Below are 144,179 nucleotides of genomic sequence, written 5' to 3'. Positions count from 1 at the left end.
ATAAAAATTTACCTTAGACAGCAAAAATTATCCTCAAACAGAATGATAGAAATGCAAATCAGGCCTCTCTCTTTCGCACACAAATTGAAATTGGCAGGTTTAGCACCTACCTCCAATCCTTCCCGTGTGTTGAATCCTTGTCCTAACCTCAAGGGAGAGGCGTAGCTAGCTAATTGCACTCAAATTGCAAGACAATAAAGAGAATTTAACAAAATATTAGTCTTAAATATGTACCAAAATTAGTCCCAAAGCCTGCTCTCCTATCCAACGGTTTTGCAACTGATTGGAGCTTAACAAGAAGTGGTAGTGTGTGTATGGTGCTCAACTGATGTAGGCACTCGCTCCCCGGTAGCGGCGCCATTGAAGAGCGGTTCTCTCTACTGTGCAATATAGTGCTCATAGAGTACTATCGATCAACAAATGTGTTAAGAAACACAATGTCAATCCGAGGACTCGACCCGATTAGTGCATGAAGGCTTATCCCTTGAGGGAGAGCTCACATACACGAACCACCACTTGACGATTCAACCATTCAAATACCTTAATCAATCTCTCAATCCCTTAAACCCACTTCACTAATCAGGAGAACAAGCAATGCATGGCAATCTCTTAATCCCATTTAAACATTGATTAAATCTTAGCTTTCCCTAATGCAAGCAAACCCATAAGCGTGCATCTACTAACCCACAAGCTTAAGCAAGCATAGAATGTAACATTCACAAACCCACAAGCTCATAGAGAGAGTCCTATCCATGAATAACTCATTGCCAATGAAGTGGGCAAGAGCTGGCATCAATGGAGACTACACACACACTCACTACAAGCATGCATACACAAGAGAAAGAAAGAAGCATTCAACTAATCACAGATTAATCTACTTCAATGATGCTAAAATAGATTAAGAGAAAGAAGTGGAGCTATACTCATTGGAGCTTGATGCTCATTAGAGTACAATAGAGAGAGAGTTAGAGAGTTGCCATAGCTTGAGAGCTTGATGCTCATTAGAGTACAATAGAGAGAGAGTTAGAGAGTTGCCATAGCTTGAGAGCTCAAGAGCTTCACTGAATAGCTTATGAGAATGGCCAAAAACGTACTCTTTCTTTAGCTAACATCTCTTTTATAGAGATGTCACTAACCCTAACCCTAATCCTAAGCCTCTTTCACACATGGGCGGACAACCCCATAAGTGAGCCTTGCTTAATACACTTAGAACTCTCATTTAGAACCCACATTGGCCTAAAACGATTTACATTGCACTTCGGCACAAAAATATGGAAAAATTATGTGCGTCTTTATGTTCCCATGGCTACAATCGCGCTCTCTCGCATTAATTGCTTCCGGCCTCCTTCCATAATCCGTGTTCCTGTGAGTGTTCCCGTGGAACATTCCCATAGTAGGTCTTACTTCTAGTGGGTTTACAATGTCAGTTATGATGCTAGATTCCAGCTCTATTAATAATTACAACAAGTTTAGAATATAGGGGGTGACTATAGGTTGGGGAGTATCTAGTTGGTCTAGAAAGCCCACGTATCTTTAACAAAGTTGGCCTTGGCTGGAGGCCTTTACTTCTATCTTCTCTACTTCTTCTTCACTTAAATCTACCTCTTTTACAATGTAAGTTATCTAAGCTTTGTTCCTAAATAATAGAGGGGTGACATGTTTAGAATAGAGGGGTGAGTATAGGTCAGGGAATTTCTAGTTGGTTTAGAAAGCCCACTTATCTTTAACAAAGTTGGCATTAGCTGGAGGACTTTGCTTCTATCTTCTCTACTTCTTCTTCACTTAAATTAGCTACTTCTTCTATAATGTAAGTCTTCTGAGCTTTGTTCCTAAAGAAAAAATATTTTCCTTCATGATTGGGTTTACCACAAAAGTTACACGACTCCTGACTCCTTAGGAAAATCCTTCTTCGGATAAGAACTTTTAAAAGGTGCCTTTGATCCTAATTTTTTGAAACCTCCTTTATAGAAGAAATATTTCTCATCATTGCCCTTGCATTTGTTTGACCTTGTTGTCTTCATCACCTGTCCAACTTGTGGCGCCCATGGACTGTAGTACCAAATATCATAGTGATGTCTCCATCACTCCAATTATGAACTCTACACCTTTCATCAATAGATGTTACCACTTGACCTACCCTAGTAATCTAAGAGACTACTAAAAAGTTGTTTTTAATGCCTAGAACAAATAATACTTCTGAGAGAGTGATTGTTCCACCATTTGTAACCATGAGCAAAACCTTACGAACTCCTTTTATTGGATATGAGGAGTTGTTTGAACATGTGACTCTACCTCCTTGAGGAGGAAACTCAACAAAGAAAAATAAATCACACTGAGAAAGTAATGTTTTTGCTAGTATCACTATCAAAATACCACACATATGCTAATTTATCACTAACGTGTGTACATCATCGGGACATAAGTGTAATAACTCCCATTGAATTCTCAATCATCTTGTGTATAGTTTGTTGACACCTTATTTTAAGCACTTGGTGCTAATGCATTAGCCATAGCCATGCCTAAATTTTTATTCTTCTCTTTCTGTAGCCTTTTTCTACATGTATTGATATAATGGCTCGACTTCTGAAAATAGTTGTGTTTTTCTTTCTTCTTAAGCTTATCACCCCCCTTCTCTCAACATCCTTGCTAGAAGATTGGGTTAATTCTGCCTTTGGCGTTTAGCCATTTTGTGAAAAATCTTTACTTTTACCTTTTTTGAATATGTGATCTTCCACATGCATAGTGCTTTGGTTTTGTCGATATTGCTCTTTTTGTGCAAGAGCATTACGACCAACTCATTAAACATAAGAGCGCTACAACCAACTTATTAAATGTAAGATCATTGCAACCAACTTAGTAAACATAAGAGCATTAGGGTTATCCTTCATCATGAGCCAAAGTGTGGATGCAGACACCTGGTATGCATCCTATAAAGCTATGAGAATAGTAGACACCAATGGAGTACTATCCGGATAGGCTATATCAATACATGCAAGCTGCTCTCTAAGATCTTTGATCCTTGTGAGAAAATCATCCATAAAGTATCACTCTTTTATATTCTTAGACTCTGACTACTTACGCAAGTGTCACTACAAGGGGTTGGGACCATACCGATAGGAAATTCTAGATGGGATTATGTGTGACAGACGTAAAGCACGTGAGTATATGTATCTGAAAATAAAAAGATGCTAGAAAATTGCATGCAGCGATATGGATGTTGGTAATACATTAGGATGATTGGTATCACTAAAGATCACGTTGGAGAACCACAATTGTGCTTTAGAGCTATGCTATCATACTTTCATAGGCAGAATGAGTGCGATTTTTTAGGGAGCTTTGGAGGCAACTTTTCTTGGCTGTCCTCTCTCTCTACTTAAACAATGTCCTTGCCTTTAACATGTAATTGGTCGTGTAGACTTCTAGGTTTCAAAATAGAAATCACAATTTGAAAAGATATAAGAAATAATATTTTAAAAAAACTAAAATATCTAATTGTATAGTTCATACCATGGTGGATTACTTCGCTTTATAGGCCGGAGTATACATCTCCTTCTCACCTTAGGAAATTTGTCACTTGGGAAGTCAAGGATTGGGTATCTCTTGTATATCCCTACATCCCAAAGGTCTCCAAGTTTTGTTATGTATACATAGTGCTCTCATGTTGTGTATTGCACCAATCTTTTAAGATTGCAGGCACATCTACAATATATCTCTCCGCATGGCACTTACAAATCCATCTACACATTATTGTTTCTATTCAATTTACGAATATAAGAGCACAATTAAGTAGTAAGTAAGCTTTGTAGAATGTTACACACCCAAACACAACATGCTTTGGTAGCCTTAAGACAGTAGGGTTTGAAGATACCATGCCTTTTTTCTTTAGCGATCCCACCATTTTCTTGAACAGTTTCCCAAAACTATAATCTCTTAAGATCGGTCAGGTCCTCCAAAAATGTTTCTAGGAAAATTATCTTGTACTTTTTTGATATTTCTACAAGCATGGCTACACCCTGTGTTCCAATGTCATGCCATACGACTTCTCTTTGAAGCCAATCCCTGAATAAACTTGCATTTGTTGTGCTGCCATTGAAATTGTTATTCAAACAAAATATAGTGCTTTGTGTATATCAAGAAGATAGGGAATGTAATTATTACTTACTTTTATGGATTTATGAATCCTTCAGCCTCTGCAAATTGCCATTAATCAAAATATCTAAAATCTGTGCTTTTTGGTCATTTGGCAACAAGCTAGATGCCAAACTGTACAGCCTATCCTCTGTCAAACAATCCGGTTTCTCATCCCAATTAACTTGTACTAGTTGTCCTGCAACACAACACCAAAATTAAACCACAACATTAAAACCATAAAATGTTGTTGCCTACCAAGTAGACAGAGGAAAGAGTGTAGCCTTTCTTACTCAAAGAAACCTTCCCCTTGTGTAGGGTTTTCACTCACCACCACCGCCTTGTAGCATGCCTCCACTTTCTTTCATCTTTATAAAATGCAGTTCTCCATTTCTCTTCAAACTCATTTGCAACAAGCTATCTACTAGGGGGTCAATATCTCAGGTCGGACGAGGTAATCATCCTATTACTAACATGTTACAACATAGTCGATAATATGTAAATGATATTGCAAGTGTCAAAAGATTGAAGGTTTACCTGGAATACTATTTGGGAAATTTTAACTTAACACCGTGTAGAAAAAGTAAGAAATTTAAGATGACTCACATTTACTAATCTCTTCCATCCATGCCACAACTCGATGTGATTGACGACCCCACACATAGAACATCTTGTTGCTACGTAGCATAAATTCCCACTGTGTGCCTTTGATCACATGAACTCGAAATCCTCATTTTTCATTCGCCATATGTCATCCCATGCACTAACATCATGTTGTGTCACTTCTCTAATAGGATTATGGGATGAGGAGATAGAACAAATGAACTTGCATTAATCGGTAACATAGCCATTTTTATAAAATTTCCTTGCGAGCTTCTTGTACTTGAACTACACTCATCTTATAGAGCGATTAAGCACAAGTCTGCACAAGGGAATAGGTGGCAAAGGAGTGGCTTTCTACACCTGCAATGCACACACGTAGGTTGTGCTTGGGAGCCATATAAATACCTTATGTGAGATTTAGTAAAAAGTGGATAACAATTACCTTTACTCTATTTAGGTTGTCATGTAGGAGTCCTAGTTGCAAACGAGTTGCATGTGTCACCATGAAGTGGTCTTCATTATCAACTCCTTTTTTAGTTCCCTCCTTCCTCCACCTATCCTATGTCCTTTGTTGATTTCATGGATTTTGAAGAAGCACCTTGTTTTGAAGATAATGGTGGATTTCTTCGTGGAGGAGAATAATCTTCATCATCTTCTTTCACTATTTTCCCCTTCTTCGTAATTGTCACTTCTTAGCTTGCTTGTTTGGCAGGTGTGCTCTTTAAGCGTTGTGCATGCTTTGGATGTGGGGTTTTCTTTGATGTGTTTGGATCAATCTAAACACATTAGCATATACAAGACAAATTACTCAATCGCTTGCTACAAATTACTCTAAAAAAAACCACCCCAAAAGAGCATTATTGTAAAGGTGGGAGATAGATATAAAACCACTAACATAAATTGTTTATTACAAATAGTTTTTAGAATCACCACAAAAAAGATCATAATTGCAAAACTGAGAGAGATATAACAACAGTTACGCAATTACTTTGCTGGCCATACAATGATGTAGGAATTCCATGAACGGTATCCACACAGTAGGGTTTACGTGTAAAACGGTCCCAGTAGCTACTTTGGTGCCATTGAATAGTAAGAACACTTGTGTCCCTCGTTCAAGTTGAGAAGGCACCATATAAAAAAGGGGAGCTCAAAAGGAGATTGAAAGAGGAGAGAAAGAGACCGAACAAATAAAATGAACAAAAAAGAAAGAAACTAGTTGGAAGAAACTAAGAAGAGATCTAAAGAAAAAAAAACTATAGATAAAGTGAAAGATTAAATAGAGAAAGAGCTAAAAATAGAGAGGGAGCTAAATATAGAGAGAGATCTAAAAATAGAGAGAAAAAATATCAAGAAAATAAATTTTAGGGTTTCAAAAGTTTTAGGGTTTGAGAGGTGTTGGAGAGAGAGAGAGAGAGAGAGAGAGAGAGAGAGAGAGAGAGAGAGAGAGAGAGAGAGAAATAAGAGATAAGAGAGAGAAAAAGAATTGAAAGAGAGAGAGAGAGAGAGAGAGAGAGGAGAGATGTGGGCGCACGTGCGCATGAGAGAGAGAGAGAGAGGAGGGGCATGGGCGCGCATGAGAGAGAGAGAGAGAGAGAGAGAGAGAGAGAGAGAGAGAGAGAGGGGGGGTGGGCACCTTAGCCCCTCACTAAGGGCAACATTGCCCTTAGTGAGGGTGTCCACCCCGCTAAGGGTGACGTCATGCTTAGTGAGGTTTTCCACCCCACTAAGAGCGGCGTTGAGGGGGCCCTCCCCTCACTTAAGGCCACCGCCCACTGCCCTCTCTCTCTCTCTCTCTCGTAGAAGTCCACTCTCTTTAGAGAAGAGAGTGGACTTCTACGAGAGAGAGAGAGAGAGAGAGAGAGAGAGAGAGAGAGAGACTACAGTAAGACATAAAGAGAGTGGACTTCTACGAGAGAGAGAGAGAGAGAGAGAGAGAGAGAGAGAGAGAGAGAGAGAGAGAGAGAGAGAGAGAGAGAGAGAACCTGCACATCTTAGTGTAAAAGTTTCTACAAAAGAGAGTCACACTAAAGTCATTGCATTAATTTATATGGGATCAAGTCATAACTTGATCTTCTATGAAACATGGATAGCTCTAGCCACCACAAACCTCACCTTGAGGCCTCTAATGCACAAGTTCGTAGTGTGCACTTGTCAACTACAAAAACCATGGGATTTTTTAATGTTAATATTTCTATCAGAAATAATTCCTTGGTTGGAAAGGTTTTTGTCATGCCTGTAGGATCCATGGAGGAAGAGATGATTCCTGGATTTGCGCCGCTGGGTAATTGTCACATCCAATAGGAGGAATGGGCAGCACACCTCAATGATGGCAAGGACACCATCACTGCTCCATTATGGAGTCCATTAAATAAAGCAAAACATGAAATAACATGTGACAAGGAGCTACTAGTACCAAAGAAAGCAGAGGCCATAAAAGAGAGAGCGTCCACACCACAACCTCATCTCTATATAAGAAAACCACAAGCAAACCAGCAAAAGTCTTCAGTACGTTAACAATGGATTTCCAAAGCCTAGCTTCAAGTCCAAGGGTACTATGATATAGACAAGATCTCATGGGAATCCAGCCAAAAAAGCTGTGCTACAAGCAAGGGAAGGAAGGCACCCCAAGGACACGAAACAGTATTCCAAGCAAGCCTCCACTCAACTTAGCATTCAAAAGTAGTGGGTGTGGAAAGGACTTACTAGCAGCATAGGGCTACTATCAAGGGAATGCAACGGTATGGGTACCAAAGACCAAGACCCAATGCTATGTGCACCTTCAGAACAACGTAAGAGGGCCATAATCACAAACAAAACCAATCCACCGCTAGATCAATTGATAAACAAGAACCAAAATTGGTATGGCGAAAGAAAGTTGTTTGCCAATGTCATCCACCAAGGAGAAAGAACTAAACCAAATTTTGCACCAGAGTAAAGAACACGTGCACATGCACAAAAAATAGAACAGGTTCACTGGGATTCAATGGATGCACTCCTCAACTGGATGGAGGGAAAAATATGAAAATACCCACAGGTTATAAGAGTATGCTTGTCCTGCCGTGAAACATGATCATTCATTTTCATGTGTACCCTCCTCCTTCTTTGTATGCATAATGTGTAGCTTTGAGTGTTTGAGCATATAGGAAGCCATAGGGTATCAAAATTTACATTTAGAAGGGATCAACCAGGTTCACGCCATGAACTGGTCTGGGCTACTTCATGCCGTGAAACGCTCAAAATAGTTTCATGCCGTGAACCACTTTAAAATGGTTCACGTCGTGAAACGATTGCAAGCTTTGCGCCGATCGTATGTGGACATGTGACATGACAATTTAAGCTTGCTGTCGCGACCGACGGGGCTGAATCATAAATACTTCTTCTTTCCCTTTTTGAGCATATTTCTTCAACCTCCTCCATGTGATCAGCTTGCATTTGATCTTCATCGTCTTGCACTGCTCTTCATCGCCTATTGGGTTGCGTCCATGTCCGTGTTTGTGCCTTCTTCCTTGCTTATGACCCTCACTCTCAGGTAGGAGCACGTTATCCACCTTTGTTTGTTTCATTCGTATGAATAAAATCATCGTGGTGGGTAAAGATTGAATACATTTTAGTATTCCTAATCAATTCATATCTCCTTAATCAATTGCATTTTTTACTTCCCCTTTTTATTTTTCCAAATCATCAATTCATTTTCACACAGGAGATAGCTTCATTGAAGAAGCAGGTGTGCTAGAGCAACAAGAAGCACATGGAACTAAAGGGATAAGCATACCAACAAGTGTAGCTTTTGAGTTGCCACTTCCCACACCACCCTCAAACCCAGTCCAGATAGTATTCACAAACCTCTCACCACTCTGCGACTTTGTCATTTTGGACTAGCCACCTTTGGTGAAAATTGGTGCAGACTAGGCTCCAAAACAACAAGTACCCCAAATAGATGTGAGCACAAGGTATGAAGAAGCTACATCAGCACAACCAGAGGCCATAGAGGAAGACCACGAAGTTGAAAAGATAAAGAGAGCAGACTAGCCGACAAGCCCCAGTAAGAAGAGGCGAATAGAATATATGGGCATAATAAGAGAAATTTCCTTCCTGTGCACAACTTAGAGGCTGATCAATTCCTAGTGGGAACCGTGGAGGGCCTTGACAACATACTACAACTGCAATTTCGTGAAACAAAGGGCTCCGCCTCCACAAGTGTCTCTATGTGGGAACAAGAACAAAGGGTATGGCGATGCCAATTACTTACTCACATGCTCCATGATAGGAATGCCATCCTATGGAAACATTTACAGGAGAAAATGATCAAGTGCATGGGCTTAAGGAGTAAATGGCTGCAATAGATGCTACACACAAAGATGTAATACTTAAAATCTTAAAAGAAGTGCAAGAGCAGAAACACAGATTCCAAACATTAGAAAAGCACAACAAACTACTCAGCAAGATAGTCGTCTAGAGGATCAAAGAAAACACGAAGCTCAAAGCATAAGTCAACCAACCAACTTCAAAAGGAAGTGGCACATGCAAGAAAACATGGAGCTCAAAGCATAAGTCAACCAAGCCAAAGGCCAACTTCAAAAGGAAGTGGCACATGCAAGAAAAAGGGAAGACCAACATACACATCGACTTCCATGCCACATTCACAGCCAAGGAAGAAGGGTTCAAGGGGAAAATCACTAAGCTAAATGAAGCCATTGCTGTGCTGAACAAAGGGTGGTCATCCTTCAAATCGAACGGGAGTAGATAAACAAAGCCCAGGCTGACAAACTCAAAGCTTTAAATGAAGTGACCTAAGCAAAGAATGTGGAGATTAATCAGATGATGGCCAACCACCACGAGCAAGTGCTTGAACACGTACATCAGTAGTAGCTAAGCAATAGCCAAAGTTTGGCAGATTGAAAAGACTGAAGCAGATTAAAGATGCTCATGCATAGGCCACCACTGCAAAAGAAAGTCAAAAGAAGAGGCCACAAGAAGATATGATGAGTTGGCCATTGTTAGAGAGGTACAAGAGGCTACCATTTCTGACCTCCTTTCCAACAATGACTCAAGGATACAAGAACCGAAATGCTAGCTTTCCATGCAACAACGGACTAAGAGGACAGAAACAACTGATGAATTACAAATCCTCATTGAACGAGCCTTAGAGATAGGCTCGTCCGATAACTCCTCTTGGGTCCCTCCTCAAACACTAACATTGTTTTTATCTACACTAACGTTCTCTCTCCTTCAATATGAGATTAACCTCACAGAAGACCTCAGTCTAGGAGACCTTACAGTCATCCGTCGAAATACAGAAATAGATGCTAACCCCACCATTATAATGGGAATTCTTCCGAGAGATATAGTACTAACTGAACCAACTAATATCTTTTTCTATCCCTTACATCCCATAGTGCTCAACCTTTGTAGTTGGTGTCGGGTGCTACAACAATCAAGAATCTTGGATAACAGTGTCGATAAACTCGACCTGTTTATGTGCCAGATGATATCCCAATAACGCCAACCAACTACAAGGTTGTTGCACAAGAAGTTATCAACGGGTCATTAGCCCACGGTTGGATAGAAGTATATAATACCCATCATCATCTAGATCTTTCAGAATCCACTTTATGTCATCCTTTTGGTATTAATAAACTTTATCAAAATATCCATAAGCATTTGGAGTCTATGCTTACAACTATGGTTTATAATTTTGATAAACAACATATTGGATATCCTAATATAATCCCAAAAGATATAACTGAACTCTAGGAATTCATGAAAACTAACAAACCCACACACCCACCCCCAAGTTCAGGCGAGGGTCAAGAAGAGACACAAGGCTCCTCTATTTCAGCTACTTATCCCATGTTCTCTTCCATCGCGGTAAATTTTTAAATCCCTTCCGAGCGTAGCTCCTACTAACCCATTTGAAGAAAAATGCACATTCTCTCGCTTACCTTCTATCTCTATTGATATTCCCACTAACCTTATATGCCTGCACCCAATCTGTCTCTCCACCACGACCACTTGATGAGGTACGTAATATCCAACCTCACGATGACATTGAAGCTTTTAGTGACATAAATGTCCTTGAGTCCTTAACAACTGCAAAATATGAGAGGTTCATCAAAGCAAGAAACCCACTTTTAAAGCCAAAGCTTATGTTCAAGGTGTTGAGGCAAATCACACCATTTGAATCACCCAAAGGATCATGTCCGATTCTTACTCTGCAGTGGCTTATGTGCCTTACTTTCTCTGTGCACCAGTGCTAGATTTGGAGGAGTTGTTACCAATTGGTGGAGAGGCAACATTATGGGAGAATGTGGCTAAGCACACAAAGCTGGCAATCAAATGAAGGCTCACTCCACTCCAATTCCATGATGTAAAGCAAAGGGATTCTCATGTCTACTACAATTTTCCACAATTTTTGTCATCTGCCTTCCCAGATATTACAAGCCATCGACAACAAATGCTCACATGGATACGAGCTTGGAGCCAAATTCTTGATCCAGACATCGTGGTTTGCTGTCAGATTCCTAAAGTTGATCGTAGTCCTTATCGATCAACCAAGGGAAAGGCATGATGGATTTGAAGAGGAACAGCTTCGCTTTGACATGAACACATGCCCCAATGAAAGAGGCATGATGCTGTATGTCATTGCCTATGTTGTCTTCCTGGATTCATGCACATTACATTTGAAGACATGGTGGACAGTGGGTTCTGGAATCCACACTTAGCAGTTAGAAGAACCCTCAAAAAGCTTTAATCACATCATAACTTTTATAGACATGAGTTCGGTGACCATGTCTTTCAGCCTTAGTAGAGTAAAAGGTTTTGAGGACAGAACCTACATCAGGTATGGGGGGATGCTAATCCCATTCTGGATTAACAAAGATGCTCCTCCAATTGAAGACATTAATAAGTGTCATATAAAGGCACTATAAAAGTTGTATTGAGATACTGGTCACCCAAGGCCTTAGTGAGTAATTTTTTGGGTGCCCAAGTGTGAATAAGGGCCAGTTGTATATAAGGCAATTCTCATAATGAAATGATACAATCCCTCTTTATGGTATGAGAACGCTTATTCTTTCTCTTGAGAGAGAGAGAGAGAGAGAGAGAGAGAGAGAGAGAGAGAGAGTAAGAGTGTGCTCTAGTACATTTGCCTCTTTCATGCATGCATGTGTGAGAGAGAGTGAGAGATTGATTTCCTTGCATACGTGGTGTAAGTGACTCTGCGGTGACAACATGGAGTTGGAGTTTGGAGGAGTGGATCTTCTAAAGTGAGCTTAGTGAGCCTTAAGGGATGTGAGCTTGAAGAATTGGTAAGTACCCCAACGATTGTTATGTCTATTGCTTCTCCCATTTGCGGTTGTGTGGAGTTCCCTCTTGGGAGGTGCGGTAGCCCATAACAATCATATAAATAGATGGTTCCTTTGAAACCCTCTCCTGTCAACCAACTTTCATGTTTCATTTCCTACTAGATTGGTTGTTGACATGTGAGACAAAGTAGTGTCGTCTACCTCCTATAACAAAAGATTAATTAATAAGAATCAAAGTTGTAACCTCCAACCACATTCCATAAAAAAAGACTAGATTTACAATTCAGATTCCAAATGCACGCTATTGGTTTTTAAATCCAAGAAAGTTATACTTACCCCTACAAGGTGATTCCTCCAATGGAGATATCTAGTATGCCACCAACTAAGCCAATAATCCATAGTTGGTAAGTTTGCATCGTCAACTTTATCGTTCATCCAACCACGATCTATTGTGTATGTATTTCAAGAGTGCCTCCTCCTCACTCAATGTACAATGCCACTGACGGCATAGCCTCTTGTGATCTTCTTGAAGTGTCTTTTTTACCAAAATTAGCTTGTGAGATCCCCCTCCGAGGTCACCAGCGGCGGAAGTGGCGTCAGTCTCCTGCGTGGGGCGGGGATCCACATTTGGGGCCTCGCGCCACAGATGTCCGGATGAGAGACTAGCCCGGCAGTTCCTCCAAAACCGAGCCCAGAAAAACTCCCCTCGCCCAGAAGGCACGGGCGATGCCGCCATGGGAAAATCTTCTAACGGGGGAATTACTCTAACGAGTCAAAGTCTTAACTAGTTAAACTAATCTGACCAAACTTGAACTCACATGGTCACATCAAGAAGAGACTTGCACTTGGTCCATAGAATCACCACTTTTTTCCTCCTTTAACGAGGCACAATAGGCTGATCCCCTCCCACAGAGCAAGGTCTTCTCAGGACTTAATCTAACTAACATAACTAATCGCATCTTAATTGTTTTGCAAGAATCCTTCGATCCAGCCTAACCGGTCCATGGATTAGCCAACCACCCGACCATTGTATTGATGGGATTCCTTTAAAAAGATTTGGTTGTGTTTTGCTCGGGTACTGAGGAAAAGAGTTCCCAGGCCCCCTAGCCGGCGATTCATGCAAAAAATTAAGGTAGGCATACCACGTACACATCCAATATGAAAATGCCATTTATAACAGATTCGACTAGCTTTAAAACAATCCTTCAATAGAAATCATAATATTACTGATCATCATCCTCCAAAATTTTGAGTCCATTGTATTACAAAATGTGTCCTCTGGACTCTCCGTTGAAGACCAGCTGGCCAACCAACAAGATCTACTATCAAAATTTGATTCACAAAAACCTTTCCTTTTAGTCCATCTGAATCTTCCTCGAGGCACACATGGGTGTCCTAGCAACTGCGAGCTGGTGCATCACCTGGTCATAACCCTGTAGGATTTTCCTTAGGTGTCCTAGCACTTCACTCAGGGACCTCTTGTCGGTCCTCGCCCATCGTATCGGAAGCGCACCATTTTAGCTGTACCAAGGTTGGTCATCAAGACCTTGGTAGGTTTTGCCGCGAGCGACGTCCCTCGATGACTCCCCGCCGCCAGTTGTTGCAACGAACCTCCTCTTATTAAAACACATACCAAATGCTTCCTCTAGAATTCTGGCATAAAATATTACTTTAAATGAAAACAGAGGTTCTATGCAAGTAAAATTCCCAGTTGAGATTGGTTCCACAAAAACCTCTTTTTCCTGAATTTTCCAATTTCATAATGAGAATCCTTGATCTCTCATGAGGGTAATCTACCCATCATTTGACTGATTGTCCAACTAGATTCTTGGTGATTTCGGTCAAAGGAAAAATAGTTTAATTCAACGGTGGTCTATTCTTTGTATTTAGGAACTGGAATTGGTCACGAAGTTTTTGCTTGATTCAGATCGAGAGATGGACAAGTAGGTTTACTATTCGTCCCTTTCGTAGTCTAATCATTCGGTTTAGTTCTAACAAGGATTTTCTTCAGATAAACATCTACTTTTGGGTAAATACCATTTAGTGATTTAGCCACATAAAATATCTAAAGGTATTCTTTCTACCATTTAATTTCTCAACCTTAATTCCCTAGGTAGAATTATGGTAAAAATTCATCTTTTGACACCTAAAATTAATTCAAATCTTTCTTTTCTTTTTTTTATAAAAATTTTCTTTTAACTAAATACCAATATCTATTTTTTGAATAAGCTTGAACTTCCTCTTTTTCTCATTTAATGAGTGCAATCCAAATGTCATGGGAATTCCTCTTTTATCATAACTTAAATCTATCTAACATTCCTCTTTAAATTAAATATTCAATATTCAATATTCCAAATATACCAAGAATTCTTCTTTTTCCATTTAAATGATTGAATTCCAAATATGATGGAAATTTCTCTTTCATCATTTAAATCTATTCATGAGAAAAATAATTTTAACTAAAATTTCTCTTTAAAATTACATAAAAATATCCATTAATCCTAACATGACAAGAATTTGACTTTTTCCATTTAAACGATTGAATTCCAAATATGATGGGAATTCCTCTTTCATCATTTAAAATTTTCATGCATAAAAATAATTTATCTAAAATTCTTCTTTAATTTTAAATAAAATATCCATTATTTTAGTATTCCAAAATTTCTCTTTCTCCATTGGAATACATGGATCTCCATTATCATGGAAATTTCTTTTTTATCATAAAAATGAAATTACTAAAAATTTCTCTTTTTCTCTAATTAACTATTTTCATTTAACATAGGATGACTAATCCTAGAATATGGTAGAAAGTCCTTTTTTCACATTATGCATAAAAATGATTTATGTGTTATTTTTTTAAATTTTTACCATAGCTTCGCTGCTATTACTGATAATTTTTAATATTTTATAAAAGAATAAGACTTTGAAGTAAGATTATGATAGAGTAAATATCATTTGGAGCAATATCCAATTTATGGACTTAATTCCTAAGTTTACCATAATTTATGTAACATTCAAGCATAAAAAAGCCATCTCTTTGGCCTCTAGCTTGACTAGCATAGAGTTTGATTTTAGAATTAGGAATTGCTCCATGAGAAGCATCATTTGAATATAATTGGTCATAGGAATGACCTTTTTTTGGGGGAGAGAGAGATATACATAAAAAACATCCTAAATTAAGCATAAATGTAAACATCCTAAATTAAGCGCATAAATGTAAACTTTATGTGATTAATCATTAAAATTCATTAGAGAGTTTCATTTGAATTGAAAAACCATTCAATTGAATACTTCTCAAGCTTGATAGGGATTGAGAAGTGAAAAACATTTAGAAGATTAAGAAAAAAACCATAAAGTCACACCTTACCTCTTGTTTTACTTGATTCTCTATTCTTAGGAGAGGCCCCCAGCCAATCAATTGGTTAGTATGTTGAGGAAAGCTCCAGGGAAGGTTGAAGAGAGAGAGAAACCCCAATCTCTCCAAATTGTAGAGGATTTTTAGGGGATAATAGAAAATATGCTTATTCTAATGTAATATTGGCATGGTCTAGTTCAAACATGAGAATACAAAAGAATGAGGGTCTATTTATAGGTGAGGGAGGCCACTAACTGAGTCAACTAAGTTTTAGAATTTTCCAACTTCAATTTGCCTGAATTTGGACAAGATTTGGACCAGTTTGGCTCCCTTTTGATTTGGTTGGATCTAGGAGAGAGGAGAGATAAAAATATCTTAATATTTTTGAGTTTAAAACTCATTCACATGTGAAATAGGCACCTCCTTGAAGGATCCCCCTTTCCTTACCAAGGTGTCAAAATTGTATGATTACTCCAAACACTACAAGAGAGGCGGAGCCATTATCCACACTTTTTTCGACGCTTTAGAACTAAGCTTAAATTCCCTAAATGTCAAAATACCCGTCAAAATAAGCATCAAAATAGAAACGTCGAAATAAGCACCGAAATAAGCGTCGACAACGTGCGCTAAAATTGAGAGGAATACTTATGTGGACTATGCATGATTGGCCTGGCTATGGAGAGTGCTCAGGTAATACTATAGCTTGTTAATGTATTATGTTAAGTCATGATTGTCATGCAAAGTTACCTACTAAAATCTTTTTTTGATGTTTTACAGGGCTTTTAGTGTTAGGGTATAATGGATGTCCATTATGTGGGCCGCAACTTAAAGCTCGATACTCAAAGTCTATGAAGAAGATAGTATACGAGGGCCACAAGAAGTATCTCCCAGTGGACCATCCTTTGTGTGAGGGATTTCTACGGAGATCTCCTCGCATATGGGAAGAGCAGTGATTGGAGGACCTTATGGGAGCTAGATCCAACCTGTACACCTCCAGGAATGAAGCGTCTATCCATTTTCCATCAACTTCCATACTGGAATGACCTTCTAGTGAACCATCTTCTTGACCCAATGCACATTTTCAAGAATATAGCTGAGGTGCTTTGGAAAACCATCACATGAGCAAAGGAGAGCAAGGCACAATGAGATGATTTACAAGAGGTTCAATGCATGCACCACTTATGGGCCCAAAATAGAGCAGATGGAAAGGTAAAGGTACCAAAAGCACCTTGGGTCATCATGACAAAGGATGAGCAACGATGTGTAAAGAAGTGCATTAGTGAGTTTCGTACCCATACAGGATGCATGCATTGCTTGAAGGGAGCATTTACAAAGGACGATGAGCTTAGTGGTTTGAAGAGTCATGATTGGCACAAATTCTTGCAATTCGTGCTTCCTATAGCCATCAAGGATTTCCTCAACGATGACATTAGAGCAACAATTTATAAAATTAGTGCAGTGGTACGTTGGATATCAAGGAAAGAGATTAGTAGAGACACATTGGAAGAAGCATGATTAAACTCCATGGAGGCTGTTATAATGGTTGAGAAATACTTTCCAACTAGTATTTTAACCATTCAATTACACTTGCTAGTTCATGTGGTTGATGAAGTTGCTGTGGCTCTGGGGTTGTCCATAGTAGCCGATGGATGTTTTTCTTGGAGAGATTTATGAAGACACTTAAAGGATTTGTTCGTCAAAGAGCTCATCCTGAAGGTAGTATGGTAGTGGGATGGCTTGTTCAAGAATCACTTGTATATATAACTGAATTTCTCAATACGTCTGATCCCAATATGCCAAGATTATGGACATAAGAAAAAGATGATCGACTAGTTGGGGAAGATCCATAAGGGAAAGGCCTTGTGAGAATAATGGATGTAGCATTGCATGAGAAGATCAATAAATTTTGCATCTTAAACTCACATGCTATGGAGAAATGGATTGAGAGATATAACTTGGTGAAGGCTGAAAGGGACCAAGCTTGTTTGAGTTTTAGAAGGAGTCGAACAACCCGCACACTACTGTACCCAACAGAACTTGCACTTCTTCCAGACTTTCCTTCTAATAAATGGCTCGAGCAAACCATACTACAAGCTAAACGCAATGGTGAATCAATAAGTGATGAGGAGGAGGAGCTTGTGATTTCCATGCATGTGAGTTAGAGATATCTATGCATTCTTTTATGTTGTGCTTTTGTGAATTTATATAATAAAAGTACTTATTTATTGTGCTTTTGCAGTATCGTAAGTTTGGGGCAATTTGGTCACGCGGACGTCACTTTCGAGTAGAAGGAATAGATAAAAAGAGAACAACATTTGATTGTGGTGTGAAGGCTAATTTCATGCAAGAAAGTCGTTCAAGTGCAAGTGATGGCAATACTGAAGTAGGCATGCTAGATTATTGTGGAACAATCTAAGATATTATCAAGGTTGGATTCAGAGAGTTTGATATGTTCAATTTTAATGTAAAATGGTTCAAGTTGGTAACTCAAGGGGCGCAAGTAATTGTACGCAAAGACAAGAGTGGATTTCTTCAAATAGACCACACAAAGATATGGACTGACCAAAGGGACACATTTGTGCACTGTGAGCAAATCATCTTTGTGGAAGACCTGACAGATCATAAATGGTTGTTTGTGATCCAAATAAATCCACGTGGAAAACAAATATTTGAAGAGGTGAAAATAGCAGTTGACTGTTTGCCAGATGCAGTTGAACGAGAAACAGACACTAGAGATAATCCAAAAGAAGAAGAGATTCAAGCTGAGTTTGATCATGATGCATCGGCAGCTCTCATGCTAGAGCTAGAAGAGGATGATGACATGGATGAATTACCTACTACTACTATAAGACAACTAGTTCCACCACTTGACAACAATGATGGAGTATTTATAGAAATAGATTTATTTGGAGCAATGGATCTCGTTGAGGATGAGCAAGTTGATGAACTTTAATTTCATTGTAAAATAGAGCACTTTCTTAATTGCACCTTAGTGATGAGGAGGAGGAGCTAGAAATTTTCCTCCTTCAGAGAGCGTGATGGAAGTTATACCCTCCTCTCTCCCTCGGCTCCCCCCCTCTCTCTCTCTCTCTCTCTCTCTCTCTCTCTCTCTCTCTCTTCTCTCTCTCTCTCTCTCTCTCTCTCTCTCTCTCTTTATCTATCTCTTTCTCTCTGATCATCCCTCTCTCTAGCTCTCTCACTCTCTCTCCCTTATGCTTGCAAATAGGTAGAAAGAGAAGGCTAAAACACACCCCAGGATGGGAACTAGCAAATATTATATATAAATTCATTTTTTTAAAAAAAGAAAAATTTCGACTGTTATTTCGACGTTTATTCCGATGACTTTTCCACGGTTATTTTGACGCATATTTCCACTCCTACTTTGATGCCTATTTCGACACACATATTGATGACGTGACCAAGCGTGGAAACTAAGCATCGAAAAACAATGATTCTCTTGTGAAAAAATCTAAATTTTTTTAGTAATATTTCATAATTTTTAACTAATAAATCTTATACTCAGTCAACTCTTCATCTTATGTGGGCATTTACTTATTTTTGGGTATTTTCTTTTATTCATTGGATTTATCTCATCCCAACATTTAGAATAATCTTGTTGGTCCATAGGAATCTTAATTGGACCATAATCCAAATTTTTTAGAAAATCTTGACCCTTAAGCTATGGTCTTTTAAATCATTTTTAATTGATTCCTTGGATCTCTTTTTTTTGATTTTCTGTTTCAGGGAAACCTATTTTTGATATTTATAGAATTTATATATCCAAAAATATCTCAATATTGAATTACCACTCTCTAGAATTTTTCATCTTACTAGGTAAAAACAAGGAAAAATAATATTTTCTTGTATTCAGAAAAAGGGAATGATTATAGGAGATTAAAGAAAGGCTTATTAATTATTCAAGCTGAGGAGAAATCTTACATAGTTGGTCCCAAATCATTAATGCCACATTCTTAAAAATGTGCATTGGATCCAAAAAAGGATTTATTCATAACTCTATCTTATATGGAGACGATAGGAGACTAAGTACCTTTTCATGCCCCCGAGCGAGTGTTGTGATGGGAGTCACCCTCCATCTCTCCACCTTCCCTCCATTGTAGGAGGCGAATGCCACATGGCTTCCCACTCTGCACCTCTCATCACAATCAGAGAAACATCTGATGGAGCATGATTAGGGTGGTTTGGAGGAGCAAATCTATGATGTTTAGTATGCCCCACTTTATTTAGTGCATGTGTTTGGATACAAGTGATGGACCACAAATTGGACCTGCATTATATCGTGCAGTTTTGTGAGACCTACCAAAATGGCATGTAAGAATTGAAAGTAAATAGAGATTACAATCCATTAGAGTTATAAATGAATCACTTGTGCATTCTTAGTTAATAATCAATTTATGAGTCCAATGGCATGTAAGAATTGAAAGTAAATAGAGATTGCAATCCATTAGAGTTATAAATGAATCACTTGTGCATTCTTAGTTAATAATCAATTTATGAGTCCAATGTACGTAAACACTTTGTATAGCCCAAAAAATCATGCATAGTCCACATTAGGATACCCTTGACCATTACATTGAACGAGAAACATGATGCACCCTTATGCCTCTCCACAATTTATGAGTCCAATGTACGTAAACACTTTGTATAGCCCAAAAAATCATGCATAGTCCACATTAGGATACCCTTGACCATTGCATTGAACGAGAAACATGATGCACCCTTATGCCTCTCCATAATTACTTGAGTTCATCAATCAAAGGGCTCAAGGTATTCATCCATATTCTTTACCTTGTGCTTCCCGGGCACAAGAAGCGCAAGAATCACATGACCCTTCTTCATGGACATCCATGGAGGAATATTATAATTCACAAGAACAATGGGCCATGTGGATCATGATGTAGATCTAAATCCAAATGGGTTCACCCCATCCATGCCCAATCCAAGCCTTAAATTACAGGGCTCATGTTTGAACTCCGGCCATTCATCCTCAATGTGAGCCCAAGTCGGTGAGTTGGTGGGAATCCTCATCATGCCATCAGTTGAACGATGGTTCACATGTCATATCATTAACTCAGCAAATGGATTGACATCGGAACATATGTTGAATGTGAGATATAATAGGAAAGTGCCTCAATACCTTTTGTAAAATTTCTGCACCCTATAAATCCTTTCTGTAATTGATTCTCTCTCCACAAATTAGACATTCAAGCATGACATTGGCAAGGATTTAGATAGCTCTAAGAAAGGGGAAGAAGAAGAGGTGAAGTATAAAAAGGATGAGAACCAAGCTAAAAGAGATCCCAAAAATGAAAAAGACAAGGATGGCCAAGGATCATGAGATCAAAGACAAGATCTAGAGATAGAGAAATAATGCCAGGGGCTAACAAGACAAGGAACACCACCTAGAGAAAGAGGCCACCACCAGTGCGACTAACAAGTCTGCATAGGAATTGCCAAAGCCTGAAATACACATAGAGAAATTGAAGGAAGGGGAATAGCTTGTGTAACCACAACACTTCGATTTCCCATTTATACCATCTCCCACAAGCCCACAAAGCAATCGCCATAAGCCTCACCATTACCTAGACCAAGGAACATTCAGGATACTCAAGCATTTTTGACAGTTTTTCCTGAGGAAGATTCATGGCCAGAGCCCAAAATGCCATGGCACACTTTACACTTAGAACATGAGGAAAGCACAAGAGAAGAAAGTTCAAATGAGGAGGGTGAGTAGATTAGAATTTTAGAAGTCAACCTTCTTCAAAAAAGGGAGATCGCATGATACCACAATTTTATTTATGCCATAGCCCACCACCACAAAGTGCAGACTCTTTCACCTCTCGACATGTATAAAATAGAGCTGCCTTTGCTAAAAGAATGCCTAGAGTTAAGACGGTAATAGTAGAATATGGATCACGTCTTTGCCAAAAGCACCATGGAGAACGCGTTGGTGGTGGCTGGGAGGATTATTTGGTTTGCTAGAGGCCTCCCAGTTCCAGAATACTTATCATCATAAGGCACAAGCTTAACAAACAATATATCCACAATACATGTTCCAATTAAGAGGATCTATTCATGGCAAAAGTCTTTGAGTGGCAAGACTACACTTTATCAAACTTTGTCTTCTCTTTATGCCTTCTCTTTATGCTTTCCCCTTGGGTTCCATCTCTCTTTTCTTTTTGCCTTTTTTGTTTTGAATTTGGAACATTATATCGCTAGTTAAAGGGATATAATAGCACTTTAACTTGCTCACATTATAGTATCCTTCCATTTCCATCCTATCCAAAGTTCAAACCTTGAGGTGTGATCTTACATACCCTAACGATTATAGTCCTATATATTTAGATTTACATTTCCCATTTCTCACACTATACGAGGACTATATCACTTTCATTGGTATCCTTATCCTTCATATTACTTTCAACCATTGTTCGCTATATGTCTCATTTTGTTTACCTTTTCAAAGCCTACTAGTCTCCTTGTTATATTAGTTCCACTATCATTCTTGAAATATAATCCTTAAACTAGGGACAACATACTCTATTAGTTTTATAGTTATCTATTTTGGTAGGACTAGAGTAGCTGGGAGCTTATGCTCCCAATTGATTCTCTTGGATTTCACTATTTTTTGTTAGAATAACATTTTATGAGTGCTTTTCACTTAACATTAGCTTGTTGCCAAGATAATAGGGCGATGACTTGTAATAAACTACTAAGAACTCCATTTTGGGTTTAAAGCTAGATGCTCTCTATTATAAATTAGAGTGAGAAATAAATGGCAGCAAGAAATAAGAAGAGAAAAAGATAACCAAGAAGGAAGGAGCTCCCAAGCTTGAGCTTAATAGAAGATCGTGTTATCAAAAGTTACCTTCCAGATACAATTCCAGATACAATGTGAGATCTCTAAGCTAGGGTAGGTATTACAAAAAGTCATCGTCTTCATCGAAGGAGGTGTGGTCTGACCCTTGGAGTGGAAAAAAACTTTGGTTATTGCGGCTTCTTTGGGGGTAAACTCTATTGGGAATGTCACATGCGAGTCGTCAAACTACATGATGCCTCCATTTGTATATGGCAGCGTTGGTCACAGGCAGAGGATCTGTAGTAGGTAGTGTACAACTGGTGCGGTGGAGGTAGATCGAAGGGCATTGGTTGTTTGTTTGGGGGATAGGGCTAAGGGCATAGCCCATCCGGGACAATGAGGTCTATGAATGTGGTTTTGTCATTGGGTTGCTTGGAGCGGAGGAGATGGGACTTGTTCAAGTGGGGGGGATAGATAGGGAAATCAAAGAAGATTGTGGGGTTGGTGAAAGAAATCTATTCCTTGAAAGAAGAATGTGGCTAGAAGGGCTATGTTATGGAACGGAAGTTTGGTTAGGATATAGGAATAGGTGGCTTGGGTGAGGGGTTCATTGAGGAATATATCATGTTAAAATAGGTTGAGGTGAATGGTTCTGATATGGAGGTCAATCAGATGGGAGGGGCTCTAGGGAGAAATGGCGATAAGTGGGAGCACCGTGGCCGTGTCTGTCAGTGCATGTTAGCCCTTTTTTTTATCGTGTTGGGGACAGGGCCAAATGGGGTGGTGGATGGGGGTGAGCTTCTGCGGCTTCCAGCTGCATTGTTTTTTGATAGTTGGAGAGCCTCCTTTTGCAATCTTCTGGTATTGCTAGAAGTCGACGTTTGTTATGTTGAGGCTTTCATTGGCTTACGTTGCCCTTTGGCGGAGGTCTTGTATTGCAGCCCAAGTGATGAGGGAGAGTTCATTGAGGGCCCATTGCTCTACTTCCTATGATGTCTGTAGCTAGCTTTTAAGCTATGAAAGGGAGGATAGGGTGCTTTCCAATACCCACTCTTTGTCATCTAGGGCCTATTGGAGGGTGATATTGTTGATGTTGGTAGTATAGAGAGCCTCTTGGCTTTGTTGTTCCTATGTCTTTGCACGCAACATTTGTTGTTGTGCTGCCATTGCCATCTCCTTTTGCCGATACATACAGTCTATCATCTATGTGATGAGCTCGTGGGCCAAATGGGAGAAGCCATGGGAAAAGTCTAGCACTTCCCCATGCGATGCATGGACTCCTTCAGAATGTGCTTCATGTGAGGAGAAGCTACCAATTTACGCCGAGCGGAGGGTTTCCAAGGTATTTCTCTGTGAGGAGGCAGGCAAAGAGCAAACAAGTCTCTCCTCATATAAAAGGGGTCATTTTCAAGGAATGAAATCAAGCAAGCTCTCAAGCCTCTCTATGATTACAAGTCTCAATCTTGTAACCTAATTGTGCTTGATTCTAAAGCTTAATTAGTTTAGTTCATTCATCATGATTGTCATTAGGCATCACCCACCTTAGCATAGCTTAATCACATGTTAATTAATATAGGAATAGTTCTTTCTTCTCATCACCATCTCCATGGGAGCTTGGATCCACAAGTTTCATCATATTTGCTTAGGGGGTCACCATGGTTATTGCTCAAGCCATGTCAGCCCCATTAGCCAAGAAATGTCTCCACTTAGAAGCATTAAGATGGCATTATAGATCTCATTATTCTCATGTCCATATGCAATACCATAATCTATTTCATGGTCTAGACTTTAAGATCTTATCTTTTGATATTTGTGAGGGTTGCCTTCATGGCAAATCTACCCAACCCCATTTCCACGCTTGCACTGTTGTTCTAGAAAATCTACCCAACATTGATGAATGTGTGGGGTATCCTATTTCCTTATCATATCTTGTTTAGAATTTCTATAAATATTCTCATTATATCTGCACATTGGCTCAGTAAATTTACATTATAGCACTACATGGAATTGGAAATATTCTCATTATATCTGCATATTGGCTCAGTAAATTTACATTATAGCACTACATGGAATTGGAAATATTTAAGTTATATTTACAAAAAATGAAACTTGAATATTTTTCCTAATGTCTTGGGGGGCTCACTATATGTAAACTCTCTATATCACGTTTGTTGAAGGCCTAATTTAAAAAACCCATTATTTATAAAATTTTCATAAATAAAAAACACCGTTTTTCTATTCAATCTGTAAACACCCCCTTTAAATGGTACCCTTCTGTATGTAAAAAATGTGTAAAAAGGGCATCTTAAAAACACCTTCTGTTGAACCCACGTTCTATGCTTACATGTTTTTGAGTGAACCCAACCCCCCCCCCCGGAGCCTAATGTATACACATTGCATAAGTATCCAAAATAAAGACACATTGCATAAGTATCCAAATATTTTATCTTGGCAATTTGAAGACGTCATTTTTATTATTTGTTTTTGGTCTCATAATTTATATAATATACCTTTGTACAAAAAAATATAAGTATATAAATGCCCAATTTGTTTGAGATTTTGCATAAAATAGGTATAACTTTCAAAAAACATATAGATATATTAATTAATAATTTAGATGTTTATTAGTTCACTTTAGAAAAAATCAATTTACGTGTGTTTGAAAATTGTTTAATATTTGAGAGAAGAGCTTGAAATTAACTTTTCTAGATGTGTGTGAGCTATTTCTTGTTAAATTTCTAAAATATGTACTAAAATAATATTTAAATGACATATACAATCCGTAGACATTTTGAAGTGGTAGTTCTCTCTCTCTCTCTCTCTCTCATCAAAGTTGGTGGTTTCAAATACTATTCTCTCTTCAACTTGAGGTTAGTTTTAGTGTTTCCCTTTTTGTCTCTATCTATTTGTGTGTTTGTAGTCAATATGTGATGCATAGATAAAGGGATTTTTTTATGTTCATATGTTTGGTTAGCTAATAGAGAGAGAGGGAGAGAGAGAGAAGAGATTGCACATTTAAATACTTTCTATATCTCTTTCTATCTCATCGAGTGTTTTAATATTGATAATTTGTATAGCAAACATTAATGTAATAACGATTTTTGTCACGTCTAATACTTTACTATGTGCACATAAATATAGTTTATAATATTAATATGCTTGGTTGTCTAAGCTAGAAATTCTCTCTCTCTCTCTCTCTCTCTCTCTCTCTCTCTCTCTCTCTCACACACACACACACACACACACACACACACACAAGTTTACAATATATATATATATATAATGAAACCATTGGAAGAAATACAACATAAACAATTCAGTATACATGTATCTAAAAATATGTCAACGCATAAAAGATTGAGGAGTAACTTGTATTAAATACCACCAATTAGGATCTCTATGGTCCGGATAGAACACAACCTAAAAATGAGAACCACGAAATCTTTATAAGAAAACAAATACATCCAAATTGAAAGAATTAAGTGTAAACTTGTTCACAATGTTGTGGTAGAACATATGTGTCTCTTGAATCTTGCCATAATTTAGTTGAGTCAATTACAAAAAATCCGCTTGGATGCTTCTTGACGGTTTCTTGAGTACCTCTAGATATACCACTTTAAATAACTTAACATTAAAGATAAACACTTTGAAAGATCTAAATCCAATCTCCAAGATGCCTTAAATTGTTCCACAATATTCAAGTTTCTCTATTATAATATTTTTATCTCTTCTACTAGCGCGACTATCTTGGTCAAAACTTGCCATTACACCACAATCATATGTGATTCTCTTTGAGTCCACTCGTTGAGTATACGAAAATGTCGACCTTCTCACCACATTGCATTATGCACTTTATATCACAACCTAATAAAAAATCTTTAATATAGCTCATATGTAAGCAATTTAAAATTGAACATTAGATATCTTAGCAAAATACAATATATGTTAGTTAAATATTAAAACATCTTTACTTATATGGTAGTCGCATCCCCTTGCATACTCCCATTCTTCTCTTGTATTCTCCTTTCTCATCCTTTTGGCTTTCTCTAAGGAGTCTCGAAGCCATTCAATATTGCAATCCTTTGGAAGATCCTTTAGGTTGGGTGGGTATGCCATGTGCCTTTGTATTGATTTCTTAAATGACCTTCTCTCCTCTATCCTTATCTTTCTTGTATCTTCATATTTCTCAACCGACTTTTCCATCACATAAGTGTTAAGAAGACAAAATGTAATGACTTTTGTGCATGGACTCATCCATCTTTCAAATGCATCCGGACTCTTGCACCAACCATCTGTCTAGCCCTTTTCCTCACAAATCCCTTCAAGCTTTCATGAAGTGTTCAAGAAAGAACATCCACCGGAGGCTGATGAACAACGTCACATATAGCCACCTCGACATCTACCAAATGTACTGGAAGGTGCAATTTAGTTGTGAGTATGCTTCTTGGAAATCTTTCTTTAGTCATACACACCGCCTCAATTAACTCAAATTGAGCCTTCTCAATGGAATCTGGATGAATCTCCTTTCAAACTATCCACCTATTCAACAAAGGAAGAAATGATAAATTAAAGAAAAATGGATAATTTCAAAGCGATATGTTATACCAAAAGCACAAATCCATAGTTTTGATTGGAACTCACCTTGTCGATCCACCTAATTTATAGATGGCATTTCGAGCTTTCACTTCTTTGCACCCACAATTGATATTGGAATTATAAACTAGTGAAATGAATTTTCAAAAACAGTAAAAGATCAATATAGATTCCACACAACATAAACTGAAGAGTGCCCCAAAAAAAGATATAGTTATGTACGTACCTGCATCATCTTGTGCCTATCATGTGATTTGAGACCATACAAAGAATGCTCATCCTTCTTCTTTGTTATTGTAAATGCACCCTTTAATGAGTGCATTACACCGTTTGGTATATGAAAAGATGAAATTTGATTCTTGACATTCTTTTCCTGTTTCCTTGTCAACCTGCATGGTGCCTTTGGTAAAACCACCTTGTCATTGAATACCCTTGGCCATGCATTCTCCATGTGTGTGATATCATTCAGGTCATCCCTTATTGCATGGGTGTCTTTTTTACCAATTATTTGGTCCCAAATCATTGATGCCACATTCTTAAAAATGTGCATTGGATCCAAAAAATGATTTATTCTTAACTCTATGCAATATGGAGACGATACGAGATTAAGTACCCTTTCATGCCCCACGGGCGAGTGTTGTGATGGGAGTCACCCTCCATCTCTCCATTCCCTCCAATGGCATTGTAGGAGGCGAATGCCACATGGCTTCCCACTCTGCACCTTTCATCAAAATTAGAGAAACCTCTCATGTGGAGCATAATTAGGGTGTTTTCGAGGAGGAAATGTATGATGTTCATTATACACCACTTTATTTAGTGCATGTGTTTGTTTGGATACAAGTGATGGACCACAAATTGGACCTGCATTATATCCTGTAGTTGTGAGACCTACCAAAATGGCATGTAAGAATTGAAAGTTAATAGAGATTACAATACATTAGAGTTATAAATGAATCACTTGTGAATGCTTACATAACAATCAATTTATGAGTACAACATACCTAAACACTTTGTATAGCCCAAAAAATCATGCATAGTCCACATCAGGATTGAAAATTGAACGAGAAATATAATGCACCCTTATGCATCTCCATAATTACTTGAGTTCATCAATCAAGGGCTCAAGGTATACATCCATATTTTTTACCTTGTGCTTCCGGGGCCCAAGAAGCGCAAGAATCACATGATCCTTCTTCATGGAAATCCATGCATGAATATTGTAATTCACAAGAACAATGAGCCATGTGGACCATGATGTAGATCTCAATCCAAATGGGTTCACCCCATCCATGCCCAATCCAAGCCTTAAATTACAAGTCTCATCTTTAAACTATGGCCATTCATCCTCAATGTGAGCCCAAGCTGGTGAGTCGGTGGATATCCTCATCATGCCATTAGTTGAATGATGGTACACATGTCATATCATTAACTTAGCAATGGATTGACATTGGAACATATGTTGAATGCAAGATATAATAGGAAAGTGCCTCAATACCTTTTGTAAAATTTTTGCACCCTATAAATCCTTTCTATAAATGATTCGCTCCACAAATTAGACATTGCATGACATTAGCAAGGATTTAGATAGCTCTAAGAAAGGGGAAGAAGAAGAGGTCAAGTATAAAAAGGATGAGAAGCAAGCTAAAAAAGATCCCAAAGATGAAAAAGACAAGGATGGTCAAGGATCATGAGATCAAAGACAGATATAGAGATAGAGAAATAATCCCAAGGCTAATAAGACAAGGAACACCACCTAGAGAAAGAGGCCACTAGTGCTACTAACAAGTCTACATAGGAATCGCCAAAGCCTGAAGTACACATAGAGAAATTGAAGGAAGGGGAATATCTTATGTAACCACAACACTTCGATTTGAGCCTTGGTGAACAAGGGTGTAGAAGGTGTGTGGGTGTGAATGGTCCTAAGGGAGCCACACCTAACCCTAGGCCACTAGCAAGCCTATTTAAAGGCACATGCCAAAGGCATTTGTATGAAGCATGAAGCTTAGTTGTATTTTAAGCAACTTATTTAATAAGCAAGATTTGTTCTTGTAGTTTGGGTCTCTCTCCTCCACATCTTCTTGATCTAGCATAAGCACCACATTTTCTCAACATGGTATCTAGAGCTTGGGTAGATTAGGTCTCATCTTGTGCGGTGTAGACTAGGTCATCTTCTATCCCATTTTTTGTGGATCTGAACCCCCTGCCAGTGGAGGAGCTCTAGCATCTTGTGGAGGTTGAATCCTGGTGAGCTTTCAACAGAGAAAGTGTGAAGGACATCATGGCGCTTTGATTCGTACCACTAATTAGTGGGTTTTGTCACTTAGAGCTACGACATTGCGACTGGTTCAAATCGGTACAGTTTTCTGCCTGCTGTCGATTCTGTATAGTCGTTCTACAAATTGAATCATTGTCGGAGACCAATCAATATCAGTGTGAGAAACTCGTTCCCATGTATAATTAGGCCTCGATCCTCCAACTTGTTTGGATTCATTAGCAACTTATAAATTAATGCAGATTAAATTACTAATCATTGTAATGGGAGATTTTAACATTGACCAACAAAACCTGCATCGAAATGTGTAAAAGATTACCAGCAACAAGACATTCAGTAAAACTGATACTTTCCCTGAATACATCACGAAGAACAACACTAATCAGATGATGTACCAAACCCCTGCAAACTACCCTTGCAAATTGCTTAATGAGAGGCCCAATGTCCTCTCAAGTGTTGAGCTGGTGTAGTGATTTCCTTACGAAGGTGATTGCAAATACTAGTTGATTGTGATCCTTGGAGATTATGATGGTGTTCCCTTTCTGGAGGTTTTTTGTTCTCCTGTAGGTGCTCCACCCACATAGGCATTGCTTTAATGCCAGTAACCGTAGGCGAGCTAGAGGAGGGCACCATCACCACCAAAGGGCACCAGCACCACCATCATCGACCTTGTCCAAGAACGTGAGGAGGGTTCGACCATGTTTGTCATGAGGGACCACTCCAAGAAACTCCTCGTAATGTCCATGCGTAATGAGAAACCAATATTAAATTTTGATAAACATAGACTGATCATAATCGGTAACTTACACAAGCTGATCCTAATTGCTTACTTCTGATTTGCTCCATCATTCCCCAGGCCGACGTAGTGCACCATCATGTAGCTCCTTATCTTTGGTGATGCTTCTTTGATCCTCGTCCCTTGCTCTTGGCGATGGCTCAACATCAGCTTAAGTCCGCCGCGCGCCTCGATCGTGGCAACCTCCTCCTTGTAGACTTGTTCACAAATCGTAGCGAGCATAATCAAGTCCGCAAACTTCTCAACTTCAAACTCACGTATACTGTAATTTGACACTTCAATTGCCACTTCGACATTGTTTCCCGCTTTTGTACTTGTGGAGAAAAGCTCCAAAAGCTTCTTCAAAAACACTAGTCGGCTAACTTGTGGTTCATAGTCATTCAAGTTCCAAAATTCAAATTTTATCCCAAGTTTCCCCAACTTCCTCAAATCACTTTCTCTTTTTCCTAAACTTCCAAATTTGTACCACCTAAAAGTTTTGTGAAACTCTTCCTTAAGATAATATAGAGATGTGTGTGTATGTTGAAGTGTATAAGCTCAAATATAAGAGTGTTTGAAACCTTAGGTTAAAAAATACAATATCAAGTAATATTTAAGAAAAAAGAACATGGAACAAACTCTAATAGTTTAGAGTTAAAATTTTTAAATACTTTATTGTAAAAAGTATACTTTAAGATTTTTTGAAAAAAAGCTATTTGTAAAACTAATTGTTTTGTAATCTTGTATATAAGGCTTGAAACCAAACATAATAGATAAAGTTCAAGTTTTTGAGCTTTGAAAACTCTTTTCAAAATCCTTGGAGAGTAAGCTTTTTATGTAAAGTTTTTCTAAAGTTTTATAAAGTAAAAGGCTTCGAGTGTAAGGTAGCAACGTCGCAGGCTAGCAAGGATGTGAAAGAGCTGCTAGCAAGGCTATGGTGCCTGAGTGGCGAGCAGAAGAATCTCTAGTGAGCATAGGTCGTCACTTGTCTGAGTAGCCAACATAAGCATCCACGATTGCATTCACCATTATCTGACTACACACAATTGGCACCATCACCACCAAGTCATAGCTACATATTTCAACATCACCACCATCAACATACTATTGGTGATGGTGAGCATAATCAAAGTAGGTGATATATCCAATATATCTACTAAACTAGAACTCCTAACTATACTAATCTAGACTAAAGACTACTACTAAACTAAACTGAAGACTAACTACTAAGCTATAACTACTAACTACTAATCCAGACTAAAGACTACTATTAAACTAAACTGAATACTAACTACTGAACTACTAACTACTAACCTAGACTACTACTAAAGACTAACTTACAAGTGTTAAGTAGAATCGGCTAGAATGTAACAATTAGTTAACATTATTCACAAAGATCCGATGTGATCTATATTGGGTTCGTGGTAATTAACGGTGGTCAACAGTAATACATTTAGTATAGTCACCATAAATGGCAATTAACGGGCCATAAATGGCAAAGCCATTCTATCCCTTATTGAGGGGTTGAGAAAACCCTTTCTCATCCACTTAAATATTCTATGACTCGTAGAATCAGAAAACATTATGGAGCACAATCTCCTCACAACTGGCGCATACTAAAACATAATTGTTTATGCCTGCAAATCATATGTGAACTAGATGCCACTTCTGGATTGAGCATTCAATTCACAATATGGCATTTGTTGTCATTATTTGGCCACCATATTCCTTTGCAACGTTCAAGTTGAACTATGCCATATCAGCACTTTTGGACACCATCTCTTTTGCTTGGCTGCTCTTCATTGTGTTTCTTTCTCCTATCCATCCTTACCTTAGCATTGCTCTTCTGTCTCCCTACCTTAACTCACAATACCGTCCTTCCTTGTTATCAACCATGATTCTTAGACTTTGGAAATAAGATACGACACTACTGTTTTTGAGGTCTCACTACTACAACTCACTAATTTCTTTGGTTTGCAAAGTAGCAACATTGTCCTCCAAGAGGAGACAAGACTTCAAGATGTAGGGATCATTCATCGACCACTTGATCTAGAAGCCAGAGAATTTAGATTCAAGGTGGAGCCAAATTATGCTGGTGTGTTCACTATAGTAACAACACAAAAGGCTAAACCTTTTGCCAAATTGAGGGATAGTGTGAGTGTGATCAGCTTGCTTGAAAATCTCCCACTTAATAGTTCATTACATGTTGCTTTCTTGAGTGCCACCACTATAGAGCAGGTTTCAGAGTTGCCTCAACACTATAATGGCTACATTGTGTTTGAGCTTCCGCCATCTCCTCTGGGTTCTACAATGTTTGGGATGGATCAAAAGTCTGATGGTCATGCCTGGATGCTATACTCTACAAGCTGGCAAGACTCTTTCAATGGATTGGTTCAAGTAAGTAGGTGTGCGGGCTACCTGAGGTGTTGCAATTTAGATTGTCCTTATATCGATCAAACAAAACTATGCAATGAAATGCAATGCAATGGAATGGAAAGGAAAATTGAGAAAAATATGTCCAATGGGTCCAATTGATAGAGAGTGTGGTTCCCTGGTATGCATTCATTGTGATGAGATACCAAACTATGTTGCACAATGCAAAGCTTTCATTTACAACTGCATTCCGCATGATCGTGAACATACTTCAAGATGTGTAGTGCATGTGGGAGCTCATGAGCATCCTGGTAATGAGGGGAGCAATCGAGGTTTTTTTAAAAAAGAAGATGAAATGGTATCAGACCGTGCAAGAAAGAACCGTTTCATGTCCTATAAAAATATTGAAGTTGGTGTTGCCAAAGATATTGTCATGGACATGTTGATTGTTGGTAATGAGGAAGCAACTGAGGAGTTGGATGAGCTTGGTGTTCAGTAGGCTCTTCATACAATCACACCATTGTCACAAAGAAGAAGGATTCAAAGATATATGCAGTTAGCTAGATATGGATTAGAAGGAGTGGACTGTGGGGTTGATTCATTGCTAGATTTGAAACGGCGGTGCAGATATCCATTTCTACCGAGTATCCTTTTTCCTAGACAGCTCTGAGATGATCAGCAACCTCATGTCTTCAAGATGTCTACTGTTAGTCCAAGTTTAGGGCTTGACTTGGTTAAAAGAATGAGGCCAGGTGGTAGCTTGGGGAAGAAATGATTGCACTTTGACCATGTCCATCGGGTTAAGGGATGGTCTACCATGGGTGCCCATGTGTATGACCCTTTCATCAGAGAGCTTCTCACAATTTCTACATGTGAATTTAAGCTCAAAGACACTTGTGCACAGATAAAGTTCTAGCAGCTCATTAATGATCAAATATTAAAAAATGGATTCCCTTTGCTAGAATTTAGAGGCTTTATTGGCAAATGGAGCAGGTGCAAATTGGCTTACAATTAGAATAGTGTATAGCGGTGGATTCCCTTTGCTAGAATTTAGAGGCTTTATTGGCAGATGGAGCAGGTGCAAATTGGCTTGCAATTAGAATAGTGTATAGCGGTGGACCTAATAATGTGATGGAGGGTAAAGAGAGAACATGTGGTTTTCATTGGGAAATGAGCATGATAGAGCATACAAGGAAATGCATTAGGCCTCCTTTTCAAGAAGAGCATAAGAAGCTTTGTAGAGACTGGAAGAGAGCGTCATCGGATGCTAGTGCAGAGATTTGTAAATATGCTTTAAAGAAGTGGTGGACACCTATGCATGTAAAAGATGGTAAGTTGTCTGCCCTTGACACATGGTTGGCATGGTGGGATATACGAGTTTCCCAATGGGGCGAATCATTCATACAACAACATAAGGACATAGATTTGTTCCTTCTATGAGTTTATCATAGACAAATCATTCAAGTATGAGGGTTGCTCATAGATATGCTAAACACATAAGCTTATATGAGGCCACTGCTTTAGACCTAGCAATGTTTGTGCTTCAAAGTGCACACTACAATACCTACATGTCTGGAAAACATTTGGGAACAGGACCTATCCTGAACAAAGTAAGGGAGAGGATTATGATGACAGGAGATTCAAGCAATGTGTCGACAAAGAGACTAGTTGATGTTGCCCACAGTGTTATAGAAGAGGCTGGGCTTCAGACAACTGAAATGCAAAGGCCATCATCAATGGAGAAAACCCAAATTTGAAGGAGAAGAGGCTTTGCAACTCCTGTTGCAGTGATGGAGCATGACAGTCATAGGTCGGAGTACATTTATGTTACAGGTAGGCGACTAGTTGGTGGGAGGAGACCCACCTCTTCAAATGTACATGAAGAGGAGATTTTATGCAAGGAGAGTGTTGTTCATGACCCTAATTGGGCCATCAAAAGAACAAAGCCACGTAGTGTGGTGACATGCTTTGGGTTCATTATTACTGCCACAAAGGCTAGATGTGGAGCACTCATAAATACATTAGATTGAAGTGCAACTGAGGGTGTCCGTGCACCTTACTTCAAGGGGAAAAGACAACATCCTAATGGTATTAAAGAGTAGTTTGTGTGGTTTTGCAACACCTATGTAGCCCATACATGGAGTGTTAATAAAACCAGTCTATCCTTGGTGTGCCCTAGCCATTACCCTAGGGTTCGAAAGGTTTCTATTGGGACTTCCATTAAAAAAAATATGAAAAGGAGCAATTACAGCATGCAGGTTTTGTATTGAGGAGGATGAGAGGTTGCATGTGCAAGGACCAAACATGCAACAAAGTGCAACAGCATTTAGTCATGTTCAGGCTGGTCAAAGGGATAATAAGATCCTGAAGTGGAGATCCAAGATAATTAAAGATTTTCAAGAAACGATTCAAAAGGCTCAATGTTTGAATGCTAAAGTAGTGCAAGAGTAGATAGTAAGTCCAAATGAAATGCATCTTTTCTACATGCGTACAAAAAGTTCTATTACAAAGGATCTGACATACACAGTGACAATATCAGAGTTTCGACGCTGCTTTTGCAAGAACTTCATGCAATGAGATGCAATGAAAGGGATGTATATTCCATGCAAACACATCTACTTTATCTACATCGGTGTTTTGGGATTGAGTGATAAAGTGCACGAGTTGATGCACCAATCAACTCTTACAAAGGTGGAATTGTTCCAAACATTAACCTTTCATAGAAACCAGCCAAGTATTGGCTGGTCACTTGGTTGAATTTTGAGACTCCATAGGATCATTTTGGACCAGCCTTATGTACTTGGAATAGGTATGAGGATGCATTAGCTTTTTTTGGGAGAAGAATTTGAGAAACGCTTATATATGTTCTGATAAATCTTCAATGTAATTTTGGGAATGTATAAAAGCATCAATGCTACCCTTGCTACAATTTTGCTATTTTGATGTTGGGTAACAATCTAAGAACCCTTGCTTCTAAATATGTCTGGCTTTCCTTGTATTCAATAAAATCATGTGGACTTTTGGATTTTACATTAATGAATGGGAAATAACTATATTTGGAACATAAATGACTTGAGGATAATGAATTGATTTGTACATGTTGACAATGATATAGATACTCAAGTGGTTTTGGTTTTTCAAGCTTTAAGAGACTATTGTTGTTTGAATGAAGGAAAAGTAATTGCTAAAATTTTAATCCTTGAAGTTCTTGACATTAAAAATAACACGGAAAAAACATCAACCATAAACAAAGTAGAGAGGGCAATATTTAGAGATGTTTACAATAAATAAAATTTAACTGGGGATATAACTGTAATATAATTTTTATAACATATAGATGCAATCAAAGCTAACTAACCATGGCAGGGTATAGTATCTTCACTCGATGTTTGACATTCATAAGTGGTGTTGAGTGTGAGAAGTTTGAGTCTTCTTACTATTGAGTTAATGTTGTGTAGGTCTTAAATTGCCTTGACCCACAGCTTGGAGATGTTTGGAAATCGAAATTATTTTCCTTGAATTTTGAGACTGTAGATAAGGTCATCACTCTAGAGAAAATTAAGTGCATTGCACTTTCTCCCCTTAAGGTGGAGAAGAAAATTCAGTCTCTCTCTTCGTTAGAGGCTAGTGCTATCATGAGGAATATGTAGTACATGCCTTTAACATATATTCCTTATATAGAGGGTGAGCTTTGTATTTGGCGTCTTTGTTTAGCATTGATAAAATATTTTTTGTTGAATTCAATCTTTTGATGCATCTATTTATTACAACTGGCTAGAGAGATTTTTTTGGAAAAGATAGAAAATCATGCTCTTGTAGTGCCTGAGGAGCTTAAGACTGCAGAAAATATAGGGCGGTTGTTTACTCTACCTCCTGATTACACTCTCACTGAGTATTATGAAGACATCAAGTTGGAGGGAAGAAAGTATATGTTCACCTCTCTGAAGATAAGAGAGAGTATAGAACTGAGAGGTGTTGCGGCAAAGGCTAAGAATTTAGCTACCAAGAAGACAGAGCTCGATCAGGCAGCACATAGGGTTGTCTTTAGGTAAGCACTTCATTCATTTTTTTGCTGATGTCCATTTAAGTTTCATTATCATTGTGTTATGCATAAATTCAATAGTTTTTTTCGGTTGGAATGACCTAGATATCTCACGTACTTGAAGAGTGAAGGCAAGATTGATGACCTTGCTTGACATTACAAGGGGTGGATAGAGATTGCAAACCCCTGCAACTTTCCATGTATCCAGTCTCCATGCATGGCCACTCCTAGTGGGAGTTGGCCAATTGCCCTTGGTGGTTGGATTTTTCTAGTGGAAATGTGCTGACACGAGAGCTTGATCTCTATAAAACGGTATTCTACCACCAAGAAGACCGATCATCCTCCCAAGGGTCAAGATACTATCGGAAGGTCGAGATCAACGGACCTAAATCAAGGAGGGAGGTATGTTAACCACTCTGGTTAACATCATTTTTCAAGCATGGTTACGCTTCTTGTAATCTACCATTTTGTAACTGCATTGAGCACTTTTTGATAAAAAGATATAGGGGATGACAAGCTTATGACTTGTGTAACACCAATCATAGTGAGCTAGGTGTACATAGAGCTAGAAAGCCAAATTTGGGCCCCCAATTGTAAATGGGCATGGCCGGCCATTGTCAAAAGTGAGCTCATGTAAATAAGTGATTTTGTGGAATATGAAAAGGGAAAATCCCATTTATCACATTGGAGTCTTGCCTTCTCTCTCTCACACACTCTCTTTGTGGATATGGGTGTAAGCTTGTGTTTTGGAATGCTTGCTTGCTTGATTGTTGTGAATGCATACAGTGGGTGGTGTTAGGCTAGTCTTCTCTTCTCTTCCCCCTTCTCTTCTCTCTCATTGAAGATCCCTCTTGCATGCCCTTGGCATTGAGTGGAGGTAGAGCTTACCATAGCTCCCTTCTTTATTGCTCCTTACGTAGCTTGTGCATCTCTACTTGAGTGAAACAAGTGGTGGTGGAGTGAGCCCCTCGCGGGCTCACATCAGGGAGTTAACCTTCATTAGGGTTGGCTAAATGCAAATCTGTGAATCGATGCTTGCATGGTTTCATTCTCTTTTCTCTGCCTCTCTTGTGTGCAAGGTAGTATGTTTTGGTAAGGAGAAGAAGAAGGAGAAGAGAGAGAAGGATGAAATTAATAATAATAATAAGAAGAATAAGAAGAGGAGGAGAGAGAAGGAAAAAGAAGAAGATGAGAGAGAATAAGAGAAAGAAGAGGGAGAAGAAGAAGAATAAAAGAGAGAAGGAGAAGAAGAAGAAAGTAAGAAGAGAAAGAAAGAAATTAAGAAATTAAAAAAAAGCAATTATTGTTATTTTTTCATTGTTTGGACTTAATGGTTCTAGACATTTTCTCAGCTTTGCAAGGACTCTTTATTTAGGTTACTTCGATGATTCCTATCATGGAGCCGCATTGAGATTTCGACAATTATCAGTTCTACTTATGCACGATAAGTCCTCATCTTCATCGAATGATTTTATTTTCAGTTATTTATGAATTATTTTAAAATGCTCTATTTTTCTTAATTTTTTTCATTTTTGTAGCCAAGAATACATCAAGGTAAGACACTCTTACTTTTGCATTCTATTCTACATCATTAAGTTTTATTTAATATTTGTTTATTTTTGTAGCAACTTTTCTTTTATATATATATCAATTCACATTGTCTTCTCATTTTTCTCTCTAATTTCTAATGAGGTATTCTCGATATAGAACATCATTGCAAATCGAATCAATGTAAGGTGCGACCTTCTTACTCTTGACTCAACCTTATGATTACCAAGTTTCATATTTCTTATTCAAGTTTATTTTTAACTTCAAGTGTAAATTAATCATCATCATCTCATTTGACATTAAGCTAACTATAAAGATTTAGACTAGTTTATTTAAATTGTTTTAAAACCTATTAGTCTTGTTTGAATTTAAAGTTTGTGGTAACATATTCAATTGATTATCTTTACAATAAATTTTACTTAAGACTTTTTGTAAATTTCAAGGAGAGTTCTTATGAATCAAAAGTAGAACTTCTTGGAAGAACTGGCCCTTCCATCTTGAACTATACTTTATGAGCTTTTCACCATATACTAGTCTTATGGTATGGGACACGAGATTAATCATGTGTGATGTATTTGGATGCATACTTATATCTAAATTTGTGTGGTATAATTTCTGGTGTGGTATGGGACACTAGAATTTATTACGCATAGAAGTCCTTGTTGATACAATGTCTCTTTTACATGTCTGTGATGAATACTTGGTGATATTTATATGAGATGGATAACTTATCGCAATCAAGTGTTGAGAGGGATTCTATATGTGACGGATATTCTATCATGACTCTTGGCTATCTTGGGTGACCCAAGTATGATTAAAGAATTAATTGTAGGAGTAAATCTGATTAATTCTTGAGAGGGTGACTCTCAAGTGTGATTTAAGAATTAAGAGAAAATCTAATTAATTCTTTAGAGCGTGACCCAAGTTGGTTGTGAGTGAATCCAACCAGTTGTGGCATGTGTGAGACATGTGGTCTGAGTTTGATCAACTCTAAGACACCTGTGATGCATGTAAAGGTTGTGTGAGTTTCATTTGTGAGTGAATCCAATCAACTCTAAGACATGTGTGATGCGTGTAAAGACATTGTGAGTGAATCCAATGTAGGAATGATTAATGTGTTTAATCACCCATGTGTGTTGATATTTACAACAACTGAGGACGGTTGTCTCCTCAACCAAGAGGCCTATCACAAGAGTGAGATTTTTTGGATATTTTATTATCAAATTTTTGGAAAAGAAAAGCAAGCAATAGCTAAAATATCCATGTAAACTATTTTTGAAGTAATAAAATCTATAAATACTGAAGCGAGAATGCTTTTGGCACACACTTGGAGGGGAGGGGAGGGGGGGTAGCTGAGAATAAATTACTAGGCCTGGTTAACCGAATTATGGACTCTGATAAGGCCAAATGGCTTGAGAGAAAGGTGGATGTTGATGAATGTTGGGTGGCTCTTTTGAAATTGGAAAGAGAGAAGTCTCCAGGATGGGATGGTCTGTCTGTTGAATTTTTCATTACCTTCTAGACATATTTGATGAACATGGTATGGAAAGTCTATAGTGAGGCCTTTAATTCTAGTACCCTGGAGGATAAAGACATCAAAGAAGGGTTAGTGAAACTCATCCCTAAACAAGTAGCCTGTAATAGATTCAGTCATTGGAAACTCATCACCTTGTTAACTGTCATATATAAAATTCTTGCCAAGATCATTGCCCTAAGGATTACTCAGGTTCTACAAGAAATTATATCTAAAAGGAAATATGGTTTTAGAAAGGGCCGATCAGTATATGACAACATCTATGCAACCATGCATTAAGCTTAATTCATTAACTAATCCTAATTTATAGATTAAGCTTAATGCATGGAGCTGAATGCAAAGAGCTCTATGCATGCTTAATGCATTAAGCTCTATGCATAGAGCTTAATGCATGCCATAGATCTTGATACATGCATTAAGGGTGCCAAGTTTAGGGTGCCTTTAGACTTCTTGCATTAGCTTTATGTGCATAGAGCTTAATGCATGCTTTAAGCTAAATTCATAGAGCTTAATGCATGCATTAAGCTCAATGCATAGAGCTTAATGAACTTAATGCATGCATTAAGCTTGTATTAAGATCTATGCTCTAAAGCTCAATGCATAGAGCTTAATGGATGCATAGAGCTCTATGCATAGAGCTTAATGCATTTGTGCAAGAAGACTAAAGTAAACCTAAACCTGGCACCCAAGGGTGCAATAATACATAGAAAAAAGCATAAATGATTAGAGGCCTTACCTCTTTTTTGTGAAGTTGAAGGAGAGGATTGGTGAAAGAGCTACATAACAAAAGATTAACAAAGTAATTAGTAGATTAAACATAAGATTAAGTATTAATGCATAAGTAGTACAAAGCCCTAAAATCTTCCATAAGTAATACAAAACCCTAAAGAATAGTGACAAAAAGAGAGCTTACCTCTATATTGTCTAGCCAAAGGAGAGGATTAGTGCAAGACCTACAAAACATAAAAATGGAAAAAGAGTGATTAGGAACACATTTAATGAACTCTACCTACCAAAAACCCCAAACATAGAAAGACCAATACACACTCCTTATGCTCACAAAAAGAAGAAGGAGAAGAAGCAAAAGAAAGGTTAGTACTTTAAACTTTAACCCTAATCTCATTATGTTTCCTAATAATCATTAGGTTTAGTATAATAGAAGAAAACCCTAATCATTAGGTCACACCATCACTTGTGTTATAGAGTGATGAATAGGAAAGGAAAGAGGAAGAGAAAGGGGATGAATGGGGAAGGGAAAGAGGAAGAAGAAGAGGAAGAAGAAGGAAGAACAAATGCATTAGGGTTAAACACAAGAGAAGAATACTTACAATACCTTCAATAGCTCACACCATAGCCAATGTGTGATGAAGAGAAAGAGTAAGATGACAAGGAAGGGGAAGGGGAAGGGGAAGAAGAATATAAAGAGTACAAATGCATGTGATAGAGCTAGATTGATGGAGGGGAGGGATCGGTGTAGTCACTCAAAAAAAGAAGTGGAGGGAATTTTGTGGGAGAGAAAGATAGGCATTGCGGCGATGGTGCTGGTTTCAAAAGTTGATTTTCCCAGTGGCACTTATAACATTGTTTATAGCAGCGTATCTATGTATATTATGTAAACAAAATAGATAAAGATCAGATGGTACAATCAATTCAGGATCTCTAGAATGGCATTACTTGATTTCTCTACCTCCTTGGGGGACTCTCATGCATACTAGGGAATCCTAACATGTGTTTGGTATTTTACAGGGATATTCTATTCTAGACTTGAAACCAAATCAGGTGAAGTTTGGTCCTAAAACAAGGAGGTGGTACCTTAAAGAAAAGCAGGTTACACTTTTGTGGCCTTTATTAAGGATTGTGTGGGTATAAGGCCTACAATCAAAATTTAGACAAAATTTAGACAAGAAAAGGGGAAGTCTTGGAGAAGCAACCTCCTAGATGGTACACAATTGAGGCTATGATGGAAGCTTGTAATTAGTTGGGTTATAAGATCTCTTGGGAACAATCTTCATTTGTGTTAGACGATGATAGATGGAAATGGATATGTAGATATTTGAATATGGTCATGTAATTTTTGGTGGATAGGAGCTCTTTTCACTTGGGTTTGGTTGTAAAGTTGGTTTTGAAGTAATATATATAATTATTATTGGTCCTAAAAAAGTTTCATCATAATTAATTTGTAATTTACCTTAATTTGTAATTAAGGTAAATCTACCAACAAGTCACTTTACGTGCAAATAACATGGGTACCTTTATTTGCTTAGGGTCACCATGGTTATTGCTCAAGTCATGTCAACCATTAGCCAAGAAACATCTCAATTTAGAAACATTAAGATGGCATTATAGACATCGTTATTCTCATGTCCATGTAATCAAGAAGATGCAATAGCATAATCTATTTCATGGTCTACACTTTAAGATCTTGTCTTTTGACATTTGTGAGGGTTGCCTTCATGGAAAATCTACCCAATGCCCATTTCCACACTCGCACGTTGTTCTAGCAAATCTACCCAACATTGATGAATACATTTGAAATGAATTTATTCATTTCAAATGTATTTATTCATTTGAAATGAATTTATTCATTTTTATCAGACGCATGGCATTAAAACCACCAATATATTGTTCCCTATATCCCCCAACAAAATGTAGTCATAGAGAGAAACAACTTAAAAAAATAATTAATGTTATTAATGGTTAAATGTCATAATCATTTGAATAGTTTACACCCTAATGGGTGCCCTTAAATGTATAAAATAACTAATAATCTAATGTAATGAATCAAACAGTTCTACTATGACTCTTATGTATATGGTTATTGTCTATGTATAAGCATATTTTGGATTAATCTACACTATGTGTGAGGTATCCTATTTCCTAATCATATCTTGTTTAGGATTTCTATAAACCTTCTTATTATTAACCGCACATTAGCTCAGTAAATTTACATTATAGCACTACATGGAATTGGAAATATTTAAGTTATATTTACAAAAAATGAAACGTGAATAATTTCCCTCTTGCATAAGTATCCAAAATAAAGACACATTGCATAGGTAGTAAAATATTTTATCTTCGTAATTTGAAGACATGTCATTTTTATTCTTTGTTTTTGGTATCATAATTTATATAATATATGTTTGTACAAAAACACATAAGTATATAAATGCCCAATTTATTTGAGATTCTGCATAAAATAGGCATATCTTGGAAAAAAATAGATATATTAATTAATAATTTATATGTTTATTAGTTCACTTTTATATATTTAGAAAAAATCAATTTACATGTGTTGGAGAATTGTTTAATATTTGAAAAGAGATTAAAATTAACTTTTCGAGATGTGTATGAGCTTCTTGTTAAATTTTTAAAATATGTACTAAAATAATATTTAAATGACATATATAACCCTTAGACCAATTGAAGTTATAGTTCTCTCTCTCTCTCTCTCTCTCATCAAAGTTGGTGGTTTTGAATACCATTCTCTCTTCAACTTGAGGTTAGTTTTATTGTTGCCCTTTTTGTCTCTATCTATTTGTGTGTTTGTGTGTTTGCAGTCAATATGTGATGCATAGGTAAAGTGATTTTTTATGTTGATATGCTTGGTTAGCTAAGAGAGAGAGAGAGAGAGAGAGAGAGAGAGAGAGAGAGAGAGAGGAAGAGAGAGAGAGAGAAGAGACTGCACATTTAAATACTTTGTATATCTCTTTCTATCTCATCAAGTGTTTTAATATTGATAATTTTTATGGCAAATGTTAATGTAATAACTATTTTTGTCACATCTAATACTTTAGTGTGTGCACATAAATACAGTTTGTAATATTGATATGCTTGGCTATCTAAGCTAGAAAAATTATTTGGAATCGTGATCAAAAGTTGTTTACTATCTGAGATAAATATGATAAATTATGAAAACAATACAATAGTGCGATTTTATTTTGGATATTTTTGAATACAATATATACTATGATAAGGTGTTAAAATAATACAATAGCAAGATTTTATTTTACTATAAAGTCTAAGTGATTTCTTATTTAAAATGTGATCAAGATACTATATATATTTTATAAATAATAGGGATATGATTTGTTATTATATGAAATTAATAAAATACATATATATACAATAATTGTGGAGCAACAAAGAAGACCCACATTTGGAGGGGGTTGTTATGCCAAAGGGAAAGAAATAACCAAAAGAATTAATGCTTTCCTTGAATATAAAGGTATGTTTTTAATGTTATATGAAATTAATAAAGTACACACACACCAAAGGGAAAGAAATAACCAAAAGAATGAATGCTTTTTTTGAATATAAAGGTATATTTTTAATGTTAGATGAAATTAATAAAGTACACACACACACACACACACATATATATAACATAAATATATTTAAAGATAGCTTCTAATAAGGAGAAAAGGAAAAAATGTGAAATAATTAGTATTAACATACTTTTTCTTTTTTCATTTACATGTTTAAAATAGAGTACAAGATTTATGACATTTCTATTAAAGCAGCAAGCATGCATTGAATTGTGACTATTAACTAAGAAGGTTTTTCTTTCATCTTAAGAGAATTGATAGTTTACTGAGCACACCAAGCTAGAATAGTATCAAATAATATGTCAACAAATTATTATACTTGCATTAATTTACAAGAAAAGCAACTAGATAATAAAATGTTTTGTCCCATTGGCATAATGAGTGTGATAATTACCCTCAAAATTTACAAACTATTTCCCTCAAGTTCATTTATCAACCATCAAAGATGTGGAAAAGTTGGCAATGTTATCAATGCTCATCCAAGAAAATAGAGAAACTATTCCTCAAAGAAGAACAAAGAGGAGAAAGTACCCCTTCATCATCATGTGAAAGAAAAAAAATCAAAAAACTGTTGAAAAAGGGGTCAAATGTGTTTAGGGATGTAGAGTGTGTGCATGCCTTTGAGACGATGTAGATATATTATCATCAAGGTTCTCATGGTGGTCATATTGCTTGTAACTTGCATCTTACATTGATTGTCCACCATGCATTTCTTCTTCAACATCTTTATCTTGAAATATACATTTAGATCGAGGAGCAACTTGTATTAAATACCACCAATTAGGATCTCTTTAGTCCGGATGAAACACAACCTAAAAATGAGAATCACAAATTATTTATAAGAAAATACATACAATTTCTTCCTTTTATTTATAGATTCATCAAAATTGAAAATCAAGTGTAAACCTATTCACAATGTTGTGATAGAACGTATGTGTCTCTTGAATCTTGCCATAATTTAGCTGAGTCAATTACAAAAAATCTGTTTGGATGCTTCTTGACGGTTGCTTGAGTACCTCTATATACCACTTTGAAACACTTAACATTAAAGATGAACACTTTGAGAGATCTAAATCCAATCTCCAAGATATCTTGAATTGTTCCATAATATTTAAGTTTCTCTACTATAATATTATTATCTCTTCTACTAGCTCGACTATCTTGGTCAAAACTTGCCATTACATAGCAATCATATGTGATTCTCTTTGATTCCACACGTTGAGTATGACAATGTTGACCTTCTGATCACATTGCATTATGCACTTTATATTTCAACCTAATAAAAAATCTTTAATATAGCTTATATGTAAGCAATTTAGTATTCAACATTATATATCTTAGGAAAATACAATATATGTTAGTTAAATATTAAAACATCTTTACTTACATGGTAGTCGCATCCCCTTGCATACTCTCATTCTTCTCTTGTAATCTACTTTCCTATTCTTTTGGCTTGCTCTAGGGCATCTCTAAGCCATTAAATATTGCAATATTTTGAAAGAACCTTTAGGGTGGGTGGGTATGCCATGTGCCTTTGTGTTGATGTCTTAAATGCTCCTCTCTGTCGTTTTCTTTCTTGTATCTTCATATTTCTCAATCCACTTTTCCATCACATAAGTGTTAAGAAGACAAAAAGTAATGAGTTTTTGTGCATGGAATCATCCATCTTTCAAATGCATCCTTTTCCATGTGGCACATGGACACCATTCATTCATCCTCATCATTATGCATGAATCTAGGAATAGATGGATCAATTTGTTTCAAATATTCTGAGATGTATATGAGGGATTCTTGCACCAACCATCTGTCTAACATGCTTCCTTCTGGAATAGCCCTTTTCCTCACAAATCCCTTTAATGTTTTCATGAATCATTCAAGAAAGAACATCCACTCGACAGCTAATGAACAATGCCACATATAGCCACCTCATCCCTCTCAAATTTATCGGAAGGTGCAATTGAGTTGTGAGCATTCTTGGAAAGCTTTCTTTAATCATACACATTGCCTCAATTGACTCAAATTGAGCCTTCTCAATGCAATCTGGATAAATCTCCTTTGGCACTATCCACCTATTCAACAAAGGAAGAAATGATAAATTAAAGAAAAAAGGATAATTTCAAAGATATATGCTATACCAAAAGCACAAATCTATAGTTTTGATTGGAACTCACCTTGACAGTCCACCTAATTTATAGATGGAATTTCAAGATTTCTCTTCTTCGCACCCACCAATTGCTATTGGAATTATGAACTAGTAAAATGAATTTTTGAAAACAATAAAAGATCAATATGGATTCCACATAACATACACCAAGGAGTGCCTAAAAATAGATATACTTATGTACCTGCATCATCTTGTGCCAATCATGTGATTTGAGACCATACAGTTGATGCTCATCCATCTTCTTTGTTATTGTAAATGCACCCTTTAATGAGTGCATTACACCGGTCGGTATACAAAAAGATGAAATTTGATTCTTGACATTGTTTTCCTCTTGCCTTGTCAACCTCCGTGGTGCCTTTGGTAAAACCACCTTGTCATTGACTACCCTTGGCCGTGCATTTTCCATGCGTCTGATATTCTTTAGGTCATCCCTTATTGCATTAGGTTTTTTTATATATACCAATTAGGTGGTCCCAAATCATTGATGCCACATTCTTAAAAATGTGCATTGGATCAAAAAAATGATTTTTTCTTAACGCTATCCAATATGGTAGATGATAGGAGATTGAGTACCTTTTTATGCCCACCGACGGCAACGGGTGAGTATTGTGATGTGAGTCACCCTCCATCTCTCCTCCCACTCTCTATCTCTTCACCATCCCTCCAATGGCATTGTAAGAGGTGAATGCCACACATGGCTTCCCACTTTGCACCTCTCAAAATCAGAGAAACCTCTGATGAACCATAATTAGGGTGGTTTGGAGGAAGAAATCTATGATGTTCATTATACACCACTTTCTTTAGTGCATGTGCTTGTTTGGATACAAGTGATGGACCATAAAATAGACATGCATTATATCCTGCAGTTGTGAGACCTACCAAAATGGCATGTAAGAATTGAAAGTTAATAGACATTACAATACATTCGAGTTATAAATCAATCATTTGTGCATGCTTAGATAAGAATCAATTTATGAGTACAATGTACCCTCAACGTACCTAAGCACTTTGTGTAGCCTAAAAAATCATGCATAGTCCACATCAAGATACTCTTGACCATTGCATTGCCACATGAAATTGAACGAGAAACTTAATTCACCCTTATGCCTCTCCATAATTGCTTGAGGTGATAAATCAAGGGCTCAAGGTATACATCCATATTCTTTACCTTGTGCTTCTAAGACACAAGAAGCGCAAGAATCACATGACCCTTCTTCATGGACATATATGGAGGAATATTATAATTCACAACAATGGCCCATGTGGACCATGATGTAGTCCTCAATCCAAATGGGTTCACCCCATCCATACCCAATCCAAGCCTTAAATTACAGGGCTCATCTTTGAACTTTGGCTATTCTTCCTCAATATTGTGAGCCCATGACGATGAAGAGTTGGCGCAAGAATCCTCATCATACCATCAGTTGAGCAATGGTTCACATGTCATGTCACGAACTTAATAATGGATTGACACCGGAACATACGTTGAATGTGAGATATAATAGGAAAGTGCCTCAATACCTTTTGTAAAATTTTGGCACCCTATAAATCCTTTCTATAAAGAATTCTCTCATAAATTGGACATTGCATGACATTGGAAAGGATTTAGATAGATCTAAGAAAGGTGAATAAGAAGAGGTCAAGTATAAAAAGGATGAGAAGCAAGCTAACAAAGAGTCCAAAGAGGAAAGAGACAAGGATGGTCAAGGATCATGAGATCAAAGAACAGATCTAGAGATAGAAAAATACTCCCAAGGTTAGCAAGACAAGGAACATTAGCCAGAGAAAGAGGCCAAGGCCACCAGTGTTACTAACATGTCTAGATAGGAATTTCCAAAGCGTGAAGAACACATAGAGAAACCAAAGGAAAGGGAATAGCTTGTGTAACCACAAAACTTCGATTTTCCATGTATACCATTTCCCAGAAAGAAAGCGCCATAAGCCTCTCCATTACCTAGAACAAGTATAATTTAGGATACTCAAAGAATTCATGAGAGTTTTTCATGAGGAAGATCCATGGCCAGAGCCCACAATCCCATGGCACACTTTAGTCTTAGAACATGAGGAAGCACAAGAGAAGAAAGTTCAAATGAGGAGGGGGAGTAGCTTAGAATTTTAGAAGTCAACCTTCTTCAAAAAAGAGAGATCGCCCGATACTACAATTTTACTTATGCCATAGCCCACCACAAAGTGCAAACTCTTGCAACTCTTGACATCAAGTAAAAAAAAGAGCCACTTTTGCCAAAAGAATACCTAGAGTTAAGATGGCGATAGTAGAATATGGCTCACGTCTTCGCCACAAAAGCACCATGTAGAATGAGTTGGCTGGGAGGCTTTTCTGGTTTGATAAAGGCCCCCAGTTCCAGAATACTTACCGTCATAAGGCACTAGCTTAGCAAACAATAGATCCACAATACATGTGCCAATTAAGAGAATCTATTCATGGCATAAGTCTTTGAGTACAACAAGCCTACACTTTATTAAACTTTGTCTTCTCTTTATGCTTTCTCTTTCTTCTTTCCTCTTGGGTTCCATATCTCTTTTCTTTTCACCTTTTTTCTTTTGAATTTGGAACATTATAGCATTTTTACTTGCTCACATTATAGTATCTTTCCATTTCCATCCTGTCCAAAGTTAAAACCTTAAGGTGTGATCTTCGATACCCTAAAAGATTATAGTCCAATTTATTTAGATTTGCATTTCCCATTTCTCACACTATACAAGGACTATATTAAGAACTTGTTAAGATGCTCTCTATCAATATAAATGAGAGTGAGAAATAAGTGGCATGAAAAAGCATAATAAAAGTTGTAACCTTTATAAAGAAGCTGTCTACACCTATGCTCAAATAGTTAACTTCAGACTTTCATTCAGATGTATGGGGTCCTGCAAAAATTATGTCCATGGGTGGCTGCAAGTATTATGTAACATTCATTAACGATCACACGAGGAAAGTGTGGGTGTATTTCATGAAGGAGAAGAGTGAAGTTGTCACTCATTTTTTCAAAATTTCAAAGTGATGATGACTGAAAAGCAGACAGGGAGGCATGTGAAGTGCCTAAGGTCAGATGGAGGGGGAGAGTACTTTTCCAAAGAGTTCTTTAATTTCTTGGCGAAAGAATGGCATTCTGAGATAGTTTACATGTAGATACACTTCGTAGAAAAATTGAGTTGCTGAGCAAAAAAACAGGCGCATTGCTAAGATTGCATGAGCATTGATGGCAAAGAAGAATATGCTGCATAGCTATTGGACTGAAGCTATGTCTACAATAGTTTATATCATGAACAGGACTCCTACTTGCAGCCATACATGATGTAATGCCAGAGGAGAAGTTTACTGGCAAGAAACTTGATTCGTCTTACTTGAAAGTTTTTGGATGTATTGCATATGTGCATGTGCTAGATAAGTTGTGTACTAAGCTGGATCCAAAAGAAGAAAAATGCATGTTTATTGGGTATTCCCTTGAGTAAAAGGGATATAGATGTTATAATCCTGCTACACGTGAATTGAGGGTAAGCAGGGATGTATTTGATGGGATGAGTAGCTGATATGTTGCTGAAAAAGATGCTGTTGGGGCTGATGTAAGTGAAAATTTAGTTGCATAGAATACAAGTCAGCAATCACAGTCATTGAGTGGACCAGGAGAGTCCTCATGCAGTGGTTTTGTTGATAAACCATGGAGTGGCAGGCTACGCCATAATACCAGTCCTGAAAATGTAGTTGTTATATCACATAAAGGCAAAGAGAAAGTGGTTGAGCCCCTTGGTATGTCTGATGTTACTGCATGGAATTCTCTTGTTGATGGAGAGTCTACTGGCTCAAGAGATGAGCCTTGATGAGGAGCTTGGGATTCCAGCAACAATGAGAACACTTGGTGTAAAGAAGTCTTTGGAAGCCATGATTACACAATTACGAAGATATGGAAGAGTCGAAGACCCTATGCAGAGGTTGACTTACGATGGTTATATGGCACATCACTATGCTTATATAGAAAAAGTTGTGTAGGTTGTAGAGACCACATGTTTTGATGAGGCTATTGGAAATGTGCATTGGGAGAAAGCTATGGATGAGGAGATGGATTCATGTATGGAAATGAGACTTGGGATTTAGTGCCATTGCCTGAAGGCAAGAAAGCTATTGGATGTTGGTAGCATAAGTAGGTACAAGGCTAGATTGGTAGCCAAAGGATATGCGCAGACACGAGATTGATTATGAGGAGACATTTGCCTCGGTTACAAAGATGGCAATTGTGAGAGTGGTGATTGTGGTGGGCTGCAGTAGCTAAAGACTAGTTTTTACATCACATGGATGTAAAAATGAGTTCTTGCATGGTGACTTGCAAGAAGAAGTGTATATGGATCAACCAGCTGGTTTTGAGGATACAAGTCACCCAGAGTATGTACGTAAGCTTCGTAAGCCTTGTATGGGCTGAAGGAAGCTCCACGTGCATGGCATGACAAGATTGGTGAGTATCTTGTCTCACTATTGTTTTTCATATGGCAGATGCAGATCACTCTTTGTATGTGTGCAAGAGTGATAAGGGTACTATGATCATCACCATCTATGTAGATGATCTTAATGTTGGGGGTGACAAATTGGAAGAGAGTGAGCATATGAAAAGCCTTCTCAAAAAGAGGTTTGACATAAAGGATTTGGGAGATTTGCGCTACTTTTTGGACATTGAGATCATTGGCACACTTGATGGTATTTGGCTGTCTCACAAAGACAGTATGTATTGGACATATTGTCTAAGTATGGGAGATGGCTGATTGTAAGCCAATCTTAGTGCCATCAAATCAAAATGACAAGCTTACTGCGGATACAAATAATGTGTTGGAGGACCCCACTATGTACAAGAAGATTGTGGGGAATCTAATCTATCAATAGATTAGATTTGAGTTACATTGTTGGCTTAGAGAGCCAATTTATGTAGGTTTCGCGTAAACCACATCTTGACAGTGTGTAATGCATACTTCGGTGTTTGAGGGCCACTGTTGATTATGCATTGTTTTATGCAGTAGGTGTACCATTAGAGCTATATGGGTACACATATGGAGATTGGGCAACAGGTAGCATCTTAGACAGGAGATCCACCAGTGAATTTATGTTTTTTTCATTGGGGAGTGGTGCTGTGACATGGAGGAGCAAGAAGCAGCCCACAGTTATCGAGTACAGAGGAGCTGTGGTGGCAGCTTGTGAGGTAGCTTGGTTACACAAGATACTTATTGATTTGGGGTTGCATGTGGAGAGAAAGGTTATCATATATTGTGACAATCTTAGCAATATACAGTTGGCCAGGAATTCAGTTTTCCATGCGCGGATGAAACACATTTAGGTACATTACCACTTCATCAAAGGAGAGAGTCTTGGCAGGCAACATTGACTCGGCCTTTGTCAGCAGACAGGATCATGTAGTTGAGCTTGAGGGAGAGTATTAAGATGTCAAGCTCAACATGAGTTGACACTCACAAGGTGCCTACATCACCGTTTGATATTTACATCACTGGTGGCGGGTTTGGTAGCTGACACCGATATATCTTCGCCACAGATTCTACAGTTGGGACTACACTGACTAGTCTACACCTATCCATTCCACTTAGCGTGCACATTATGGACCGCTTGTTTATACTCTAGTATGTGTGTTAGTCACTTTATCTCCTTTTGTAGACCTCTTTTTGTTGTGTGAAGAAGAAGAAGAATTTTTAGCCTCTCACCTTGTGTGTTCTCTTCTAGGGTTTGTGTGAGTGTGTGCATGCTTTGCAAGAGCTTAAGCTCTCCTCTCCCTTGCATATTTTCACCAAGCTTGAGCTTAATAGAATATTGTGCTATTAAAAGTAACCTTCCACAGCCTCATAATTTGCTTATATACATGTGGGCTTTGCTCGTCTCTGCCTACACTTATAGGGTGTCCAAAACATGTTCTCTTTACATATACAAGCCTTATATGCCCGACTTTCATTATGTAAAAGTGGTCCCCTGGCCAGATACGATTTGGTTCCTCTAAGCTAGGGTAGGGATTACAAAAAGTGTACGAAAAAGGAGTAACAATCCCCTTGGCCTAGTCTAGCTTCCATCCTTGTTTGAAAGAGTTATTAAGCGATGTTGGTGAGGCAATGTGAGTGAGAAGTTCTTGATGGCATCATGTCAAATAGAGGATTTATAAAAAAGGGATAAAAACTTTTTATCATGCAACAACATTGGAATTTTTTTTGTCATAAAACTCTCCTTAAACATTCCTTTGATAATGGCACAATAAGTATAGGACATGCTTGTAGTAGTTGTATATATGTCTCAAAGTTGGCTTGATGGCAAAATTGAAGGCTAATTTCTACACTTCACTTTCATGATAAGTGTGCCACCTCGAAAGCTCTTTACTTTGTTGAATCCTTTGATGCACATAGCCAAGTGTGCACATGGTTTAGACATGTAGGTCTCCAAGAACGTTAGGAGGATTCGGCCATGTTTGTCATGAGGTACTACTCCAAGAAACTCCTCGTAATGTCCATGGGTAATGAGAAGCCAAGATCAAATTTTGATAAACACAGACTGATCATAATCGATAATTAACAGAGGCTGATCATAATCGGTAATTAACACAGGCTGATCCTAATTGCTTACTTCTGATTTGCGCCATCATGCGCCAGGCTGACGTAGGGCACCATCATGTAGCTCCTTATCGTGGGTAATGCTGCCTCTGATCTTAGTCTCTTTCTCTTGGCGATGACTCAACATCAGCATCCTGTAACATCATCGTCCTTTAAAAAGGGCATCTTGTTATCCAAATCAAGCAGCCCCTTGTGCTGAACAACATAATTGGCTGCCGGAGTTGCTGCACGGCCATAGTTGGTAGTAGCTAATCCTACATGAAGTTGCTTCTCATGTACATCCGTGATATATTGTGTCTCATATCGTATTGCTCATCAAGTTGAGCACTGCATGTTGCAGAAGATGTTGGCCTTGATCGCTTTCTCTCCAGCAGTAGGGCACCAAAGTTTTACCAGCATAGTGATGAATATTGTCCGTGCCTCGACCTCGTGCGGCGTTGTAGACTTGTTCACAAATCGTAGTAGCGAGCATAATCAAGTCTGCAAACTTCTTAGTCTCACTCTCACCCATGCTGTAATTTGCCACTTCGACATTGTTGCCCACTTTTGTACTTGTCTAGAAAAGTTTCAAAATCTTCTTCAAAAAACACTAGTCGGCTAACTCGTGTTGCTCACGACTTCAATTTTCAAAATTCAAATTCTATCCCAAATTTCTCCAACTTCTGGGAATTCTTTTTTTTCTTTTCTTGAACTTCTAAATTTATGCCACGTAACATCTTTGTGAAACTATTCTTTAAGATAATGTAAAGATATGTGTGTATATTGAAATATACAAGTTCAAATATAAGAGTGTTTGAAAGCTTAGGTTAAAAGAATACAATCTCTAATCTCAAGTAATATTTAAGAAAAGAGAACATGAGAACAAACTCTAAAAGTTTAGAGTTAATATTTATTGGCTCAGGTACTTTATTGCAAAAAGCATAGTTTAGGATTTTTAAAAAAAAGCTATTTGCAAAACTATTTGTATTGTAATCTAGGCTTAAGCATAAACATAATAAATAAGTTAAAGTTTTTGGGCTGTCTTTTCAAAGTTTTATCAACATACTTGAAGAGTAAGCTTTTATGTTTAAAGTTTTTCATAAAGTAAAAGGCTTCGAGTGCAAGGACGCGCTAGCAAGGCTATGGTGCCTGAGCGGGGAGCAGAAGAATTTCTAGTGAGCATAGGTATTCACTTATATGAGTAGCCAATAGAAGCATCGATGGTTGCATTCACCATTAGCTGACTGATAATAGTCTCTTATCCACGTATTATGAGGTGAGGCTGCAAGATTATCAATGGTCATAAAGGCTAGATAAACATCCTCAATTGAGGATGCATGTGAGACTTCTGAAGGCGCCATCTTCACCCTCATCAGAGTGGTAGTAGAAAACATCTCAATTGGACACACAACGGGCTTGACCAATTTTCGGTCTGAATTTCCCTTTATTCTTATTATTGTGACAACAATCCTTGGTTGTATGACCCGGTTTAGCACAAATTTTGCAGAAGCCTCTTCTATAGAGGAGGCACCACTACACGGTTATGGTGTTCAGTGACCATAGAGAGCAACCACATCGATGATGATACTATTGTTCTTCTTCCGCCCCCATCTGCTTCCTCTTCTTCAATTTCAAGCTCGCCTTCTGTTAAATATGTAGCTATGAAGAATCGAAATCGAAAGTAAAAACTGAACCCAATCTTTGCATCGGCTGCTTAAGGACTCCGCCTGCAAGCGGCATCTTCGAAGCCCTGCCATGCTCCCTGCACCGCCTCCAACATAAGCGAGCCTTTATACCCTGCGTTGAAGCTCGCTGCCAAGAAACCCTAAGTCTAGAAGCCTGCAAACCCTTTCTACCATCGTCACTCATCGAATGCGTGGGAGACGCTGCGCCTCGATGAACACCATATACCAGAGAGAGAGAGAGCGTATACACGGTGTATCCTGCCCTTTCGAAAATTGCGAAGCCTTGGTCGTCAAGGGAGGTTTTTCCCTCTCCTGTAGGTGCTTCACTCACACAGGCGTTGCTTTAATGCCAGTAAGCCAAGGCGATCTGGAGGAGGGCACCATCACCACCATCATCGACCTTGTCCAAGAACGTGAGGAGGATCCCATGTTTATCCTGAGCGACTACTCCCAGAAAGTCCCTCTAATGTCCATGGAGAATGAGAAGCCAATATCAAATTTTGATAAACACAGACTGATCATAATCGGTAAACACAGGCTGATACCAATTGCTTACTTCTGATTTGCGCCATCACCACGCCGACGTAGGGCGCCATCATGCAGCTCCTGACCTTTGGTAATGATGCTCTGATCCGAGTGGGCGATGGCTGGGCGATGGCTCAACCTCAGCATCCTTTAACATCACAGTCCTTTAATAAGGGCATCTTGTTCAAATCCAAATCAAGCAGCCCCTTGTGCTGAACATGATTGGATGCCGGAGTTGCTGCACGGCCATAATTGGTGGTAGCTAATCCTGCGTGAAGATGCTTCTCATCGACATCCGCGATTATATTGTGTCTCAGATCGTATTGCTCATCAAGGTGACCACTGCATGCTGCAGAAGGTGTTGGCCCTGATCGCTTTCTCCTGCAGTAGGGCACCAAAGTTTTACCAGGATAGTGATGAATATTGTCCGCGCCTCGACCTCGTGCGGCAGCCTCCTCGTTGTAGACTTGTTCACAAATTGTAGCGAGCATAATCAAGTCTGCAAACTTATCAGCTTCACTCTCACCCATACTGTTTGTCACTTCGATTGCGACTCTGTTGCCCGCTTTTGTACTTGTCGAGAAAAGCTTCTTCAAAAACAAGAACGAAAAAGCAAAAGAGCAAAAGCCAAAAAAACACACAAATTAAAGCTTCTTGGTAGGTGTAATACGTCGCATTTTAAAGTCAACCTTCTTTTGAATCGTTAGAAAAAAAAGTTTATTTCTAACACCAGACTTTGCATCTCTACTTTTAGTACAAGCACAAATGGATATGGACAAATGGTCTCCTAAAGTGGGACCTGATTCTCTTGCTTATGGAAGGGTTCTCTTGCTTATGGAAGGGGCAACTTGGACTATGAAGGGGCTAAAAGATAAAAGGAATTAGAGGATATAATGCCAACATAGATATTCACGTTCAACATAATGCGATCGAATGTCATGTAGTTCATGTAGTCTTGGTAAGGTCAGCTCACTAGTGTAGTAAGTAAGATTAGCTCATCCCTCAATGCATTCATCTACACTAACCCATAAGTAAAAACTACAAGTACAAAGAGAGAGAGAAACTTGTTTGATAGTTGTGCTCCTTGATCAATGACATTGGATGCCACACGTGTAGACACCGTGAACACTTACATTAGATGGTACCATCATTGACCCAACCAATAGATTTAAGGTTGGAGATATATATATGATGCCATGTAAAACCCAATTATTTGCACCATGTAGACTTCACAACTTGCTCACAAATTTGTCTTGCAGGATGGCTTATGTGTAGAGCATCAAACAAACATCTTCAAGAAGGACTTCACCATCTTTGTTGTTGCAGGGGGGAAGGGCCAGGAAGGAGAACACACATTAAAATGTCTTGACAAACGTACCTATAGTTCCAGGAAGCTTAGTTGAGCAAAGTTTGGTGTTGACTCTCCACTAAATAAAGAGGGGGTTCCTCTTAAAAATATGTAATGTATCATGTATGTGCACTTGAAGGAATTTTTGTTCAAAATGTTATGATAAATCTATAGAAATAAACTTACAAGGGGTTTTTTAAATGGGTTTTTTTAAATTATAAGTTTATTCAAAAAAAGGGCGAGTTTAAATACTTAAAATTCACAAATAAGGCATTCTCAAAATACTACTTAGTACCCATGATATAGAGGTTTTCTATATAAGAAAAGAAATTCTCATTGCAAGTTGCATGGAAGGGCCATGAAGTAGTATCCCTCATCTTCATAGCCTCTTGGATTGCATAAGATTTTCTCCACCATGTCGCTAGAGGTGTACGATGCTCTTGATGTATTTGTGAAATTGCATGCAAACCTTTGAGCCATGCATTAAAGTGTGCAATTTATAAGATGGCCTTGATTTTATTTATGTCGCTGCTACTAATAAAAAGCATAATCAATTCGTAGCTTCTCCAATCTAAAAATAGAGCTTATCACACTAAACATCTTGGTACCATACATTAACACACTTCATGATAGCCGGGTGTGCAAGTAAAAGCTAGAGGAGAATCAAACTTGATATTGTCACCCATACAAACATGCTACCCAGTTAGGCAATCCTAACTTCATGCCCATGTTTGAGTGCTTAATTGTCCTTTCAAGTGATGGTAAATTCCTAGAAGGACCCTACCCAAGCCCAGCACATCTATTGGAAGGTGAGGGTGCCTCACACCTCCTTCCCTCAACTACTACAAAAAATCTAGTGCTTGTAGGAAACCCACAAAGATTGCTTATCTATTATAAAGGCATGCACGGTGATAAACAAGATTGCATAAATGAACATGGACTATCCATTTTGGGATTAACAAATGCTCCTACTAATACAATTTCTACATGAAAGAGAAAAAATAGATGCACCAAATGAAATAGAAAACTGCAGACGTCGGGAAGCGTGCCAAACAAAAAATACAAACAAGGGGAGAGAGACACTAGATTGGGTCCCAAGTACCTCCCCCCCAAGTGTGTGCCGACGAAAGCATTCTCGCTTGAGTATTTATAGATTTTATTACTTCAAAAATAGGTTACATGGCTATTTTAGGTACTACTTGCTCCATAATCTTTTCTTTTCCAAAAATTTGATAATAAAATATTTAAAAAATCTTACTCTTGTGATAGTCCTCCCAGTTGAGAAGACAATCATCCTTGTTTATAAATATCAACACACACGGGTGATCAAACACATTAATCATTTCTACATTGGATTCACTCACAATGTCTTTACATGCATTGCACATGTCTTTTAAGTTGATTGGATTCACTCACAATGAAACTCACACAACCTTTACTCGCATCACATATGTCTTAGAGTTAATCAAACTCGCATCACATGTCTCACACATGTCACCAATCAGAGTTGCTCTTAATTCGTATACCACACTTAGGTCACCCTCTCAAGAATTTATCACATTTACTCTTACAATTAATTCTTTAATCACCCAAGATAGCCAAGAGTTAGGATAGAATATCCGTCACATATAGAATCCCTCTCAACACTTAATTGTGATAAGTTATCCATTACATATAAATATCACCAAGTATTCATCACAAACATGTAAAAGAGACATTGTTTCAAGGACTTCTATGCGTAATAAATTCTAGTGTCCCATACCACTAGAAATTATACCACACAAATTTAGATATTTATATAAGTATGCATTCACATACATCACACAAGATTAATCTCGTGTCCCATACCACAAGACTAATATCTAGTGAAAAATTCATAAAGCATAGTTCAAGATGGAAGGGCTAGTTCCTCCAAGAAGTTCTACTTTTGATGCATAAGAACTCTAATTGAAATTTACAAAAAGTCTTAAATAAAATTTATTGTAAAGATAATCAATTGAATATGTAACTTCACAACCTTTAAATTCAAAAAAGACTAATAGGTTTTAAAATAGTTTAAATAAACAAGTCTAAATCCATATAATTACCTTAAAGTTAAATGATATGATGATGGAAATATTAATTTGCACTTGAAGTTAAAAATAAACTTGAATAATAAATATGAAACTTGGCAATCATTAGGTTGAGTCAAGAGTAAGAAGGTCACACCTTACATTGATTCGATTGCAATGATGTTCTATATTGAGAATACCTCATTAGAAATTAGAGAGGAAAATGAGAAGGCAACATGAATTGATATATATATATATATATATATATATAGTTGCTACAAGAATAAACAATTATTAAATAACGGTTATGACGAAGGTGGAGGGGTGGCTGATGTGGAGGTGATGGTGGCAAGGCTTGCTAGTAAGTAATGGGGGAGGCTTGCTAGTACAAGTAATGGGGGAGGCTTTACCGATGTTGAGGGTAAATGTGTTAGGGATTTATGTAGGCCTATGTGGAGAGTTAAAGTGGAAGGAGAGGGAGGAGTGGGTGATGGAGGCAGAGTGGAGAGATGAGGAGGTGTAGAGGATTATGAGGGCAAGAGTAGGAGTGTGGTGGTACCGGGTGGGGGTGGGGGTGTTTGGGTGCTTATGTTGGGGTGAGAGGAGCTAGGAGGAGGAGGTTGATGGAGGGGGTGGTTTCTGAGGGGGTGGGTGGCCGGGGCTCCTTTGCCTACTACTACTATCGTTGTTGTCTTCATTGAAGGAGGTGTGGTCATCATGAACCTGGAAGTGGAAAAATACTTTCGTTTGTTAATGGTTTCTTCGGGGGTAAACTCTAGTGGGAATGTCACATGCAAGTTGTCAAACTACATGATGCCTATGGCCTCCATGACCTCCATTTGTATATGGCAGCACTAGTAACGTATGAGGAGGCCCTCGATGGAGTACGGTGGCAACTCGTTGTCTCATAGGTAGAATACTGTATCTCCCAGCCGGTGTGCGGTGGAGGTATTGGAGGGCATTGGTTGTTTGTTGGGGAGGTAGGGCTAAGGGCATAGCCCATCCGGGAAAGCGAGGTTTGTGTTTGGTTTTGTCATTTGGCTGCTTGGAACAGAGGAGATGGGACTTGTTGATCAAGTTAGGGGAGGGGATAGATAAAGAAATTGAACAAGATTGTGGGGTGGGTGAATGAAATCTATCCCTGAAAGAAGAATGTGGCTAGAAGGGTATGTTGTGGAGCAGAAGTTTGGTTAGGATATAGGAATAGGTGGCTTGGGTGAGTGGTTCGTTGAGGAATATATCATGTTGTAATAGGTTGAGGTGAATGGTTCTGATATGGAGGCTAAGGAGTTGGGAGGGGCTCTAGGGAGAAATGGCGAGAAGTGGGAGCACCATGGTCGTGTATGTTAGTGCGTGTCAACCTTTTTTTCGATTGTGCTGGGGACAGGGCCAGATGGGGTGGTGCATGGGGGTGAGCTTCCGTGGCTTCCAGCTACGTTGTTTTCTAATGGAGAGCCTCCTTTGCGACCTCTTGGTATTGCTAGAAGTCGACGTTCATTTTGTTGAGGCTTTCTTTGGCCTACGTTTCCCTTTGGTAGAGAGCTTATGTTGCGGTCCGAGTGAGGGAGAGTTCATTGAGGGCCCACTGCTTTACTTCCTATGTTGCCTGTAGCTAGCTTTGAAGCTCTAAAAGGGACAATAGGGTGCTTTCCAATACCCACTCTTTGTCATCTAGGGCCTGTTGGAGGGTGATATTGTTGATGTTGGCAGTATAGAGAGACTCTTGGCTTTGTTGTTCCTGTGTCTTTGCAAGCAACATTTGTTGTTGTGCTGCCATTGCCATCTCCTTTTGCTGATACATACAGTCTGTCATCTATGTGATGAGCTCATGGGCCAAATGGGAGAAGCCATGGGAAAATTCCGGCACTTCTCCATGCGATGCATGGACTCCTTGAGAATGTGCTTCATGTGAGTGGAAGCTCCCAATTCGCACCCAGCGGAGGGTTTCCAAGGTATTTCTGTATGAGGAGGCAGGCAAAGAGGGCACAAGTCTCTCCTCATATAAAAGGGGTCATTTTCAAGGAATGAAATCAAGCAAGCTCTCAAGCCTCTCTATGATTACAAGTCTCAATATCATGAGTGCTCCACATCTAGCCTTTGTGGCAGTAATGAACCCAAAGCACGTCACCACACTACGTGGCTTTTTTTTTCGAGAAAAGATCCTTTTATTAGTTATAGAAAAAATGCCCGTAGGGCTACAAAAGATCTCTCCTGCTCATAAGAGAAGCAGAGCAGTGAATACAGCATGGCAGCCCGGGAGACTCTCCCTAGGTGCTGCAAAATACAAGCATCAGTACAAGGGACTGAGAGGCTAAATCATACAATAGGGGGGGGAAGAGCCAAACAGGTGGCCTGTAGTGCCAACGGGGGGATCTTGTGTGTAAGGTGTAGAAGGGGCCACAACACCAAGTGGTGTGAAAGGCCTGGCACTGCAAGATCGCTTCATCCGAGTCTCCCGGATGCGGTCGTACTGTCCTCACAGGGTGTGGATAACCTTCTGCCAAATCCCACGTACAGTCTCTGCTGGTGGCTCCAATCTCCCCTCAAAGGTCGTAAAGCACCGGGCCCTCCAGGTGAACCAGATGGTGAGGCTGCTGAGGACTCCCATCATAAATCCCGCTCCTGTGTCTAGCTGCTGGTGGACGAGAAATCCGGTGCCCCTAATAAATCTGATGGCCTGATTTCCCTGCTCCATCTCATAGCCCATAGCAGGCCCTGACGAAGTCGACCAAGCAGCGGCACCCCACGTAAAAATACCCTCCCCAAAGGACCAAACCCTGCAGACCAAAAGGTATCCCATCTACCAGGCATCACCGAACCATATCTCCGGATCTTGCTCTCACCCAAGTGGTGCTCCTGCATCATCAAAATATCAATGCTGCCACCAACCAGGCATCTCTGAAGCTCCTGCCTCAAGCAACCTCGATAGCGTATAAAATGTGCTCCGCCCAGGCCCTGTACATTCCATGAGATGATCCTCATGGATGACCTGCTGAGGTAGATGCTGTCTCAGCCGTGCGGTGGGTCTTCGCAAGCGGCTTGGATGGAGAGTAGTCCCCATCCGAGCGGCTGTGAATCTGCCCACCCGGTGTACTACAAGAATCCCGGATCAGGCGCCAGTGGGTGGCTGTGGCCCATGGCGACTCCCTCCCGCTCTGACAGAGCAACCTCGTGTATACATACATATCCAAGGTCGCGTGCTAAGTCTGCCACTATACGCACGACCAAATGACGAATCCGTGAGGCATCCACACTCCCGGGATCCAAGAAAAAATGAGCCAACTCCCAGAGCCGGCCTATCATATCTGTCACCTCCAGGTCGCTCACATGAAGTGAAAACTCAACTGTCTGGTCTTCAAAGTGCTAATAACGAGCTCTAGAGTCCACTCCCAGTCGCAAGGGCCATAGAGAGGGAACGAGAAGGCCACTGCTGAATCAAGTGCCTCCTCCCCGCAGGCCGGAGGTATCACTACATGAACGCGGATGGGTGCTGGCTCATGGGGGCCCTCTGCTCCAAAAAGCCGAGTGAAGGCGTAACCAAAAGCCTCCGATCGCTGTCTAACACTGAGGCGACTTAGCCGACTGCGGATAGATGATATCCGTGAAGCCCGGATCGGCATGGCAGGTCTCCTCTGTGGTGCTCGAGCGAGATCGGTGCTCAGCGTCCTTCGGACTGCGGGCGGACTGCGGGCGAGCGCCAAGGGGCTGCCAGGGTCTCCCGGGAAGGCGAGGCGGGTGGGGGGGAGGAGGGGGGGGTGAGGGGGGCGGAGAGGGAGCCGCTGTCGAGACCGGAGCGGGGGCGGGCGGAAGCGAAGGAGGGGGGTGGGGGGGTGAAGGAGGGGGTGCTGGCATCTCCTGGTCCTCAGTCGGCTGCAGGGGGCTCCTCCTGGAGGGGAGCAAAGCTGTTCCTCATGGGAACCCAGTGAGGCTGAGCCTGTGGCTGCTGCTGCAGCGGTCTCTGTGCGTGCTGCTGTGACTGTCTCCCTTGGCGGCGCCCCTGTCCAGGCTGCCACTCCGAGGTCTCTGTGGCCTGAGCAGGTGTCCCGGAGGCAGCCTGCCGTGCCGCATCTGTGGGCGGGCCATCAGGGGCCTGTTGCTATGGTGCGGGTCGAGGTCTCCTGCGAGGGCAGGCCTTGGCCAGATGGCCGACCTGCCTGCATATGAAGCACTGGTTCGGGAGCCCTGAGAACTCCACTCTCTGATCAATCCATCCCCCCCTATCCTAGGTAGCTGAATGACCTTAGGAAGGGAGGAGATGTCAGACATCAAAACTCTGACGGAGGGTAGCCCAGCTGCTCTGGCCACCATTGAAGCTGCTGTGGGGCCAGTCTCGAGTACCGAGCCCACTAATGCTCCTAACCGAGAGAGAAGCGGAAGATACTCCCGACGGAGTCCAGGGAAGCAAACTGTAACATGAAAAAGGCGCTCTCCTTGCTCAGCTGCTGCTGGATCAAAGCCATGCTGCCAAGGTCTGAAGAAAGCCCGAGCACCCTTGATGTCAAGGGGACTCATGGCAAGGACCTTGGCTACACTCTGGGCAGTCTCGAACTCGATCTGATAATGTCCTCGGCCCAGAAGCTGTACGTGCAGGATCTTGCCCACATCCGCACGCAGGCGGGCCTGGAGAAGATCCCGGATCTCTCCTCTGCTGGGGCGAGTGTGCCGACTATACGACAGATGGTGGAATGGGCCTGAAGGCGTTCCACCTCTGCGGTGAGGCTCGCTTCCTCTTCCGGCGAAAGAGAAAGCCTGATGGGGGCGGGCGATGGGGCTGCGGATGAGTCCCTCTCAGGCGAGGCGGGAGGAGTCTCCATCAGAGTCTGAAGCTCAGGCGTAGGCGAGGCGAAAGCGGAAATCTTGCAAGAAACGAGCTGCACACAGAAAGGTGGAAGACCGGAGGAAAAAAAGAAACAAAACCCCCAGGGGGCGGAGGTCAGCACGAAAAGGGAGGGGGGGTAAAAACGGCTAAGGAAAAGCCTGGGGGAGTGGCAGCTGCGCGAATGAGGGGCGGGGAGGAAAATGCTGGCGGAAGGGGGCGATGCAGAGGTGAGATGGGCGAAGAAGGGGATGGGGCGAGAAGGCGAGGAGGCGAGGAGGGAGGGGGCGAGGGGGCAGGAGGGAGCGCAGTAGCAGCGAGGGAGGGGGGGCGTAGCAGCAAGCAGGCGAAGGGTGGCGGGCAGAGCAACGAGGGAGGGGGGCGCAGGAATAGCAGGCGGGGGGGGCAAGAGCAAGCGCAATGGCGGGGGGGAGCTGGTGTGCAGGTCGGGCAGGCAGGAGACGGGGCGCAGCTTCAGCGAGCGTTGCCACACTACATGGCTTTGTTCTTTTGATGGCCTAATTCGTGTCATGAACAACACTCTTCTTGCATAAAATCTCCTCTTCATGTATATTTGAAGAGGTAGGTCTCCTCCCACCAAAACTGGTCGCCTACCTGTAACATAAATGTACTCCGAGCTATGACTGTCATGCTCCATCACTGCAACAAGAATTGCAAAGCCTCATATTCTTCTAATTTTGGTTTTCTCCATTGATGATGGCCTTTGCATTTCAGGTGTCTGAAGCCCAGCGAGTCTATAATACTGTGGGAAACATAAACTAGTCTCTTTGTCTTGACACATTGCTTGAATCTCTTGTCATAATCCTCTCCCTTAGTTTGTCAAGGATAGGTCCTGTTCCCAAATGTTTGCCAGACATGTAAGTATTGTAGTGTGCACTTTAAAGCACAAACATTGCTAGGTCTGAAGAAGTGGCCTCATATAAGCTTATGTGTTTAGCATATCCATGAGCAACCCTCGTACTTGCATGCTTTGTCTATGATAAATTCATAGAAGGAACAAATCTGTGTCCTTATGTTGTTGCATGAATGATCCGCCCCATTGGGAAACCTGTATATCCCACTATGCCAACCATGTGTCAAGGGCAGACAACTTACCATCTTTTACATGCATAGGTGTCCACCACTTCTTTAAAGCATATTTGCAAATCTCTTCACTAGCATCCGTTGTCGCTCTCTTCCAGTTTCTCCACTTCTTATGCTCTTCTGGAAAAGGGCATTGCTCTTCTATGTCTCCCTACCATTTCTCATCTTTTTAGATTTCTCATTTCTCAACTCACAATGCCGTCCTTCCTTGTTATCAACCATGGTTCTCGGACTTTGTAAATCAGATACGACACTACTGTTTTTGAGGTTTCACTACTACAACTCACTAATTTCTTTGGTTTGCAAAGTAGCGACATTATCCTCCAAGAGGAGACAAGACTTCAAGATATAGGGATCATTCATCGACCACTTGAGCTGGAAGCCAGAGAATTTAGATTCAAGGTGGAGCCAAATTATGGTGGTGTGTTCACTATAGTAACGACACAAGAGGCTTAACCTTTTGCCAAATTGAGGGACAGTGTGAGTGTGATCAGCTTGCTTGAAAATCTCCCACTTGATATGAATTACATGTTGCTTTCTTGAGTGCCATCATTATAGAGCAGATTTCAGAGTTGCCCCAACACTATAATGGCTACATTGTGTTTGAGCATCTCCTCTGGGTTCTACAATGTTTGGGATGGATCAAAAGTCTGATGGTCATGCTTGGACGCTATACTCTACAAGCTCGCAAGACTCTTTCAATGGAATGGTTCGAGTAAATAGGTGTGTGGGCTACTTGAGGTGTTGCAATCTAGATTGTCCTTATATTGATCGAACAAAACTATGCAATGAAATGCAATGGAAAGAAAAATTGAGAAAAAATATGTCCAGTGGGTCCAATTGATAGAGAGTAGTGGTTCCCCTGTATGCATTCATTCTTGTGAGATACCAAACTGTGTTGCAGAATGTAAAGCTCTCATTTACAACTGCATTCCGCATGATCATGAACATACTTCAAGATGTGTAGTGCATGTGGGAGTTCATGAGCATCCTCGTAATGAGGGGAGCAGTCGAGGGTTTTTTTAAAATGTAGATGAAATGGTATCAGACTGTGCAAGAAAGAACCTTTTCATGTCCTGTAAAAATATTGAAGTTGGTGTTGCCAAAGATATGGTCATGGACATGTTGATTGTTGGTAATGAGGAAGCATCTGAGGAGTTGGATGAGCTTGGTGTTCAGTAGGTTCTTGATACAATCACACCATTGTTCCAAACAAGAAGGATTCAAAGATATATACCTTTAGCTAGATATGGATTAGAAGGAGTGGACAGTGGGATTGATTCATTGCTGGATTTGAAACGGCGGTGTAGATATCCATTTCTACAGAGTATCCTTTTTCCTAGAGAGCTCAGATGATGAGCAACCTCATGTCTTCAAGATGTCTACTGTTAATCCAAGTTTAGGGTTTGACTTGGTTAATAGAATGAGGCCAGGTGGTAGCTTGGGAAAGAAATGATTGCATTTTGATCATGTCCATCGAGTTAAGGGATGGTCTACCATGGGTGCCCATGTGTATGACCCTTTCATCATCAGAGAGATTCTCAAAATTGATACATGTGAGTTTAAGCTCAAAGACACTCGTGCTCATTAATAAAGTTCTAGCAACTCATTAATGATCAAATATTAAAAAATGGATTCCCTTCGCTAGAATTTAGAGGCTTTATTGGCAGATGGAGCAGGTGCAAATTGGCTTGCAATTAGAATAGTATATAGTGGTGGACCTGATAATGTGATGGAGGGTAAAGAGAGAACATGTGGTTTTCATTGGGAAATGAGCATGATAGAGAATACAAGGAAATGCATTAGGTCTCCTTTTCAAGAAGTGTCATGAGAATATATTTTAAGTCCTCTAGAAAAATATTATTTATCCCCTTTTGAGTAATTTGGAGACGCCTAGGTTACTCTTGCGTCATTTTGGCTAGGTTAATATCGTGGGTGACACCACTATAAATATTAATACGTGCAGTATATGACGTATGTTGGAGACCATCTATGATTATTTCAGTTAGGTTCGTATGGCAGGGTGATTCCTGGGGTACTTACGCCTGGTAGTCACATGAGTTGGTTATGATTTGTGCCTGTTTAATATTTGTGGGATTAATTTAATTATTAATTGGGCTTATATTTTCAAGTGATGAAGACTATGGAAAATGAAGAGTTTACTTTGGAAGAAATATCTTGGTTCATCACATTTAATTTTTGGTAAGCATAGTAGCTTGTAACCTTAGTAAATGATTTTTCCATTTTGAACTTTAGGAAAGATACACGTATAATGTGGAATTTATTAAAGCCTATGGCTTAACCCTAGTCCCAATATTTGACACTCTATTTTTGTAAAAGAAGAGTGCCGTGCTCTCTAAAAAGCACATTTTGTATATTTTGGGTCTATGGCCTATTTTTGGTGGAAAGAAAGCTAATAAAGAAATACTCTTGTGTGGGGGAAGGCCACGCACAAGGGGAGGAAAATTGCACCCAACATGGTCTATTGAGCTAAGTATTTTAATTTTGTTAAGTGTTTGAATTTCAATTAAATTGATTTAGTTGAAGCTTGCAAAGCATTGGTTTTTATGGTTGAATCAATTCTTGTGAATTCTCTACTCTTCAACAATCTATCCTAGAGTAAGATTCCGGTTGCAGTGGTATCAGAGCTTGGGCTATAGGAGATTTGTGGAGAAGGTAGGAAAGGGCTTCATCTTCTCAAAAATCAAGAAAGTGTAGGTATTTCTCGGGGGGTCACTATATGTAGAATACCCCTATCGGCGTGCATTCAAGGCCTATATTTTAAATCCCTGGTGCCCTCCTCCAACTCGCGGGATACGCTTACTGGCATTAAAGCAACGCCTGTGTGGGTGGAGCACCTACAGGAGAAGGAAAAGCCTCCAGAAAGGGGACACCATCATAATCTGCAAGGATCACAATCAACTAGCATTTGCAATCACCTTCACAAGGAAATCACCACTCTCCAATCATTGGACCCCTCATTAAGCAGTTTGCAAGGGTTTGGTACATCATGCGATCAGTCTTCTTGATGTATCTGGCGAAAGTGTTGATTGTAGAGCTAGTAATCTCTAAATTACACAATTTTTACACATTTCGATGGTTTTGTTGGTCAATATTAAAATCTCCCATTACAATGATTAGTAATTTAATTTGCATTATTTTATAAGTTGCTATAATGAAACGAAAATCCGGGCCTGATTGTACATGGGAATGAGTTTCTCACGCTGATATTGATTGGTCTCCGGCAATGATTTATTTGCAAGGTAGATAGATAGATAGATGTATCGTTGGGGCCTTCCCTCCTGTGTGCAACATGAAACCTCAATATACTTCTTAACATAGTTTTCTCTATCCATTTGATATGTCTCTTGGATGCAAGTGGTTCTTGCACTTGACAAGTATTAGTTTGATAAAATTTAATCATAGTGTCTTTGACCACTACCTATTGCCTTATACTGAACATGTGCTTGAAAGAGTAGTAGAGAAAGAAGCTTACAGCTTCTTGGATAAATTTTTCGGGTACAACCAAGTATCCATAGATCCGGAAGACCAATGTAAGACCACCTTCACTATAGAGGATGGAACTTTTACATATAAAGTAATGTTGTTTGAACTTGCACCACTAGCTAGTTTCATAGACTGATGTCCACCACATACAAGGATTTCTTAGAAAAGTTATTGAAGGTCTTCATGGATGACATCTGTGTGAACTCAAAGTTGAGATCATATTCCTTTTTGATGAACTTTCCCACAACTACCCTCTCCCGCCACCAAGTGAAGCCATAACCGAACAATGGATGCTCGAAATGATGAGGATCGAGCACAAAGCTTTTGAAGACCTACATGTCTAAGCCGCGTGCAAGATCTCCCACACATTGGCTACATGCATCAAAGGATTCAACAAAGTAAAGAGCTCTTGAGGTGGCACATTTATCATGAAAGTGAAGTGTAGAAAGTAGACTTCAATTTTGTCATCGATCTAATTTAAGATAGATATACACCTACTACAAGCATGTCTGGTACCTATCGTCCTATTATCAAAGGGATGTTTGAGGAGTGTTTTATGACAAAAAAATTTCAGTGTGGGATGATAAAGATTTTTTAACCCTTTTCTATAAGTTCTCTATTTCAACATGACGCCATCAGGAACTTCTCACTCACACCACCTCATCGTACATTAACGCTTTCAAGGATGGAAGATAGACTAGGGTGGGGGGTTGTTACTCCTTTTCCATACACTTTTTGTAATCTCTACGCTAGCTTAGATATTTCACATTGTATCTGGCTATGAGACCATCTTTTACGTAGTAAAAGTTGGGCATATAAGACTTGTATATGTAAAGAGAACATGTTTTGGGTACCCCATAAATGTGAGTAGAGTTGGGCAAAGCCCACATGTATATAAGTGACTTGTGAGGGTGTGCCTGGCTGGTTCACTATATAGAAAACTAGTAGAAGGTAATTCATCCATGTCGTCATCCTCTCCTAGCTCTAGCATGAGAGCTGTTGATGCATCATGATTATACTCAGCTTGAATCTCTTCTTCTTCTAGATTATCTATAGTGTCTGTTTCTTATTCAAGATGTATTTGATCAATGAGAGCACACCTTCATCCGATCCTAATCTAGTGTGAGCCTCATCTACTTCCTCAACTATTATTATTTCTTCTTGTTCTTCTTGTTGTTCAATAGGTGCTAGTGGTGTGTGCTCAACCATCACATGATTTGGGGGGAGTTCCTCAGCATCTGGTAATTCCTCAACTGTTATTTTCACCTCTTCAAATATCTGTTTACCACGTGGATTTATTTGGATCACAAACAACCATTTATGATCTCTCAAGTCTTCCACAAAGATGAATTGCTGACACTGCTCTGGTAGCACAAATGCGTCCCTTTGGTCAATCCATATCTTTGTGCAGTCTACTTGAAGAAAGCCACACTTGTCTTTGCATACAGTTACTTACGCCCCTTGAGTTACCAACTTGAACCATTTCACATCAAAAATGAACATATCAAACTTTCTGAATCCAACCTTGATAATATCTTGGATTGTTCCACAATATTCTAGCATGCCTACTTCAGTATTGCCATCACTTGCACTTGAACGACTTTCTTGCATGAAATTAACCTTCACACCACAATCAAATGTTGTTTTCTTTTTATCTATTCCTTCTACTCGAAAGTGATGTCCGCGTGACCAAATTGCCCTAAACTTACGATACTACAAGCACAATAAATAAGTACTTTTATTGTATAAATTCACGAAAGCACAACATAAAAGACAATGCGTAGATATCTCAAACTCACATACATGGAAATCACAAGCATATGCAAGCTTCTACTCCTCATCACTTATTGATTCACCATTGCGTTTAGCTTGCAGTATGGTTTGCTCGAGCCATTTATTAGAAGGAAAGTCTGGAAAAAGTTCAAGTTCTTTTGGGTACGGTAGTGTGCGGGTTGTTCGACTCCTTCTAAAACTCAAATGAACTTGGTCCCTTTCAGCCTTAACCAATTTATATCTCTTGATCCAGTTCTCCATAGCATGTGAGACATCCATTGTTCTCACAAGGCCTTTCCCTTGTGGCTCTTCCCCAACTAGTCGATCATCTTCTTCTTGTGTCCATAATCTTGGCATATCGGGATCAAATGTACTGAGAAATTTAGTTATATATACAAATGATTCTTGGACAAGCCATCCCACTGCCATATCCCGCTGCCATACTACCTTAAGGAGGAGCTCTTTGACGAACAAATCCTTTAAGTGTCTTCATAAATCTCTCCAAGAAAAACATCTATTAGCTATGGACAACCTCAGCCACACAGCAACTTCATCAAACACATGAGCTGGCAAGTACAATTGAATGGTTAAAATACTTGTTGGAAAGTATTTCTCAGCCATTGTAAGCCTTGATGGAGTTTAATCGTGCTGCTTCCAATGTGTCTCTACTAATCTCTTTCCTTGATATCCAATGCACCACTGCACCAATTTTGTAAATTGTTTCTCTAATGTCATCATTGAGGCAATCCTTGATGGCTTTAGGAAGCACAAATTGTAAGAATTTGTGCCAATCATGACTCTTCAAGCCACTAAGCTTATCGTCCTTTGTAAATGCTCCCTTCAAGCAATGCATGCGTGTTGTAGGGATACGAAAATCACTAATGAACTTATTTACACACCGTTGCTCTTCCTTTGTCTTGACATAAGGTGCTTTTGGTAGCTTCACCTTCCCATATACTCTATTTTGGGCCCATAAGTGTTGCATGCATTGAACCTCTTATAAATCATCTCATTGTGCCTTGCTCTCCTTTGCTCCTATGATGGTTTTCCAAAGCACCATGCATTGCTAGTCCGAGTCAAATATGGCGAGCCTCCTCTTGAAAGGCTACGCACTTCTCTTCAATGTGCTTCCATGCATAGGGGAATCTACGGGCACACTCATAACACCATCCATGGACCTAGTGTTACGGTGCCAAGTCATCAATCTTGCAATGGATTTGCACTTGAACATTGTTTTAATCTGAGGGATGATGGGGAAGTGTCGTAAAACTTTTGCTGGTACCCTTTCTCCTTGTACATCTTGTCTATATCTCGATGTACCACAATGTGGACATTGTACTGCATTGTTATATTCTTGTCGATAAAGAATATAATCATTTAGACAAGCATGGTGTGTGTTGTAGTCCATGCTAATCGATCGCAACATTGTTTTTGCTCGACTACGGTCCACTGGCATCTCATTATCTTCTTGCAATATTTAATGTTTCATTAAGTTGTTACACAAAATAGACAGGCTAAGAAAATGTATATAAAGGTACATAACTCACTAATTACATATGACATCATCACTTACGCAAAAAGTTTTGATACGCTCATATCAGACCATCCAAAAAGCGATTGCAAGTTCAATATGGATAGGAAAGCACACAAATTAGATGCATGTGATCCACAATATAGTGGAAGACGAGCAAGCCTGCGTAGCTCATTCTTTTCTTGGAAAGCGTATTCCACACGTCGTGTGATTTCTTCTACCCTTCGTGTTCCAAACCATAATCTTCTCTTCCATCATGTAAGGCATTTAACATGTCATCCATGTCATGTTCTAGTATTTGCTCCGAATCTGCCTCAAGTTCCTCGGGTTGTTGGATCACCTCGTTTGTGGCTACTCTGGTTGGTCTCCCCATCGTTCAGGCTAGATATTCACTGGTTTGACATTGTTGAAGCACATGTTGCCACTAATTAAATATTCCAATCGCTCCACCAAAAATATTTCTCATTTTTTTGTATGATCATTGCAAATTCGTCAACGTCGAGCCACTTGGTATTTGCAGCGAGTACATGGGTAAAGTGTCTTCTCCTCTAAATCAACAAAATTTTAGGGTGTGGCATCGTCCATGGTTTCCATATTGATTTGCAATGTGAACGAATGCTTATTTTTGGAGGGGGATCCTCCCTTACGTATTTGTGGAGGGTGGAAGCCGGTGATATGAAATTTGAAATGTCAGGGGCAAGCAAGATCTGGAAAGATTTTGAATTTGAATGAAAAGTAGTGACCGCCAAAATAAGCATCGAAAAGGATGTGGAAATAATCATGGAAAAGGTCGTTTCGTCAAAAAGATATCGAAAAGGTTGCTGAAATAGTGATCGAAAAGATATCGAAAAGGTCACTGAAATAGCGATCGAAACCTGGAAAACATTTTTTTTAAATGCCTATTTCCACGTTCTGGGTGTGAACTCATTATTATTTTTTGATGCTTTTTTCCATGCTGATTTTGACGCCGTTTTTGACACTTATTTCGACGGTTGAGGTTTTTACAGTAAAACAGAGCCTCACTTTCTAATGTCATTTTTTTGCATTTTTGGAAGCGGGCGTGTGTTTTTCTCCGTGCGTTTTTCTCCCTAAAGCAGCAAGTTTGCCTCCTTTGCCCTCACTCCCCTCCTCTTGGTTGCATGTGGATGTGTTGTGAGACATGTGTGTGTGTGTGTATGTGATTAGGGATAATGGTCTTGTTTTTTGTTTTGTTCTTTGTTTTGCAGGTTCTCTCTCTCTCTCTCCCAAGCTCTTCTCTACTTAATTACCACTCAAACAGGTTTGCCTCCTTCTTTGCCCTCCCTCCCCTCTCGTTCTTTGCCCTCCCTCCCCTCCTTCTTTGCCCTCCCCTCTCCTCTTGGTTGCATGTGCGTGTGTTGTGAGGTGTGTGTGTGTGTGATTAGGGATAATGAAAGTTTTTATTTTTTTCTTTGTTCTTTGTTTTTGCAGGTTCTCTCTCTCTCCCAAGATCTTCTCCACTTCCTTACCACTCAAACAAGTTTGCCTCCTGCTTTGCCCTCCCTCTCCTCTTCTCTTGGTTGCATGTGCATGTGTTGTGAGATGTGTGTGTGTGTGATTAGGGATAATGTTTTTGTTTTGTGAGATGTGTGTGTGTGTGATTAGGGATAATGTTTTTGTTTTTGCTTTGTTCTTTGTTTTGCAAGTTCTCTCTCTCTGTCGTCCCAAGCTTTACTCCATTGGCTCTCCACTTCCTAACCACTCCTCAGTGCTTTGATCTCATGCTGATAGGCGCTCTAACATCCAGCTTTGCATGGTTTTTTCATGTGTATGCTCTTATTCAAGTGTCCATGTGGGCTTTGTTATGTGTGTGTAGAGACATGTCCCGCACTACATATGAGACACCAGCTTACTCTCCATCCCTCTCTCCATATGCCATGTCGCCTGACCAATTTATGGGTTTTTTAGCACAAGCCATGCCTGAGCAAAGAGTGATGGCACAACAATATTTTGGGAGAGGGGCGGGCACTTTGGCCGCACCATCAGGCACCACCATCGCTAACCCTAGTTCACCAATAGAAACCCCACAAAGGACTCCATGACAAATAGCGATAAGAATCCCTCCCTCAGGTCGCTCATCCAACGCTCACAGAGGACAATGTCTGAGTGGTGGAGGTGGAGGCGGTTGTTGTCCAAGTGCAGGCACGGATGGGTCTACGCACCCACGTGAGCGTCCTTCCATATCTAGCACCAGAAGCACTCCATGCTCTTGATCATCCGCCGCGACGTTTCGACACACTCCCCACACTCGATGGGGAAAAATATTATACAATTGTCAATGGTAATGTGGTTTTGGATGATGTCGGGCAATAGATGAAGAGCTGCATCCGCGAGGTTTGCCACATTGTCTTTGCTAATGACTTTATGGCCAAAGTTGGGTAAAGCTAAGAAAGAAAGAATCATTAATCAAATGAAGGATGAGTACAAGCTGGCCATCAGTAGTGATGTTGTCCCCATAAGGTGGATAAAGGACCACATGGTGGACGTCATGAAACATTGGCGGCGGGGAGATGCGACTAGGAGAGTGAAGGCAGGGGGTGAGAAGCCTTGGTACATTAGCATCGAGGATTGGAATGAGGAGAAGCAAAAGTATGCAAGAAATCCCCAATGCTACAAGCAGCAAGTGGATGCGACGAAAGCCCGAATGGAGAGCATAGGAAGCTCTCACCTTGGAAGCGGCGGTTGGGATGCATTCCATGTCTACTTTGTAAGTATCAATGCTTATCTTGTATGTTTCATTTGATGTTATGTTAGAATCAAGTGGTTGGTCGGCCAACAACGCGAGAAGAGGAGGACATTACTTGTCGCTATAACACGTACTTTCGTTTGGGGAAGCTTGAGCAAGAAGGCATCAACCTCAATTGGGAGAATGTTATAGATATGGTACGTGCGGCAAGCCTTAACCTTATGATTTGTATACTTGCTTTGCCATTGCATGTTATATCGTTGTTTTGTATATAAAAAATAAAGAATCTTGTATGGTTTTTGTAGGAACCAATACCTAACCCTGAGTGAGGGCTCCACATAGAGTGGCCTTGCCCATGTCTTTCCTCTTGTACTTACATATTTTGGTCAGCTCACATCTTTGTTCGAGCTTGTATATCTTGTATGCAACTACTTTATGCAATTTTGGTCATCGAGTATAAAAACCATTTTGGCTTTTCATACCATACTATGATCTTTTGTCGGCTCATCTCGTCAGAGCTTGTAATATGGTCTTTAATATGTAAATTTCACATCTTGCAATATAATTTGACCATTGTTTGCACTTGTGTACAATGTATATACTTTGTAATGTCAAAAACATTTTGGCACTCCAACTTTTCTAACAAATTCACTCTGTTCTTCACATCAGAGTACAGTTGACTTTGGTACTCTATAAGTTTGGCATAATGGTGCATCTAGCTACAAGATTGTAGCTGGATGCACCATTATTTTTTAATTAAAATTATACTTGCATGGCATTGAAAGTTCACTGCATGCGTTCGAAATAAGCATTCAAAGTTCACTGCATGCGTTCGAAATAAGGGTTGAAATGTTCCTGCATCTGTTGAAATAAGCGTCAAAATGTTCTTGCATTCGTTGAAATAATTGTCAAAAAAACAATCAAAATAATCATCAAAATATGTGCCAAAAACGTCGTCGAAATAAGAGTGAAAAAACATGTTTATTTCAACTCGTATTTCGACGCATATTTCAGTACATTTTTTGATGTTTCCATTTTGACACGTATTTCCACGATTATTTCGACGTTTTGGGATTTTTGAGCTTAGTTCTAAAGCATTGAAAAAGGCGTGGATAATGGCCCCGCTTCTTTTAGTGAGAGTAAATAGAAATATTAGACATCACAAAGGGAGATTGTGTCCATTCAATAAGATAATGCTATATACAATTAGCCCTTATTCACACTCGGTGCCCAAAATTCCGAAGTTAACTAATTGAGCATAGTGTAGCCATATTTTTTATAAAGGTTACAACTTTTATTTTGCCTTTTCATGCCGCGTATTTCTCACTCTCATGTATGATAAAGAGCATCTAGTTTACCCAAAATGGAGTTAACAAGTTCTTAGTAGTTTATTACAAAACATCGCCCTATTATGTAGAACAAGCTAATGGTTAAGTGAAAAGCACTAACAAAATGTTATTCTAACAAAAAATAGTGAAAGCCGAGAGACTCAATTGGGAGCATAAGCTCCTAGTTACTATGGTCCTACTAAAATACTTAACTACAAATAATACTCCATTTAATTTAGCCTTTAGAGCAGAGTTTATCTTGCTATTAGAGTATGATGTCCCTAGTTTAAGGATTATATTTTAAGAATGATAAGTTGGAATAATCTAACAAGGAGATTAGTAGCCTTTGAAAAGGTAGATGAAAAGGTAGATGAATGAGACATACATGGAACAATGGAACAATGGTTGATAGTAATGTAATGCCTGAGCACATGGGCATTACACCTGGCATCAATGTTAAGACATAATGCCTGGCATCAACGTGGTACTCCCTATTGTCATGTAAATGCCACATCATTTCCATGTGTATGTTAAGACATTATGCCTGGCATCAACTTGGTACTCCCTATTGTCATGTAAATGCCACATCATTTCCATGTGTATATCCCCAGTTTGGGCAATACACATGGCAATGTTGCATGTGTTATGCTTGCAACACACGTGGCACCTGCCCCACGGTGCCACATTCACGACACACGGGGCGCATGTTTGCTGCCAATAGTGGCTAGGTGGCCCATCTTCTTACGACATCTTAACCTAGCCACCCTACAGGCCTCCTCTCCCTCACATGCCTCACCAACCTCACGCCTCCTCTCGGTCCCACCCCTCCTCTCCCTCAAATTGGCCCTCACACCGCCCTCTCTCTCCCTCACACATCCCTCTTTCTTGTTCACACACTAGTAAGTTATTGATAACCCAATCTGCTCACTCACTTGTGCTCTCTCCACATACATACTCTATATTTAAAAAGACACCTATGGACTTAGGCAAAGATTGTGTGGAGCTAACAAATGAGAAATACATAGATAGAGTACCAATAAACATGGCCATATGCTAGGTGGATCTAAAATGGATTGAGTTCACAAGGAAGAGTTTGATTGCAAACAAGGCTTATTAAAACTTAACCAAAATGGCATGCTCGGCCCAGCCTATGAGCCTGCGAATTTTCTACTTCTCTACATTAAAGTCCATAGACAACTCAAATTGCAAAAAGAAGAAAGTGCTTGCTTCTTCGAGAAAGACTACATTGCATATCCCAAAACCATCCCACAAGAAGAGCTTGGAGAACCATAAGACTTCCTTCATCAGGAGAGATGAAGCACTTAGAGAAGCAGAAAGGAAACCAGGAAGATTCAGATAGCTCTAGGAAAGGGGAAGAAGAAGAGGACAATTATAAAAAGGAGTAAGATGATATGTAGGCTAACAAAGAGCCCAAAGAGGACAAAGTCAAGGATGGCCAAGGATGAAGAGATCAAAGACCAGATCTAGAGACATAGAAGTACTCCAAGGGCTAACAAGACAAGGAAAACCAACCAAGGCCACACGAGTGCTACTCACAAGCCTACATAGAAAATTGCAAAGCCTAAAGAACACATAGAGAAACTGAAGGAAGGGGAATAGCCTATGCAACCACAACACTTTGATATCCCATATATACCATCTCCCACAAGCCCATAAAGGAAGCACCGTAAGCCTCACCATAACCTAGATGAAGAAAGGATACCCAAGGAATTTGTGACGGTTGTTCCTAAGGAAGATCCATGGCCCATGGCACACTTCTTAGAACATGAGGAAACCACAAGAGAAGAAATTTAAAATGAGGAGGGGGAGAAGCTTAGAAGTTTAGAAGTCAACCTTCTTCAAAAAAGGGAGATCGCTCGATACTACACATTTATGTATGCCATAGCCCACCACAAAGTGCAAACTCCTGCAACTCCCAACATGTATAAAATAGAGTTGCCCCTCTGCTAAAAGAATACCTAGAGTCAAGATGGCCACAGTAGAATATGGATCACTTATTCACCAAAAGCACCATGGATAACCAATCGACTTGGAGGCTTGTTCAGTTTCCCAGAGGCCCCCAGTTCCAAAATACTTACCATCATAAGGCATCAACTGAGCAGACAATAGATCCACAATACATGTGGCAATTAGGAGGATCTATTCATGGCATAGCTAATTTTAGCGGCAAGAAACACTTTATCAAACGTTGGCTTCTGTTAATGCTTTATCTTTGTGATTTCATCTTGGGTTGCATCTATCTTTTTATTTCACCTTTTTTCTTGCAAATTTGGAACATTATATCTTTAGTTAAAAGGACATAATAGCACTTCAACTTGCTCAAATTATAGTATTCTTCCATTTTCATCCTATCCAAAGTTCAAACCTTGAGGTGTGATCTTAGATACCCTAAAATATTATAGTCCTATATATTTTGATTTACATATCCCATTTCTCACACTATACAAGGGCTATATCACTTTCATTGATATCCTTATCCTTCATATTACTGTTAACCATTGTTCCATGTGTGTCTCCTTTCATCTACCTTTGCAAAGGCTACTCTTCTCCTTGTTAGATTATAATAACTTATCATTCTTGAAATATAATCCTTAAACTAGGGACATCATACTCTAATAGCAAGATAAATTCTGCTCTAAAGGCTAAATTAAATGGAGTATTATTTGTAGTTATCTATTTTGGTAGGACCAAAGTAACTAGGAGATTATGCTCCCAATTGATTCTCTTGGCTTTTAGTATTTTATGTTAGAATAACATTGTGTTAGTGCTTTTCACTCAACCATTAGCTTGTTCTAGATAATAGGGCACGATGACATGTAATAAACTACTAAGAATTTGTTAACTCCATTTTGGGTAAACTAGATGCTATTTATCATACATGAGAGTGAGAAATAAGTGGCATGAAAAGGCACAATAAAAGTTGTAACCTTTATAAAAAATATGGCTACACCTATGCTCAATTAGTTAACTTTAGAATTTTGGGCACCAAATGTGAATAAGGGTTAATTGTATATAGGATAATGTTATCGTGAATGGACACAATCCCCCTTTTGGATGTCTAAGATTTCTACTTACTTTTTAACCTTGTCTTCATGTAGAGTAAGCATGTCAACACCAAGGGTTACAAACTCATCTAGAGTCATGTGACAACACATTGCTCGACATGAATGAAAAACCAATGATTGGATCTCTGTAATCCAATCCCACAAGAGGGAGATGCTAGCAAGCTTCCTCTCTACTCACTCCATCTCTCTCTTTCTCTCTTAATTGCTCACTCACACTCTATATCAAGCAAGAATTAAGCAAGCATGCTCACCTCATGCACACACACAAACACACACACTCAAGCACCCTTATATATATAACCAATAAAACTCTACAAGACTCCTAAGCTTGAGCCTCATAAAAGATTGTATTATCAAAAGTGACCTTCCACACCCTTTTATCATATGTAACCCTATCACGTGAGTTCAACAGAAGGTATTATTAAATTAACTTTTTGGATGTAAATTTACATAAATATATTTACATAAGGGTTTTTTTTTCATCAATGGAAAAAAACTATAAGCTTGTATAGAAAAAGGGGCCATTCTATTTACTCAAAATTCTTAGATAAGGGATTTCTAATCCTTCCCTTGAATGCTTGTGATAGTCGAGTTTTCTATATAGCACATGTGGCATGCCACATGTGTAATGCCTTCACCGACCCTGCATGTGGCCATGTCACATGGCATGTCCACATGCAAGGTCCGTGAAGGCATTACACATGTGGCATGCCACCCGTGTAGGGGTAGTACACATGGTGTGCCAAGTGTACACACACACACATATATGTATACATACATACATACATACATAGGTATATATATATATATATATATATATATATATATATATGTATGTATGTATGTATGTATATGTATATGTATATACATTTACACACACACACACACACACACACAGACACACACACACATTTACATTTGCTTACTCCCTTGGAAAATAGATATTCTTTGTTACCATTTATGCTTCCATCTCTAAGAAGGAACACTTGTTATTACTTTGAACTTTTACAATGTTTTGTCCATCTAAAATATAAAAAGTGGTTATTGAAGAAAAAAAAGTAAGTTCTATTATCAACTTAAATGAACAATTAAGTCTCAAAAATAACAATATTAAAATAACTAACTAATTCAAATTATAGCTTGGAATATGGTAATACATGCAATGTAATAGACTGTACTTTGCAATATGCACCCAAGGCTTTTTTTAATTTAATTTTTTCCTAAATTACTATGGTTTGTCATTCAATATTGTCAATGTGTACTATATATATATATATATATATATATATTAATTTTTAATTTTTAAAGAAATAATATTGTTTAAACATATTGATTACATTAGAATGGTCAAATAAAAAATGGCCACATTATTTAAGGATGTTAATCACCATTCATTTCGTATGTACTTGTTGGTACCTATGGTGTGACATTCTTTTTGTTTCTTGTGTACTTTTTGTTCCTCTTTATAATGAGCTACAAAATCTCCTTCCCATCTTCAAAGAAGAATCAATGCTTCTCATGAAAGTAAAGTTCTTTATAAAGTGGCCCAGCTTTAAAACAGAGCCCAGAAACTTGAGACTTGGCCTAGGTATGGATGGAGTGAATCCATTTGGTTTCAAAAGCACTGCATACAGCGTGTGGCCAGTTGTGTTGGTGAATTAAAACCTTCCACCATCAATGGCGATCAAGAAGAGACATCTTATGTTATCCCTTCTAATTCCAGGGAAACATAAAGTCAAGCATATGGATGTTTATATCAAACCGTTGATTGATGAGTTGGAGGAACTATGGAGAGGTGTTACAGTGGTGGACATTAGTAGGCCTCCCTCCTCTCGACACTTCGACTTAAAAGCAGTGTTGATGTGGACAATGCATGACTTTCCAAGATACAGCGATTGTTCTGGTAAGAATTCTAAGATATTGGACCCATCTTAAGATCAACCATCTTCTTGATCCCATGCACATCTTCAAGAATGTGGGATCTGGTATTTGGGAACATGTTATTGGTAAACGAGACAATGTTAGCGTACGGGAGGACTTGCGGGTCGCAGGACGTATGCGTCAAGCTTGGCCACGAGAGGAGGGTGGGCACGTTCGTCTTTCGCCTGCACCATGGATTATATCAAAGAAAGAGGAGAAGCAGGTAAAGCATGCCATCACCACTTTGCGTACTCCCACTGGATGCATGAGATCATTGAAGGGAAAACCACTAAGAAAAGAGGCGTTGAGTAACTATATGGGTTAAAGTTCCACGATTAGCACAAGATGCTCCAAGTAAGTGTTTTCCAAGTCTTGTACATTGAAATTAAATTTTGTAATGCCATAAACCATACATACATGTGCTCTTATGTGCGCAGTTCATACTACCTACTAGCATTGATCATTGTGCAAATAAGAGTTTGAAAAAATGTATTTACAAGATGGGCGAGCTTGTGAGGTATGTAAAACCCATGTCAGATCACCCTTCATTATAAGATGGGCGAGCTTGTGAGGTATGTAAAACCCATGTCAGATCACCCTTCATTATACCTTGCAAAATGGACGTGCATGAGGTATAATGTACTAATCATTTGTTTTTCAGATATGTTAGTTCCAAAGCAATTGATCCAACCACATTGGATGATGCGCGTGTTATGGCAGTGGAGGTGATTTGTTTGGTAGAGGAGACTTTTCCGCAAACCATTCTCACAAGTCAACTACATCTCATTGTGCATTTAGTGGACGAAATTGCTTTATGTGGCACTGTGCATGCACGTTGGATGTTCTTCCTAGAGCGCTTCATGAAGACCTTAAAAGACTTTCTGAGGCAAAGTGCAAGGCCTGAAGGAAGCATGGCCGAGGGTTGGTTGATACAAGAGTCTCTTGTATATATTTCAGAATTTCTTGGTCAGGTGGACAGCTCTTTGCCCCCACGACTATGGAGCAATGAAGAGGACTTGAGGATGACCTCTATTATGTCTCAAGGAAAAGGACAGAGTAAAGTAATTGACAGAACATTGATTGATGATCTCAATTTCACTTGCATCCTTAATAGTGATGTGATGAGCAGATGGGTTACAAGATATGAGGATGCAAAGACAAAAAGGCAAGCAGAAAGAGCTCTCTTTCCGAGGTAATATGGCTCTCGTAAGATATACCCTAAGCATCTAGCAACACTTCCGAATGATATCCATGTTGATTGGTTGCATGAGGAAATGGAGAGAGCAGAGAGCGACGAGGGGCTGCATATCACAGCGGAAGAATGGGAGTATGCACGAGGATGCATGTTAAAGGTACATAGAACTAATGTTTTGCATTAGTTGTAAGTGATTTGCTTTTAATATTTATTCACATTGCTTACACAAATATTGCTTCTATTTTGGTCCAGTGCACTATGTTCAATGCTATATGGTGTGAAGGCAAGCATTTTCGAACACAAAGAATTGATGAAAAGAGGAATACACAAGATTGTGGTGTCATTAGTAGCTTTGAGGGAGCTAATGGAAAAATGGATGATTATTGTGGCACAATCCAAGACATATTTAGGCTTGACTTTTGTCGCTTCTTTGTGTATGTTTTGGATATCAAATGGCAAATGAACGTGGTGAAAAAAGGGCCTAATGCAACGATAAAACGCCATGCAAGTGGCTATGTAACTATTGATTCTACAAAGTTTTGGCAAACAAAGAAAGATAGGCTCGTATTGCTACAACAATGTGAGCAGGTATGCATGTTTTTACTAATGTGTTTTATATACATATATATCTAAGCTCGCGTATCCCTTGACTTTTGATATGCTAATTAATTACTGCAGTATGTGTATTTAAGTAGGTTATCTATCTACCAATGGTGCATGACATTAAATGGTGGTACGTCATCCCTATTGCACCACGTTCCAAAGTGATGTATAATACATTCACTGATATGGAGCATATGGAGGATGTAACAAGCCGCAATGAAGATGATGTCGAACATGCCAATGAAGATGTTGTGATCGATGATTAAGAAATAAGAGATGATCATGATAATGAGGATGAGCGTGCCATTTCTCATGATCAGGGATTTCACTGACGTAAACGAGAACATGTGAACATGTTAATAACACAAAAAATCTTATGATCACATGTTATATTCACAAAGCTTTCACAAGGGCCTAAAAAAATTATCTTTGTCGGGCATAAAAAATCTTCTTAGGTGGCCACTGACCTGCTATTATGTAAAGATGGTAACATGAGAACATGTGAATAGCTTATTCCCATGTGTAGCCAAGCTTTTAAGGGGTTCCCAAATGGCAAGTGACCTGTTATTTTATGAACGGTAACATGAGAACATGTGAATAACTTGTTCACATGTGTTATTATCACAAAAAATCTTGTGATCATGTGAATATTAAATCCCTGCTCATGATCATGAGAATGACCCTACCATTGAGGATGATGGTGATGTTGATGAGGATGATCAGGACATCGATACCATTATCAATGGACAGAATATCGATAGTGGAATAAATTTAATCGTAGCCTTACAAATTGATCAAATGGATATTGATGTTGATCGTTTGGCAAGGATGGATCTTATTAAAGATGAGATCGAACCCTAACCAATCCATCACTATATCGTTCTAAATTGATGACATTTTTATTGTATATGTTGTCTTTTAATTATCTCATGATTTATTTTTGAATATATTTTATTGTTGTAAATGCATGTAGTGGGATTGTGTAATGATATATACTGTAATGTACTATAAGATGGTTTAAAGAAAATAGTTTTTAATTTTGTAAAAGAATTTAGTTTTTCTTAATAAAGCGTGTATTGATGCGTGTATTGATGCGTGTATTAATGCGTGTATAATTGCGTGTATATACATGCACTTATACACGCGTTTCTAAAACCAGTATACACGCGAATTTAGATGCCAGTATACACGCGCTGATAGATGCCAATATACACGCGAATTTAAATGCCAATATACACGCGCCCAATACTATTCAAATACATGCGCGACCATACACGCGCCCGTAATTTATCGCGTGTATGGAACGCGTGTATGGCAGCATTGTCTTGTAGTGACATAGATAAATTAAGGCCATCTTATAAATTACACACTTTAATGTATGGCTCAAAGGTTTGCGTGCAATTTTGCAAATACATCAAGAGCATCGTACACCTCTAGCTACATGAAAATCTTCTGCAAATCGAATAGGCTACAGAGATGAGGGATATTACTTAATGGCCCTTCCATGCAACTTGATTGTACATCCTTTTGGTGTCTTTATTATTTTTCTTTCATGTAGAAAATACATTATTAGTAACATCTATTAATAATCTCAAAATGAAGTAACACTACCATGTATATCTATGCCATGTATATCTATGCCCTCACCGTGCTTTATAATAAATAAGCAATCTTTGTGGGTTGCCAAGGGAAGGAGGTGTCGGCCCCCCTCACCTTTCTATAGGCGTGTTGACCTTTAATGTATGGCTCAAAGGTTTGCATGCAATTTTGCAAATACATCAAGAGCATCGTACACATCTAGCTACATGTCGGAGAAAATCTTCTACAATCCAATAGGCTATGGAGATGAGGGATACTACTTCATGGCCCTTTTAGAAATCCCTTTATATCATGGGTATTCAGGAGTATTTTGAAAATCCGTTATCTGTGCATTTTGAGTATTTAAACTCACCCGTTTTTCTATAAAAATGTATGATTAAAAAAAAACAGAAAGAAATTCCTTTATAAGTTTATTTCTATAGATTTATCATAACATTTTGAAGAACCAAATCCTGTTAGGGAACTTACATTATACACTTATGGTTTAATGTGTGTTCTCCTTTCCCTTCCCCCCCCCCCTCCCCCCCCACACACACCACCACTGGAATCCTTGAAGGTGCTTGTTTGATGCTCTACCCATCTAACGTGAGTGTTCACGGTGTCTGCATCCAACGTCCTTGTTGGAGGCAGGATAACACCATTGCATTCTCCATGCACTGCAACAGCTCGAACATGAACATGTAGACAAAAAGCAACAATAGCTCTAATCTTAATAGTAGAGATAGTACAATTATTTTTGGCGACGAATTATTCTTCGGCGCTCGAGTAACTATTACACAAATATGATTGTTATTATCATTTAAAGATGTAATATTATTGGATTAACTGCCAATAAATATTATTGGATCAGCAAACCTTTAAAATCCGACGTTTTTGGAGCTTTTCTCGACAAGTACAAAAGCCGTCAACAATCAGGGTTAGTGTCGAAGTGGCGAAATTACAGTATGGGTGAGAGTGAAGCTAAGAAGTTTGCGGACTTGATTATGCTCGCTACGATTTGTGAACAAGTCTACAACGAGGAGGCTGCCGCACGAGGTCGAGGCGCGGCGGACTGCAGGAGAACGCGATCAGGGCCAACATCTTCTGCAACATGCAGTGCTCACCCAGCTGATGAGCAATACGATCTGAGAGACAATATAATCGCGGATGTCGATGAGAAGCAGCTTCATGCAGGATTAGTTGCTACCAATTGTGACCGTGCAGCAACTCCGGCATCCAATTATGTTGTTCAGCACAAGGGGCTGCTGGATTTGGATTTGAACAAGATGCCCTTACTAAAGGACGATGATGTTAAAGGATGTTGATGTTGAGCCATTGCCAAGAGCAAGGGACTGGGATCAGAGCAGCATTACCAAAGGTCAGGAGCTCAATATGCATGATGTTGCCCTACGTCGGCGCAAATCAGAAGTAAGCAAGTAGGTCGATCAGCCTGTGTTAATTACCGATTACGATCAGTCTGTGTTAATTATCAAAATTTGATATTGGCTTCTCATTCCCTCATGACAAACATGGGGATCCTCCTCACGTTCTTGGACAAGGTCGATGGGGCCCTCCTCCAGCTCGCCTACGCTTACTGGCCTCCTCCAGCTCGATTGAGCAACTACAGGAGACACCAACATAATCTCCAAGGATCGCAATCAACTAGTATTTGCAATCACCTTCACAAGGAAATCACCAAGCCAAGCTGTCTCTCCAATCATTGGACCCCTTATTAAGTAGTTTGCAAGGGTAGTTTGCAGGGGTTTGGTACATCATGTGATCATTGTTGTTCTTCTTGATGTATTTGGGGAAAGTATTGGTTGTAGAGCTACTAATCTTTTAATTACACAATTTCTACACATTTCGATGGTTTTGTTGGTCAATGTTAATATCTCCCATTACAATGATTAGTAATGTAATTTGCATTATTTTATACGTTGCTAATGAAACCAAAATCGGGGCTTGATTGTACAAGGGAATGAGTTTCTCACAGTGATATTGATTGGTCTCCGACAATGCTTCATTTGCAGGGTACAGTGTATGTAGATAGATGTATCATTGGGGCCTTCCACCGTGTGTGCAACATGAAACCTCAATATACTTCTTAACGTAGTGTTGTCTATCCATTTGATATGTCTCTTTCGGTTAAAACCAAGTATCCATAGATCCCAAAGACCAATGTAAGACCGCCTTCACTATAGAGGATGAAACTTTTACATATAAAGTAATGCTGTTTGTACTTGCAAACCACTAGCTAGTTTCAACGATGTCCACCACATACAAGGATTTCTTATTACAAAAATTATTGAAGGTCTTCATGGATGACATCTGTGTGAGATCAAAATTGAGATCATATTCCTTTTTGATGAACTTTCCCACAGCTATCCTCTCTCGCCACCAAGTGAAGCCATAACTGAACAGTGGATGCTTGAAGTGATGAGCAAGATCTCCTGCACATTGGCTACATGCATCAAAGGATTGAACAAAGTAAAGAGCTCTCGAGGTGGCACATTTATCATGAAAATGAAGTCTAGAAATTAGCCTTCAATTTTGTCATCGGCCAAATCTGAGATAGATATACACCTACTACAAGCATGTCTGGTACACCTATCGTCCTATTATCAAAGGGATGTTTGAGGAGTGTTTTATGACAAAACATTTTCTATGTGGCATGATAAAGACTTTGTAACCGTTTTCTATAAATCCTGTATTTTGACATGACGCCATCAGGAAATTCTCACTCACACCGCTTGTCTTACATTAACGCTTTCAAGGATGGAAGCTAGACTACGCCAAGGGATTGCTACTCCTTTTTTGTACACTTTTTGTAATCCCTATGCTAACTTAGCTATTTTACATTATATCTGGCTATGGGACCACCTTTTACGTAATAAAATCCGGGCTTATAAGACTTGTATATGTAAAAGAGAACATGTTTTGGGTACCCCATTGTGAGTAGAGTCGAGCAAAGCCCACATGTATATAACTGACCTATGAGGGTGTGCACGGTGGGTTCACTATATAGAAAACTACACTCGCGTGCATTCAAGGGGTAGATTATAAATCCCCTGTCTCTGAATTTTGAGTAAATAAAATGGCCCCTTTTTCTATACAAACTTACAATATTTTTCTTAAAATCCATTAAAAAAATCCCTTATGTAATTATATTTATGTAAATTTATATCCAAAAAGTGAATTTAATAATACCTTTTGTTGAACTCACGCGATACGGTGATGAGTGATCCCCCCTTTAAGAGGGTGTGGAAGGTCACTTATGAGGGTGTGGAAGGTCACTTATGAGGGTGTGGAAGGTCACTTTTGATAATACAATCTTTTATCAAGCTCAAGCTTAGGAGCTCCTTCCTCCTTGCTTATCTTTTTCTCTTCTTATTTCTTACATATTGCTTCCATGTCTATGATTGTATCTGGCTATGGAGTCTTGTAGAGTTTGCTTGGTTATATATATGAATGTTTGAGTGTGTGTGCATGAGGTGAGCACGCTTGCTTGATTCTTGCTTGATATAGAGTGTGAGTAGAGATTAAGAGAGAAAGAGAGAGATGGAGTGAGTAGAGAGGAAGCTTGCTAGCGTCTCCCTCTTGTGCGATTGGATTACAAAGGTCCAATCATTGGTTTTCCATTCCTTTCAAGCAATGTGTTGTCATGACTCTAGATGGGTTTGTAATCCTTGGTGTTGACACGCTTACTCTACACGATGAAAAGATCAAAGAGTAAGTAGAAATCTTAGACACTACATAGGGGGATTGTGTCCATTCATGATAAAATAATTCTATATACAATTAGCCCTTATTCACACTAGGTGCCCAGAAGTCTGAAGTTAACTAATTGAGCATACGCGTAGCCATATTGTTTATAAAGGTTACAACCTTTTCATGCCACTTATTTCTCACTCTCATGCACGATAGAGAGTATGTAGTTTACCCAAAATGGAGTTAACAAGCTCTTAGTAGTTTATTACAAGTCATCGCCCTATTATCTAGAACAAGTCATCGCCCTATTATCTACAACAAGCTAATGGTTAAGTGAAAAGCACTAACAAAATGTTATTCTAACAAAAAATAGTGAAAGCCAAGAGAGTCATTTGGGAGCATAAGCTCCTAGTTACTCTGGTCCTACTAAAATAGATAACTACAAATAATACTCCATCTAATTTAGCCTTTAGAGTGGAATTTATCTTGCTATTAGAGTATGATGTCCCTAGTTTAAGGATTATATTTCAAGAATGATAAGTTGGAATAATCTACCAAGGAGATTAGTAGCCTTTGAAAAGGTAGATGAAAGGAGATATACATGGAACAATGGTTGATAGTAATATGAAGGATAAGGATATCAATAAAATTGATATAGTCATTGTATAGTCTGAGAAATGGGAAATGTAAATCGAAATCTATAGGACTATAATATTTTAGGGTATCTCAGATCACACCTCAAGGTTTGAACTTTGGATAGGATGAAAATGGAAGGATACTATAATTTGAGCAAGTTAAAGTGCTATTATGTCCCTTTAACTAAAGATATAATGTTCCAAATTTGCAAGAAAAAAGGCGAAAAGAAAAGAGAGATGCAACCCAAGATGAAAGCACAAAGAGAAAGCATAAAGAGAATCCAACGTTTGATAAAGTGTTTCTTGCCACTAAAATTACTTCTGCCATGAGTATATCCTCTTAATTGGCACATGTATTGTGGATCTATTGTCTGCTCATTTGTTGCCTAATGATAGTAAGTATTTTGGAATTGGGGGCCTTTGGCAAACTGAACAAGCATCCAAGTCGACTGGTTATCCATGGTGCTTTTGGGGAATAAGTGATCTGTATTCTATTGTCACCATATTAACTCTAGGTATTCTTTTAGCAAAGGTAGCTCTATTTTGTACATGTTGGGAGTTGCAGGAGTTTGCACTTTGTGGTGGGCTATGGCATAAATAAATATGTAGTATCCAGCAATCTCCCTTTTTCGAAGAAGGTTGACTTCTAAACTTCTAAGCTTCTCCCCCTCCTCATTTTTTGAACTTTCTTCTCCTGTGCTTTCCTCATGTTCTAAGAGTAAAGTGTGCCATGAGATTGTGGGCTCTGGTGGCCATGGATCTTCATTAGTAGGAACAACCCTCATAAATGCCTTGGGTATCCTGTTCCACGGGAACACTCACGGGAACACGGATTATGGAAGGAGGCCGAAAGCAATTAATGCGAGAGAGCGGGATTGTAGTCGTGGGAACATAAAGACGCACATAATTTTTCCATATTTTTGTGCCGAAATGCAATGTAAATTGTTTTTGGTCAATGTGGGTTCTAAATGAGAGTTCTAAGTGTGTTAAGCAAGGCTCACTTATGGGGTTGTTCGCCCATGTGTGAAAGAGGCCTAGGGTTAGGGTTAGTGACATCTTTATAAAAGAGATGTTAGCTAAAGAAAGGGGACGTTTTTGGCCATTCTCATAAGCTATTGAGTAAAGCTCTTGAGTGAAGCTCCTGAGCTCTCTAGCTATGGCAACTCTCTAACTCTCTCTATTGTACTGTAATGAGCATCAAGCTCCAATGAGTATAGCTCCACTTCTTTCGACTCTTGATCTATTTTAGCACCATTGAAGTAGATTAATCTATGATTAGTTAAATGCTTCTTTCTTTCTCTTGTGTATGTTGTATGCTTGTAGTGTGTGTGTGTGTAGTCTCCATTGATGCAAGCTCTTGCCCACTTCATTGGCAATGAGTTATTCATGGAGACTCTCTCTATGAGCTTGTGGGTTTGTGAATGTTACATTCTATGCTTGCTTAAGCTTGTGGATTAGTAGATGCACGCTTATGGGTTTGCACACATTAGGGAAAGCTAAGATTTAATCAATGTTTGAATGGGATTAAGAGATTGCCATGCATTGCTTGTTCTCTTGATTAGTGTAGTGGATTTAAGAAATTGAGAGATTGATTGAGGTGTTGAATGGTTGAATTGTCAAAGTGGTGGTTTGTGTATGTGAGCTCTCCCTCATGGGATAAGCCTTCATGCACTAATCGGGTCGAGTTCTCGGATTGACATTATGTTTCTTAACAAATTTGTTGATCGGTAGTACTCTATGAGCACTATATTGCACGGTAGAGAGAACCGCTCTACAATGGCGCTGCTGTCGAGGAGCGAGTGCCTACATTAGTTGAGCACCATACACACACTACCACTCCTTGTTAAGCTCCAATCGGTTGCAGAACTGTTGGTGGATAGGAGAGTAGGCTTTGGGATTAATTTTGGTATTTATTTAAGACTAATATATTGGTAAATTCTCTTTATATGTCTTGCAATTTGAGTGCGATTGGCTAGCTACGCTTCTCCCTTGAGGTCAGGACAAGGATTCAACACACGATAAGGATTATTGGAGGTAGGCGCTAAACCTACAAATTTCAATTTGTGTGCGAAAGAGAGAGGCCTGTTTTTGCATTTCTGTCATTCTGTTTGAGGATAATTTTTATAGTTTCAATATTCTGCATGTTCGTTTTATTTTCTGTTCTTAGCTTAGTTTAGTTTTTTGCATCTTTAATTTTGTGCATTTTAGTTCTCTGTTAAACCTGCATTTTAGTTCTTGTTAAACCTGCACCTGTAGAGAAACTGAAATCTGTACACACACATGAAGACTGAACAATTCGAATTTGCTACAAATCTCACAGCTGCACACGCATTGAATTCGTTACACATGCATTGAGTTCACTGCACACACACTTCAAAAAAGGAAAAAAAATAATAATAATAAAAGAAGGCGGCTGTGCGTGAACAGCGCACCGTGCGGAGAGACCCACATACCGCACCATAAAGACCGCCACCGCACACCGGATAAGGGGATGCAAAAAAAAAAAATTCTGCCGCAAAAATTTGGGAGGTTATCTAGCTTTTCGAGAGGAGTTAGAAAACACCCATCGTCGAAATTTCGGTCTTGGAACCATTTTCCCATAGTGAGCTCAGTATGGGAAACTGGTAAATTTTAGGCGATTTTTGATCCTAAAAAATACGCTATTTTTATGGCCTAATGTGTTCGAGGGGGTTCAAAATGGGCTCTGGCAAAGTTTGAGCCAACTTGAAAATTTTTGGATTTTTTTCAAAAAAAAACTTAAAATTTGACCTTATGCACTTGCGGTCAGGACGTCATATAGACACTGCCATAGGGTCTAGGGCACCTTCTAGAGTGCCTACACAAGAAAGTGGGACGCAATCGGTAGGAAATTTGGTAGATATTGCTGAAACCTTTTCCGAATCCCAATCTGATACCCTTTCCAGGACAACTAGCTCATTGTCTATGGACAATCTAGGGCCGTCAAATAGTCATCCCTTAGCCGCAAATAGGACACCCACAAGATCTTTTAATCCATTTGAAGCCGACACCATGGGGTTACCACTCAATGTGAGACTTTAATATGTCTACAAAAATGCTCAAGGAGCTGAGATCTTTAGGGATCCACAACAACGGTATCTCGTTAAGATCGCAGACTTTTTCTCAGAGCTTGATAGAGTACCTCTAGTCAATGACCAGGGTAACATGTACATGGGTGGAGATGGTGTTCACTATACGAAGTCACCTATCATTTAGAGAATGTAGACAAATTAGGGGAGCTCTCTAAAAGTGAGTTCTTAGACTTATCAAAGCCTTCCAGAGCAAGGGAGTCTAGAGATGATTGGCTCATTGAGCCGGACATGCCTGGACCATCCAATGCCCAGTCCTTAAAGCCATCCATAGATGATATACTTTTTCTAGATCTAGATTTGGAAAGGGACAGGAAAGGCAAGAGCAAAATGGATTAGGGGGCTGAGAACCAATGGGAGTTTGTACAACAAATTCCAGTGACAAAGGTCTTTCAAGATGACCCACTTCAAGAGGTCTATAAGGACTCTTTAGAAGGATATTATGCCACAACTAGATTGCCAGAGCTAGATCTTCCTCTGGCACTTGTGGTGGTAGTCGAGAAGCTTGCAGGATACAAGAACCGATTCGTTGATAAATGGGCCAATGAATACCAAATCTTAGATTAAAAGGAAATTCATGAGCTCACGTGGAGAGGACAACCATTATTCATGGAAGTGTTCTCAACTAATACAGTTAAACCAAGAGAGACAACCTTTCTTGGAGAAACTATTGCTCCTCCCCTAAGAGAGTTCACTAGAGAGGGACCCTCAACATCAAAGTGGACCACTGCAAAGTAGCCCAACTCCAGCACCAAGATATTATCCTACACCAAAAGTGCAACCACAGATCACACCACAACAACGTTTCTCTCACTATGACAATCGGAGGGTAGGGGAGCCAACTCGGCCTCCCATAAATGCACCTCCTAAAATGCAGGTAACAAGATCTTTGGAGGGGGTTGGGGACCCACACCAATTTGGGATGCATGTGGACCATCTTACAAAGAGAGGAACAGTTCCCATTGAGAATGAGAGGCTGTAGGCCCGATGATGAGTATTCAAGACGAGTAAGGCTATCAACTCTTCAGAAACTGGTAAAGAAGTACGAAGGGTTAGGAGATCCATATGACCATGTAGCAGCATTTAGGCAAGCAGTTCGAGCTGAGCAAGTGACTGACAACAAGCATACGCAAATTGAAGGATTTGGGCTCACTCTTGAGGGAAAGGCCCTTGCTTGGTTTTAGGCACTAGAGGCTTTAGACAAATCTTCTTTACGAGTTTTGGAAGAGAGATTCATTGATGCTTTTTCCTTGATGGGGATTCAGCATGACATAGTAGCAAACATCTACTCTTTCAAGCAAGGCGAGACTCAGAGTGTTAGAGACTATGTAAATAGGATGAAGCAGTACATTAATCGTTGCCCAGAAGATGAGAAGTCCACCCAGAGTCAATTAATTTCTCTCTTCTTAAAAGGACTCAAAAATTTAACACTGCACACACATATCTATGCAAAGAAGCATACAAATTTCAATGAGTGTTGCCATGATGCTATGGATTTCACAGATAACTTCAAATTCCAAGATGGTACTGGCCTTGAGGTGCAACCTAGAGATCAGTGGGGTGATGACCAAAGTTCACGGTCTAGCGCAATAGTAAATCGAGATCAGATAGCTAACCTAGTACTAAGGAGATTGGGACAAACCTATCGCCCACCCATGCAGCCACAACAACAGCAACAGCGAATGAGGAGTGTACTACCTACAGGTCCTCATCTTTGTGGAGCACGTGGCGGTAACCATAAACAACCTCCTGCTCTTGGGACTGCTACTGTGAGGTTTGTTGACTACGACAATTCAAATATGTGTAGAGACTTGGTAAACCCAAGCTATGTGGAGGAGGAATATGCATCATATTCATCCAAGGAAAATCTCTTTGAAATTCCCACATATCCAAGCGAAGCACTAGAGCCTCAATCGGTGGAACAAAATTCTTTGATGTTTCTAGGCGGCTACCAACCTAGGACTCCAGGCCCCTCAGGTCAATGGCAGCAAAGGAAAGTAGAAGCCAAACTAATGGGCCCCTGTTATGAGTGCGAAGAACCCCATTGGGCTCGTGATTGTCCACATCGCCCAAGGCAAGCAGCTCAATCCAATACAACAATACCACAGTTTTCACCAATTGAAAGATATTGTCTAGGGTGTTGTGTAGAACACTTTCCAAAGGATTGTTTGTTGAAACCACATGAGAAAGGCACCTCTCAACCAAAGGTCTCACTCAACTTTGTAGAGGCAGTTCCATCACCATCTTCATCAGAGAATGAGGGTGTCATGCCACTTAGAGTCATGACTAGATCATAGACACGAAATGCCCAAATGCAGACTGATGAGACACCTCGAACTAGGGATGCAAAGGCAAATCTAGTGGACAAGACCCTACATTCCAATAGAAAAAGGACCACTAGGAGGAAAAAGAACCGCAACAAGCAAACTAAGAGTGCATCCACTAGTTCTCAAGAAGTCTCTAAACAAAACATGAAGGGTCAAGCTTTTACATCCCAAGAACTGCATGAGGAGCATCAACCTCAACCTGGGCCTAGTGCTAAACAAGATGAGGCTAGTACAACCCGAGGATAATTCTAGGGGTTCTGTTTTTGTGGATAAGGTGAACGAGACTCTAGATGCCATCATTGATGCTCATAGAAGTCACATTACAGCTTTATTGAGCTACCCAAGAAGCTTAAAGAATACCCAAACCCTCGTGAGAGGAGGAGAAGATCAATCTAGCTGTACATCAGCAACTCATTAGGGAAGCTCAATCAATACTTGAGGGCCCACCTCCACCTATCCCTCAGGGCCCAACCTCTCTTAAGCCAACATTAGAAACCATACCAGAATTGTCATCAAGCTAGGAAATGAAAAGTGAGCTGATCTCTCATAGCGAGAAGTGTGCACCGATTGACACCCCATTGAAAGAAGGCATTCTGCCACCACCTAGTCTTGCCTTCCGATGCAATGATGAAGTTATTGATGCTAACGAGGACATGGCAAATGAGATGTGGGCAGCAGTTCATGAGAAAGTTAATGAGAATATGTCCTCTATTATTTCACCTCCATTCTCTGAAGTGGATTTTACCAGGAATATAGAAAACAACTTTAGACGCCCAAGCATCCAAGAGGAAGTTCAAACAATTGTTTCTCCTAGAAGTAAGCATACAATGAAAACCTTACCATCTTATTTGGGAGAATATGAGAACTATTCTCAAACCTTGAGGATACCCTCCATGCATAGAAGGTTGACAAAGGAGATGGATATGGGTATCCTGCAAGCTATTTTGTGAGCGCCAGTGGCTTGTACCATACCTTTGCTTGATTTGATAAAGCTTCAACTAGAGTTCTGGAATGAATTTGCCACATGTTTGTCAGAGCAAGTATTTCTACAAAAGGGTCACCATCATTGTACTATACACCCTGAGACAAAGCATGTTATGCCAGTTCCTATATCAACAAAGTAGGAAAATTTTGTGAGGACGATCAGGGAAATGCTACCCTCCCATTAGAAGTGCAAAAAGTAGCTTCAACTGCAATACTTGACAGTGGTGCAGGAGTGGGCATTGTGACAAGGTCCATTTGGGAAAAGTGGGGCAAACGAGCTATTAGGAGTACCAGGATGCACTTGCAGCTAGCAGATGGAAGCTTAGAACATCCCATTAGGCTGCTAGAGAACATATTGGTCACCATAGGTGGGATTGAATATGAGCATACATTTGGAGTAGTGGATTTTGGAAAGCATCCAAACTATGAAGTGATATTGGGTAGACCATTCATGTGACAATTTCAAATGATTCAAGATTGGGGATACAATTATTTGTACCTCCGACATGATTTTGTCTCATCACAAGGGTCAACCTAAAGAATCACTCATATCGTGATGTAACAAGGTCTCCAATAGATGAGTTTGATTCTGCTTCATTTGAGGGCTCAAGAGTTACATTGTCAGATGGGCAAGAAGATCTGTGGATGTGTGGAGCCTCATGTGAGGATTTCAACACTGAGAGACTTAAGGGTAATCGAAGTGTATCAGATGAGGCATACATTCCACAACCCTTCCCTGAGCACTTAATTGATCCCCTAGAATGGAGTCATGTCCTTGCAACATTATCGACATGTGCTTTACCTAAGCCAATTCAATTTTGTGACTCAGATGGATATGACATTATTCCTATATGAATGGTACAACCACGTGACCTTCTAGATGATTTGTACTATGGGGATGCATCCACAATAGCACTGCATGTAGAGAAAGTCTCAGTGGAGGATTTAACACTCGAATCTACTAATGATGCTGATAAGGAAGATGGATGGGACTTTGATTTTGATGATGATGTGATAATCCCTGAGGAAGAGTTAGGAAAGGCACGCCTACTCTTGAGAGGAAGGGAGGTTCAAATAGAGATCCCTCGAAGCCGACCTAAACGTAAATGTTGTAAGAGCCATAAGAGAATCCATAAACAAGATGAGAGGGAACGATGTGAGAGAATACAAAAAGAAGACGAGGAGTTTAAGAACGAACACTCTCGACCACCACCTCACGTCTCAGAAAAGAATGGATATCTATACTATGTCCAAGCACAAGATAGTATCAAAGACCAAGTAAAACGATCAAATGGATTCCAACCAGGAGAAAAGCTAAAAATTGTTAGCAAAAATCGTAAAAAAACGAAGAAACCAAAACAAAAACTCAAGTCTCAAACCGATTCAAAAGAGAGTGTCGGAAGTGCAAAGATAACGGTTGAACAAAAAACTCTAATGCAAGATTGCAAAAGAGAGCTCAAAACCGCATGGTCTTCAATTAGTGATGACTCAAGTGGACAAGAACAAGGTCTCAATGTTCCCCCCAACTTCACACAGTACACTCTTCAAGATCGGAAGATTGTTCTTCAACAGCCCATGCGACAAAAGCCAAGCATGCCAGGGGTTTCATATGATGGTCTAGAAGATGCAAAAAAAATTGATATTGCTAAGCCAGGAGAAGAGCCTTGCTATGTGTGGATTGCCACAGACTTGTTCTTAGATGAGGAGAAGTTATTAATTCAAACAATAAAGGAGTATCACGATATTTTTGCTTGGAGTTATAGAGACCTCAAAGGAGTTGATCCAAGCTTATGTCAGCATACAATTCCATTGCTAGAGGATGCAAAGCCTTCCAAGCAACGTCCTTATACTTACAATGAGAATTTTTCACGAAAGCTAAAAGAAGAAATAGACAAGCTCTTAGACGCAAAATTTATCTATGAGATTGAACACACTGAATGGGTCTCCCCTATTGTAGTGGTACCCAAGAAAAATGGAAAACTTCGAGTATGTGTAAACCTCAAGAAGGTAAATGCAGCTACTGTAGGTGATCATTACCCACTTCTAACCACGGATCATGTTTTGGAATGAGTTGCAGGGAAAACGACAAATAGTTTCTTGGATGGATTCTCCGGTTACAATCAAGTGTCAATTGATCCAAAGGATCAACACAAGACAGCCTTTGCTACTGAAGATGACATCTTTGCCTATCATGTTATGCCATTTGGTCTAACAAATGCACCTGCAACCTTTCAGCGGCGGTTAATGAGTCATGTATTCAAGGAGTACCTTAGGCTATTTCTTGAGATCTTCATGGATGACTTATGTGTTCACTCACAAGAGCGTGATGATCATATAGAACACCTCAGACTTGTGTTTCAAAAGTGTAAAGTTTATCGTATATGCTTGAATCCTGACAAGTGCAAATTCATGGTAAGACAAGGGAAAATTTTGGGCCATATTGTTTCTCGCAATGGGATTTCAATAGATATGGATAAAATTGATGTCATTGTCTCATTACCTCCGCCTATCAACCCTAAAGGGGTACAAATATTCATGGGACATTGTGGCTATTATCGTCGATTCATCTACATGTATGCTGTCCTAGCCAGAGCATTATATGCTCTTCTTGTAAAGTTTAATTGGACTGATGAGTGTGAGGAATCCTTTGAAAAGTTGAAGCAAGCATTAGTGACTGCACCCATCTTACGGGCACCAGGTTGGAACCGAATCTTTCATGTCCATATTGATGCTTCAAACTTTGCAATTGGATGTATTTTGGCTCAATCGGGAGAGCATAATAAGGATTTTCCAATCTCATATGCTAATCGACAGTTGAACAATGCTGAGAAGAATTATACCACAACAGAAAGAGAAGGTTTGTCCATAATATATGCAATGAAAAAGTTTTGCCATTACCTTTTGGCAAACAAATTTATGTTTTTTGTGGACCATAAGCACTGCTATATTTGGTGAATAAGCCTTGTGCAAGTGGAAGGATTGTGAGAGGTGGTTTGTCATCCTTCTTGAGTTTGATTTTGAAGTGGCAGTCCAAAAAGGAACAACTCATCTTAGGGCAGATCATTTGTCTCAAATCACCTCTGGAGAAGCTCCTGTGGGTGTGGATGATGATATGTTAGATTTAACACTTTTCCTTGTAGAGACAGCTCCTAAATGGTCTGAACCCATCTTAGAAATTTTGACAAGTGGGCAGATACAACTAGCGGGTCCTAATGTGGACCTATGGTGATCATTCAAGTTAATCTCAGGGAGATTATATCATCAGGGTAATCATGGAGTGTTGTGGCTTATACCTAACCCTGACCAATATGAGGAGATCTTGGAATGGGCACATGAGAGTATTGGTGGAATCCATGCATCAGCTACTACTTGTGTGCGACGTATAACTCAGGATGGGCAATGGCGGCCTACCATGCATGCGGATGCTGAAAAATTTGTTCGTAACTATGCTTCATGTCATATTCAACAACCAATTCATAATGTCACATTATTCCAAATTTCAACTACACCAAGTTGGAGTAAGTATATTGTGGACTATCTTAAGCATGGTCATACTGATGGAACAATTCCTAAACATCAAAAGCGTGCTATTGAAGTTGAAGCCGCCAACTATATGCTGATAGAGGGCCAACTCTACAAGAGAGGCAAGGATGGCAACTTGCGTATGTGTGTATGTGAAGCTGACTACTTGAAAATCTTGACTCATACACATGCAGGTGTTGGAGGTGGACACTTTTCGGGCAATACCATAGCTAAGTTGATTAGGTGGTCTGGGCTTTGGTGGCCAACCTTACAAATGGATGCCGAAGAATATGTGAAACGTTGTGACGATTGTCAAAGGACCAAACCTCCCATCACAAAGGACAATATGCCATTACGGCCTATGTTAAGCACACGTGCGTTTGCCAAATGGGGTATTGATTTTATCGGTCCCATTAAACCTCTAGCTCGTCACACGCATGCCGAATATATTATAGTCGCAACTGACTATTTGACCAAATGGGTAGAAGCAAAGGCTACAGTAAAAAATGATGCCAGAACCACAGTCAAGTTCTTGTATGAGTACGTGTTTACACGCTATGGCTTACCTATTGAAATCGTTAGTGATCAAGGTGTGCACTTTGTGAATGAGGTCATAGAGTTTTTACTTCAAGAATTTATGGTATTTCACAAGCGTTCTGTACCCTATCATCCACAGACCAATGGTCAAGCTGAGAGTACTAACAAGATTCTCTACATAGTACTCACAAAGATTGTTGAGGGACAACCCCATTTGAGCTTGCTTTTGGGCTAGATGCAATTATTCCCATTGAATTTCTTGTACCTACTCTAACAAGTTGCTAAACAATTGGACTGGACTGGTCATGAGCTTTCTCAACGCATTGATGAATTGGAAAAGCTTGATGAGACCCACTTATTGTTGGCGGTAATGGGGATGTATGCCGAGAAGAGGAGACAAAAGCAATGGTATGATAGAAATGTAACAACTAGCCGATTCAAAAAAGGAGACCTTGTGCTCTTGTACACGCTTAAGAAGCATAAGAGAAAGCTCAAGAAATGTGGCCTTGGACCGTTTGTGATTAATGAGCTTACTCCAAGTGGTGCAGTGCGTTTAGAGACACTAGCAGGTGAGAAAATGCCTAACTTCATGAATGGAAATCATCTCAAGAAATACAATGAACCATTAACTGAAGTCATGCTTCAACAAATGCATGCTGCCCACACACGGAAAGAAGCACATGACCTACTTAAACGTCAGGCTCAAGAAGAAGCTAAAGCTAGAATTGCAAAAGCCAAGGAGCGTCACAAGGCTTCTGTGTGTTGACCTTAGAGTTGGCTACTGATGAAAAATATGTCGATCCTTTCAATATTCACGTGTGTCTTTATCTTCATGAGACTACCTACTTTGTCTCTACCTGCATTGACTCTGGTGTAGATTATAATGTTCTCTCATTTGACACATGGGTAGCCTTGGGAACCAACACTTGTACACATTCCTATTGACTTACGAAGCTTCTCAGGTGAAGATAACCCTATACAGGAAAAATGTGTCATTATGATGTCCATTCAGGATCACCAAATGTCAGTTCCCTTTTATGTGGCTAGTAAGTCCAAGGCAGTGGTAGAGACTGTTCTTAGTCGATCGTGTGGTTAAGTGCTACCAATTGTTCATTAGATTGGAAGAATAGACAATACAAATTGCAAATTGATTCTGATTGCATCTTGGGATCTGCTACTCCACGAGTTTTATCATGTCAAAAGGGTGGTAGTTCTACCTTACACAACCCACTTTCAACATCTACTCTTCAAGCTCCAAGACAAATGATGTGGATAATCGATGAGTCCTCAAATGAGGGCCATGGCTGGCATGTTCCAACTACTCTACTCACTGCTCAAAGAAGGCCAGGCAAGAAGGAATTGTCAATTTGGCTACCCAAAGATACGTACAAACTTGTACCATCTAGCCTAGTTGCTAAACCTCCTACAAAGCATATCTTTTCCAATCCTAAATCCCAGATTGTTACTCATTGGGTTCTAAAGCATGTTCTTAAAGCACAAGGCTATTATGAGGGTGCAACAGCACTTTGGCTTTCCAAATGCCATGGTTTGCTAGGTGTATCAATAAGATTCCAAAAGCCACTCTTGGTTTTTCAGATCAGTGGGTGCAAAGGAAATCAACACAACCTCTTCAAGATAGGATAGGTGGTTGTAATAGCACCTACAAATCTACTTGTGTTGACCTTCCCCAAACATGTATTGAATCACCAGTTGTCCCAACTTCTCCTTGTTACACAATTCCACCATCAACTTGTGTATTTAAGACAAATCCAACTTTACATGAGTCTCTTTTGAGCATAGATTCTAGCACTTCACTGCCTAAATCCTCGTATCTTGCTCAAATTCCTCAACAATTGCTATCCTTCCCACCTCTTAAGAAGGACATACCCAAAACCAAAGGTAAGGCATTAATACCACAATTGAAGCTCTTTGGTAGATTAGTGTTTGAATAGCCTCACTTTTACTAATGTGGTTCCTTATGCCTTTACAGGATTGTATTCTTTTTGAGATGATCTTATCTACATTGTTTTTGGTAGAGATTGTAATGATGGATATGAGTGTATAAAGTTTGAAGTTTCTAAATTTCATTGTTCTACACCCAGATACCTCCTCATGGATACTGGGCGAGATACATGTCCACCATACATTGACCCTGATAGTACTCAACCTGAATATCGCGGGGGTTATAGTGCTCCTCCTTTTCAAACTCATTCTAGGTACTTTTATGCTCCCTTAGGTGAAATTTTTTGTGGGCATCACTTTGTCACTTTATTCTATCAACAGCATCATTCATTTCCACATTGTCAAGAGTGTGCACGACTCGTATTAGGAGAAGCTTCACACATTTGTTGGCTATGCCGCTCTTACTTTCGACGATATGGCATGCGCTTAATGAAACAAATTGTGGGAATTACACCCCAATGCCGAAACCTTCTTGATGTGAGAGTACCAGATCGAGGACCAAATCAACGTAGATTACCTGAGGAGGTTCAAGCACAACAATGGAGGGATACATGCATAAATGACTTGCAACCACCTATCTTGCAAGCCCTCCTTCCCCTAGCCTCAACATGTCAATTTTGGATCACTACAAGTACCTACATTGAGCAATTCCAAAATCGGAATTATCTGCTTAACCTTCCCATAGAACCAATGCCATATTTTAGCGAGGAAGCACTCCTTCCTCTACAACCTTCTCCAGAGGCCGGCTTTTGTATAGGGTTATCCTTGCATCCTGAAGTGATTAATACCATCTTTCCAGCAGAAGTGGACACGGATCCACCACCAGTGCAAGGGTAAGCTCATCAACTCCACAATAAGATCAACAAGCCAGGGCACTTTTCTCCCACTGGGTTTTTCCCCTCAGCTATATTCGGTGATTGGCACCAATAATAAATTTTATTCTTCTCTTTTCTTTTCTTGTTTGTTAATAAGACATTTTACAGAGATCGCATCTAAACAAGAGCATACAAACACGCCCCAATAGTCCACCTACTGTGCCAACAAATTAGGAAGGGGGAGACATGCAATGCCTACAAAGAGCAAAGAGAAGCAATCTGCACAACATCAACAATGCATCAATGCAAACTCACAACATCACCACTACAACAGGTGTATTCAAATCAAAATCTTTTGTTGTTTATGTGCTTTTCACTTTTGCATATATTGTTTGCATGTTCACACACAGTTGGCTGGTTTAAGTTTTAAATTAGTTGTTACCATGTGGTGAGTGATTTCTAGATTCTTAGAGGACTTAGTAGAAGGTATTTCTATTTGAAGATAGTGTAAGATATATGCCAACGGAGTATGCCAAGTTCTTATGCTCTCGAAGTATATTAGTTATCCCTAGTGGTAGCTACCTCTTAGGTATGGGCTAGGTGCTACGATTAAAAAAAAATTTACGAAAATCATGTCCTAAAAATATATATACAAGTGAATCGAGACGTGACGTGTCTACAGCCATGTGGAATGCTTGGTAGGACCTTGGGTTGTCTTAGCACCTTGGGGCTGATGCCTTGGTTTCCATGGGGTGAACACTGATGGCTAAAAGATTAAGAAGAAGACCTTCAAGGACTCTATCGCCTTAATAGATGCTGGTAGGACTCTGGGATGGATATATAGTCCATCATTATGCTTACATGGTAAAAGCAATACAGGAGGTTGAGCCCATAATGAGAAGGTCTTACCAAAGAGCTTATGATGCTTCAATTGGCACTGTTTATTCTCACTCCTTATGTCAAAAAGAAAGAAAAGGGTCTGTCGCCCATGAGATACTTAGCGGCCTTTAGATTCTCTTAGCGGAGGTCTCTTGGCCATTCTTGGGTCTCATTGGGATGGAACCTTCCTCTTTATCATCTTTTACACACACACACCAAAAAGAAATAAAGAAAGGTCCAATCACCAATGCTCATATTTAGGAGTAGGGTTGCCACTTAGGAATAACTTAAACACTTGTAGGACATTGAGACTGTGGTCATAACCTACGGTGTACAAGCACACTTGCCTTTGCATAGCACTATCTACCACTTAGTCTCACTTTGACTAGTCTTTACTCACTTCTTTTAGCACTCTTTAAAACTCTAATCGGCCTTTCACTTGCATGCTCAGGTGTGAGATTGTCATTGCGGGTTTTTTTTCAATAAAAGGCTTTACTTGTCTTCCATTGTTTTTTGCAGCTTTTGCTTCTACCGCACCCGAGAACGTGCGCGATTTAGGAAGGGGGAATGTTCCACAGGAACACTCACCGCCGGTACACGGATTATGGAAGGAGGCCAGAAGCAATTAATGCGAGAGAGCAGGATTGTAGCCATGGGAACATAAAGACGCATATAATTTTTCCATATTTTTGTGCCGAAGTGCAATGTAAATCGTTTTTGGTCAATGTGGGTTCTAAATGAGAGTTCTAAGTGTATTAAGCAAGGCTCACTTATGGGGTTGTCCGCCCATGTGTGAAAGAGGCCTAGGGTTAGGGTTAGTGACATCTTTATAAAAGAGATGTTAGCTAAAGAAAGGGGAAGTTTTTGGCCATTCTCATAAGCTATTGAGTAAAACTCTTGAGTGAAGCTCTTGAGCTCTCTAGCTATGGAAACTCTCTAACTCTCTCTATTGTACTCTAATGAGCATCAAGCTCCAATGAGTATAGCTCCACTTCTTTCTCTTAATATGTTTTATCACCATTGAAGTAGATTAATCTATGATTAGTTGAATGCTTCTTTCTTTCTCTTGTGTATGCTGCATGCTTGTAGTGTGTGTGTGTGTAGTCTCCATTGATGCAAGCTCTTGCCCACTTCATTGGCAATGAGTTATTCATGGATAGACTCTCTCTATGAGCTTGTGGGTTTGTGGATGTTACATTCTATGCTTGCTTAAGCTTGTGGGTTAGTAGATGCACGCTTATGGGTTTGCAGGCATTAGGAAAAGCTAAGATTTAATCAATGTTTGAATGGGATTAAGAGATTTCCATGCATTGCTTGTTCTCTTGATTAGTGTAGTGGATTTAAGGAATTGAGAGATTGATTGAGGTGTTGAATGGTTGAATCGTCAAGTGGTGGTTTGTGTATGTGAGCTCTCCCTCATGGGATAAGCCTTCATGCACTAATCGGGTTGAGTCCTCGGATTAACATTGTGTTTCTTAACACATTTGTTGATCGGTAGTACTCTATGAGCACTATATTGCACGGTAGAGAGAACCGCTCTACATATCCTAAATATTTCGTCGTCTAGGTTAAGATGGTGCTTGCTTTATGGGCTTGTGGGAGTGGTATGTACGGGATATCAAAGTGTTCCCCTTTCTTCAGTTTCTCTATGTGTTCTTTAGGCTTTCGCAGTTTCTATGTGTTCTTTAGATTTCGCAGTTTCTCTATGTGTTCTTTAGGCTTTCGCAGTTTCTATGTACACATGTCAATAGCACTGGTGGCCTTGGTTGGTGTTCCTTGTCTTGTTAGCCCTTAGAGTATTTATTTGTCTCTACATCTGTTCTTTGATCTCTTGATCCTTGGCCATCCTTTCCTTTGTCCTCTTTGGGCTTTTTGTTAGCTTTCTTCTCATCTTACTCCTTTTTATATTTGTCCTCTTCTTTTTCCCCTTTTCTAGAGCTATCTGAATCTTCCTGGTTTCCTTTGAGCTTCTCTAACTGCTCCAGCTCCTGCAGGAAGTCTTATGGTTCTCCAAGCTCTTCCTGTGGTGGGATGGTTTTGGGATATACAATGTGCTTTGTCTCTCGAAGAAGCAAACATTTTCTTATATTTGCAATTTGAGTTGTCTATGGACTTTGATGTAGAGAGGTAGAAAATTGGCAGGTCCATAGGCCCCGGGCATGCCATTTTTGTTAACTTTTAATAAGCCTTGTGGCTATCAATCTCTTCCTTCTGACCTCAAGCCATTTTAGATCCACCTGGCATATGGCCATGTCTATTGGTATTCTAACTATGTATTTCTCATTTGTCAACTCGATGCAATCTTTTCCTAAGTCCATAGGTGAATTTTTAAATAAGAGTATGTATGTGGGGAGAGCACAAGTGAGTGAGTAGATTGGGTTATCAATAACTTACTAGTGTGTCAGCAAAGCAAGATGGCACTAATGACATTCACATATTTACTAAACTACCTATCTTTTCTGATAATAAATTTTATAGACCATGTAACATTTAAAATATACCAAGGATAATATTGAGGGAAGAACAAGTAACATTATAGTGTTAGCTAGGGGAATTTGAAACCAAAAAGTTAAAATTTCTACCCATATGGAGTTACCTATACTTGTATTTCTACCATCAAGAAACAATGATATACCATGTATTCTTGGTCAGCCAAAAAGGAGTGCAACATCAAAAGAGATAATGGAAGTCTAGCATAATATGAAGTATTAGGGTAGCTCCTTATAGATTTTGCAAGAATATCCTTCAAAATATGTTGAGCTATTTTTGGTTGATGGTGGATGTGCATATGGTTATTCACATCTTGCCCAAGCAACATCAAAAACACAAAATCTATATGCTTACAGAAAGATATGCCTTCTTGTTGTTTACTCTTTCCATAAATGCACCACATGAACATGAGGGTTTCTTCTATATTACCACTTCAAATGATGGGAAATCCTTCAAGCTGAATGCCAAATCCTTTGCCTTTACAGAGTCTATCCGGTCTCCTATCACTCATAGAGAAAAATTCAGGCCTATGACTACAATTAGCAGCATTTTACTCTTCTTGGTGAAAAGGTCTCTTTGCTAGAATATTCTTAGATTATCGCCCTTAAATTTGATCCTATCTGATAACATTGAAGTTCCCATGAGTACATTACCAACTATTCGTGAAGTGGCAACATTAGGAGTACGTGACGGCCTACTCGTCTCCCTTGACAAAATTCTATTTGTTGTTTAGCATTTGAAGACTAGGGCCACTGCTTATGTATTTTTCCTCCATGAAAGCTAGTTGTTTAGAGTATTGCAAGGTTGCATTAATCATATCTATAACACAAGGATCATAGAGGCTAATTTTGTGTTTATAGCCCTGTCATAGTAACCACTCCCATTCTGTGATTCAGATAGATTAGTCTTAAGCACCAATGTATTGATTGTGGGATCCCCACACTGTACACACACGACTCTTAGGTCTTGACATGATCTTATTTTGAGAACACTACAACACATCTGAAGCACAATAATATTTTTTTGTAGCATTTTCGGAAGGGAAATGTTGGGTCTATTAATGTTGCTAAGCAGCATTAAAGCATTATTGCTCAACAACATTTTTTACTGCAAAACCCACTCTTGCATATAAGCGAACAAATTCTCCTTATTAGCAACAAAAAAACACTATTATATTGTTAAAAAAACATTTCTCAACAGAATGGCCTACTACAAAAAGTATCCCACTTATTTTTCCGCCATGTCGTTTTTTATCTTTTGAATGTCCTAAAGTTGGTACTTTGAGTTTTTTTCCAGGTTTATGTCTAATCTATCACTTCTACCTCTCTCCTACCCTATCCTCCTCTAGTAGTAGTGAATCTTCTTGCCTTTTCACCCCAGCCTTGGAAGGAGATTACCTTCTTGAAAAACATTTTGCCACAGTCGAGGTTGGCAATTTGTGCCAACTCATGTCCCCCCTGTTTGTAAATAGTGCCTCCATGTCCTTTAGGGCATATTTATAATTCTTATTGAATATCTATACATTTAGAATTTCATCTCTACTCCCTCGCTCAGGAAAGCCATTGACCTTGGCTTGGTATGTGGCATCAAACTCATAATGGAATGCATTTATGTTTTAGAAACATCTTTGGAATGAAAATATAGTGTTATTGTAGTCTGAGAAACACACACACACATACCTTAAACACCACTTGAGAGAGGAGTGCCATGGGAAGCTTCAAATACTTCAATCTATTAGTCTCGCAATTGCTAAGAGATTTCTCGACCCATGCACGATCCATGTTACTAAACTTTGACAACAATGGTTGTAGATTGGCAAGACCCACACGTTGCATCATAAATATATCATGTGCCTATGTTGGGCACATGAACGATAGTGACCCTAGCAATTCAGCATGCATAATAAATATATCATGTGCCTATGTTGGGCACATGAACGATAGTGACCCTAGCAATTCAGCATGTATAATAAATGAGGTTAATGATGAAATATAGGATGTTTGTTCATTTAAATCACAAAATAAAAAGATACAATCCACTTACTTGTTTATCATATGCGTAGCACTAACAGGGGCATTTGAGCATAAAAAGGGCCTTGTAAGAATCCCTAATTTTAAGGAACTAAGACTAATTTTTGAGGTTTAAGGAGACAAAGTCATAATGAAGCCTGCTTTTGGTCCTAAAAGTAGGGGATCTCTCTAGTTTTCCCTCTCTAGGATTTTCACTCTAGGATTCTCTTCCTAGCCCCACTAAAACTCTCAAAACATCATTAATCTTGTCCATATAGGGGTCCCAAAAATATTTTTTCTTACAATTCAAAATAATTGTCCCAAAATAACTTTCAATCACATTTATGCACTTTCATTACATTTTTGAAGTTCCCTCTAAATTCCATATCAACAATCATTAAAAGATAATCTCGTTTAATACACTTTCATTGCGTTTTTGAAGTTCCCACAAATTCTAAGTCAAATGTCATTAAAAGACAAGGAAAACTTACGTTTTTTTATTTTTTTCACTTTTAAATGCATAAAACATAAAAAAGGCTAGCAATTTAAATTTTATATTTTATAGCAAACCCACCTAGAAACTGTTTCCTTCATTAATTACTATCACATCTCCTCTCTGTCTGACTCAACAACTAAAAGATTCTCTCTCTCTCTCTCTCTCTCTCTCTCTCTCTCTCTCTCTCTCAATCTCTCCCTCCCAAGCCCTTCTCTCATTGCAATAGGTATCTCTTTCAAGCTTCTCTTTGGGATCGAAGCTACCTACCATCTTCCATTATGTCTACTATGGCACTCACAAAAATAGCAAACACCTCAAATTCATCACACGAGTGAGGAAAGTAGACTTGCATATTCGCATCTTGAATGAATATGCACCTATCAAAAAAGAACGTCTAAACGCACAGGAGAAGCAAGAAAGAAGACATCAGGGTCATTGTAATGTGTATCTTTGGATTGATAGGTATTTATATCCTATTGATCCTTCTTCAAATTTCTCTCCACCTTTCACAGACCTACCCTCATTCATTCATTTTGTTGGAGAGGGTTAGAATGGGCTCCTCGGATATTGCAAACACTTAAGTATATGTGATGCATGGAAGGTTTAATTTCTAAACTCAAAAATTCATAGCTTGAAAGTCACTTTGAGTAGTGTGCAACAAGCTCTTGAAATTGCATAGAATAATATGTTACAGCTACAGAGAGAGGGCAAAGATAAAGAGGACCAAATCCTAAAGTTACAGGATACAATCTCACATATTTGAAGAGCACACCCATGGGAGCCAGAGAGTGAAAGAGGACAATGAACAACATTCAGACACTTGCAATTGGTGGTGGTGCTCTCAAGCAAAGAATTCATGCAGCAAGGTTTGTTTTTTATTCATCTTTTTGGTTATAAGTTATTCTTATTAGAGTGTATCTATTGTTTGATTTTTTTCATTAATTTGTTAATTCATTTTATAATATTGCTGCTATAAGTAATCTTTGTTAGTTCATTACAGGAACTTTCTTAAAGATGTGTGTGGTGATAATGGTCCTCAAGATATTGGAGATATGTTACGTGTTTGCATGAGAAAACATGACATTCTTTCCATAGTTCGAGATCCATGCTATAAGAAGGTACGACTGATACTTGCAAATGAGATAATGAAAGATATAACTAACATTTTAGGCATTGAGGAAGTTCAGCATGCATGCGATGAAGTGGGCATAAGCACAAAAGGATACCAGGCTCTCCATCAATTACTGTAAGATACACTTCGTAAACAAGGCATCACATGAAATATTTTTCTTGCCCCTAGAAGATTAAGATTAGCAAAGAGGACATGCAATGAAGATGTGCAACGTAAGATTAGAGAGTACTGTGACGTGAAAAATTGATATCTTTCATTGTCAATTTTGTGCATATTTTGATGGTTTCTCAATGGTAATAAGGTGGAAGCTTGTCCAAGAAGATTGTGGCGCCCACAATGGAATAACGGCATGGTGATGCGGCGGCTTGGCAGCTACCCCGATAACAGCATTCTATCTTCAAATATAATGGTTTTACTTGATTTAGGGTGCACACATTGTAAATGCCACAAGTATGCTTGATAAATACTTTGGTATGGTAGATAGGCTAGTGATGTGGAAAATAAAAGTGGGCCTTCATGCTCACATGGATTTTAATTGTATTATTAATATGGTATTCACCATAAGGCTACAAGTTGGGGAGTGTGGAAGGCATGTGGAGGAGTGTGTGTAGGTGCATAATTGGGAAAGATTCTTCTAGAATTCCTACATGGAAGAGGAGAATTCCGCCATGTGTAAGTGGGATCTCCACCTACATGCCACTTAGACTTGGCTATTATCTCATCACACTCTCAAAGTCAAAAAGTCTTCAATTTAATAATCAATAGAAGACTTAGCCTAAGAGGACAATTGATGGTGACATCTACCCTTATGTCACTGAAGGGTTGAAGATTTTTATGTTATAATTTGTAACAATGGAAGAGAGGGTGATTCTCCACCTATAAAAGGAGCCCTTCTCTCCCTTTCAAATCAAGGAATGAGCCTCCTCAATTGAGCATTTTGTGTCATTGCCATTCTCTTATCTTCAAACCCCTATTCAAACACTCTCTTTACATATGAATGTCTCATTTAGCATTAGCTCCTCATGCTTAACCCAATTTTGGACCTCTTTGATGATTCATGATAAGTGGGATAAGGAGTTATTATCTTGGCGGGCCTGTGACTTCTCAAGGTAGCCCTTGCCTTATTGCCGCCGTCCTTTGGAGGTACCAATGGTTTTAGCGATAATGAGCATGTGGAAAGACTTTAGGGACCATAGGTAAATCTTTACGATTGTCCGCTGAGCAATGTTAACCCTTACCTTCTAGCTTGAATCATGAAGGAGATTAGAAGCAAGAGGCTATGTGAAAATTGAGGTTTCATGCAAAGAGAGGGAAGTACTGCAGTTTTTGTGGTCCAATACCCAATTTTCAGCCGGTAATTACTCATCACTCGGGTATTGGTTTCTTAAATTGATCATATGGCTAGGAAGCTCTTTATATGCTCTTTCCACTCATGTAACTAATTTCTTAATCCCTTACTTCATTGATGATCAAAACTTCTCCCAAGGTTGCTAACTTTTAGGTGAATTTTGGCAGTTTTATAGTCTTGTAGTAAAATGCTCATAACGTTTCGCTCGGTTGTCCGTTTTTGAAAGTTTTTATATGGGCGTGAAGCTCTCTTCAAGCTCTACACACTTATATAATCCTTTTTAGCACAACCTATATGGATTTAAAACTACAATTCTCTGTGTATCTCTGTTTTTATAGAATTTTGGCAGTTTTATAGTCTTGCAGTAAAATGCTCATAACTTTTCGCTTGGTTGCCCGTTTTTGAAAGTTTTTATATAGACATGAAGCTCTCTTCAAGCTCTACATATCTATATAATCATCTCTCACACAGCCTATATGGATTTAAAACTGTAATTCTCTGTGTATCTCTATTTTTATAGCTTTTTGGCCATTCTTTCTTCTTAATCATGATTAATTTCTCCTAATCTCGTATCAAAAGGCAAACCCCATGTGTCTCATCGTCTTGTAAGTGATTGCTATATTCATTTTCTTTAATATGTTCCGACCAAATCACCCAATTCGAACGGATGAACCTTACCAATATTCCCCGCATGTTTTCGTTCACATAATCCTGAGTCAGAAGATTTTCTTCCAACAAAGAATCGCCCTCTTGTTTGGAGCTGCAAGACTGGTAGAAATTCTTGCTTCTCCTGAGCCTTTCATCTTTCCTTCCATGAATTATGATCTCACCTTTGATGTATATATCTTTATCTTAACCTAGGGAGAGAAAGGGAGGTGAGGAGGCTGTGAGGTTTCATACAAGTGTGTTTTAATTCTGAGAAGTGACCGAAGTCCAAACCCCAACTTCATGTCACAGTACTACTGCATCAATGATGTGCTAACCATTAGAGCTTGGGAAGAAAAGTGAGGCAACAATGGTAATATTGTGGTTCATTTTATTAGGATGAGTTCAACAATATATTTGTTGATCTACTAAGTCTTCAGAAAGTTATGATCTTATTCTATGGATTACCTAATAATTGTAAGTATCTTTTATATCTCTTACAAACTAGTTGAAAAAGTCTATGAAAAATCAACGCTTATTTAATTTTTTTTGTCATGCAAGGTGACAAAGTTAGCTTTTTGTTGAAAATGGATGAGTGTGAGATTGTGAAATGAAAGAGGATATGCAAAAAGTTCAGAGTTATCATCTTTTGTCAGTGAAGACACATTTGAGGGGAATACTGAGATCAACCAAACTCCTGATAGGGAGAGGACTTGCAAGATAGACTTTCCCTCATATAGTGTCCAATCTGAGAAAGAGATATGGTAGCTTGGGGCATTTGAAGTACCAAAAGAGACACATTAAGTTCTTGCTTGGATATTTGATAGGATACCCTGGATTACAACTGTCATCAAAGCACAGATTCAGGGAGAAAAACTTAAGGTAGAGGGCAAGGGTACTTATACAGTAGATTGGCATTTGGGGGGTGACCTAAAGACATTAAAGTGCTTGGGTGTCCACCAAGAGGTGCTAACACCCCAAATCCTTGTCCGTGGTGCATGAGAATGGTGAGGGAAAATGAAAAAAAGTCAGGAAAGAAGAGGATGCTTGAGAATCAAGATATTGAGCACACGACCCCATGGAGGATGATGTTGGCAATTGGATTGGAGGTGTTTTGTCTGCCAACATGCTAGTTGTGCCGCCAAACAGGCATTTGAGAGACCCAGAATGGAATCCTATAATTCCATTTGAACTAAAGAATGTCCACTTCTATACACTGCATGCATTCATGCATGTGTTTGACCGTTTGCTCAAGTGTCACATAGATTATGCATTTACCATGCAAGGCCAAGAATGACGAGAAGAAGATCTTCCTAAAGTAGAGAAACTACTCAACTCAATTGGGTACCATGGTGGAAATGTGTAGATTATTTGTTAACAAAAAAACCTCTAACATAAATCATGAGGTTGCACAACAAGTGTCCATGAGTGGAAATAAAGCAAGACATTTTTTGGAGAAGCCAAAAAATGCAAAGGACTCAACCAAGCCTTAGAACCTGTGGAAGGATTTATGTAAACTTACAACATTTGACTGCACTAAATCAAGCCTTGTAATTCTACGTGAGAAGGTTTGGTCAGACTTCAATAAGATGGTGAAACTTTTGACCAAAAGCAAGACAACCACAGAGGAGCGACAAAAATGTCAAGATGAGCTTTCTAATTTTACGAAGTCCATGGTTGATACATGGGGTGAAACCAACATTACGCACTACATGGTAAACACATTTTCTCCTTCCTACTGGATATTAAGAAACGAGTATGAATAACTACAGACTCTATCTTAATTTTTATGCAGCACATTCTTTATGCTCATGGTGCATACTTCATGAATGAGTATGGTTCTCTAGACATGTGGAGCACACATGGAATGGAGAAATCTCACTATCGGGCTAGAGGAGTATATTCTAAAAACACGCGGCATGAAGGAAGGAAGACTCATACAAATTACCTCAAGGAGATGTTTAACTGGTTTTACAGATACACTTTTGGGTGAAAATTATCCATGGAAAGGGCATGTATGAGTAATCTAGCAAGGGCAGCACCAAAATAATGCCAAAGAGAGAAGATCACTAAAGTGGAAAGCTGGCAGATGACCAGTACGTCATGCAACAGCATGGAGATCTTCACGAAGACGCATAGAAAGAATTTGGAAGTAGAAACACAACTTTGAAGTTGAAAGTATTTTGAATAAAGTTGTAAACATTTTTGACAACATTTAGAAGAAAGGTGTAAAGCTTTTTGACTTGAAAATAAAAAATAATTGCACTATTCCATTATATTGAAGATTTACACTGAAAATAATTGCACTATTCCATTATATTGAAGATTTACACTGAAAATATTTACAACGAAAAGAGCTAATTTCTCTTAAGTCTCTACTCTTCTTGCTCCCCCTCTTCGGTAGGCATTTTCCCTCTATAACGCAAAAACCTCTTACGACTTTAGCCCTTGAGTGACTTTACATCCTCCACTCCTGCACCTAGGGCATAGCTTAAATAACATAGGAAATAACCTACTCGTCGTCAAGAAGGCCGAAAACTAGGGCCGTATCTAAAGATATGGATGGCAGCACACTTCTCTATAAGTATGACTTTATGTATATTATAAGGTATAAATGCATACCATGTATACCAAGATAGGGCTTTCAGTGTAAGGAGTGGAATCTCTGCATCCCTATCTTTTTTTTCAATAGAACAGACGTAGTGTGCAACAGTAGCATCTTACCCAACTCTTGCACAACCAGAACAACCTCGTCCAAGAAATCCATCGGCGTCGTCAAGCTCTATCTCCATTGAACTAGGAAGGAACATACTAAAGTAAGAAATAATTCAAACAGACTGAATTAATAAGAATTAAACCAGATAAACTAAAGCAATAAGAATTAAACCAGATAAACTAAAGTAATAAGAATTAAACCAGATAAACTAAAGCAATAAGAATTAAACCAAACTTAAGCAATAATGTACCTTCTGTTTCTCATCTTCCTCCAACTTTGGCTCCATCCGAAAGGTTGATGGATCCCTCTTCGTTTTCTTGGTCAAGTTCGGGAGGAAGTTCCTTGCCAAACTAAAAAATGCTCATATCCTGTTGAAGGGCTTGAAATTCTTCCTCTAAAGGAAGAGAAGCTTCATTCTCCTTAGATTTTTTAAAGAACAAGGACATTGCTTTTGGGGCCTCTATGAAGTTTTCTGTCACTTCCATGTCCAATGCGAGAAATTCATTGTTATGCTCACTCTACATCGAGAACATTGGTGGACGCAGCTTCACAACCGTCTGCTATTATAGCAAGACAGTAATCCTCCCTAAAATTGTAGAGTTTTGAATGTGGGAGAGGAGGAGATAATACTTCCCATTAATTAGGAAGGACAGTAGCCCAAGGATGATAAAATTGGACGTCAATCGCTCCCCATGTACAAATGACGTTCCTTCAGAGATGGTGGAGGCCTTAAACTCAACCACATCAAAATTTGTGTTGAGGAGTTCATCCTCCTTCTCGGAGACACAAGGTCCAGGACCTCTTCTTATGCAAACTGAGCACTTGAAATAAAGGGCTGTTCTGATTTATCAGTCCTTCCTTTGAGCTCCTCCTTTGTGTAATCCTCCTTATCAGCATGAAGAAAGAGGTAGGCTACAAACCTAAAATAATATTCTAGCAACCTACATTTCTTGCCATGCACTGGGCACATGTCAAAACATATCTTGATACGTTGATCATCTGAGTAGGTGTCCCATCTCTTTGACATACTTGCATTTTGAGACAAGGTGACTACCAAGCTTATCATGTAGACATACGTAATTGACCCACAATTCCTCCACCGACCAACCTGCAATACTCTGTCCACTCCAGTGATGTCCTTTCCATGTCCTTGATAATATCCTCCAGACTAAAAGGAATGTTGAACATAGGCTCTACATGGGAAAGGGATTTCTCCTGTGCTGCCCAGCCCTACTCAACAGATCAAAGAGATGCTTTGTGGCACTAGGCTCGTCCTTAAACTCCTCCAGCAATAAATCATCCACGTCATTTGCAGCATTGTACAAGTGAGAACTCTTAACCTCCATCCGTTGATGTGATCTGGCTCGAAAACCGTTTACCGTATGATAAGGGGAAAGAAAAGGAGGGCAAATGCAGCTATCGCACCGTGGATGGTATGGGCCGTACTCGCATCATTGATGATATGGAAGGCGATAAATTTTTGAGCATAGAGAAAAGCACAGAAAAAAAGACTCGTATCGTGGCTGTGGACAGTATGGAAATTATCAAAAGACATCTTTATATAGGTCAAATAATAGGGCTGACGTCACATGATCTAGGATCGTGGTAGGGATTACATCATCCATTCACGAATTGCCACGTGTAAGGCTGAGGCTATCGACGTCATTATTGCGTTTTTCTCTTTAAAAAGAAGGAATATTTTTTTTCCCACCCTTTTTTTTTCTTGCTTTTTTTCCATTGCGTTTCTCCATGCTTTGCTACTGTAGCTCGCGAGATAGCTCAATCCTTCCACACCAACCCCTATATCTCCCAGCCCTTGTAGGTTTTTTGCTCTCTTCACCTTTTATTTCGCTCTCTTCATTCACGGTGCGATATGGCCATTCTCCAACTTTTGGAATTGTCCTATCGCTTCGTGGACGGTTAGGGTTAATTTTATTGCCACAGTATTATTTCGTTCACCTCGCGATATTTATATTCGTCTACATTTCGATCACCATATCATGCAGTGGATGGTTGTCGACTAATTTTTGTCTACTAATTATGCCTTCTCTTTTGCAATACTGCCATGGCCCGCACGAAATAGACTGTCAATAGAGTTTCAGTGCCAGCACCAGATCTAGCACCAAATCCAATGCCGATTCTAGATCTTCTAGAAGATGTTCCAAAGGACCTCGCAAGCGAACCTGTGCTCCTTGAGGTCAAACCCAACACCAGCAGGAATATTTCAAAGGCCCAGGTCTCTTTGGAGAGGCAAAGGAAAATGTTTGCGGAGACAAGGAAGGCGCAGGCGGCCGTGAATCTCCTCATCCCCAAAGCTCCTTTCTTTAGGATTGTCAGATCTGAGACATAATAAAGATGAAAGGCTACTTTAAATGGAAGAGTAGTGCCGTTGCATGTCTTCAAGAGTCATGCCAGGACTTCCTTATAGACTTATTGGATGATAGTAACATTTGTGTTGCCCATGCCAGGACGGTCACACTAATGGACAAGGACATGACAGTAGTGAGCAGAGTTAGGTATAGGCATGATAAGTTCATGCAACCTGTTCCATTCAGGGATAGGAAGGTAGTAGAAATCCTCTGCATTCCTCTTGCTTTGAAGAGGAAGAGGGCTGTCACCGAGGACAAGGTGGTGATTGAAGAGGTGACAACACCAGCTCCACAAAGTTGGAAGAGGCTGGTAAAGGGGGCGAATTTGAAGGGAAAGGAGACATATTTAGAAGAGAATGTGGTTAGGGATGAATTGGCAGAAAACCTTCTAGAGTTGGAGACAGAGAATAATGACAGACTTAAGGCGGTGCCTAGTCAGCACATCAGTCAATCAGAGATCATATGCAATGTCTCGTACACCGCCGAGCAGGAAGAAGTACCTCCATATCGTTCCAACGGATGTTTATATGCTCATTGAAAAGAATAGGGAGATCAGTGACAGTATTGTGCTTACTTGTTTAAGTGTGTTCTCTTCACCTTTTTTTTTAATGCTTCCTTATTTTGATTTCTTTTTCCCTATACTAATGTTTTTAACTCAATTTGAAGGGCACTGTTGAAAGACCTTTTGCCAGAGACGAGTCAAAGCACGTATATATTTGTGATCCTTTGGTATCAACTATCCTAATTGACCCGCCGAGGTCTGAAGAGGACTTTGCTCCTTATTTCCAGGGAGTTAGTCTGGGTACCTACTTTGTTTTGCTGCCATATGTAGAGAAGTATGTATTTTCTTTGGATTTCAAGCTATTGATGGAATTCAAATTATTAGTTGCCTGTGTTAGGTTTCTTATATTTTTTGTTTACTTTCTCAATTTCAGAAGGCACTGGTCTGCTTGTTTAATTAATGTGGTGAAATGCCGGATAATTTTTATGAATAGCCTTCTCAGAATGCACGAACAGTCTAAATTGTAAGTCATTATACTTTATATCATTTCCTTCTTGCTTCCTAATTGTTGATTGTAAGTCATTCTTACTTTATATCATTGACTGTAGGGCATGTAAGAGGGCGGTTGCATTGATTGAAACTCTATGTACTGAATTGAAAAAACATATAGAGTGGAAATTTCTCAACCAACCCATTCCTATGCAAAAGGATTCGCACTGTTGTGGCTGGCACGTAAGTCGCAAATCTTTAGAAGTTCCTCCTTTCCAAGTACACTAATTTTGACATCCATGTAAGTTTATTGTGTCATTGTAATATACTTTATGTTCATTTCATGAGAGATCTCCTTCTCTGGGTTTTTCATCTGAAGAATTCTTCGATGCACCTCTTTGGCTTCATCTATCGGTTTGTCTACATCTTCAAGGTCTTTCTTGAAGCTTTCAGCAGATATCTGGATAGGTTGATCATCTATATCCAATAGAGGAATAGGAGTCATCATCAAAAGAAACAGCTGAAATAGTTGGCCTAGCAAACTTGCTAGGAACACTCCTGTCATTAGAAGAATTTGCATCCATGGGCAGCTTTTGTATAGAGCGTATAAGTTAAAAGATATTATGTTCTGAATTCCCTTAGGACTAGTCAGTCTTTATAGACTATTTTAGATGGACTCCAAAACCATTGACATAAAAAAACCATGTGCTGTAAATCTGTGTGCCACTAAACCATTTTGGAATAGGAACCCTAGTACCTACACCATTAATGTGCACATACTAGACAACTTTAGAGTAAATTCATTGAGCTATATTATAACTTTAATATAAAAATCTAACAAGAATTCTAAATTCATAGCTGTTACAAGATAAAAATTCATTGTTGAGAACACTTTTTTGAGGGCAAGGACTTTACAAAATTAACATACTTGAAGTAGCTTCAAAATTCACAAAATTCAAAATCCCCATTAACTGAGCGATATACCATCAACATCCCAATCCAGATCTACCAAGGTCTTTGGCTCTAGTCGTTTTCAAATCTTCCTATTGTTCACCTTGAATTGTGCTCTGTTAATATCCTCACCTCCCACGATATTGAGGTGCTCTCTAATATTTAGGAGGCTCCAATGTCTACTTGCACCTACAACTTCCACTACAACACTAAGCAACCGAACGCGTATGTCAAGAGGCAAAACAACTTGTTTATCTGCCTGCATTGGGACCCAACAACTATTCTTTTTCATCCACCGCTCATAATAGAAGCATATGTATAGTGTGGCATGAGCTTTGAGATACTGAAATGAGACACTAGATTCTACTATATTGCACTTGAATGTGTCATCCTTATGTATCCCTTCTACAGTCCTCCAATAGTCTCCAAGCAAGGCTACCGTGTCATCACCTAATACCTTCTTGCACACAAACATGGTAGGCGTTTGTGAGAAACAAAATTGATCAAACATCTTGGCAAAAATATGTATTGGGAATACCCAACTAAGACCCATAGATTGAGAGGGCTTTGCAAACTTCAAAGACCCTTGTATATCACAAAGCATCTTTGATTTCATGACCTTTATAGTCCAAGCATCTAGAATTGGCCATTCTATAGATGATAGAGGTGGAGATGTGATTATCTATAGCTTACCAAACCCACCATCCTTCTTTGACACCAAATAGGAGTGCTGGTAAAAGAAGACATTTTCCTTAAGAAGTTCTGCACTTGTTTTATAAGAAAACATTGCCTCACCATTGTCTGATGCAATGCTTGAAATCTTCCAATAAGGCTTTCTAATGGCTGCTCCTCTGCCATGTTTGAAGGAAAAATATCTGCAAACAAGAAATAAGTTCACTTAGATTGAAACATCTCTGTCATAAAATATCACATGCCCCTTTCTACCCGGGATACTTACAATTGCATGGAAATCAAGTTTGTTGGAAAAGATGGATATCTCGTGCTGTGTAAACATGTTATACCATGGCCACTAGCATTGCTTACCTTCTTGAAGCCTTGTAAATGATCTTTCCAATGGTGCTCCAATACATTTTGCCATCAAACTCGGTGAAAGGCCCGATTGCAGTAGGCTGTAGATAAACCCAAGTGCTCTTACGAAATGCCTGTCCCACCCAAGCACCATCATCGTCCTTCTTGTTGTGCAGGGATATCTCCTCAATCTCATCTTTTAGTCTTCTTGGTGTGGCCATATCTTCTTGAAAGCTAGAGTAGAAAGGTTAGGGTTAGAGTAAAAAGGAAAGAGATCAAAGATAATGTGCAGACTAGGGTTTTCCGAGAGCCTTGAAGATGAAAGAGATGGAGCTCCGTGAAGGGAGGGAGATTAAGGAGGAGAAAGTTTAGGGTTTCTGGCCTTGATGGTTTCATTAGGGTTGGGCAAATGAGATAGAGATGGAAGAGAAAGAGAAAGCAGAGTTAAAAATGAAAATTTTGACTACAATGAAATTTGAGATGGGTTTTTGGGGGGATCTCAAAAATTTCAAAATTTTAAGGATTTTTTGAGCCACAAAAATGGTGGGACCATACCTACCCTAAACCCCCTACTTCTTTAAAGGGACAAGTGTAATTATTAGTACTCAAAGCCTAGTCCCCCTCCCTATAGCCTAGTCTCCCTCCCTATATTCAAAGGAGACCAAATGTGTATAATCCTCTATTCCTATTGGTTCGTTGTTGCTAATTGCTTTCATTAGTTGAAAGTCCCAAAATATGTTCAAATTTTCCCTAATGATTTTAGATCCACCGGGCATATGGCCATGTCTATTGGTATTCTAATAACTATTTATTTGTCATTTGTCAACTCGATGCAATCTTTTCCTGAGTCCATAGGTGAATTTTTAAATAAGAGTATGTATGTGTGGGGAGAGCACAAGCGAGTGAGAAGATTGAGTTATCAATAGCTTACTAGTATGTCAACAAGCAAGATGGCACTAATGCCTCACACGTGCTGCATCTTAAATATATCATGTGCCTATGTTGGCCACATGAATGGTAGTGACCCTAGCAATTGAACATGTATAATAAATGAGGTTAATGATGAAATATAGGATGTTTGTTCATTTAAATTACAAAATAAAAAGATACAATCCACTTATTTATCATGCACAGCACTAAGAGGAACTCAGCCTCTTTCTCCTACATAAATCTGACCACCTACAAATAACCTTTGGAACCTTCAGTCTTTCAGCTCAATTGGTTTTTCCGCATTCTTGCCATGATGCTTTGAGTCGATGGTGGTTACCATCTTAGACAAAAACATCTTCCCAACCATGTGTTACCAACCTTCCGTCTTCTCTAGTATCGTGTCAAACTCAAGACAATGAGAAGTTGTGACCAACTACCGTTTGAAGATCGAATGGAAGGGCTTCTTGGCCAGGGAAACCCTTAAAGACAATGAACACCAACACTGTCAACTTGTACGTTCTCTCTTCCATGATTTTAATCAACCCTTCAATGAAATCCTTATTCGTACGAATTGTAGGCTTGGCAAAGGAGGCAACATAGCTCTCTAGGAAGGCAGTGAGATGATTATCAACCAAGTGATCTTCCACACAATTCGTGGAGATGTGTTGATAAACCACTTACTTGAAACTCTCATTTATGTACTCTTCTTTGGCAATTGTGGCACAAGTGCTGGCATTACAATTTTTGGTGGGCGTTGCAGGAGCATGCCTCGCACCTAACTATAATCTAAATGTATTGGGTACCTTGCTTGACGTGGCAACTTAGTGGCATGCCCACAGCTTGTGATACAACAATCTGGTCTAGATTTTTAGTGAAGCCCTTGGATTGTAAACGTGTCTGGGGAGGAATTTTGTTTGGGGATGTGGGGAGAGAGCATGTGAGGGAGAGAGAGGGGTGATTCAAGGGAGAGAGAGAGAGAGATAGAGGGGCGTGTGAGGAAGAGAGATGGCTGATTTGAGGGAGAGCGAGGGGAAATTGGAGGGAGAGAGGGAGAGAGAGGGTCGATTTGAGGGGGAGAGAGGGCTGATTGGAGGGAGGGAGAGGGACATGTGAGGGAGAGAGAGGGCGGTGTCAGGGCGGCCAATTTGAGGGAGAGGAGGGGTATGAGGGGGAGAGGAGGCATGAGGCGTGTGAAGGAGAGGAGGCTTGTAGGGTGGCCAGGTTAAGATGTCGTAAGATGGGCCAACTGGTCACCGTGGCATCGACCAGGCGCCCAAGCTTGTGTATTTACCAAACTCGAGAAATACACATGGTGAGGATGTGGCATTGACACGACAACAGGGGGAGTACCACGTCGATGCCAAGAGTAATGCCCAAACATCGATGCCACATGTAATGCCCATGTGCTCGGGCATTAAACTTGCTCATGCTGCCAAGTGTGTAATGCCCGAGTTCAAGCATTACAAGTGGCATGCCATGTGTACTGCTTGAGTTCAATCATGACATGTGGCATGACCATGTGTAATACAGTGCATGTGGCCATGCCACGTTTAATGCTCAAACTCGAGCATTACATGTGTAATGTAGTGCACATGGCCATGCCACCTGAGTTTTGGCATTACAACATGCAAGACCTGTGAAGGCATTACACGTGGCAGGTCACGTGTATTGCCCGTGTAGGGGTAGTACACGTGGTGCGCCAAGTGTACACACACACACACACACATATATATATATATATGTGTGTGTGTGTGTGTGTATGTGTGTGTGTGTATATGTGTGTGTGTGTGTGTGTGTGTGTGTGTGTGTGTATGTATATGTATATCCATTTACATTTACATATATATACATATACATACACACACACACACACACATTTATATGTAAATTTATATTTGCTTATTCCCTTGAAAAATAGATAATATTTTTTACCAGTTACACTTCCATCCCTAAGAAGGAACACTTGTTTCATTATTACTTTGAACTTCTACAATGTTTTTTCCATCTAAAACATATAAAAAGTGATTTTGGATGAGAAAAAAGTAAATTCTATTATCAACCTAAATCAGCAATTAAGTTTCAAAAACAACAATATTAAAATATCTAGCTAATTCAAATTATAGTTTGGAATATGGTAATAAATAAAATGTAATAGACTATACTTTGTAATATGCACCCAAGGCTTTCTTTAATTCTAGTTTTTCCTAAATTACTATGGTTTGGTTATTCAATATTGTCAATGTGTACTATATATATATATATATTCCATTAATTTTTATTTTTTAGAAATTAATATTATTTAAAAAATATTGATTACATTAGAATGGTAAAATACAAAACGGCAGCATTATTCAAGGGTGTTAATCACCATTCATTTCATGTGTACTTGGTACCTATTGTGACATTATTTTTTTTCTTGTGTACTTCTTTTTGTTTCTCTTTATAATGAGATGCACAATCTCCTTCCCATCTTGTAAGAAGAAACTATGTTTCACGTGAGTGCAAAGTTATTTACTAGAACAAGAACCCCATCTCATCATATGGATTGTAAGTAATAGTAAATATTGGGTCCTAAGAATTGCGTGTCCCTATAGAGCCTACCTCTAATCATGAGGGGAAGGAGTTCTATATACTTGAGGACTCTCTTTCAGCCAATTACTCTGTAATAGTTGATGCTTTGTTAAGTTTAAAACCATAATCAATAGCCATTTTAGATAGCCCAAAGGACTGCCAATTGAGTCAAATCTGATAGATTTATGCAACGCCTTACAAGATAACAAGAAAACTCATGCATCAACCTCATCTTAAACAACACATCACATTTTAATGGAAGCATGCTAAAGGCACTTAACCATAGGGTCTCAAATACATGGTGTTTTAGTGGAAGCATGCTAAAGGCACCGACCACTAGAGAGGAGTGAAAAATTTTGTATGGAAAGCCCATTTTCCGTTACTGCTCATTGCCGACCGACAATGTGCATTGCTACAAGCAATTCCTACATCTATTATGCAGAGCCCTCCAATGAGATAATAAGCCCAATAATAATACACATCAGTGTTCACATCAACACAATGTATGGACAAGCACATAAAAGGTATTAATTGATATGACAAAGCAAATGGTGTCCAAGGTGTTAGGAGTAGATCACAATACTCATGTGTAGCAAAAAGAACAGTGGTAAGAATGCATCTCTTGTGATATCCTTTCCTTATTATATGAAGAGTTAGGAGCCAAATACACCTTCTCATGATACCATAGAAGGCCATTGTGCACTTAAATGAGGAAAATCATCTCTCATACCATGCTATAATTTCTAAAACATAGGGCCATCCACTGAATAAAGTAGGTATTTCTCTTGTATTTCTATAATCCAATCCTTGTAGACCTACCAAATAGAAGATAGAGAACATTCCCACATACGTGAGAGAGAATCGGCCACCACCACATTGTCTTTTCCAACCACGCATGACATCTCAAAGTTATAATTTTGAAGAGTGGCCAACCACCTCCTTTTCTTGGAAGAGAGATTGGGTTGAGACATGAAATATTTTAGTACTGTAGTATGATCACTTCTCATCTTGAAGTGGCTCCCATAGATGTAATGATGCCACTTCTTGATTGCATGTATAATTGCCAACATCTTTTTCTCATACACATGCAAAGACCTCTCTATTGGTGAGCTTTCTACTCAAATGTAATCACACCATGTTCTTGGTATAAAAGGGCCCTAATACCACTACCACATACATTTGCCCTTATTATGGTAAAAGGTAGGGAAAAATCATGGCATACCAAGTTAGGGGCTAAAGTGAGGATTTCCTTGCGCTCTTGGAAGCTGTTCTCCACTATTGTATCCCAAAAGGAAGCCTCTTTATTAAGTCTATCGGGGTGAGAGCAACAGTAATGGATGCATAATGCTCAATAAGCGTGTTACTATAGAAGAAGGAAGAAAACCCCAAGGATCTCCTCAATTGAGTAGTTTTGCTTGGATTAGGCCATTCTTTGACACATTGAACCTTCTTTAGATCCACTTTGATGCCATCATGACTCATAATGTGCTCCCAAATACTCCACCTCATGCTCCATGAAATAACATTGGCATACAATTTATGCTCTCTCAAGGCATCCAATGCTTGCCTCACATGCAACAAATTCTCCTCTTTTCTCTTGATATAGATTAGGATGTCATTAAATAATACCAACACCCATTTGTAGAGGAAATATTGAAGTATCTTATTCATGAATGCTTGGAATGTGGCATGACCATTTTACAATCCAAAGGGCATAACCATGGAATGGAAAAGCCCTCTATCACTACTAAAAGCTCTCTTGAACTCATCCCCATCCCTCATCCTTATTTGGTGATACGGAGATTTGAGATCTATATTGAAAAAGAACTTATCTCCTTTGAGCTCATCAAGTAGATCATAAATTCTAAGTATGGGATAATGGTTTTTGATGGTGAGCTTGTTAAGATCCCTATAGTCAATGCAAAGTCGTATATGTGCCATCGTTTTTCTTCACCAATAGCACCGGAGAGGAAAATGGAGATTGACTTGGTTGCACAAACACCATATCCATGAGTTCTTGGACTTGCTTGTTGGCAACCTCCTCTCTCTCAAACTTAGAGAGTTTATAGGGTGGCTTTCTTGTTATGACTAGTTTAGCATTTGGCTCAAGATCAACAACATGATCAACATCCCTCTTAGGTGGCAACTGCTTAAGGGGGTTGAAATACATCCCTATACTCCTCTAAAAGCTAAGCCACAAGGGGCTGTTCACCTTGATTTTCAGTATTCTTAATGAGTTGCAACACATAAATGGAGCTCATATTCTTCATTTCCCTCTTCAAATGCTTGAAAGTGATGAGGGAGAGCTTTGAAAATTCCATTGAGTGTTACATGCTATCTACCCATGCATAAACCTCATGTACATGTGAGATAAGTTCAATGAAAACTCACCCAAATTGCTCAACAAATCATATCCCAATATCAAATCAATGGGCCCCAATTCCAACATGATTAGGTTGGCTTGAATATTGGGGAGAGAGAACTATGGAAGTAGAAGGACAATGCAAGGTAGCAACTTCATTCTTTCCATTTGCCACTTGAACTCTTAACCTATGTGGAAGCTCAATGGGATGTAATCTCACATTTTGAATGGATTTTGAGTTGAAAAGCTATATGTGCTCCTCGAATCCACTAAAATATAAGCCTCCCTTTCATTGTGCCTTAAAACCTTAAGGTAGTGGCTCCCTTTCATCTCGCAAGCAAATCATGCAATATATAACATATGTGGGCTGAGTTTCCTCTTGGATCAAATGGAAACTCATGGTTCTCCATAGAAGAAGACTCTTCCACCAACTCCTCATGTCAATCCACATAAGCATCCTTTACCATAGAATCATTTTCAGCTATGTCATCATCATCCATGATAATCATGCTCACATTAGCCTTCTTACCCTTGTATACATGCTCTTTACTCCAGTACAACCCTTTCACGTGGTGGTAGATTGCTTCTGGAAGCTTTAATTGTTTGAAAATGGTTGAGACCTCTTGTACTTAGGCTTATAAAGCTCTACAAGCCTCATTGCTTCCTTCAAAGATGGTGGTGTTTTGGGCTGACACATCCACCTCGATTGAGAGGGTACAATTCATGAATGAACTTCCTCAATCTCATGCTTTTATTTATCCCTTTCACATACATGGAAAGCTTCATGAAGTTCTTGATGCAATCTTTCACCATCTCACCCTTTTGTGTAATCTCATACTGTTGTTTCATGTACCTATCAACCACTAATGATGAGATGAAAGCCATATTCATCTCTCTTTTCAACTCTTATCAAGAGTGAGGCATGTTGCCTTCCTTGACCATGTTGGATTGCACTATTGATGAGAATAATCCTCTTCACTCTTTGGGTAAGGTGAAAATAGGTGTCCATCTTCATTTTCAAGTCTTATTCTCTTCACTCTTTAATGGTTAAACTAAAAATAGGTGTCCATATTCATTGTCCACTCTTCCAACTCATTATGGGATGATCCATTTCCCTTGAATTCGGAAAGTGAGACCTTGTCCTTCATGTCTTTTGGAGTGTTGGAAGAAAAATCATCCTTGTTAGGAGGCTTATGCTTTTGCCACCATTGATTGTAGGATGATATAAATTGTGTTAAATCCTTGAATTCCCTCTTGATATAAGGGGAAGCTATCCAATGTCCATAGACAATCCTTTGCATGTGCATATTCTCATTAGGTTGCATGGCACCATTCCCATAAGCATATTCTTCCATATGTATGGGAGAATCCTTTGCATGTGCATATTCTCATTAGGTTGCATGGCACCATTCCCATAAGCATATTCTTCCATATGTATCGGATGATTTTAGTTGGCATGCATTGCAACCATTGCCCATAGATTCATTGGAGGCATTATAAGTAGAAATCTTAGACATCACAAAGGGGGATTGTGTCCATTCACAATAAGATAATGCTATATACAATTAGCCCTTATTCACACTCGGTGCCCAAAAGTTTGAAGTTAACTAATTGAGCATAGGTGTAGACATATTTTTTATAAAGTTTACAACTTTTATTGTGCCTTTTCATGCCATTTATTTCTCACTCTCATGTATGATAAAGAGCATCTAGTTAACCCAAAATGGAGTTAACAAGTTCTTAGTAGTTTATTACAAGTCATCGCCCTATTATCTAGAACAAGCTAATGGTTAAGTGAAAAGCACTAATATAATGTTATTCTAACAAAAAAAAAAAGTGAAATCCAAGAGAATCATTTAGAAGCATAAGCTCCTAGTTACTATGGTCCTACCAAAATAGATAACTACAAATAATACTCCATTTAATTTAGCGTTTAGAGTAGAAATTATCTTGCTATTAGAGTATGATGTCCCTAGTCTAAGGATTATATTTCAAGAATGATAGGTTGGAATAATCTAACAAGGACATTAGTAGCCTTTGAAAAGGTAGATGAAATGAGAAATACATGGAACAATGGTTGACAGTAATATGAAGGATAAGGATATCAATGAAAGTAATATAATCCTTGTATAGTAATGGGAAATGTAAACTGAAATATATAAGACTATAATATTTTAGGGTATCTGAGATCACACCTCAAGGTTTGAACTTTGGATAGGATGAAAATGGAAGTATGTCCCTTTAACTAAAGATATAATTTCCTTAATTGGCACATGTATTGTGGATCTATTGTCTGCTCAATTGGTGCCTTATGACGGTAAGTATTTTGGAACTCGAGGCCTCTGGCAAACCGAACAAGCCTTCAAGTTAACTGGTTATCCATGGTGCTTTTTGTGAATAAGTGATCCGTATTCTTCTCTCTCCCTCTTAACTCTAGGTATTCTTTTAGCAAAGGCAGCTCTATTTTGCACGTGTTGGGTGTTGCAAGAGTTTGCACTTTGTGGTGGGATATGGCATAAATAAATTTGTAGTATTGAGCAATCTCCCTTTTTCGAAGAAGGTTGACTTCTAAACTTCTAAGCTTTTCTAAGCTTCTCCCCCCTCCTTATTTGAGCTTTCTTCTCTTGTGCTTTCCTCATGTTCTAAGAGTAAAGTGTGCCATGGGATTGTGGGCTCCGGCCATGGATCTTCCTTAGCAACAACCGTCCAAAATGCCTTGGGTATCCTAAATGTTTCTTCATCTAGGTTATGGTCAGGCTTATGGTGCTTGATTTTATGGGCTTGTGGGAGATGGTATATATGGGATATCAAAGTTTTGTTGTTGCATAGGCTTTTCGCCTTCCTTCAGTTTCTCTATGTATTCTTTAGGCTTTGGTAGCTCCTATGTAGGCCTGTCATAGTAGAAATGGTGACCTTGGTTGGTGTTCCTTGTCTTGTTAGCCCTTGAGTATTTCTCTGTCTCTAGATCTAGTCTTTGATCTCTTGATCCTTAGCCATCCTTTCCATTTTCCTCTTTGGGCTCTTTGTTAGCTTGCTTCTCATCTTAGTCCTTTTTATACTTGTCCTAGAGCTATCTGAATCTTCCTAGTTTCTTTTGTGCTTCTCTAAGTGCTCTAGCTCCTGAAGGAAGTCTTCTCCAAGCTCTTCCTGTGGGATGGTTTTGCGATATGCAATGTGCTATATTTCGAAGAAGCAAGCATTTTCTTCTATTTGAAATTTGAGTTATCTAAAGACTTTGATGTAGAGAAGTAGAAAATTGGCACGCCCATAGGCCGAGCATGCCATTTTTGTTAACTTTTAATAAGCCTTGTGTGGCAGTCCAACTCTTCCTTGTGATCTCATGCCATTTTAGATCCACCTGGCATATGTCCATGTCTATTGCTACTCTAGCTATGTATTTCTTATTTGTCAACTCGATGTGATCTTTGCCTAAGTTCATAGGTGTATTTTCAAATAACAGTAATGTATGTGAAGACAACACAACTGAATGAGTAGATTGGGTTATCAACAACTTACTAGTGTGTGAGGGGAAGTAAGATGGCACTAATGACATTCACATATTTACTAAACTACCTATCTTTTTTGACAAGAAATTTTATAGATCATGTAATATTCAAAATATACCAAGGATAGTATTGAGGCAAGAACAAGTAACATTATAGTATTAGCTAGGAGAATTTGAAACCAAACAGTTAAAATTCTTACCCACGTGGAGATACCTATACTAGTATTTCTACCATCAAGAAATAGTGATATACCATGTATTCTTGGTCAGCCAAAAAGGAGTACAACATCAAAAGAGATAATGGAAGTCTAGCCTAATATGAAGTAGTAGGGTAGCCCCTTATAGCTTTTGCGAGCATATCCTTCAAAATATGTTGAGGTGTTTTGGGTTGATAGTGGATGTGCATATGGTTATTCACATCTTGCCCTAGCAACATCAAAAACACAAAATATACATGCTTGCAAGAAAGATATGTCTTCTTGTTGTTTACTCTTTCCATATATTCATCCCATGAAATGAGGGTTGCTTCTGTATGACCATTTCCAATGATGGAAACTCCTTCAAGCCGAATGCCACATCCTTTGCCTTTATAGAGTCTATCTAGTCTCCTATAACTCATAGAGATACATTCAGGCCTATGACTACAATTAGCAGCATTTTACTCTTCTTGGTGAAGAGGTATCTTTGCTCAAATATTCTGTTCCATGGGAACACTCACGAGAACATGGATTATAGAAGGAGGCCAAAAGCAATTAATGCGAGAGAGCGGGATTGCAGCCATGGGAACATAAAGACGCACATAATTTTTCCATATTTTTGTGCCGAAGTGCAATGTAAATCGTTTTAGGCCAACGTGGGTTCTAAATGAGAGTTCTAAGTGTATTAAGCAAGGCTCACTTATGGGGTTGTCTGCCCATGTGTGAAAGAGGCCTAGGGTTAGGGTTAGTGACATCTTTATAAAAGAGATGTTAGCTAAAGAAAGAGTATGTTTTTGGCCATTCTCATAAGCTATTGAGTGAAACTCTTGAGCTCTCAAGCTATGGCAACTCTCTAACTCTCTCTCTATTGTACTTTAATGAGCATCAAGCTCCAATGAGTATAGCTCCACTTCTTTCTCTTAATCTATTTTAGCATCATTGAAGTAGATTAATCTATGATTAGTTGAATGCTTCTTTCTTTCTCTTGTGTATGCATGCTTATAGTGTGTGTGTGTGTAGTCTCCATTGATGCAAGCTCTTGCCCACTTCATTGGCAATGAGTTATTCATGGATAGACTCTCTCTATGAGCTTGTGGGTTTGTGAATGTTACATTCTATGCTTGCTTAAGCTTGTGGGTTAGTAGATGCACGGTTATGGGTTTGCTGGCATTAGGAAAAGCTAAGATTTAATCAATGTTTGAATGGGATTAAGAGATTGCCATGCATTGCTTGTTCTCTTGATTAGTGTAGTGGATTTAAGGGATTGAGAGATTGATTGAGGTGTTGAATGGTTGAATCGTCAAGTGGTGGTTCGTGTATGTGACCTCTCCCTCATGGGATAAGCCTTCATGCACTAATCGGGTCGAGTCCTTGGATTGACATTGTGTTTCTTAACACATTTGTTGATCGGTAGTACTCTATGAGCACTATATTGCACGGTAGAGAGAACTGCTCTACAATGGTGCTGTTGCCGGGGAGCAAGTGCCTACATTAGTTGAGCACCATACACACACTACCACTCCTTGTTAAGCTCTAATCGGTTGCAAAACTATTGGATAGGAGAGCAGCCTTTGGGACTAATTTTGGTACTTATTTATTAAGACTAATTTGTTGTGAAATTCTCTTTATTTGTCTTGTAATTTGAGTGCGATTGGCTAGCTACGCTTCTCCCTTGAGGTCAGGACAAGGATTCAACACACGAGAAGGATTGGAGGTAGGCGCTAAACCTTTCAATTTCAATTTGTGTGCAAAAGATAGAGGCCTGTTTTTGCATTTCTGTCATTCTGTTTGAGGATAATTTTTGCTGTCTAAGGTTAATTTTTACAGTTTCAATTTTTTACATGTTCGTTTTATTTTCTGTTCTTAGCTTAGTTTAGTTTTCTGCATCTTTAATTTTGTGCATTTTAGTTCTTTGTTAAACCTGCATTTTAGTTCTCTATTAAACCTGCACCTGTAGAGAAATTGAAATCTGTACACACACATGAAGACTGAACATTTTGAATTCGCTGTAAATCTCACAGCTGCACATGCATTGAATTCGCTGCAAATCTCACAACTGCATACGCATTGAGTTCACTGCACACGCACTTCAAAAAAGAAAAAAAATAATAATAATAAAAAAAGGTGATTGTGCGTGAACAGCGCACCGCACGGAGAGACCCACACACAGCACCATAAAGACCACCACCGCACCGGCGGATAAGGGGGTGCAAAAATAAAAATAAAAATAAAATAAAGTAAAATTTGATGAGTCTGGAAAATTTTTAATTTTTTGCCGCAAAAAATTGGGAGGTTATCTAACTTTTCGAGAGGAGTTAGAAAACACCGATCGTCGAAATTTCGGTCCCGGAACCATTTTCCCATAGTGAGTCAGTATGGGAAACTGGTATATTTTAGGCGATTTTAGATCCTGAAAAATACGCTATTTTTTTGGCCTAATGTGTTCAAGGGGGTTCAAAATGGGTTCTGGTAAAGTTTGAGCCAACTTGAAAATTTTTGGATTTTTTTGAAAAAAAAAACCTTAAAATTTGACCTTATGCACTTGCGGTCAAGATGTCATATAGACACTGCCATAGGGTCTAGGGCACCTTCTAGAGTACTTACGCAGGAAAGTGGGACCCAATCGGTAGGAAATTTGGCAGATATTACTGAAACCTTTTCCGAATCCCAATCTGATACCCTTTCCGAACAACTAGCTCATTGTCTATGGACAATCTAGGGCCATCAAATCGTCATCCCTTAGCCCCAAATAGGACACCCACAAGATCTTTTAATCCATTTGAAGCCGACACCATGGGGTTACCACTCAATGTGAGACTTTAATATGTCTACAAAAATGCTCAAGGAGCTGAGATCTTTAGGGATCCACAACAACGGTATCTCGTTTAGATTGCCGACTTTTTCTCAGAGCTTGATAGAGCACCTCTAGTCAATGACCAGGGTAACATGTACATGGGTGGAGATGGTGTTCACTCTACGAAGTCACCTATCATCCAGAGAATGTAGACAAATTAGGAGAGCTCTCTAAGAGTGAGTTTCTAGATTTATCGAAGCCTTCCGGAGCAAGGGAGTCTAGAGATGATTGGCTCATTGAGCCGGACATGCCTGGACCATCCAATGCCCAGTCCTCAAAGCCATCCATAGATGATTTACTTTTTGTAGATCTAAATTTGGAAAGGGACAGGAAAGGCAAGAGCAAAATGGATCAAGGAGCTGAGAACCAATGGGAGTTTGTACGACAAATTCCAGTGACAAAGGTCTTTCAGGATGACCCACTTCAAGAGGTCTATAAGGACTCTTTAGAAGGATATTATGCCACAACTAGATTGCCAGAGCTAGATCTTCCTCTAGCACTTGTGGTGGTAGTCGAGAAGCTTGCAGGATATAAGAACCGAATCGTTGATAAATGGGCCAATGAATACTGAACCTTAGATTAGAAGGAGATTCGTGAGCTCACCTGGAGAGGACAACCATTATTCATGAAAGTGTTCTCAATTAATACAGCTAAACCAGGAGAGATAGCCTTTCTTGGAGAAACTGTTGCTCCTCCCCTACGAGAGTTCACTAGAGAGCGACCCTCAACATCAAAATGGACCACTGCAAGTAGCCCAACTCTAACACCAAGATATTATCCTACACCAAAAGTGCGACCACAGATCACACCACAACAATGTTTCTCTCACTATGAGACAATCGGAGGGTAGGGGAGCCAACTCGGCCCCCCATAAATGCACCTCCTGAAATGCACTAATAGGATCTTTGGAGAGGGTTGGTGAGGCAGGTAATAGGGGACCCACACCAATTCGGAATGCATATGGACCACCTTACCAAAGAGAGAAACCACTGAGAGTGAGAGGCCGTAGGCCTGATGATGAGTATTCAACGAGTAAGGCCATCAACTCTTCAGAGACTAGTAAAGAAGTACGAAGGGTCGGGAGATCCATATGACCATGTAGCAGCATTTAGACAAGCAGTTTGAGCTGAGCAAGTGACTGACAACAAGCATACGCAAATTGAAGGGTTTGCGCTCACTCTTGAGGGAAAGGCCCTTGCTTGGTTTCAGGCACTAGAGGCTTCAAACAAATCTTCTTTATGAGTTTTGGAAGAGAGATTCATTGCTGCTTTTTCCTTGATGGGGATTCAGCATGACACAGTAGCAAACATCTACTCTTTCAAGCAAGGCGAGACTAAGAGTGTTAGAGACTGTGTAAATAGGATGAAGCAGTACATTAATTGTTGCCCAGAAGATGAGAAGCCCACCCAGAGTTGATTAATTTCTCTCTTCTTAAAAGGACTCAAAAATTCAACACTGCACACACATCTCTATGCAAAGAAGCATACAAATTTCAATGAGTGTTGCCATGATGCTATGGATTTCATAGATAACTTCAAATTCCAAGATGGTACTGGCCCTGAGGTGCAACCTAGAGATCCGTGGGGTGATGACCAAAGTTCAAGGTCTAGCGCACTAGTAAATCCAGATAGCTAACCTAGTACGAAAGATATTGGGACAAACCTATCGCCCACCCATGCAGCCACAACAACAGCAACAACAGCAAATGAGTGTACTACCTATAGGTCCTCATCTTTGTGGAGCATGTGGCGGTAACCATAAAACCGAAGAATGTAATACCTTTTCTCCTCTACTCACAACCAACCCACAAAGAAGAAGTGCCAGGCCTGTGCTTGGAATATACCCACACCACACAGGAATGTACTCGCATTGCAAGAATGAGACAAGAACGTGAGCAACAAAGGGGTACAATGGCTCCACAAATGCATCAACAATACACTAATTTTGAACGTAAGCCACCGATGGCACAAGAGCAAGCACGACCTATACTTGAAGCTCAACCTCCTGCTCCTGGGACTGCTCCTGTGAGGTTTGTTGACTATGACAATTCAAATATGTGTAGAGACTTGGTAAACCCAAGATATGTGGAGGAGGAATATGCATCATATTCATCGAAGGAAAGTCCCGCATATTCAAGCCAAGCACTGGAGCCTCAACCGGGGGAACAAAATTCTTTGATGTTGCTAGGCGGCTACCAACCTAGGACTCCAGGCCCCTTAGGTCAATGGTAGCAAAGGAAAGTAGAAGCCAAACTAATGGGCCCCTGTTATGAGTGCGGAGAACCCCATTGGGCTCGTGATTGTCCACATCGCCCAAGGCAAGTAGCTCGATCCAATACAACAATACCACAGTTTTCACCAATTGAAAGATATTGTCTAGGGTGTTGTGTAGAACACTTTCCAAAGGATTGCTTGCTGAAACCACATGAGGAAGGCACCTCTCAACCAAAGGTCTCACTCAGCTTTGTAGAGGCAGTTTCATCGCCACCTTCATCAGAGAATGAGGATGTCGTGCCACTTAGAGTCATGACTAGATCACAGACACAAAATGCCAAAATGCAGACTGATGAGACACCTCGAACTAGGGATGCAAAGGCAAATCTAGTGGACAAGACCCTACATTCCAATAGAAAAAGGACCACTAGGAGGAAAAAGAACCACAACAAGCAAACTAAGAGTGCATCCACTAGTTCTCAAGAAGTCTCTAAACAAAACATGAAGGATCAAGCTTTTACATCCCAAGAAGTGCATGATGAGCATCAACCTCAACTTGGGCCTAGTGCTAAACAAGATGAGGCTAGTACAACCGAGGATAGTTCTGGGGGTTCTGTTTGTGGATAAGGTGAACAAGACTCTAGATGCCATCATTGATGCTCATAGAAGTTGCATTGTAGCTTTATCTGAGCTACCCAAGAAGCTTCAAGAGTACCCAAACCCTACGGTGAGGAGAAGATCAATCTAGTTGTATATCAGCAACTCATTAGGGAAGCTCAATCAATACTTGAGGGCCCACCTCCCACCTATCCCTCGGGGCCCAACCTCTCTTAAGCTAACATTAGAAACCATACCAGAAAGGTCATCAAGTTGGGAGAAAAGTGAGCTGATCTCACAAGCTCATAGCGAGAAGTTTGCACCAATTGACACCCCATTGAACGAAGGCATTTAGCCACCACCTAGTCTTGCCTTCCCATGCAATGATGAAGTTATTGATGCTAACGAGGACATTGCAAATGAGATGTGGGAAACAGTTCATGAGAAAGTTAATGAGAATATGTCCTCTAGTATTTCATCTCCATTCTCTGAAGTGGATTTTACCAGGGGCACAGAAAACAACTTTAGACACCCAAGCACCCAGGAGGAAGTTCGAACAATTGTTTCTCCTAGAAGTAAGCATACAATGAAAACCTTACCATCTTATTTGGGAGAATATGAGAACTGTTCTCAAACCTTGAGGATACCCTCCATGCATAGAAGGTTGACAAAGGAGATGGATATGGGTATCATGCAAGCTATTTTGTCAGCGCCAGTGACTTGTACCTTACCTTTGCTTGATTTGATAAAGCTTCAACCAGAGTTGTGGAATGATATTGCCACATGTTTGTCAGAGCAGGTATTGCTACAAAAGGGTCACCATCAATGTACTATACACCCTAAGACAAACCATGTTATGCCAGTTCCTATTAACAAAGTAGGAAAATTTTGTGAGGACAATCAGGGAAATGCTACCCTCCCATTAGAAGTGTGAAAAGTAGCTTCAACTGCAATACTTGATAGTGGTGCAGGAGTGGGCACTGTGACAAGGTCCATTTGGGAAAAGTGGGGCAAACCATCTATTAGGAGTACAAGGATGCGCTTGTTGCAGCTAGCAGATGGAAGCTTAGAACATCCCATTGGGCTGCTAGAGAACATATTGGTCACCACATGTGGGATTGAATACGAGCACACATTTGCAGTAGTGGATTTTGGAAAGCATCCAAACTATGAAGTGATATTGGTGGGTAGACCATTCATACAACAATTTCAAATGATTCAAGATTGGGGATACAATTATTTGTACCTCCGACATGATTCTGTCATCACAAGGGTCAACCTAAAGAATCACTCATATCGTGAGATGTAACGCGTTCTCCAATAGATGAGTTTGATTCTGCTTCATCTGAGGGCTCAAGAGTTACACTGTCAGATGGGCAAGAAGATCTGTGGATGTGTGGAGCCTCATGTAAGGATTTCAACACTGAAAAACTTAAGGGTAATCGAAGTGTATCAGATGAGGCATACATTCCACAACCCTTCCCTGAGCACTTAATTGATCCCCTAGAATGGAGTCATGTCCTTGCAACATTATCGACATGTGCTTTACCTAAGCCAATTCAATTTTGTGACTGAGATGGATATGGACATTATTCCTATACGAATGGTACAACCACGTGACCTAGATGATTTGTACTATGGGGTTGCATCCACAGTACTGCATGTAGAGGAAGTCTTAGTGGAGGATTTAACACTCGAATCGACTAATGATGTTGATAAGGAAGACAGATGGAACTCTGATTTTGATGATGATGTGATAATCCCCGAGGAAGAGTTAGGAAAGGCACGCCTACTCTTGAGAGGAAGGGAGGTTCAAATAGAGATCCCTCAAAGCGGACCCAAACGTAAATGCTGTAAGAGCCATAAGAGAATCCGTAAACAAGATGAGAGGGAGTGACGTGAGAGAATACAAAAAGAAAATGAGGAGTTTAAGAATGAACACTCTCAACCACCACCTCACTTCTCAGGAAAGAATGGATATCTATACTATGTCCAAGCACAAGATAGTATCAAAGACCAAGTAAAACGATCAGATGGATTCCAACCAAGAGAAAAGCTAAAAACTCTTAGAAAAAATTGTAAAAAAACAAAGAGACCAAAACAAAAACTCAAGTCTCAAACCGATTCAAAAGAGAGTGTCGGAAGTGCAAAGATAATGGGTGAACAAAAAACTCTGAGGCAAGATTGCAAAAGAGAGCTCAAAACTGCATGGTCTTCAATTAGTGATGACTCAAGTGGACAAGAACAAGGTCTCAATGTTCCCCCCAACTTCACACAGTACACTCTTCAAGATCGAAAGATTGTTCTTCAAAAACCCATGCGACAAAAGCCAAGCATGCCGCCAGGGGTTTCATATGATGGTCCAGAAGATGTTAAAAAAATTGATATCGCTAAGCCAGGAGAAGAGCCTCGCTATGTGTGGATTGCCACAGACTTGTCCTTAGATGAGGAGAAGTTATTAATTCAAACAATAAAGGAGTATCGCGATGTTTTTGCTTGGAGTTATAAAGACCTCAAAGGAGTTGATCCAAGCATATGTGAGCATACAATTCCATTGCGAGAGGATGCAAAGCCTTCCAAGCGACGTCCTTATACTTATAATGAGAATTTTGCACGAAAGATAAAAGAAGAAATAGACAAGCTCTTAGAGGAAAAATTTATCTATGAGATTGAACACTGAATGGGTCTCCCCTATTGTAGTAGTGCCCAAGAAAAATGGAAAACTTTGAGTATGTGTAAACCTCAAGAAGGTAAATGCAGCTATTGTACGTGATCATTACCCACTTCCAATCATGGATCATGTTTTGGAACGTGTTGCAGGAAAAAAGGCATATAGTTTCTTGGATGGATTCTCCAGTTACAATCAAGTGTTAATTGATCCGAAGGATCAACACAAGACAGCCTTTGCAACTGAAGATGGCATCTTTGCCTATCGTGTTATGCCATTTGGTCTAACAAATGCACCTGCAACCTTTCAGCGGCGGTTAATGAGTCATGTATTCAAGGAGTACCTTAGGCTATTTCTTGAGATCTTCATGGATGATTTATGTGTTCACTCACAAGAGCGTGATGATCATATAGAACACCTCAGACTTGTGTTTCAAAAGTGTCAAGTTTATTGTATATGCTTGAATCCTGACAAGTGCAAATTCATGGTAAGACCGGGGAAGATTTTGGGCCATATTGTTTCTCGCAATGGTATTTCAACAGATATGGATAAAATTGATGTCATTGGCTCATTACCTCAGCCTATCAATCCTAAAGGGGTAAAAATATTCATGGGACATTGTGGCTATTATCGTCGATTCATCTACATGTACGCTATCCTAGCCAGTTATATGCTCTTCTTGTAAAGTTTAATTGGACTGACGAGTGTGAGGAATCTTTTGAAAAGTTGAAGAAAGCAGTACTGTTTGCACCCATCTTACGGGCACCAGATTGGAACCAAATCTTTCATGTCCATATTGATGCTTCCAACTTTGCAATTGGATGTATTTTGGCTCAATCGGGAGAACATAATAAGGATTTCCCAAATCCCATCTGCTAGTCGTCGACAGTTGAAAAATGTTGAGAAGAATTATACCACAATAGAAAGAGAAGGTTTGTCCATGATATATGCAGTGTAAAAGTTTCGCCATTACCTTTTGGCAAACAAATTTATATTTTTTGTGGACCACCAAGCACTGCTATATTTGGTGAATAAGCCTTGGGCAATTGGAAGGATTGTGAGGTGGTTTGTCATCCTTCTTGAGTTTGATTTTGAAGTGGCAGTCTGAAAAGGAACAACTCATCTTAGGGTAGATCATTTGTCTCGAATCACCTCTGGCAAAGCTCCTGTGGGTGTGGATGATGATATGTTAGATTCAACACTTTTCCTTGTAGAGATAGCTCCTAAATGGTCTGAACCCATCTTAGAAAATTTGACAAGTGGGCAAATACAACTAGCGGGTCCTAATGTGGACCTATGGCGACCATTCAAGTTAATCTCAGGGAGATTATATCGTTAGGGTAATGATGGAGTGTTGCAGCTTATACCTACCCTAACCAATATGAGGAGATCTTGAAATCGGCACATGAGGGTATTGGTGGAATCCATGCATCAGCTACTACTTGTGTGCGACGTATAACTCAGGATAGGCAATGGTGGCCTACCATGCATGCGGATACTGAAAAATTTGTTCCTAACTATGCTTCATGTCAAATTCAACAACCAATTCATAATGTCACATTATTCCAAATTTCAACTACACCAAGTTGGAGCAAGTATATTGTGGACTATCTTCAGCATGGTCATACTCATCGAACAATTCCTAAATATTGAAAGCATGCTATTGAAGTTGACGTGGCCAACTATATGCTGATAGAGGGCCAACTCTACAAGAGGGGCAAGGATGGCCACTTGCGCATGTGTGTATGTGAAGCTGACTACTTGAAAATCTTGACTCATGCACATGCAGGTATTGTGGGTGGACACTTTTCGGGCAATACCACAGCTAAGTTGATTAGGTGGTCTGGGCTTTGGTGGCCAACCTTACAAATGAATGCCGAAGAATATGTGAAACGTTGTGACGATTGTCAAAGGACCAAACCTCCCATCACAAAGGACAATATGCCATTGCGGCCTATGTTAAGCACACGTGCATTTGCCAAATGGGGTATTGATTTTGTCGGTCCCATTAATCCTCCAGCTCATCACACGCAGGTCGAATATATTATAGTTGCAACTGACTATTTGACCAAATGGGTAGAAGCAAAGGCTATAGTCAAAAATGATGCCAGAACCACATCAAAGTTCTTGTATGAGTACGTGTTTACACGCTATGGCTTACCTATTGAAATCGTTAGTGATTAAGGTGTGCACTTTGTGAATGAGGTCATAGAGTTTTTACTTCAAGAATTTATGGTAATTCACAAGCGTTCTGCACCCTATCATCCCCAGACTAATGGTCAAGCTGAGAGTATTAAAAACAAGATTCTCTGCATAGCACACACAAAGATTGTTGAGGGACATAGGACTGATTGGGAGCAAAAGTTGCACTCAGTTCTTTGGGCATATAGAACAGCCTATAAAACATCTGTGGGCACAACCCCATTTGAGTTTGCTTTTGGGCTAGATGCAATTCTTCCCATTGAATTTTTTGTACCTACTCTACGAGTTCCTAAACAATTGGACTGGACTGGTCATGAGCTTTCTCAACGCATTGATGAATTGGAAAAGCTTGATGAGACCCGCTTATTGGCCGTAATGGGGATGTATGCCAAGAAGAGGAGACAAAAGCAATGGTATGATTAAAATGTAACAACTAGCCGATTCAAAAAAGGGGACCTTGTGCCCTTGTACACACTTAAGAAGCATAAGAGAAAGCTCAAGAAACGTGGCCTAGGACCGTTTGTGATTAATGAGCTTACTCCAAGTGGTGCAGTGCATTTAGAGACACTAGAAGGTGAGCAAATGCCTAACTTCATTAATGGAAGTCATCTCAAGAAATACAATGAACCATAACTGAAGCCATGCTTCAAAAAATGTATGCTACCCACACACGGAAAGAAGCACATGACCTACTTAAACGTCAGGCTCAAGAAGAAGCTAAAACTAGAGTTGCAAAAGCCAAGGAGCGTCGCAAGGCTTCTCTGTTGACCTTACAGTTGGCTACTGATGAACAATATGTCGATTCTTTCAATATTTACGTGTGTCTTCATCTTCATGAGACTACCTACTTTGTCTTTGCCTTAATTGACTCTGGTGCAGATTATAATGTTCTCTCATTTAACACATGGGAAGCTTCTCAGGTGAAGATAACCCTATAGAGGGAAAATGTGTCATTATGGTATCCATTCAGGATCACCAGATGTCAGTTCCCTTTTATGTGGCTAGTAAGTCCAAGGTAGTGGTAGAGGTTGTCATTAGATTGGAAGAATAGACAATACAAATTGCAAATTGATTCTAATTGCATCTTGGGATGTACTGCTCCACAAGTTTTATCATGTCAAAAGGGTGGTAGTTCTACCTTACACAACCCACTTTCAACATCTGCTCTTCAAGCTCCAAGACAAATGATGTGGATAATCGATGAGTCCTCAAGTGAGGGCCATGGCTGGCATGTTCCAGCTACTCTAGTCACTGCTCAAAGAAGGCCAGACAAGAAGGAATCGTTAATTTAGCTACCCAAAGATGCGTACAAACTTGTACCATCTAGCCTAGTTGCTAAACCTCCTAAAAAGAATATCTTTTCCAAGCCTAAGCCTCAAATTTTTATGATGTCCAACTCTTCTCCCTTGACAAAATTATATGTGTTGTTAGCATCTAAAGATTAGGTCCACTGTGAAGCTATTTTTCCTCCATGAAAGCTAGTTGTTGAGCTTATTGCAAGGTTGCATAGTAATCATATCTATGACACAAGGATTATAGAGGCTAATTTTGTGCTTATAGCTCTTTCATAGTAGTAGCCAACTCCCATTCTTTGATTCAGATAGACTAGTCTTAGGCACACCAATGTATTGATTGTGGTATCCCCACACTGCACACACTTATGACTCTTTGGTCTTGACACGATCTTATTTTGAGAACACTACAACACATCTAAAGCACAATAGCATTTTTAGAAGGGAAATGTTGTGGGTATTAATGCTATTTAGCAATGTTTTCGCACTATAAAACCTGCTCCTATATGCAGCAAAAAATGCTACTCAGTAGCAATAAAAAAACTCTATTATACTGTAAAAAAAAAACTGCTCAACAGCATGGCCTGCAAAAAGTATCCCGCTTCTTTTGTTGCCATGTCGTTTTTTATTTTTTGAATGCCCTAAACTTGGTACTTTGAGTTTTTTGTAGGTTTATGTCTAATGTATCACTTCTACCTCTCCTATCCTATCCTTCGCCAGTAGTGACTCTACTTGCCTTTTCACCCTAGTCTTGGTAGGAGATCACCTTCTTGAATAACTTTTTGCCACAGTCAAAGTTGGCAATTTTTACCAACTCATGTCCCCTCCTTGTAAATAGCACCTCCATCTCCTTTACGACATATTTATAAATCTTATTGAACATTTCTACATTCTGAATGTATTCTCTACTCCATCGCTCAGGCAAGCCACTGACCTTGGCTTGGTACGTGACATCAAACTCAGAATGGAATGCATTTATGTTTTAGAAACATATTTGGAAATGAAAATATGGTGTTATTGTAGTCTGAGAACGACACACACACATAGCTTGAACACCAATTGAGAGAGGAGTGCCATGGGAAGCTTCAACCACTCCAATCTATTAGGCTCCCTGTAAGATTCCTCCCCCCAACCCCCTTTTTGATGTCTAGTATCTTCCCCTGTAATCAATCCCTCTTCAGAAATATAAAGGCCTTGTTCTAACTGTTTTAGCCTAGAGAGAGAAAAATATGCTAGAGAGAGAATATTCAGATTATGAATATTTTTGGATAGAAAAATAACTCATCTTATTAAAATAAGTTCCCCTGAAACAGAAATTCAAAAAGAATTTTCCAATGTGCAATTGGAATTAATTGGAAATAAGTATAAAGAACCTTAGTCTAAGGGTCTAGATTTTCAGAAATTTTTAGATTATGGTCCAATTAAGGTTCCTATGGGCCAATAGCATCAATCCATGTGTAGGGAGGAGATAAATCCAATTTGTAAAAGAAGATACCCAAAAATGAGTAAATGCTCACATAAGATGAAGAGTTGAAAATGTACAAGGTTTATTAGTAAATAAACACATATGTAAGGAAGGGGAGTTCTTTAAAGGGGTGCATATTTCACATAAGATGAAGAGTTGAAAATGTACAAGGTTTATTAGTAAATAAACACCTATGTAAGGAAGGGGAGTTCTTTAAAGGAGGTGCATATTTCACATAAGATGAAGAGTTGAAAATGTACAAGGTTTATTAGTAAAAAAACTATGACACATATGTAAGGAAGAGGAGTTCTTTAAAGGAGGTGCATATTTCACATAAGATGAAGAGTTGAAAATGTACAAGGTTTATTAGTAAAAAACTATGAGCAATAAAATTTTGACACATATGTAAGGAAGGGGAATTCTTTAAAGGAGGTGCATATTTCACATGCTTGAATGAGTTTTAAACTCAAAAATAATGTGATATTTTTATCTCTCTTGAACCAAACCAAATCAAAATGGAACCAAACCGAATCAAAAAGTAACCAAACTAGGTCCAAATCTAGTCCAAATTCAACCAAACTGACTTGGAAAATTCTAGAATCAGTTTGTTTGGTTAGGAGCTCAAATTTTCCTATAAATAGAAGCCTCCCCTTGTTGAAAAAAATATAGAGTCTTATGCCTTGTTACTCTACTCCACCTAAGCTAAAATATATAGTGTCTTATGCTTTGTTACTCTACTCCACCTAAACCAAAATATATAGTGTCTTATGCTTTGTTACTCTACTCCACCTAAGCCAAAATATATAATGTCTTATGCATTGTTACTCTACTCTACCTAAGCCAAGAGTTGTGAATTCTTTAATAATTCACTAGTTTTTGATACTTCTCTCTTTCTTCAATCCCCATTGGTGGCTCCATCAACATACTAAACCAATTGATTGGTTGGGGGCCTCTACCGTGAATAAAGAATCAAGCAAATCATAAGGTAAGTATATTGAATTTTGATCTTTCTATAATTTCTCAATGATTCTCTCTTCTCAACCCCTCTCAAGCTTGAGAAGTTTAATTGGTATGGTTTTTTAAATGCTATTGAAGTTAATTGGTGAATAGTAGTGAAGAGTTACATAATTTAATAAATGCTATAGAAGTTAATTTCCATTTATGTTTAAAATTCTAATGGTTTTTATGTAATTTCTCTCTCTCACTCAAGAAATGGTCATACTCATGAACCATTCTCAATCCCAATGAAGCTTTTCATAAAGCCTTTCCTTAATCCAAGATTAAGCTATGCTTGAGGCCAAATTAATGGCTTTTTGCTATGCTTTTAGTTTATGCACATTGATGATTCAATCCATTATGGATTGATGACCCAATTAGAGACCATTCTAATTGTTTTCTTAATGATCCAATTAGAGACCATTATGGATTGATGATCCAATTAGAGACCATTATGGATTGATGATCTAATTAGAGACCATTCTAATTATTTCTTTAATAATGAGCTTTATCCCTTAGAAAAAAATTGAGATTTATCAGTCATAGTAGCGGAGCTATGGCAAAATTTTTATAGAAATTACGCATAAAATAAATTCATTCAAAGTATAAAAAGAGAAATTCCTACCATATTCTAGGAACTATCATCCTAGATTAATTAAAAGAATTTTATTATGCATGGGATGTGGATGTATGCATGTAGAAATAGATGTGTAGATGAGGATGTAAATGGAGATGTGGATGTATGCATGTAGATGTTGAGGTATAGATGTAGATGTGAATGGAGATGTGGATGTATACATGTAGATGTAGATGTATAGATGTAGTTGTGGATGTGGAGGTGGATGGATGCATGTAGATGTAGATGTATAGATGTAGTTGTGGATGTGGAGGTGGATGGATGCATGTAGATGTAGATGGGAATGGAGATATGGATGTATGCATGTAGATGTAGTTGTGAATGGAGATGTATATGTATACGTGTAGATGTAGATGTATAGATATAGATGTGGATGTGGATGGGGAAGTATGCATGTAGATGTAGGTGTATAGACGTAGATGTGGATGTAGAGGTGGATGTATGCATGTAGAGGTAGGTGTATAGACGTAGATGTGGATGTAGAGGTGGATGTATGCATGTAGATGTAGATGTATAGATGTGGATGTGAATGTGGAGTGGATGTATGCATGTAGATGTAGATGTATGGAGGTGAATGTGAATGTGAATGTGGATGTATGCATAGGGATGTAGATGTATGCATGTAGATGTGAATGTACGCATATAGTTGTGGATGTATGGATGTGAATATACGATTGTGATGTGAGGGAATCTGAAGTGATGAGATGGAAATGATGTGATGGGATGAGTATACATATAAATGGAATATGGAATAAGTAATGTAGATTGAGGAGGGATATGTGGAAAAATGAAAGTTAAAATAGAAATTGTATTGTAAACTGTTTGTAAATGCTGTTTGTAAATGCTGTCTGTAAATGATTGTTTTATGTCAAGAATGCTGGGGGGAGCATTTTGACCGTCTTGTGATTAAGGTCGTGATGAGAAAGTTGCAACTGCTGACGGGGAGTCAATGAAGGACGTCTCGCGTAGCAAGGTCGGCCGAGGTCTTGACCAGCCTCGGTGCGATTAAAATGGTGAGCTTCCGGTACGGTGGATGAGGGGCCAAGGAAGCGGCCTATGCGTGAAGCGCTAGGTTACCTGCGAAGGATCCTAGAGGGTGCTGACCATACGGTGCTCGGGCTCTGGGTTGCCTAGGATACCCACGCGTGCGTCGAGGAAGATATTGGAACAGAGTTGGAGTTGTTTTCTGAAATCGAGCATGGATCTGGTTGATTGACCTTGCTGGTCTTCAATGGATGAGTCCATGGCTCCTTATATGGATCTGTTGGTTGATCTTGCTGATCTTCAACGAGAGTCCATCATGTTAAGTGATTATATTGCCAAGTATTATGGGCTAGGAACTATCGAAACGGCTCCTGAGCGTTCTAGTTGCCAATGATGCCATAGATACTCTGATGAAGGAATGATGGGAAATTAAGAATCAATTGGATAAATTGGAAGATGATGATCAATGATACTATGGTTTTATTAAAGGATTGTTTTAAACTGGTTGAATCTGGTTGAAAAAGGCAATTTCATATTGGGTGTGTGAGTGGTGTGACTAGTTTTATTTTGCATGAACATCCGGCTAGGGGGCCTTGGAACTCTTTTCCTTGGTACCCGGGACAAAATCTAACCAAATTTTTAATTGGATCCCATCACTACAGTGGTTGGGCGGTTGGCTAACCCATGGGACTGGATGGGGTTAGGCTGGACTGATGGATCCGTAAATCGAGACCCAAACTTTTGTTTTTACGATAGAAAAAAATAAATAAATAAATCACGGACAGAAACTATTCTATGGATAGGAATCAACGGCTGTGCCTCTTGAATGGGGAAAAAAGCGTTGATCCCAATGATCCAAGTGCAAGTTTCTTCCTTGAACTG

Source organism: Cibotium barometz, chromosome 46 (assembly GCF_041138505.1).
Source record: "Cibotium barometz isolate CiBa-2024 chromosome 46, ASM4113850v1, whole genome shotgun sequence".
Lineage (NCBI taxonomy): Eukaryota > Viridiplantae > Streptophyta > Polypodiopsida > Cyatheales > Cibotiaceae > Cibotium > Cibotium barometz.
This window is presented reverse-complemented; position numbering follows the sequence as displayed.